This window comes from Pseudophryne corroboree, chromosome 10 (genome assembly GCF_028390025.1).
Source record: "Pseudophryne corroboree isolate aPseCor3 chromosome 10, aPseCor3.hap2, whole genome shotgun sequence".
NCBI classification, from domain to species: Eukaryota; Metazoa; Chordata; class Amphibia; order Anura; family Myobatrachidae; genus Pseudophryne; species Pseudophryne corroboree.
Window position 1 is genome coordinate 355,034,919 of NC_086453.1, and position 144,179 is coordinate 355,179,097.

Here is a 144,179-nt window from a genome sequence, read left to right on the forward strand (position 1 = left end):
CATCTCCTGATTATCTCACACTAATACAAGACCATCTCCTCATTGTCTCACAGTGAGACAGAAATATCTCCTAATCATTTCATACTGAAACAAGGCCAGCTCCTGATCATCCTTCACTTACACAAGACCATCTTTTGATCATCTTGCACTGACAGTAGGCCATCTCCTGATCATCTCTTACTGACAAAAGACCTTCTCGCAATCATCTCCCATTAGTTCAAGACCATCTTCTGGCTATATCATAATGACACAAGACCAGCTACAAATCATCACACTAACACACTAACAGAAAACATCTCTTAATCATCTTCTACTGACAGAAGACAACCTCCTGATTATCTTACACTACCAAAAAATCATATCCTAATCATTACGTACTGACACAAGTCCATCTCCTGATCATACCACAATTATACAAGACCACCTTCAGATCATCTCACACTGACACAAAACCATATCTCAATCATCTTACACTAATATAAGAACATATCCCTAATATCCCAAACTGACACATGACCATCTTCACAAATCATGTCCCTCTGGCACAAGGCCATCTCTTAATCATCTCACACTGACCTAAGAACATCTCCCAAATATCTCAAACTGACACAAGACCATCTTCCTACGTTTTCACACTAAAAAAAGAACATCTACTGATCATCTCAAACTGACAGAAAGCCATCCCCCTTGTACTGAGAAGAACACTCCTGATTATATCACGCTAAGACAAAACCATCTTCTTATCATATTGTACTGACACAAGACCATCTCCCAATCATGTCCCTCTGGCACAAGACCATCTCCCGATCATCTCACTCTAATACAAGACCATCTCCTGATTATCTCACACTGACAAATAAATCTCCTGATCATCTCACACTGACACAAGACCATGGGGGTAATTCATATGTGATTGCAGCAGCAAATTTGTTAGCTAAATGGCAAAATCATGTGCAGTGAAGGTAGGGCAGATATAACATGTGCATAGAGAGTTAGATATGGGTGGGTTATATTGTTTATGTGCAGGGTAAATACTGGCTGCTTTATTTTTACACTGTAATTTAGATTTCAGTTTGAACAAACCCCATCTAAATCTAACTCTCTGCACATGTTATATCTGCCCCACCCGCAGTGCACATGGTTTTGCCCATTAGCTAACAAATTTGCTGTGATCAGATCTGAATGAGGCCCCATCTCCTGATTATCTCACACTGACACAAGATTATCTCTTATACATCCCACATTAATACAAGACCATGTCCTGATTATCTCAACTGACACAAGACCATCTCCCAATTATCTTGAACTGACACAAAGCAAACTTCCAATGCTGTCCTTCAGGCACAAGGCCATCTTCTGCTCATCTCACACTGACACAAGACCATCTCCTGATCATCTCACATTGACACAAGACCATCTCCTGATCATCTGAAATATGTGTGTATTAGGTCGACCACATTTAGTTCAACAGTCATTAGGTTGACCACTATTGGTCGACATGCATTAGTTCGACATGGTCACTAAGTCGACATAGTCATTAGGTCGACATGTGCTAGGTTGACATGGCAAAAGGTAGACATGAGTTTTTTTTAACTTTTTTTGGAGTTGTTTTCTTCCTAAAGTAGTCCACATGGTTCGTAAAGTATGAAAAATTACAAAAAAAATTAAACTCATGTCGACATTTTTCCATGCCGACCTAGCACATGTCGACCAAATGACCAGGTCGACCTAGTGACCATGTTGACCTAATGCATGTCGACCAATAGTGGTCAGCCTAATGACTGGTGACCTAAGTGTTGTCGACCAAATGACCGTATCCCATACAATGTTGCATCCTTTATGTCAACTCTATTCAGTCCCAGTAGAAACTGTATTAGTATAGCAAGGATGGAAGACAGCAACAGGAAAGGTTTTCTGTACTTGAAGAATAGAAAATACATTTGTTATTGGCAAGATCACAGCATGCAAATGATCCAGTTACCTTTACATTTCCAATAAGCCTGGCCAGGCAGTGTCCATTTGAAGGTCTTGCAATGTAAATATACTGTAGCTCCCACCACCTGTAATTTCCCACACAGATATTGTTCCTGACTGCTGCTGCTCTCCGATAGTGCAGTCCTTTCCAGAGTCCACTCTGTGGGCAATATAACCTTTTTCTCTAAGAACGTCTAGTCCGGGCAGTATGCGCTCTTCCTTATAACTGCTTCTAACAACTGCAGCGACATCTGTTGATTAAATGCTTATGCAAATCACCTTTACCAACAAAAGGATATGAGTGGCCATAGGGGTAAATGTATTATCCGTGCAACTATAACACTTCCTGTTTCACCTCATTACCAAGACGAAGCAGGAAGGGACATCAACAAGATGTATAAACATCTTTTCTCCTGAAGCGCTCTACCCCCTCCGGCGATGATAATCTGAGCACACAGTGCATCAGCTTAGTGCTGATGCGCTGTGTCTCCCTGCCCGGCCTGCTCTCTGGGCGCATGCGCAGGATCTCTCTACTCATGCTAGATCCCCTGCACAGTCCGGACACAGCACCCGCCACAGCCAGGGATAGCTCTGTCCCTGTTGTGGTATATGGCCATTGCCACCTGCTGCTGTCGGTTTCAAAAGCTGCAGGTGTTGAACCATTCAGCGATGCTGACCATTCATACATTGCTCCCTCATATCGGCCTTTCTTTTAGATAACTGCACCAATAAGGAACACTGTGCCCACACTGCCGCTATAATACATGGGAAGAAGCTGTATTGTGCACATAACAAGCACTGATACTGCTTCTAGCCCATAATGACCAATCATACAATTACTCCATAATTCTTTAACTATTTGGTACTTTGTTTAAGCTTGGCAGCACTGATTAAATAGTTTTAAAGCTAATTAAATAACAATTCCACCACTATTGAAATACATGGAAGGTATGTTACTATAAAGTGTATTTTTTTTTTTTAGAAGATACCAGCCAGTGTGATGGTAATAAAACTATTGTGATTGTGTTTATTTTATGTGCTATATTAAACTACCTGTTCCAAAAGCGCTGTTTGATATCTTTTTTTATTTTCCTGATCTTATCACACTAACACAAAACCATCTCCTGATTATTTCACAATGACACAAGACCACCTCCTGATTATATCATACTGACACAAGACCACCTCCTGATTATATCATACTGACACAAAACCATCTCCTGATTATATCATACTGACACAAGGCCATCTCCTGATTATATCACACTGACACAAGACCACCTCCTGATTATATCATACTGACACAAGACCATCTCCTGATTATATCATACTGACACAATGCCATCTCCTGATTATATCACACTGACACAAGACCACCTCCTGATTATATCATACTGACACAAGACCACCTCCTGATTATATCATACTGACACAAGACCATCTCCTGATTATATCATACTGACACAATGCCATCTCCTGATTATATCACACTGACACAAGACCACCTCCTGATTATATCATACTGACACAAGACCATCTCCTGATTATATCATACTGACACAATGCCATCTCCTGATTATATCACACTGACACAAGACCACCTCCTGATTATATCATACTGACACAAGACCACCTCCTGATTATATCACACTGACACAAGACCATCCCCTGATTATATCATACTGACACAAGACCATCTCCTGATTATATCGCACTGACACAAGACCATCTCCTGATTATATCACAATGACACAAGACCACCTCCTGATTATATCATACTGACACAAGACCACCTCCTGATTATATCATACTGACACAAGACCATCTCCTGATTATATCATACTGACACAAGACCACCTCCTGATTATATCATACTGACACAAGACCACCTCCTGATTATATCATACTGACACAAGACCATCTCCTGATTATATCATACTGACACAATGCCATCTCCTGATTATATCACACTGACACAAGACCACCTCCTGATTATATCATACTGACACAAGACCACCTCCTGATTATATCATACTGACACAAGACCATCTCCTGATTATATCATACTGACACAATGCCATCTCCTGATTATATCACACTGACACAAGACCATCTCCTGATTATCACACACTTACAAAAGACCATCTTCTGATCATCTCCCAATGACACAAGACCATCTCCTTAACATATCACTCTAATACTAGACCATCTTATGATCATCTCACACTAACACAAGACCATCTCTCCATCATCTTGCACTGACAAAAGACCATCTATTGAGTATCTCTGAGTGACACAATAGCATCTTTCAATAATCTCACACTGACACAAACCATCTCCTGATCATTTCACACTGACACAGACCTCTATTGAGCATTTCCTATTTATAAGAGATTATTATTATCACCACATACAGTACTAACAAGAGACCAGTTACTGGTCATCTCATATGAACACAAGATTACACAAGACTATTTCATTATCTCTCTTATGAACAGAAAACTATCACCTGATAACCTCATACTGACACAAAATAACCTGGTTATGATCTATTTGATACTGTCACACAATAACCTCCTGATCATCTCATAATGACAAATAAACATCATCTGATCATCTCACACTGACACATGACCAACTCCTGATCTAATGGTACATATTTCTATGTTTGAGAATAGCTATATGAATTAAAGGAATCCCAGGTTATAGAATGATAAAGATAAATTCGTATATAACATCAGACTATATCAGAGTCTTCATATTTTCCAAACCATGGAAATTAGCCTAAGCTCTACCATGAGAATGGGGCAGGGGGAGTTAGGTTCAGGCACCACTGGAGGAATGTTAGGGTTAGTTACTAAGGGGGGAGGTTAGGGTTAGGCACCACCAAGGGAAGGATAGGTTTAGGCACTAAAAGGGAAGGGTTAGGTGTAGGCTACGGGGCAGAAGGTTTAGGTTGCGGCACCACCAGGGTGAGGTTAAGGTTAGGCACTAAGTGGGAGGTTAGGGATAGGAGGTAGGGGAGGGGGGTTAGCATAGCATATTTATCCCTATCAGAATTTCACCTTTCAGGATTCCAACATCAGTATTTTCAATGCCGTCATCCCATCCAGCGGTCAAACAAACTGATCCAGCAATATCACAGTGCAGGAGACCAATGACTCCTCACTCAGAGAACTGGAGAAATGGATAAGAAACCACCCGGAGGCTGTCAGCTGTTCTCATGTGTCAAAAAAAGTTTCTGAACTGTGAGGCCACAGGTAAAATGTATCTAATATATATTCCATACATCTTATCTGTTAAATATAAAGTGCTGACAGCAGAGCCGGCCCTAACCAATTTGAAGCTCTAGGCAAGATATTGGCTGGTGCCCACTGGTGTTTCTATAATGGGTGCAGTGTGTGTGGTGCACACAGGCCCCTGAGTCCAGAGGGGGACCCCACCGCAAACACTGCACCCATTTGTAAAATAATTACCCCTCTGAAGTCCAGTGCCGGCATCCGTAGCGCCGATAGAACACGGTGAAAATCGCCCAAGCAGCCATTTTCACAGTGTTCTGCGCATGCGCAGTAGAGAGCTCTCAGGGAAAATGGCTGCCGCGCCATTTTCCCGGAGATCTGCGCATACGCAGTAGAGTCTGAGCCCTCTAACGCTCAGACTCTACGGCGCTCCAGGCAGAGAGGAGGGGGCCCGACAGAGGAGTCTGAACACGGGCCTCCTCCTCTCTTAAAACGCCCCTGCTGGTGCCCCCTAGCACTGCTGCTAGTTCTACCTCTGTCCCTGCCCCTTTTTCCCAGCACAGGCACCCCTCACCCATAGCAGTCCTCATTTTGGTGCTCCTATCCCCTATATTTTAAACAGGAACAGTTCGCCAATTAACCGCATAGCCAAAAAATGGGTGTGTTCTTGCTGGGAAGGGGCATGGCCACACAATAGTACCCCCAGTTCAAATTACACCACACTGTAGTGCCACTTTATTCACATTTTATCATGCGATAGTGCCCCTTATTCACATTCGATCACACAGTAGTACCACTTTACATTATTTGCGTTACTCCTCACAGTAGTGTCCCTTATTCACATTACATCACACTGAATTGCTCCTTATTCACATTACACTACACAATATTGCTCTATATTCACATTAGACCACACAGTAGTGCCCTTTCTATATGTTACGCCACACAGTAGAGCACCTTATACACATAATGCCACACATTTGTAATGTATTTATACACATAATACCACTCAGTAATGCCCCTTACACATATGACACACATTATTAATGTCCTTATAAACATAATGCACCTTACACATTATGCCAACCTTTATTAATGCCCTAATACACATAATATCCTATACACATATGCTGCACATTATTAATGCCCTTATACACATAATGACACACATGTCCCTTACAGGGATCCGGTCTTCAGGTCAACAGTAAGTAGGTTGACAATGTTTAGGTTGACCACTATTGGCTGACAGTTAGTAGGTCAACAGGGTTTCTAGGTCAACAGGGTCAATAGGTCGACATGTTCTAGGTTGACAGGTTGAAAGGTCAACATGAGTTTTTCAATTTTTTTCATTTTTTTAACTTTTTCATAATTTTTACGATCCACATGGACTACAATTGGGAACAGTAACCTGTGCTGAGCGCAACGGTAGCTGAGCAAGACACCTTGCCCAAAGCATGGCGAGCGAATTGAGCCATGTGAGGGGATATGTTGCACTAATTGGGGTTCCTGGTCACTGTACAGAGAAAACGACACCAAATAAACACCAAAAACTCATGTCGACCTTTTGACCTGTCAACCTAGAACATGTCGACCTAAAGACTCTGTCGACCTAGCATCCCTGTCAACCTACTTACTGTTGACCAATAGTGGTCAACTCAAACACTGTTGACATACTTACTGTCAACCTTACATACCACACACCACTTACACATATGCCACACACTATTAATGCCATTATACACATAATGTCCCTTACACATATGCTGAACATTACTGCACAACCAATGCACCAATACACAGCACTCACATGACCGCTAACATGGTGACCTCTGCCTCTACTTGGATACAGATGTGTCCTCATACATCTTTCCTCAATATGTCATGCATCAGGAGATGCCTGGCGTGAGTCAGCTGGCAGCTCTGATAACGTTGTGCACCTTTTTTGATGAAAATGTATCTTATATGCATTAATATGTGGCTAAGATGCACAAGCAGCTTCTGCTGATTAAAATGATATACAGCATGCCTATATTCTATGTGCGACTGCGGCTGTATCTGCATATGAAATTTTACATTACAGTGATTTCCAGAATACACTATAACATAGCATTTTATTTGCAAATACAGCCACAGTCATACAGAATATAGGCATACCACGCATCACTTTAATCAGCAGAAGCTGCTTGTGCCCCTAGGCATACCAAAGGCCTTAGCATTTGCCTAGTTTGCCTATGCCTAGGTCCGGCTCTGGCTGACAGATTACACAGTACTGCACATTAAGGATAGTGTGATTACCATTGCACTATGGACATATGTGTCTCACCTTATGTAAAGCTTCCCCCATCTGCCCCCAAATTCACAAGCATACAATAACACACAAATACTCTCCACCTTACCTGTATCCCATTTTCAAACAACTCTCCTGCCCCTACCAGGCTGCTTTTTTACTCTTCAGCCATAGACAATGCAGCTACAGCCCCAAATATACAGAACAATTTCACTAAATACTGCATCTTAGTCAATTAGTCACATCATAGTGGCATACAATGCTGCTCTTAGTGTACCAGAGATGCTAAACAGTGACTTCTGTCACAAAGGAATTAGAACAAATCATGCAAAAAGTTGTAGTGTCAGCATAAGGGAATGTGGTGGGAAGAAGAGCTGCAGCCATTCATTTTAGAACTTTTCTTACACAGATTTAATAATTTAATAATAATAATAATAATAATAATAATAATAATTTTATTTATATAGCGCTCTTTCTCCAATAGGAGTGAAGGCTCTTTACAGATACATAGCATAATATAGTACAGAAAATAATGAAGTACAGAAAGCTTTTCATAAACTACAGAAGCATGTAGATACTAAAGGGACATTATGGGAATGCTTGAGTAAACAGGAAAGTCTTGAGTCTACTTTTGAAGGATTCTATAGTTGGGGCCTCTTGCACTGTACAGGAAAGTGAGTTCCATAGAGTCAGAGCCGCATGATTAAAAGCTCGACCCCCAGATGAATTACGGGAGATTCTAGGTACTGCTAAAAGTCCTTCAGCTACAGATCGCAGTAATCGAGTGGGGCAGTATGGGGTCAGAAGCTGCTTCAGTTACCTTGGGCCCTGGTCATGTAGTGCTTTGAAACTCAGTAAGCCAATCTTGAAGACGATTCGCCATCTTACAGGCAGCCAGTGAAGGGAGTAGAGGATGGGTGTTATGTGGCTAAAATGGGGCTGGTCGGTTAAAAGCCTGGCAGCTGTGTTTTGCACAAGCTGTAAGTGGTGCAATTCTTTTGCTGGGAGACCAAGGTAGAGGGCATTACAGTCGTCTAATAGAGATGATACAAATGCATGGATGACTTTTGGCATATCATCTGAGGGAATTAAGTGCTTCATTCTGGCTATGTTCCTCAAGTCAAAGAATGAGGATTTGATTGTGGCTGATATATAATGTTTAAGTGTCAAACAACCATCCAGGACAATGCCAAGATTCCACACATGATCAGTGGTTTGTAATTCTGAATCCCAGAGTGTAAGTGCAGTTGGTTGGCTATGCTGCAGTCTTGTCCTTTGATGTTGCGGTCCTATCATAAGGACCTCTGTTTTATCCGGGTTCAGTCGCAGCCAACTGGCACTCATCCACTCCTGGAGTCCAGCTAGACAGCCATTTATGGTTGCTATTGGGTTATCAGTGCCCAGAGCAAAGGACAAGTACAGTTGTGTATCATCTGCTTATAAGTGGTAGACTAGCCCATGGCGCCTGATTATTTCACCCAGCAGGAGCATGTATACTGCAAAAAGCATGGGGGGTAGTATGGTACCTTGTGGGACACCACATGGCAATGGCACTGATGGTGATGAGTATAATCCAGGTGATACTCTCTGTGACCTGCCTGTGAGAAATGATTTGAACCAGCTTAGGACTGTGCCATCAAGTCCACAAAAATGTATCAGTCGCTCAATCAGAAGCCCTTGGTCCACGGTATTAAATGCTGCAGAGAGATCCAGAAGGATTAATATTGAACTGTCACCTCTGTCTCTTACCATCAGAAGATCATTTAACACACACACCAGGGCTGTTTCAGTGCTATGTCTTCTCCTGAATCCTAATTGGAATGGATCATAGATAGCATGGGTTGTCAGGCGGGTTTCAAGCTGATTTGCAACCACTGTCTTAATAACCTTTCCTGGAAAAGGAAGATTTCATACTGGTCTGTAGTTGGTCATGCAGTCGGGATCTAAATTAAGTTTTTGAAGAAGAGGTCTAAAAATTGCTTGTTAGATTTGTGACTCAGGGGGGGTCTATTCATGAAGCAGTAAAAGGAGTGGGGAAGTGAGTCAGTGGGAAAGTTGCCTATGGCGACCAATCCGTATTGAGATAAAATATACTAACTGCATTCTATTAAATTATATATAGCAGCTGATTGGTTGCCATGGGCAACTTCTCCACTGGCTCGCTTCTCCACTCTTTTCACTGCTTCGTGAACAGACCCCTTTGTTGCTCACAGATGTACAAATACTACAAGCCCCAGTGATCACAAATGTAGCTGCTCCTTGCAGCTTTTTTTTTTTATTAACTTCATTCAAAATTAGGACATGTAACACAACAAACCTGTACTTATAAAACAAGACATAAATGTCAAGAACACCAGAACAGATAAACGATTCTGAGTGCAAACATAACGTCATTTACAACATTTTTCATTTTTAAATACATATAGGAAAGAAAGAGAGAAAGAAAGAAATTAGAGAAGACCGCATGGTAGGCCAACAAAAGAAAAGTAAAAATTTTGGGTAGTGCAGGTGGAGCGCTGTCCTCACACGCACAAAGTTATTACAAAGAAAATGGGGTTCAAGTACCAAAGTGTGAAGTCCAGGGTTCCCAACCTTTTATGTAGGACCTAAAGGAATGATGTAACATGCTTGTCAAATACTCCATTTGGCATACAGTATGTGTGACTAATTCTTTTTGTGGTTGACGGCATAGATGGCGGCTGGCTGACACCAAGCAAAGGCAATTTCACATGTAATTGCAGGCATGTCTGATCAGCTTATTCAGGTGTTTATTGCCTACAGGATATTTCAGTGGTAGCAGAAGGAAACTAAGGGTTCAGAAGGAAGGACAACAGATGACAGCTGATCTGGACTTGCACTGATATATAGAGCTCCTCCACACAGGAGCATTTTAACAGAAGAGGTGTCCGGTGTGCACCTCTGGGTGGGCCCCCTCCTCTGCGTGGTGCAGTAGTATAACTCAAATAAATAACTAGAAGATAGTGAGACAAACAAGTGAACTAAACAAAATGAAAAGTAAAAAAAAAATGTATAATTGAATAAAGTTAATGATCACTCAGCAATGGCGAGTAGTCACGGCTAGTTTAAATATAAAATTGAAAAATCGATATTATAACTTATTTTATTTTGGGAGATTATCACGCTGTCTTCTGCGTTCCCATGACAGCTCCTGAGGCTGATAATCCATCATGTGATAACACTGATATCCTGGTTGCTGATGAATATATATAACTGGATCCTGGTGAGTATACTGTACATAGATTTCCTAAACCAATCACATAATATATAAGGGGGAGATGTGAGAGTCAGACAGTCAGTGATACAGTTATACAAGATGGATTCAGGTGCACATAAATTCTATCCTGAACACGGCTTTGATTCTAGAGAATTACTGGAAACATATTTTTCTAACAAACAAGAAATGGCCTTTTTGGATGATACAATGAAATTCCCAATGGAATGTTTACACCGTGCTTTCAGTGAGGGTATGTATATTATACTGACAGTATGTATACTATACTGACCAGCTTACTCTAGTGTAGGTGCATGCATGTGTGTAGTTGTTTTAGAGGATTTAGACTCTATTCTCCAATGGGAGAGGGACATATGTACTGTACATGACAAACATATTCTTGGCACAATGCTGTCTAAAATACTTGAGCTATATAAATAAATAATAATGATATTTTATGATGGAAGTTTTATACATAGTTTTATGTTTATATAAAAGTTAATGGTTATTTTTAATTGCAAAACATTTTGAAGTTTGAATATATATTAATAACTTAATCATCGATATATACAATAATATATGCAAATATATATCTTCTCTATCTGAAAAAGGGGTGCTCTCTCTGTCTGCTGTATCTGAAAAAGGGGTGCTCTCTCTGTCTGCTGTATCTGAAAAAGAGGTGCTCTCTCTGTCTGTTGTATCTGAAAAAGGGGTGCTCTCTCTGTCTGCTGTATCTGAAAAAGAGGTGCTCTCTCTTTCTGTTGTATCTGAAAAGGGGGTGCTCTATCTGTCTGCTGTATATGAAAAAGGGGTGTTCTCTCTATCTGCTTTGTCTGGGTGGGGTGATCTGTCCCAGTATAAAATGAAAATAATTAAAACTAAAAGCAAAATGCCTAAAATTATACTCCACATAGCTGAATCTCTTTATTCCGGGACTTGTCATCTGTTTCCTGCCTGGCTGCCAGAGGCTTCTGACAGTGCTATTAGACACAATTCACCTGCTTCCCATCATGGTCAAAACATCAATAGGAGCATATCCATCCATCTACATTGTATACCTGTGGTGGCTTTTTTTCTTTATACTAGTAGTACTAGTTTAGCAGTCTGCTGACAGTGTCCACCAGGTCCATTATACTGTATATAGCAGTACGGTAGGCCACTGCTGTACCTACCTCTGTGTCGTCAGTCACTCGTCCATAATTATACTATCCATCCATCTACATTGTATACCTGTGGTGGCTTTTTTTCTTTATACTAGTAGTACTAGTTTAGCAGTCTGCTGACAGTGTCCACCAGGTCCATTATACTGTATATAGCAGTACGGTAGGCCACTGCTGTACCTACCTCTGTGTCGTCAGTCACTCATCATCCATTAATAATAATAAATATACTATCCATCCATCTACATTGTATACCTGTGGTGGCTTTTTTTCTTTATACTAGTAGTACTAGTTTAGCAGTCTGCTGACAGTGTCCACCAGGTCCATTATACTGTATATAGCAGTACGGTAGGCCACTGCTGTACCTACCTCTGTGTCATCAGTCACTCGTCCATAAGTATACTATCCATCCACCTACATTGTATACCTGTGGTGGGTTTTTTTTATACTAGTAGTACTAGTTTAGCAGTTTGCTGACAGTGTCCACCAGGTCCATTTATTATACTGTATATAGCAGTACGGTAGGCCACTGCTGTACCTACCTCTGTGTCGTCACTCGTCGTCCATAAGTATACTATCCATCCATCTACATTGTATACCTGTGGTGGCTTTTTTTCTTTATACTAGTTTAGCAGTTTGCTGACAGTGTCCACCAGGTCCAATTATTATACTGTATATAGCAGTACGGTAGGCCACTGCTGTACCTACCTCTGTGTCGTCACTCGTCGTCCATAAGTATACTATCCATCCATCTACATTGTATACCTGTGGTGGCTTTTTTTCTTTATACTAGTTTAGCAGTTTGCTGACAGTGTCCACCAGGTCCATTTATTATACTGTATATAGCAGTACGGTAGGCCACTGCTGTACCTACCTCTGTGTCGTCACTCGTCGTCCATAAGTATACTATCCATCCATCTACATTGTATACCTGTGGTGCCTTTTAGTTGTGCGCATTAAAATATGGAGAACAAAAATGTGGAGGTTAAAAAAATAGGGAAAGATCAAGATCCACTTCCACCTCGTGCTGAAGCTGCTGCCACTAGTCATGGCCGAGACGATGAAATGCCATCAACGTCGTCTGCCAAGGCCGATGCCCAATGTCATAGTACAAAGCATGTAAAATCCAAAACACAAAAGATCAGTAAAATGACCAGATAATCAAAATTAAAATCATCTGAGGAGAAGCGTAAACTTGCCAATATGCCATTTATGACACGGAGTGGCAAGGAACGGCTGAGGCCCTAGCCTATGTTCATGGCTAGTGGTTCAGCTTCACATGAGGATGGAAGCACTCATCCTCTCGCTAGAAAAAAGAAAAGACTTAAGCTGGCAAAAGCACAGCAAAGAACTGTGCGTTCTTCGAAATCACAAATCCCCAAGGAGAGTCAAATTGTGTCGGTTGCGATGCCTGACCTTCCTCTTTTTTCTTTCATTTTTCTTTGCATCATGTGCTGTTTGGGGAATATTTTTTTGAAGGGCCATCCTGCGTGACACTGCAGTGCCACTCCTAGATGGGCCAGGTGTTTGTGTCGGCCACTTGGGTCGCTTATCTTAGTCACACAGCTACCTCATTGCGCCTCTTTTTTTCTTTGCGTCATGTGCTGTTCGGGGAGTATTTTTTTGAAGGGCCATCCTGTGTGACACTGCAGTGCCACTCCTAGATGGGCCAGATGTTTGTGTCGGCCACTTGGGTCGCTTATCTTAGTCACACAGCTACCTCATTGTGCCTCTTTTTTTCTTTGCATCATGTGCTGTTTGGGGAGTATTTTTTTGAAGGGCCATCCTGCGTGACACTGCAGTGCCACTCCTAGATGGGACAGATGTTTGTGTCGGCCACTTGGGTCGCTTATCTTAGTCACACAGCTACCTCATTGCGCCTCTTTTTTTCTTTGGATCATGTGCTGTTTGGGGACAATTTTTTTGAAGTGCCATCCTGTCTGACACTGCAGTGCCGCTCCTAGATGGGCCAGGTGTTTGTGTCGGCCACTAGGGTCGCTTAGCTTAGCCATCCAGCGACCTCGGTGCAAATTTTAGGACTAAAAATAATATTGTGAGATGTGAGGTGTTCTGAATAGACTGAAAATGAGTGGAAATTATGGTTATTGAGGTTTATAATACTATGGGATCAAAATGACCCCCAAATTCTATGATTTAAGCTGTTTTTTAGGGTTTTTTGAAAAAAACACCCGAATCCAAAACACACCCGAATCCGACCAAAAAATTTCGGTGTGGTTTTGACAAAACGCGTCCGAACCCAAAACACGGCCGCGGAACCGAACCCAAAACCAAAACACAAAACCCGAAAAATTTCCGGTGCACATCACTAGTATATACTGGCTGCTTTATTTTTACAATGTAATTTAGATTTCAGTTTGAACAAACCCCACCTAAATCTAAATCTCTGTGCACATGTTATATCTGCCCCCCCCCCCACAGTGCACATGGTTTTGCCCATTAGCTAACAAATTTGCTGTGATCAGATCTGAATGAGGCCCCATCTCCTGATTATCTCACACTGACACAAAACTATCTCTTATCCATCCCACATTAATACAAAACCATGTCCTGATTATCTCAACTGACACAAGACCATCTCCCAATTATCTTGAACTGACACAAAGCAAACCTCCAATGCTGTCCTTCAGGCACAAGGCCATCTCCTGCTCATCTCGCATTGACACAAGACCATCTCCTGATCATCTCACACTGACACAAGACCATCTCCTGATCATCTGAAATATGTGTGTATTAGGTCGACCACACTTAGGTCGACAGTCATTAGGTTGACCACTATTGGTCGACATGCATTAGTTCGACATGGTCACTAATTCAACATAGTCATTAGGTCGACATGTACTAGGTTGACATGGCAAAATGTAGACATGAGTTTTTTTAACTTTTTTTGGAGTTGTTTTCTTCCTAAAGTAGTCCACATGGTTCGTAAAGTATGAAAAAGTAAAAAAAAAAATTAAACTCATGCCGACATTTTTCCATGTCGACCAAATGACCAGGTCGACCTAGTGACCATGTTGACCTAATGCATGTCGACCAATAGTGGCCAGCCTAATGACTGGCGACCTAAGTGTTGTCGACCAAATGACCGTATCCCATACAATGTTGCATCCTTTATGTAAACTCAATTCAGTCCCAGTAGAAACTGTATTAGTATAGCAAGGATGGAAGACAGCAACAGGAAAGGTTTTCTGTACTTGAAGAATAGAAAATACATTTGTTATTGGCAAGATCACAGCATGCAGATGATCCAGTTACCTTTACATTTCCAATAGGCCTGGCCAGGCTGTGTCCATTTGAAGGTCTAGCAATGTAAATATACTGTAGCTCCCACCACCTGTAATTTCCCACACAGATATTGTTCCTGACTGCTGCTGCTCTCCGATAGTGCAGTCCTTTCCAGAGTCCACTCTGTGGGCAATATAACCTTTTTCTCTAAGAACGTCTAGTCCGGGCAGTGTGCGCTCTTCCTTATAACTGCTTCTAACAACTGCAGCGATATCTGTTGCTTAAATGCTTATGCAAATCACCTTTACCAACAAAAGGATATGAGTGGCCATAGGGGTAAATGTATTATCCGTGCAACTATAACACTTCCTGTTTCACCTCATTACCAAGACGAAGCAGGAAGGGACATCAACAAGATGTATAAACATCTTTTCTCCTGAAGCGCACTACCCCCTCCGGCGATGATAATCTGAGCACACAGTGCATCAGCTTAGTGCTGATGCGCTGTGTCTCCCTGCCCGGCCTGCTCTCTGGGCGCATGCGCAGGATCTCTCTACTCATGCTAGATCCCCTGCACAGTCCGGACACAGCACCCGCCACAGCCAGGGATAGCTCTGTCCCTGTTGTGGTATATGGCCATCGCCACCTGCTGCTGTCGGTTTCAAAAGCTGCAGGTGTTGAACCATTCAGCGATGCTGACCATTCATACATTGCTCCCTCATATCGGCCTTTCTTTTAGATAACTGCACCAATAAGGAACACTGTGCCCACACTGCCGCTATAATACATGGGAAGAAGCTGTATTGTGCACATAACAAGCACTGATACTGCTTCTAGCCCATAATGACCAATCATACAATTACTCCATAATTCTTTAACTATTTGGTACTTTGTTTAAGCTTGGCAGCACTGATGAAATAGTTTTAAAGCTAATTAAATAACAATTCCACCACTATTGAAATACATGGAAGGTATGTTACTATAAAGTGTATTTTTTTTTTTTAGAAGATACCAGCCAGTGTGATGGTAATAAAACTATTGTGATTGTGTTTATTTTATGTGCTGTATTAAACTACCTGTTCCAAAAGCGCTGTTTGATATCTTTTTTTTTATTTTCCTGATCTTATCACACTAACACAAAACCATCTCCTGATTATTTCACAATGACACAAGACCACCTCCTAATTATATCATACTGACACAAGACCACCTCCTGATTATATCATACTGACACAAGACCACCTCCTGATTATATCATACTGACACAAGACCATCTCCTGATTATTTCACAATGACACAAGACCACCTCCTGATTATATCATACTGACACAAGACCACCTCCTGATTATATCATACTGACACAAAACCATCTCCTGATTATATCATACTGACACAAGACCATCTCCTGATTATCACACACTTACAAAAGACCATCTTCTGATCATCTCCCAATGACACAAGACCATCTCCTTAACATATCACTCTAATACTAGACCATCTTCTGATCATCTCCCAATGATACAAGACCATCTCCTTAACATATCACTCTAATACTAGACCATCTTATGATCATCTCACACTGACACAAGACCATCTCTCCATCATCTTGCACTGACAAAAGACCATCTATTGAGTATCTCTGAGTGACACAAAAGCATCTCCCAATAATCTCACACTAACACAAAACCATCTCCTGATCATTTCACACTGACACAGACCTCTATTGAGCATTTCCTATTTATAAGAGATTATTATTATCACCACATACAGTACTAACAAGAGACCAGTTACTGGTCATCTCATATGAACACAAGATTACACAAGACTATTTCATTATCTCTCTTATGAACAGAAAACTATCACCTGATAACCTCATACTGACACAAAATAACCTGGTCATGATCTATTTGATACTGTCACACAATAACCTCCTGATAATCTCATAATGACAAATAAACATCATCTGATCATCTCACACTGACACATGACCAACTCCTGATCTAATGGTACATATTTGTATGTTTGAGAATAGCTATATGAATTAAAGGAATCCCAGGTTATAGAATAATAAAGATAAATTCGTATATAACATCAGACTATATCAGAGTATTCATATTTTCCAAACCATGGAAATTAGCCTAAGCTCTACCATGAGAATGGGGCAGGGGGAGTTAGGATCAGGCACCACTGGCGGAAGGTTCGGGTAAGTTACTAAGGGGGGAGGTTAGGGTTAGGCACCACCGAGGGAAGGATAGGTTTAGGCACTAAAAGGGAAGGGTTAGGTGTAGGCTACGGGGCAGAAGGTTTAGGTTGCGGAACCACCAGGGTGAGGTTAAGGTTAGGCACTAAGTGGGAGGTTAGGGATAGGAGGTAGGGGAGGGGGGTTAGCATAGCATATTTATCCCTATCAGAATTTCACCTTTCAGGATTCCAACATCAGTATTTTCAATGCCGTCATCCCATCCAGCGGTCAAACATACTGATCCAGCAATATCACAGTGCTAGAGACCAATGACTCCTCACTGGAGAACTGGAGAAATGGATAAGAAACCACCCGGAGGCTGTCAGCTGTTATATATCTGTTAAATATAAAGTGCTGACAGCAGAGCCGGCCCTAACCAATTTGAAGCTCTAGGCAAGATATTGGCTGGTGCCCACTGGCGTTTCTTTAATGGGTGCAGTGTGTGCGGTGCACAAGGGCCCCTGAGTCCAGAGGGGGACCTCACCGCACACACTGCACCCATTTGTAAAATAATTACCCCTCCGAAGTCCAGCGCCGGCATCCGTAGCGCCGATAGAACACGGTGAAAATCGCCCAAGCAGCCATTTTCACAGTGTTCTGCGCATGCGCAGTAGAGAGCTCTCAGGGAAAATGGCTGCCGTGCCATTTTCCCGGAGATCTGCGCATACGCAGTAGAGTCTGAGCCCTCTAACGCTCAGACTCTACGGCGCTCCAGGCAGAGAGGAGGGGGCCCGACAGAGGAGTCTGAACACGGGCCTCCTCCTCTCTTAAAACGCCCCTGCTGGTGCCCCCTAGCACTGCTGCTAGTTCTACCTCTGTCCCTGCACCTCTTTCCCAGCACCGGCACCCCTCACCCATAGCAGTCCTCATTTTGGTGCTCCTATCCCCTATATTTTAAACAGGAACAGTTCGCCAATTAACCGCACAGCCAAAAAATGGGTGTGTTCTTGCTGGGAAGGGGCATGGCCACACAATAGTACCCCCAGTTCAAATTACACCACACAGTAGTGCCACTTTATTCACATTTTATCATGCGATAGTGCTCCTTATTCACATTAGATCACACAGTAGTACCACTTTACATTATTTACGTTACTCCTCACAGTAGTGTCCCTTAGTCACATTACATCACACTGAATTGCTCCTTATTCACATTACACTACACAATATTGCTCTTTATTCACATTAGACCACACAGTAGTGCCCTTTCTATATGTTACGCCACACAGTAGAGCACCTTATACACATAATGCCACACATTTGTAATGTATTTATACACATAATACCACTCAGTAATGCCCCTTACACATATGACACACATTATTAATGTCCTTATAAACATAATGCACCTTACACATTATGCCAACCTTTATTAATGCCCTAATACACATAATATCCTATACACATATGCTGCACATTATTAATGCCCTTATACACATAATGACACACATGTCCCTTACAGGGATCCGGTCTTTAGGTCAACAGTAAGTAGGTTGACAATGTTTAGGTCGACCACTATTGGCTGACAGTTAGTAGGTCAACAGGGTTTCTAGGTCAACAGGGTCATTAGGTCTACATGTTCTAGGTTGACAGGTCAAAAGGTCAACATGAGTTTTTCAATTTTTTTTTTCATTTTTTTAACTTTTTCATAATTTTTACGATCTACATGGACTACAATTGGGAACAGTAACCTGTGCTGAGCGCAACGGTAGCTGAGCAAGACACCTTGCCCAAAGCATGGCGAGCGAAGTGAGCCATGCGAGGGGATATGTTGCACTAATTGGGGTTCCTGGTCACTGTACAGAGAAAACTACACCAAAAAAACATCAAAAACTCATGTCGACCTTTTGACCTGTCAACCTAGAACATGTCGACCTAAAGACTCTGTCGACCTAGCATCCCTGTCAACCTACTTACTGTTGACCAATAGTGGTCAACTCAAACACTGTTGACATACTTACTGTCAACCTTACATACCACACACCACTTACACATATGCCACACACTATTAATGCCATTATACACATAATGTCCCTTACACATATGCTGAACATTACTGCACAACCAATGCACCAATACACAGCACTCACATGACCGCTAACATGGTGACCTCTGCCTCTACTTGGATACAGATGTGTCCTCATACATCTTTCCTCAATACGTCATGCATCAGGAGATGCCTGGCGTGAGTCAGCTGGCAGCTCTGATAACGTTGTGCACCCTTTTTGATGAAAATGTATCTTATATGCATTAATATGTGGCTAAGATGCACAAGCAGCTTCTGCTGATTAAAATGATATACAGCATGCCTATATTCTATGTGCGACTGCGGCTGTATCTGCATATGAAATTTTACATTACAGTGATTTCCAGAATACACTATAACATAGCATTTTATTTGCAAATACAGCCACAGTCACACACAGAATATAGGCATACCACGCATCACTTTAATCAGCAGAAGCTGCTTGTGCCCCTAGGCATACCAAAGGCCTTAGCATTTGCCTAGTTTGCCTATGCCTAGGTCCGGCTCTGGCTGACAGATTACACAGTACTGCACATTAAGGATAGTGTGATTACCATTGCACTATGGACATATGTGTCTCACCTTATGTAAAGCTTCCCCCATCTGCCCCCAAATTCACAAGCATACAATAACACACAAATACTCTCCACCTTACCTGTATCCCATTTTCAAACAACTCTCCTGCCCCTACCAGGCTGCTTTTTTACTCTTCAGCCATAGACAATGCAGCTACAGCCCCAAATATACAGAACAATTTCACTAAATACTGCATCTTAGTCAATTAGTCACATCATAGTGGCATACAATGCTGCTCTTAGTGTACCAGAGATGCTAAACAGTGACTTCTGTCACAAAGGAATTAGAACAAATCATGCAAAAAGTTGCAGTGTCAGCATAAGGGAATGTGGTGGGAAGAAGAGCTGCAGCCATTCATTTTAGAACTTTTCTTACACAGATTTAATAATTTAATAATAATAATAATAATAATAATAATAATAATAATAATTTTATTTATATAGCGCTCTTTCTCCAATAGGAGTGAAGGCTCTTTACAGATACATAGCATAATATAGTACAGAAAATAATGAAGTACAGAAAGCTTTTCATAAACTACAGAAGCATGTAGATACTAAAGGGACATTATGGGAATGCTTGAGTAAACAGGAAAGTCTTGAGTCTACTTTTGAAGGATTCTATAGTTGGGGCCTCTTGCACTGTACAGGAAAGTGAGTTCCATAGAGTCAGAGCCGCATGATTAAAAGCTCGACCCCCAGATGAATTACGGGAGATTCTAGGTACTGCTAAAAGTCCTTCAGCTACAGATCGCAGTAATCGAGTGGGCCAGTATGGGGTCAGAAGCTGCTTCAGTTACCTTGGGCCCTGGTCATGTAGTGCTTTGAAACTCAGTAAGCCAATCTTGAAGACGATTCGCCATCTTACAGGCAGCCAGTGAAGGGAGTAGAGGATGGGTGTTATGTGGCTAAAATGGGGCTGGTCGGTTAAAAGCCTGGCAGCTGTGTTTTGCACCAGCTGTAAGTGGTGCAATTCTTTTGCTGGGAGACCAAGGTAGAGGGCATTACAGTCGTCTAATAGAGATGATACAAATGCATGGATGACTTTTGGCATATCATCTGAGGGAATTAAGTGCTTCATTCTGGCTATGTTCCTCAAGTCAAAGAATGAGGATTTGATTGTGGCTGATATATAATGTTTAAGTGTCAAACAACCATCCAGGACAATGCCAAGATTCCACACATGATCAGTGGTTTGTAATTCTGAATCCCAGAGTGTAAGTGCAGTTGGTTGGCTATGCTGCAGTCTTGTCCTTTGATGTTGCGGTCCTATCATAAGGACCTCTGTTTTATCCGGGTTCAGTCGCAGCCAACTGGCACTCATCCACTCCTGGAGTCCAGCTAGACAGCCATTTATGGTTGCTATTGGGTTATCAGTGCCCAGAGCAAAGGACAAGTACAGTTGTGTATCATCTGCTTATAAGTGGTAGACTAGCCCATGGCGCCTGATTATTTCACCCAGCAGGAGCATGTATACTGCAAAAAGCATGGGGGGTAGTATGGTACCTTGTGGGACACCACATGGCAATGGCACTGATGGTGATGAGTATAATCCAGGTGATACTCTCTGTGACCTGCCTGTGAGAAATGATTTGAACCAGCTTAGGACTGTGCCATCAAGTCCACAAAAATGTATCAGTCGCTCAATCAGAAGCCCTTGGTCCACGGTATTAAATGCTGCAGAGAGATCCAGAAGGATTAATATTGAACTGTCACCTCTGTCTCTTACCATCAGAAGATCATTTAACACACACACCAGGGCTGTTTCAGTGCTATGTCTTCTCCTGAATCCTAATTGGAATGGATCATAGATAGCATGGGTTGTCAGGCGGGTTTCAAGCTGATTTGCAACCACTGTCTTAATAACCTTTCCTGGAAAAGGAAGATTTCATACTGGTCTGTAGTTGGTCATGCAGTCGGGATCTAAATTAAGTTTTTGAAGAAGAGGTCTAAAAATTGCTTGTTAGATTTGTGACTCAGGGGGGGTCTATTCATGAAGCAGTAAAAGGAGTGGGGAAGTGAGTCAGTGGGAAAGTTGCCTATGGCGACCAATCCGTATTGAGATAAAATATACTAACTGCATTCTATTAAATTATATATAGCAGCTGATTGGTTGCCATGGGCAACTTCTCCACTGGCTCGCTTCTCCACTCTTTTCACTGCTTCGTGAACAGACCCCTTTGTTGCTCACAGATGTACAAATACTACAAGCCCCAGTGATCACAAATGTAGCTGCTCCTTGCAGCTTTTTTTTTTTATTAACTTTATTCAAAATTAGGACATGTAACACAACAAACCTGTACTTATAAAACAAGACATAAATGTCAAGAACACCAGAACAGATAAACGATTCTGAGTGCAAACATAACGTCATTTACAACATTTTTCATTTTTAAATACATATAGGAAAGAAAGAGAGAAAGAAAGAAATTAGAGAAGACCGCATGGTAGGCCAACAAAAGAAAAGTAAAAATTTTGGGTAGTGCAGGTGGAGCGCTGTCCTCACACGCACAAAGTTATTACAAAGAAAATGGGGTTCAAGTACCAAAGTGTGAAGTCCAGGGTTCCCAACCTTTTATGTAGGACCTAAAGGAATGATGTAACATGCTTGTCAAATACTCCATTTGGCATACAGTATGTGTGACTAATTCTTTTTGTGGTTGACGGCATAGATGGCGGCTGGCTGACACCAAGCAAAGGCAATTTCACATGTAATTGCAGGCATGTCTGATCAGCTTATTCAGGTGTTTATTGCCTACAGGATATTTCAGTGGTAGCAGAAGGAAACTAAGGGTTCAGAAGGAAGGACAACAGATGACAGCTGATCTGGACTTGCACTGATATATAGAGCTCCTCCACACAGGAGCATTTTAACAGAAGAGGTGTCTGGTGTGCACCTCTGGGTGGGCCCCCTCCTCTGCGTGGTGCAGTAGTATAACTCAAATAAATAACTAGAAGATAGTGAGACAAACAAGTGAACTAAACAAAATGAAAAGTAAAAAAAAAATGTATAATTGAATAAAGTTAATGATCACTCAGCAATGGCGAGTAGTCACGGCTAGTTTAAATATAAAATTGAAAAATCGATATTATAACTTATTTTATTTTGGGAGATTATCACGATGTCTTCTGCGTTCCCAAGACAGCTCCTGAGGCTGATTACTCATCATGTGATAACACTGATATCCTGGTTACTGATGAATATATATAACTGGATCCTGGTGAGTATACTGTACATAGATTTCCTAAACCAATCACATAATATATAAGGGGGAGATGTGAGAGTCAGACAGTCAGTGATACAGTTATACAAGATGGATTCAGGTGCACATAAATTCTATCCTGAACACGGCTTTGATTCTAGAGAATTACTGGAAACATATTTTTCTAACAAACAAGAAATGGCCTTTTTGGATGATACAATGAAATTCCCAATGGAATGTTTACACCGTGCTTTCAGTGAGGGTATGTATATTATACTGACAGTATGTATACTATACTGACCAGCTTACCCTAATGTAAGTGCATGCATGTGTGCAGTTGTTTTAGAGGATTTAGACTCTATTCTCCAATGGGAGAGGGACATATGTACTGTACATGACAAACATATTCTTGGCACAATGCTGTCTAAAATACTTGAGCTATATAAATAAATAATAATGATATTTTATGATGGAAGTTTTATACATAGTTTTATGTTTATATAAAAGTTAATGGTTATTTTTAATTGCAAAACATTTTGAAGTTTGAATATATATTAATAACTTAATCATCGATATATACAATAATATATGCAAATATATATCTTCTCTATCTGAAAAAGGGGTGCTCTCTCTGTCTGCTGTATCTGAAAAAGAGGTGCTCTCTCTGTCTGTTGTATCTGAAAAAGGGGTGCTCTCTCTGTCTGCTGTATCTGAAAAAGAGGTGCTCTCTCTTTCTGTTGTATCTGAAAAGGGGGTGCTCTATCTGTCTGCTGTATATGAAAAAGGGGTGTTCTCTCTATCTGCTTTGTCTGGGTGGGGTGATCTGTCCCAGTATAAAATGAAAATAATTAAAACTAAAAGCAAAATGCCTAAAATTATACTCCACATAGCTGAATCTCTTTATTCCGGGACTTGTCATCTGTTTCCTGCCTGGCTGCCAGAGGCTTCTGACAGTGCTATTAGACACAATTCACCTGCTTCCCATCATGGTCAAAACATCAATAGGAGCATATCGGCTATCACCACTGACACTCTTATCGGGAGTTTGTGCAAGGAACCCCCGCAGTGGTGAGCATCAAATAACATACTGTGTTGTAAGGTCGGCTACAGTGACAACTAAGTCTAATGTGGGACTATTAATATGCTGACTTTCTATAGCTGTACATAATCCATTGTTGATACTAATGGATAACAATCCACCAATCTTTTCTTGGAATAATTAATCCTGATAAAAGAACAGCTATCTGATTCTCCATAGGAGGTGCTAAGCAACCTTTTATTATTGTTTTTACTACAATTGCATTTTTATATCTATGTGTAAATTAAATACATTACAGGTTGAGTATCCCATATCCAAATATTCCGAAATACGGAATATTCCGAAATACGGACTTTTTTGAGTGAGAGTGTGATAGTGAAACCTTTGTTTTGTGATGGCTCAATGTACACAAACTTTGTTTAATACACAAAGTTATTAAAAATATTGTATTAAATGACCTCTAGGCTTTGTGTATAAGGTGTATATGAAACATAAATGAATTGTGTAAATGTACACACACTTTGTTTAATGCACAAAGTTATAAAAAAATATTGGCTAAAATGACCTTCAGGCTGTGTGTATAAGGTGTATATGTAACATAAATGCATTCTGTGCTTAGATTTAGGTCCCATCACCATCATATCTCATTATGGTATGCAATTATTCCAAAATACGGAAATATCCCATATCCAAAATACCTCTGGTCCCAAGCATTTTGGATAAGGGAGACTCAACCTGTATATCTTATTCAATTGTATATGTGCTCTCATTACTAGTTGTTTCTCTGACAGTGAGTATGTTGATGATGATGTTGTTTGTGTAAGTCAGCCACTGGTGCAGTTGTTGACTGTGATAAAGATAAAGCCAATGAGATGCCTGGCCATAAAACATAAAAAGCCACCTCTTGGGTGTGGGATTATTTTTACCCCAAACCTGACAATGTTTATGAAAGCATCTGTTCCATTTGTGAGGCCAAATTTAGTAGAGGTAGGAATGTTTGCCATCTAGGCACCTCCTCCATGTTACATAATTTGCTGAGAAGACATGACATTTATTGTACAAGATTATGATGTAATTAACACTTCATCTTCAGCATCCTCACAGTAATTACTTAACAGAGGTAGTCCTTCTAAAAAAATGTTTTGTGAGGGCCCAAACAAACCAATAATTTCAGCCACAAGTGATGGTCCTATGCGCTGAAATTATTGGTTTGTTGAACTGTGCATGTCCTGTATTTTATTCCAGGTTTAGTGACAAAAGTAAATTAAATGACATGGTATTTGAAATGAGGTCAGAGGAGGCCACCCTGGTGCTTGATAAATGGGCAGTTCGGTGGTGTCTGCGTTTTGTGGTGCCTGGTAGGGCTGATGGTCCGGATGGCATCCAGGGTAAAGTTATTAAAGAATGTTGTGAACAGCTAAGTGGGATTTTTATGTTAATGTTTAATTTATCATTAGCTTACTGCTTGGTTCCAAGCAGATTCAAGGCAACTACTATAATCCCATTTCCAAAAGGCAGATTCCCAAAAAGTTTCAATGATTATAGACCAAAAGCCCTGATTTCTTTGATAATGAAATGTTTTGAACGATTGCTGCTGGGTCACATCAAGGCTCACTTTTTGGTGGGCTATGACCCTTTTCAATTTTCCCACAGGGCAAATTTATCTACCGATGATGCTGCACTGACTATGTTACATCATATACACACACATTTGGAAGGAAAGAACACCTATATAAGAAATGTATTTGTTGATTTTAGTTCTCTCTTCAATACCATTGTGACCAATTCTTTAGTTTTTAGGTTGTCCAGGTTGGGCCTAAACAGTTTTACCTGTAAGTGGTTGCTTCACTTTCTATTGGATAGGCTTCAGGTTGCTAATTTTGGGGGTTTAATCTCGGGGGAAGTGGTGTTGAATGTAGGTGTTCCAGAGGGATGTGTCCTTAGTTCATATTCATTATTTACTTACACCTGTGAGTCTATGGGGGTAATTCCAAGTTGATCGCAGCAGGAATTTTGTTAGCAGTTGGGCAAAACCATGTGCACTGCAGGGGAGGCAGGTATAACATGTGCAGAGAGAGTTAAATTTGGGTGGGGTATGTTCAATCTGCAATCTAATTTGCAGTGTAAAAATAAAGCAGCCAGTATTTACCCTGCACAGAAACAAAATAACCCACCCAAATCTAACTCTTTCTGCACATGTTATATCTGCCTCCCCTGCAGTGCACATGGTTTTGCCCAACTGCTAACAAAAATCCTGCTGCAATCAACTTGGAATTACCCCCTATATCAGATTCTGTAAAAAATGTTAAGTTTGCGGATGATACCGCTATTGTGGGTTTAATAAGCAACCAGAATGAGACTGCATACAGAAAAGAGGTCATTAGTTTATTAGAGTTGAGTAGGGTGAATTGTTTTTTATTTTAAACACATCTAAAATTAAGGAGATGATAATTGATTTTAGGTAAAGAAACAGTGCCCCAAAGTTACCTGTTCTTTTGGATGGAAAAGGTATTGAGCAGGTGGAGTCTTTTACATTTTTAGGGATTTAAAAAAAAAATTCTCTGTCCTGGTCTTTAAATTCAAATCTTTTGATAAAGAAGGCGCAGCAACGTCTTTTTTTTCTTGAGGAAATTAAAATCTGCTAGTGTGAGTAAAGAGACTTTGTGAAATTTTAATCGTAGTATTGTGGAGAGTGTACTGACCTACAGAATTGCCGTATGGTACAGAAATTGTACTGCTGCAGAACTTAAGGCACTGGATTGGGTGGTTAGGAGAGCAGGTAATCGGTGTCCGGATGCCCAGTATTTATGAGATATATGATAAGAGAATCCTTAAGAAACCTATGGCCATTTTGGGGGATTCTATTCGTCCTACCCACCCAATCTTTTCAAGATTGCCAACAAATACAGTAGATCCTTTAGGGCTGTTTATTCACACACAAAGAGGCTGCATAACATATGTTAAATTGTCGAAATCTCTCAATTTTAGGTCTTGAAATTTAACTTGCTGCATGTCTATGTTATGTGATATGTTTTTGCTTGATTTTTTTCGTTGACATCCCTTGGTGTTTTTTTAATGACAATAATGATTTAATTATTATTATTATTATTATTATTATATACAACATAAGGGTGGTTGGGAGGGCCCAAGGACAATACATCTTGCACCTCTTTTCTTTGCATTATGTACTCTTTGAAACCTAGTTTTCAAAACTGCCATCCTCTCTGCCACTGCAGGGGAACTCCTAGCTGTGCCAGGTGTTTGTGCAGTCCACTTCTATAGCTGAGCTTAGTCATCCAGATACCTCGGTGCAACTTTTTAACCTAAACTGGATGAAAACAATATTGTGAACTGTGAGGTGGTCAAAATAGACTTGAAATTAGTGGAAATAAATCTTATTGCGGTTAATAATACTGCAGGAACAAAAACACCCCCAAATTCTGTGATGTAAGCTGTTTTTCTGATTATTATTTTTTTTAAATACAGATCCAAAACCAAGGGCGGTTCTGGCAAAACGAATACAGATCAAAAACATGAAGGAGATATAGATCAAAACCCCAAAAATGGTCTTGCACACATCCCTAATAAGTAAATAAATTTATATAAATGTATGTGTATATATATATATATATATATATCTAGCAAAAAAGCATGAAGAGGGGGCAGTTCATAGTGCAAAAATATTTAATTACTAAAAACATAACAAACATACATATGCAGCACACTTTAGCTGGTAATGCTCGTACCACAATACAACCAGTGTGGGCTGGTTACCACATGGTTTAAATGACATCCTTCCGGCATATACTCGAAACACGTCTCATTGATTCCTGACTCCCGTGACTGGCCACTCACAGCGGTCACCGCTGGTCGAATCACTGGACCACTCGACTCGGGACGGGAAACACCGGAGGCTGGTGACATCACACGACTCCACCCTAACGCATTTCATCAGAGACTTCATCAGAGGGCGGTGCCATGTGACATCCATGCTACATATTTAATGTCTGCGGCAACCAATCATTTGGTAATACACGGTCTAAGCTACAGCTGGTCAATTTAATCAGTACAATGGGTCAAAAAGCCGTCATTTTTACATAAACAAGACTGCTAAATTCTATTTAAAAAAGCAGTGGCAATTACCATATAACGATTATTCAACAACCATATAGACAATAGTTATAGTGCTATTCCTATTACACATACATGGATAATTAGATCCCTTTTGTTCTAAATTTAAAACCATATGTGTATTGTGATGTGACCCGTTGTTTACAAAACCAAAACATACATAAAAAATATATATAAAAATAAATTCACAATTTAAAAAGCTTATAAAAGCTTTTAAAAAACAAATTCATATCATATATACGCAATCTTTAATACAATCCATAACTTATTGCTACTGACTGTATCACAGAAACAACTGTTACAGTTTACTTTAAATTGGACCAAGATTGATACATCCAGCAGTTTTTACGATACATTGTATTCAAAATCTCCTTCCATATCTCAACATACAGTAGCTATTCCTATATTTCATTCATAAAACTACTTTATTAACAAGCAGATCAGTATTGTGATTACCTCAATCCCTTACACGTGAACCATTGGCAACCAGAAATTAGGTACAGACATTTTGATGTACAGTATAACTTCATTAAATAGATTAAATAAATTAAATAAAGGGGGTGATCTCAAATCCCTCATTTAATCCCTCTGGGGTTAAGGTGTCAAGTGCCAGTATCCAGTAAGTTTCTCTCCTAAGTAGTTCCTTTTCCCTATCACCTCCATTGTTTTGAACATGCTGAATGCCTTTATAATGTAATTTTTCAGGGTCACAATCATGATGTGCTTGGAAGTGATGTGGTACACTGTGGTTCAAAACCTTATTTTTAGTATTCTGCATGTGTTCTAAAATGCGTATTTTTAGAATTATTTTTGTTTTGCCTATATACATATATCCACAAGGACAACTCCACATGTATACAACAAACGTGGAGTTGTAGTTAATGAAACGCCTTATATCAAATTGTTTATCTCCTTTACTATTAAAAAAGGTCTTATTATACATATCAACCAACTTACACGTTTTACAACTTCCACAAGGGTAACTCCCCTTTATTCTATTTTGAATATTATTTACTGAACCACCTACTGTATATCCAGTTTTTGTAATTTACTCCGTGATATTAGTGATTTAATATTCCTCGCCTTTCTGAATACAGTGTTAGGATAATCCAGTAGATGTTCCGCTAACACTGGATCCATTTTTAACAGGTGCCAATTCTTTTTCAGATAAGTTTAAATACTTGTTACTACTGATGAGCGGGTTCGGTTTCCGAGAAACCGAACCCCCCCGAACTTCACCCTTTTTACACGGGTCCGAGCAATACTCGGATTCTCCCGTATGGCTCGGTTAACCCGAGCGCGCCCGAACGTCATCATCCCGCTGTCGGATTCTCGCGAGATTCGGATTCAATATAAGCAGCCGCGCTTCGCCGCCATTTTCACAAGTGCATTGAGATTGATAGGGAGAGGACGTGGCTGGCGTCCTCTCCGTTTATATATGAGACAGTTGATCTGATTGCTTTACTTGTTTATTTTACAATTGTGGGGAGGATTGGGGAGCAGCTGTATATAGGAGGAGTACAGTGCAGAGTTTTGCTGATAGTGACCACCAGTTTTTTATCCGTTCTCTTCTCTGCCTGATAAAAATGCTCCATACCATATCTGTGCTCAGTGTGCTGCATGATATATCTGTGCTGAGTGCTCACACTGCTTAATTGTGGGGACTGGGGAGCAGCTATAGCAGGAGTACAGTGCAGAGTTTTGCTGACAGTGACCACCAGTATACGTATGTCTGCCTGAAAAACACTCCATATCTGTGCTCACACTGCTTTATTGTGGGGACTGGGGAGCAGCTGTATTATATAGCAGGAGTACAGTGCAGAGTTTTGCTGACAGTGACCACCAGTATACGTTTGTCTGCCTGAAAAACACTCCTGTGGCTTTTTTTTTATACTAGTAGTTTAGCAGTTTGCTGACAGTGTCCACCAGGTCCATTATACTGTATATAGCAGTACGGTAGGCCACTGCTGTACCTACCTCTGTGTCGTCACTCGTCATCCATAAAGTATACTATCCATCCATCTACATTGTATACCTGTGGTGGCTTTTTTTTATACTAGTAGTTTAGCAGTCTGCTGACAGTGTCCACCAGGTCCATTATACTGTATATAGCAGTACGGTAGGCCACTGCTGTACCTAACTCTGTGTCGTCACTCGTCATCCATAAAGTATACTATCCATCCATCTACATTGTATACCTGTGGTGGCTTTTTTTTTATACTAGTAGTTTAGCAGTCTGCTGAGTGTCCACCAGGTCCATTATACTGTATATAGCAGTACGGTAGGCCACTGCTGTACCTACCTCTGTGTCGTCACTCATCATCCATTAAGTATACTATCCATCCATCTACATTGTATACCTGTGGTGGCTTTTTTTTTATACTAGTAGATTAGCAGTCTGCTGACAGTGTCCACCAGGTCCATTATACTGTATATAGCAGTACGGTAGGCCACTGCTCTACCTACCTCTGTGTCGTCACTCGTCATCCATAAAGTATACTATCCATCCATCTACATTGTATACCTGTGGTGGCTTTTTTTTTATACTAGTAGTTTAGCAGTCTGCTGACAGTGTCCACCAGGTCCATTATACTGTATATAGCAGTACGGTAGGCCACTGCTGTACCTACCTCTGTGTCGTCACTCGTCATCCATAAAGTATACTATCCATCCATCTACATTGTACACCTGTGGTGGCTTTTTTTTATACTAGTAGTTTAGCAGTCTGCTGAGTGTCCACCAGGTCCATAATACTGTATATAGCAGTACGGTAGGCCACTGCTGTACCTACCTCTGTGTCGTCACTCGTCATCCATTAAGTATACTATCCATCCATCTACATTGTATACCTGTGGTGGCTTTTTTTTTATACTAGTAGTTTAGCAGTCTGCTGACAGTGTCCACCAGGTCCATTATACTGTATATAGCAGTACGGTAGGCCACTGCTGTACCTACCTCTGTGTCGTCACTCGTCATCCATAAAGTATACTATCCATCCATCTACATTGTATACCTGTGGTGGCTTTTTTTTATACTAGTAGTTTAGCAGTCTGCTGACAGTGTCCACCAGGTCCATTATACTGTATATAGCAGTACGGTAGGCCACTGCTGTACCTACCTCTGTGTCGTCACTCGTCATCCATAAAGTATACTATCCATCCATCTACATTGTATACCTGTGGTGGCTTTTTTTTTTACTAGTAGTTTAGCAGTCTGCGGAGTGTCCACCAGGTCCATTATACTGTATATAGCAGTACGGTAGGCCACTGAAATACCTACCTCTGTGTAGTCACTCGTCATCCATTAAGTATACTATCCATCCATCTACATTGTATACCTGTGGTGCCTTTTAGTTGTGCGCATTAAAATATGGAGAACAAAAATGTGGAGGTTAAAAAAATAGGGAAAGATAAAGATCCACTTCCACCTCGTGCTGAAGCTGCTGCCACTAGTCATTGCCGAGACGATGAAATGCCATCAACGTCGTCTGCCAAGGCCGATGCCCAATGTCATAGTACAGAGCATGTAAAATCCAAAACACAAAAGATCAGTAAATTGTCTCAAAAATCAAAATTAAAGGCGTCTCAGGACGCCATTTACGACACGGAGTGGCAAGGAACGGCTGAGGCCCTGGCCTATGTTCATGGCTAGTGGTTCAGCTTCACATGAGGATGGAAGCACTCATCCTCTCGCTAGAAAAAAGAAAAGACTTAAGCTGGCAAAAGCACAGCAAAGAACTGTGCGTTCTTCGAAATCACAAATCCCCAAGGAGAGTCCAATTGTGTCGGTTGCGATGCCTGACCTTCCCAAAACTGGACGGGAAGAGCTTGCGCCTTCCACCATTTGCACGCCCCCTGCAAGTGCTGGAAGGAGCACCCGCAGTCCAGTTCCTGATAGTCAAATTGAAGATGTCAGTGTTGAAGTACACCAGGATGAGGATATGGGTGTTGCTGGCGCTGGGGAGGAAATTGACAAGGAGGATTCTGATGGTGAGGTGGTTTGTTTAAGTCAGGCACCCGGGGAGACACCTGTTGTCCGTGGGAGGAATATGGCCATTGACATGCTTGGTCAAAATACAAAAAAAATCAGCTCTTCGGTGTGGAATTATTTCTACACAAATGCGGACAACAGGTGTCAAGCCGTGTGTTGCCTTTGTCAAGCTGTAATAGGTAGGGGTAAGGACGTTAACCACCTCGGAACATCCTCCCTTATACATCACCTGCAGCGCATTCATTATAAGTCAGTGACAAGTTCAAAAACTTTGGGCGACAGCGGAAGCAGTCCACTGACCACTAAATCCCTTCCTCTTGTAACCAAGCTCCTGCAAACCACACCACCAACTCCCTCAGTGTCAATTTCCTCCTTACCCAGGAAAGCCAATAGTCCTGCAGGCCATGTCACTGGCAAGTCTGACGAGTCCTCTCCTGCCTGGGATTCCTCCGATGCATCCTTGAGTGTAACGCCTACTGCTGCTGGCGCTGCTGTTGTTGCTGCTGGGAGTCGATCGTCATCCCAGAGGGGAAGTCGGAAGACCACTTGTACTACTTCCAGTAAGCAATTGACTGTACAACAGTCCTTTGCGAGGAAGATGAAATATCACAGCAGTCATCCTGCTGCAAAGCGGATAACTGAGGCATTGGCAGCCTGGGAGGTGAGAAACGTGGTTCCAGTATTCATCGTTAATTCAGAGCCAACTATAGACTTGATTGAGGTACTGTGTCCCCGGTACCAAATACCATCTAGGTTCCATTTCTCTAGGCAGGCGATACCGAAGATGTACATAGACCTCAGAAAAAAACTCACCAGTGTCCTAAAAAATGCAGTTGTACCCAATGTCCACTTAACCACGGACATGTGGACAAGTGGAGCAGGGCAGACTCAGGACTATATGACTGTGACAGCCCACTGGGTAGATGTTTTGCCTCCCGCTGCAAGAACAGCAGCAGCGGTACCAGTAGCAGCATCTCGCAAACGCCAACTCGTTCCTAGGCAGGCTACAAAGCTATCACCGCTTTCCAGAATACGCACACAGCTGAAAACCTCTTACGGCAACTGAGGAAGATCATCGCAGAATGGCTTACCCCAATTGGACTCTCCTGGGGATTTGTGATATCGGACAATGCCAGCAATATTGTGCGTGCATTACATCTGGGCAAATTCCAGCACGTCCCATGTTTTGCACATACCTTGAATTTGGTGGTGCAGAATTATTTAAAAAACAACAGGGGCGTGCAAGAGATGCTGTCGGTGGCCCGAAGAATTGCGGGCCACTTTCGGCGTTCAGGCACCGCGTACAGAAGACTGGAGCACCACCAAAAATACCTGAACCTGACCTGCCATCATCTGAAGCAAGAGGTGGTGACAAGGTGGAATTCAACCCTCTATATGCTTCAGAGGATGGAGGAGCAGCAAAAGGCCATTCAAGCCTATACATCTGCCCACGATATAGGCAAAGGAGGTGGAATGCACCTGTCTCAAGCGCAGTGGAGAATGATTTCAACGTTGTGCAATGTTCTGCAACCCTTTGAACTTGCCACACGTGAAGTCAGATCAGACACTGCCAGCCTGAGTCAGGTCATTCCCCTCATCAGGCTTTTGCAGAAGAAGCTGGAGACATTGAAGGAGGAGCTAAAACAGAGCGATTCCGCTAGGCATGTGGGACTTGTGGATGGAGCCCTTCATTCGCTTAACCAGGATTCATGGGTGGTCAATCTGTTGAAATCAGAGCACTACATTTTGGCCACCGTGCTCGATCCTAGATTTAAAACCTACGTTGTATCTCTCTTTCCGGCAGAAACAAGTCTGCAGGGGTTCAAAGACCTGCTGGTGAGAAAATTGTCAAGTCAAGCGGAATGTGACCCGTCAACAGCTCCTCCTTCACATTCTCCCGCAACTGGGGGTGCGAGGAAAAGGCTAAGAATTCCGAGCCCACCCGCTGGCGGTGATGCAGGGCAGTCTGGAGCGAGTGCTGACATCTGGTCCGGACTGAAGGACCTGCCAACGTTTACTGACATGTCGTCTACTGTCACTTCATATGATTCTCTCACCATTGAAAGAATGGTGGAGGATTATATGAGTGACCGCATCCAAGTTGGCACGTCAGACAGTCCGTACGTATACTGGCAGGAAAAAGAGGCAACTTGGAGGCCCTTGCAGAGACTGGCTTTATTCTACCTAAGTTGCCCTCCCTCCAGTGTGTACTCCGAAAGAGTGTTTAGTGCAGCCGCTCACCTTGTCAGCAATCAGCGTACGAGGTTACTTCCAGAAAATGTGGAGAAGATGATGTTCATTAAAATGATTTATAATCAATTCCTCCGTGGAGACATTCACCAGCAGCAATTGCCTCCAGAAAGTACATGGGGACCTGAGATGGTGGATTCCAGTGGGGACGAATTAATAATTTGTGAGGAGGGGGATGTACACAGTGAAAGGGGTGATGAATCGGACGATGATGATGAGGTGGACATCTTGCCTCTGTAGAGCCAGTTTGTGCAAGGAGAGATTGATTGCTTCTTTTTTGGTGGGGGTCCAAACCAACCAGTCATTTCAGTCACAGTGTGGCAGACCCTGTCGCTGAAATGATGGGTTCGTTAAAGTGTGCATGTCCTGTTTATACAACATAAGGGTGGGTGGGAGGGCCCAAGGACAATTCCATCTTGCACCTCTTTTTTCTTTCATTCTTCTTTGCAACATGTGCTGTTTGGGGACAATTTTTTTCAAGTGCCATCCTGTCTGACACTGCAGTGCCACTCCTAGATGGGCCAGGTGTTTGTGTCGGCCACTAGGGTCGCTTAGCTTAGTCACACAGCTACCTCATTGCGCCTCTTTTTTTCTTTGCATCATGTGCTGTTTGGGGACTATTTTTTTCAAGTGCCATCCTGTCTGACACTGCAGTGCCACTCCTAGATGGGCCAGGTGTTTGTGTCGGCCACTTGTGTCGCTTAGCTTAGCCATCCAGCGACCTTGGTGCAAATTTTAGGACTAAAAATAATATTGTGAGGTGTGAGGTGTTCAGAATAGACTGAAGATGAGTGGAAATTATGGTTATTGAGGTTAATAATACTATGTGATCAAAATGACCCCCAAAATTCTATGATTTAAGCTGTTTTTTTGTGTTTTTTGAAAAAACACCCGAATCCAAAACACACCCGAATCCGACAAAAAATTTCCGGTGAGGTTTTGCCAAAACGCGTCCGAACCCAAAACACGACCGCGGAACCGAACCCAAAACCAAAACACAAAACCCGAAAAATTTCCGGTGCACATCACTACTTGTTACATCACTGTTATAATTCATAACGAAAGGACAAACACTCTTCCTCTCATTACTTTTTACAAGTGGAGTGGACTCTTTTTATCTATATTGCAACAACTCCATCCTATCTCTGGCCCTCATTCCGAGTTGTTCGCTCGTTCTTTTTCATCGCATCGCAGTGAAAATCCGCTTAGTACGCATGCGCAAAGTTCGCACTGCGACTGCGCCAAGTAACTTTACTATGAAGAAAGTATTTTTACTCACGGCTTTTTCTTCGCTTCGGCGATCGTAATGTGATTGACAGGAAATGGGTGTTACTGGGCGGAAACACGGCGTTTCAGGGGCGTGTGGCTGAAAACGCTACCGTTTCCGGAAAAAACGCAGGAGTGGCCGGGGAAACGGTGGGAGTGCCTGGGCGAACGCTGGGTGTGTTTGTGACGTCAACCAGGAACGACAAGCACTGAACTGATCGCACAGGCAGAGTAAGTCTGGAGCTACTCTGAAACTGCTAAGTAGTTAGTAATCGCAATATTGCGAATACATCGGTCGCAATTTTAAGAAGCTAAGATTCACTCCCAGTAGGCGTAGGCTTAGCGTGAGCAACTCTGCTAAATTCGCCTTGCGACCGACCAACTCGGAATGAGGGCCTCTATCTCTTGCTCTTAGCCTGGAGTGTTGTAGAATCTCATTAGTCTAGCCCCTATCCTTGAATCTTTCCATATAAATATTCACTTGTTCATAATACTTCTCTATATTCATGCAGTTGGGAGATGTCTCATCCCATTTTAGAACACATGCAGAATATTCAGTGGTGCAAGTATGCGGGTACGCTCGGGTACGGAGTACCCTTAAGAATTTGGCAGCGGGTACGCAGTACCACCTGCCACACACTTTGCCATTACCACGATTATAATGTGCCACAAAGCAACAAGACCATGGTGCTTGGCAGCATGACGACTCCTCCCACTTTGTCAATGTTACTGGAAGTGCGACAGTGGTTGTTTTTTCCTGTTATAATGGAGGCATTACTATATATTGTTATTAAATTGGGGGCATTACTATATATTTCTATTATACTGGAGGTATCATTATATATTTCTATTATACTGGAGGCATCACTATATATTTTTAGCCTTGCCTCCAGAATCCCCCCAAAAGAGGGGCTGCATCATGTGGCCACTCCCACTAGCAGCATGTGGCCACGCCCCATCACAACACATGACCACGCCCATTTCTCGTCACTCAGTACCCATAAGAAAATATTTCAACTTGCACCACTGAGAATATTAAAAATAAGGTTTTGAACCACAGTGTACCACATCACTTCCAAGCACATCATGATTGTGACCCTGGAAAATTACATTATAAAGGCATTCAGCATGTTCAAAACAATGGCGGTGATAGGGAAAAGGAACTACTTAGGAGAGAAATTTACTGGATACTGGCACTTGACACCTTAACCCCAGAGGGATTAAATGAGGGAGTTGAGATCACCCCCTTTATTTATTTTATTTAATCTATTTAATGTAGTTATACATCGAAATGTCTTTATCTAATTTCTGGTTGCCAATGGTTCACGTATAAATGCCAGTACTCACTGGCCGATGTGGGAGAGATCTGTGCTGAGTGAACCGCTCAGCACACTTCTCTCCCACCGCTCAGCACAGCGCGATGTGTGCTGAGCGTGCGGGGGGAGACAGGGGAGGCCGCTCATTTCACCCAGCGGGTGAATTGAATGACCTGATAGATTGGCCTGCACGTCAGACCAATCTAGCACCAGCGATAGCGATGCGAGGGGCTGCGCATCGCTATCACTGTGAGGGGTACACACGGAGCGATCATGCTTAAAATCTAAGCAATCTAGTCAGATTGCTTATATTTTAAGCAGCGATCGCTCCGTGAGTTCCCCCCTTAAGGGATTGAGGTTATCACAACACTGATCTGCTTGCTAATAAAGTAGTTTTATGAATGAAATATAGGAATAGCTACTGTATGTTGAGATATGGAAGGAGTTTTTGAATATAATGGATCGAAAAAACTGCTGGATGTATCAATCTTGGTCCAATTTAAAGTAAACTGTAACAGTTGTTTCTGTGATACAGACAGTAGCAATAAGTTATGGATTGTATTAAAGATTGCGTATATATGATATGAATTTATGTTTTTTAAAAGCTTTTATAAGCTTTTTAAATTGTGAATTTATTTTTTATATATATTTTTTATGTATGTTTTGGTTTTGTAAACAACGGGTCACATCACAATACACATATGGTTTTAAATTTAGTACAAAATGGATTTCATTATCCGTGTATGTGTGTTACGTAATAGAAATAGCACTGTAACTATTGTCTACAGTATATGTTTGTTGGATAATCGTTATATGGTAATTGCCACTGCTTTTTTAAATAGAATTTAGCAGTCTTGTTTATGAAAAAATGACGGCTTTTTGACCCATTGTACTGACTGAATTGACCAGCTGCAGCTTAGACCGTGTATTACCAAATGATTGGTTGCAGCAGACATTAAATATGTAGCATGGATGTCACATGGCACCGCCCTCTGACAAAGTCTCTGATGAAACGCGTTAGGGCGCAGTCGTGTGACGTCACCAGCCTCCGGTGTTTCCCGTCCCGAGTTGAGTGGTCCAGTGATTCGACCCATGGTGACCGCTGTGAGTGGCCAGTCATGGGAGACAGAGGTCCGATGAGACGTGGTTCAAGTATATGCCGGGAGGATATAATTTAAACCATGTGGTAACCAGCCCATAATGCGGTATGAGCATTACCAGCTAAAGTGTGCTGCATATGTACGTTTGTTATGTTTTTAGTAATTTATACATTTTACACTATGAAGCGCCCCCTTGTCATGCTTTTTTGTTAGATTTTCCAAACCCGAGGAATTCCGGGATCACGCTATAAGGGGAGCAGCAGTCCAGGAATTTTAAGTGGATTTTAGTGACTATTTGGTGTGTATCCTGTGAAATACAGATTACACATTGTGGACACATACGTGTATTGAATTACAACTAATGAGCAAGTATAAGTGAATGAGTGTGGCGTCCACTTTTGTTATCATATATATATATATATATATATATCTATCTGTGTGTGTGTGTGTGTGTGTGTGTGTGTGTGTGTGTGTGTGTGTGTGTGTATATATATTTATAGGAGTTAGGCCCACACTGACCGCTTCATTATTGATCATGGCGGTACTCCATAAAGGGCAAAAAGTCCATAGCATAACCAATCCAATAGTATAAACACTCACCACTTTGCTCCAAAATACATTTATGAAGACACACCCACACAGCATGTAGTCACCCAGCAGCCTCATGGGCAGTGTTCAGTCCCAGTCTGGAACCCCACCTTAGCTGGCAGTGCAGAGCACAAGTACACTGCGGTACTGTTACAGAGGTCATTTACAGATGTAGCCACACTTATTGTGGCTACATCTAGGCATATTTGCACCTTGTTTGCTGCAACTGTGTTCGTGTCTACACGAACCTTAAACCACACCATAGACACAAATGCATCCTGTTCACTTTTATTGGGGTGGCAAAATACACAGCTTGGTGTGACCAGGTGCAGCCGCACATAGCCATGCCGAATGTGCATGTAGATAGGAGATGCATGGCTACATCTGTAACTAGTGACTTATGTAGCACTGCTGCTGCAAACATGGGACTCCGGAGAAGTTCATGATAAAGAAATGGATGCAGCGTATGTGGTTTGGGCCCCCATGACCCAGGAACCTATATGCACCATACACCCTGCACCCACTGTAGATATGCCACTGCCTTTCACCCTCATAATAACACCCACTAATCATAGTCACACAGGTCCTTCTGCAGCACTGAGGAGGTGTAGGCACCAGAGAGGAGGCACGAGCCATGCCAGCAATAAGCTGCACAGTCCCCATGAAAGTAGGATAAAATACCTTTTGAAAAACATTGGCGATAAGGCTTCCTGCCTAGTGTAGCACTGAGATGGGAAGGGCTGGCAAACATATGCTGTGCCTGGAAAATACAGGGGGCATGGACAAATCCTGAAGGTGTGTTCATGACTGCTCTAAAACAATAAAGAAACATTATGCATACACTATGGACAGGGACATTCATCCTTCTCCCCAAAAGCTGTCCCAAGCCTCTGCTAGTACCCTCAGACAAGCCTAGGCCCAGGTAATGAGTCTCTAAGGGGGATATTTCATAAAACATAATTATCTCTTAAAAGCAGGAAAATGTGATATTTAGTTCTTTGGAAATGGTGATAAATATCTCCTCTGCAGTGACAGTTGCAGTGCAGTCCAAAATTCAAACAGGGGCAGTGGCAAATGCAGGATTATGAACGGATGGTTTCGACAGACAGTACTGGCACCACAACCCGTCCCCATAGACAGACAGACAGCAGCGCTTCCTAGACCATTCCCCCCCATAGACAGACAGTACTGGCACCACAACCCGTCCCCATAGACAGACAGACAGTAGCGCTTCCTAGACCATTCCCCCCCATAGACAGACAGTACTGGCACCACAACCCGTCCCCATAGACAGACAGACAGTAGCGCTTCCTAGACCATTCCCCCCCATAGACAGACAGTACTGGCACCACAACCCGTCCCCATAGACAGACAGACAGCAACGCTTCCTAGACCATTCCCCCCCATTGACAGACAGTACTGGCACCACAACCACCCCCCCTCCCCCATAGACAGACATTACTAGCTCCACAACCGTCCTCTCCTATTCTCTTCCCCCTCCATCCCTGCACTAATGATGGTCAAGGAGAGCATACTTTAATTTTAGATTACCAGCGCCCTCTACCAGCATATTCAAACAGATCACCTCGCTGCTGCTGCTGCATTCCTTGTGGGGAGTGAAGACCCTAAGACAGCGCAGCTACCATGCGCTGCTGAACTCACAAATCCCACCAGCCTAAGAGTAGCTGCTCACCACTACTAATCTGTAGCCAGCCATGTCTGGCAGTGTTTGGGGTGGCACTTGGTGTAGCTCCCCTATTTGAATTGTGGACTGCACTGCAACTGCATCTGGTGATGAGATATGTATCTCCATCTCCAAAAAACAAACATATCACATTTTCCAGATTTTTATGAGCTAATTATGTTTTATTAACTAGCCCCTAGCTCTGTAAACAAAGTGCTACAAAGCAGCAGCAACAGTTTGTTTCATGCTTTGTGGACAGATTCAGGGGGTCATTCCGAGTTGTACACTAGCTGCTTTCGTTCGCTGTGCATTGATCAGGCAAAAAAACGGCATTTCTGTGCATGCGTATGCAGCACAAATACGCACGCGCGTCGTTCTTTTACAAAGAACGATGTAGTTTCACACAAGGTCTAGTGAAGCATTTCAGTCGCACTGCTGGCCGCAGAGTGATTGACAGGAAGAGGAAGAGGGCGTTACTGGGTGTCAACTGACCGTTTTCAGGGAGTGTTCAAAAAAATGCAGGGGTGACAGAAAAAATGCAGGCGTGGCTGGGCGAACGCAGGGCGTGTTCGTGACAACAAAACAGGAACTGAATAGTCTGAAGTGATCGCAAGCACTTAGTAGGTCTGAAGCTACTCTGAAACTGCACAAAAATATTTTGTAGCCGCTCTGCGATCCTTTCATTCGCACTTCTGCTAAGCTAAAATACACTCCCAGTGGGAGGCGGCATAGAGTTTGCACAGCTGCTAAAAACTGCTAGCGAGCAAACAACTCAGAATGACCACCTCAGTAACACACAGATATACACAGGGCAGTAGAGAGCCTAGCCAGGTCCAGAAACTTTTCAGGAGCAGTGGTGGCCTAACCAAAAGAGGCGTGGCCCTGCATCCTTAGAAGAAAATATTAAAAAATAATACTTTATGCACCTCTCTGGCCACAGTGGAACCCAAAAAACAGCAGCATATGATGGACTAAGGAGAATAGCAGAAGCTGTTGTTACCAGGTAAGGGAAAAGGGCAGGCGCCAACTTGGGCCTTTGCTTGGCCCCTCCATCATGACTGAGCCCTAGCAAATAATAACTGCGACCCCCCTCTAAACACCTCTGGGTACCCAAGTGTTGCATATTGAGGCTTGTAAATGCTAAATGCTGGGTAAAATATGTACTGAATAAAAGCTCATGAAGAGCATTATTCTGAGTTGGACCCTGCAGCATCTGTGTCTGCATCATTTGCTGGTCTAGTTTGTGTCACTTTTTGCAAATTGCACGGCAAACCCTTCCTGGTGTACAGCCATACATCTAAATGTGCAAGGACTAAGGAGCCCAATATTTATTTCTAGAGATGAGCGGGTCCGGTTCTCCCAGAACCAGACTCACCAAATCTTTGCAATTTGAGCCAGGATCCGAGTATAGCTCTGGGTTTCCCATCTGACTTCATATCCCAAAATGAGGCTAAATGTCACCCTCCTGCTGTCAGTTTGTCACAGGTTTTGGAGTCTAGAAAGGTCTTCGGTGATCGTGCCATCTTCACTCCTGAGGTGGAGATTGTATTGAATGGATGTGTCCATGCAGTATCCATTAAGGGGTGCTGTGTTGTTCATCAAGGGATGCTACTGGTAATCTCTCCATCCATAAAGGGGTGTTATGTCATCCATGGGTGTTCTCTCTGTCCATAAAGGGGTGCTGTGTCCTCAAGGACTACTCTCCATCCATAAATGGGTGCTGTGTCCTCCAGGGGTGTTCTGTCAATCTAGGGGTTCTCTGTCTATTTTTAAATTAAATAAAATATAAATATCAAGATTAAAAATAATATTTTGTTGGGAAAGTGATATACCCAGTGTACTATACTTTTAATATTTCTGTGACACTACCGGTCAGGCTGCAGTGTATCATACACATATTATGTGACACAGTCGGTGAAAGAAAACCACAGTGTTACATTATTATTTCTGACTCATACACATATTGTGTGACACTGTAGGTGAACGTAACCTGCAGTGTAAGATTATTTCTGATTCATACATTTGTTGTACACTATAAGTGGTAAATATTTTGTAAAAATTGTGGTGTTTTCTGTACCCAAATTTGTTCATGTTTGTTGATCGATATGGAGGACCAACAATTAAGAGGAGAGCAGGAAGTTGAGCCTGACCTTTCCAATACTGTATTCAATTGGAAACTCCTTCCAACATTTGTGCTCCCTCTTAAAATATGGGAATGAGCAGCACAAGCCAACATGCTGACATAGAAATTGAGGATGCTTCTGTGGAAGTGCACCAGGATGAGGATAATATTTATGTACTGTAGCTGGGCTAATAAGGATGTTGTTATGGATGTTGTTTTTGCAAATCAGGCAGTGGAAACAGTTGTTGCCCATTATGTGAAAAAACCCATTGATATGTCTGGGAAAAAGACATGAAAAATCCACCTCTTCTGTGTGTTGAATTATTTCTACTAAAATCAGGACAAGTTTCAAGCCATCTGTAGCCATTATAAAGCCATAGTAAGTAGAGGAAGGGAACTTAACCATTTAGGAAGCTCCTCCCTGTTACATCACTTACAGTACATTCATCAAACATTTTTGAAAAATTCAGAAACTTTGGCTAAAAACAAAACAACAACCAGTCCAGTGACACATAGCTCCCTTTTCTCCAAATGCCACTAATCTCCAGCACCAACACCTACATATCAATATCCTCAATCTGATAAGCATGATTGACTCTGCTTCTATCTGGTATTCCTCAGAAGGATACTTCAGTGCTATGCCTGTTGCAGCTGCTAGTGAATCTTCATCCCAGAAATGGACCAGGAAGACTACTTGTAGTTTATCAAACAATTGACTACTAAACAATCCATTGCAAGGGGGAGCAAGTATGACAGCAGTCACCCAGTTGCACAATGAAGGCTGGTTTTAGATGTGGGTCCAGTATCTGCCATTAGTGCAGTGGGTATAATTAAGTTAACTGAGGTCCTGTGTCCGTGCTACCAAATTCTATCTAGATTCCACTTCACTAGAAAATCAATTCCTAATATGTACAAGGACGTTAACAAAAACTGTATTAGTGTCCTCCAAAATGCATTGTACCCACTGTCCACTTAACCACAGATATGTGGACAAGCAGAAGAGGGCAAACTAGAGATTACATGACTGTGAAAGCCCACTGGGTTGGTTTTTCATCTTCAGCAGCACCAACAGAAGCAGCAGCATCCTCTAAAAAATATCAGCTCAATCAGAGGCAGGCTACTCTGTGTATCATCAGTTTCACTAAAAGGCATACCACTAGCAGCCACTTTCCTCAGGGAAATCATTGCAAAATGGCTTACCCTGCTTGGATTCTCCTGGGGATTTGGGATTTTTGACAGTGCCACCAATATTGTGAGAAAAATACAGCTGGAATTCTACCCTTTATATGCTTCAGCAGAAGTAGGAGCAGCAAAAGAATGTCCAGGGCTACACAATGACCTATGAACATAATGAAAGGAGGGAGAATGAACCTTGCTCAGTGAAGAATACTTTTTGTGTTGTACAAGGTTTTCAAATCCTTTGAAATTTCCACAGGTGAAGTTAGTTCAGACCCTGACAGCTTGAGTCAAGTAATTCCTCATATTAGAATCTTAGAAAAGAATCTGGAGACACTGGAGGAGGGGCTAAAATGAAATGATTCGACCTAGCATGTCAGACTTGTAGATCAAGCCTTTATTCACTTTGCCAGAATCCAAGGGACGTCTATTTCTTGAAATCAGATCACTATATTTTGGCGACCATACTTGATAGTGGTGAAGCAGATCAGTCAGCAAAACCTTATCATATCCTTCAGCCCTAAGAGAACTGCCTACAATTAGTGACATGTCTCCCATGACTCCATCAGAAAATTATTGATGATTATTTTAGTGATAGCAGCAAAATAGGTGTGTCGTACAGTCAATTTCCCTACTAGAAGGAAAAAAAGACAATTTAAAGGCCCTGGTACAAACTGGCTTTGCTTTACTTAAGTTGCCACCATCCAGTGTGTACTCAGAATAAGTGTTCAGTGCAGCCGGGAACCTTGCAAATGATCAGTGTAGGAGATTACTTCAACAAAATGTGGAAAAGATGATATTCATCAAAATGAATTACCAATGCCACAAGGAGGACCTTTAATGGCAATTACATCCAAAAAATACAGAGGCACCTGTAATGATGTATTCCAGCAGGAACAAATTAATGTTTTATGAAGAAGATGATGTATACACTGATGGGGATAAGGAATTGGATGATGATAATGACGAGGACCTCATCTTGCCTATGTAGATGTATGTAGAGATCATTGCTAGCAATGCTCAATGCCCATTGGCTGTTTGTTTTGTGGTGGCCCAAACAAACCAATCATTTCAGCCACAAGTGACAGTGTCCCTGTCACTTAAATTATTGGATTGTTAAACTGTGCATGTACTGTTTATAGGGCCCAAGGACAATTCCATCTTGCACCTCTATTCTTTGCATTATGCACTGTGTGGAGCATTGATGACTGTCTTCTTGTGTAGAAGACAAACATTTTTATAGTTTATTAAACTGCCACCCTGTCTGACATGGCGGTGCAATTATGTTTCCTAGATGTGCCATGTTGGAAGTTTAAGTGACACCTGCTTTTGCCGCCCCTACAATTTCTTAGCTTAGTCATCCAGCTACCTCGGTGCAACCTTTAGGCCTTAACTGGATGAAAACAATATTGTGAGCTGTGAGGTGGTCAAAATAGAAGAGGAAGAGAAATGCAAATGTAAACTCCTAGCACTAAGAACACTGATAGTAAAAATAATTTATAAAGGGTTGTTTTGCAAAGAGGCAAAAAGAAGACTACTAATTATTAGAGATGAGCGGGTTCGGTTCCTCGGAATCCGAACCCGCCCGAACTTCATGTTTTTTTACACGGGTCTGAGCGACTCGGATCTTCCCGCCTTGCTCGGTTAACCCGAGCGCGCCCGAACGTCATCATCCCGCTGTCGGATTCTCGCGAGGCTCGGATTCTATATAAGGAGCCGCGCGTCACCGCCATTTTCACACGTGCATTGAGATTCATAGGGAGAGGACGTGGCTGGCGTCCTCTCCGTTTATAGAGAAGAGAGTGAGACAGTAGAGAGAGACACAGTAGTAATTTTGGGGAGCATTAGGAGGAGTACTAGACTAGTTACTTGCTGAAGTGATAGATAGTGTGACTGTATTATCTGACTTGTGGGGGAGACACTGACAGTGGGGAGCAGTTAGAGTCTGAGAGCAGGACTCAGGAGTACATATAACGTACAGTGCACACTTTTGCTGCCAGAGTGCCACACTGCCATTGTGACCACACTGACCACCAGTATAATATATATTGTGATTGTCTGCTTAGGAGTACTACTTGCAAGTTGCTGATAGTGTGACCAGTGACCTGACCACCAGTTTAATAATCACCACCAGTTTAATATATATATATATATATATATATATATATATATATAATTGTATATAATATATATATAATATTGTATACCACCTACCCGTGGTTTTTTTTTTCTTTCTTCTTTATACATACTACTATAGTAGCTTACTGTAGCAGTCTGCGGTGCTGCTGAGCTGACAGTGTCCAGCAGGTCCGTCATCAGTCATTACATAATAAATATATCTACCTGTCCGGCTGCAGTACTAGTGTGATATAATATATATTGATTTCATCTCATTATCATCCAGTCTATATTAGCAGCAGACACAGTACGGTAGTCCACGGCTGTAGCTACCTCTGTGTCGGCAGTCGCTCGTCCATCCATAATTGTATACCACCTACCCGTGGTTTTTTTTTTTTTCTTTCTTCTTTATACATACTACTATAGTAGCTTACTGTAGCAGTCTGCGGTGCTGCTGAGCTGACAGTGTCCAGCAGGTCCGTCATCAGTCATTACATAATAAATATATCTACCTGTCCGGCTGCAGTACTAGTGTGATATAATATATATTGATTTCATCTCATTATCATCCAGTCTATATTAGCAGCAGACACAGTACGGTAGTCCACGGCTGTAGCTACCTCTGTGTCGGCAGTCGCTCGTCCATCCATAATTGTATACCACCTACCCGTGGTTTTTTCTTTTCTTTCTTCTTGATACATACTACTATAGTAGCTTACTGTAGCAGTCTGCGGTGCTGCTGAGCTGACAGTGTCCAGCAGGTCCGTCATCAGTCATTACATAATAAATATATCTACCTGTCCGGCTGCAGTACTAGTGTGATATAATATATATTGATTTCATCTCATTATCATCCAGTCTATATTAGCAGCAGACACAGTACGGTAGTCCACGGCTGTAGCTACCTCTGTGTCGGCAGTCGCTCGTCCATCCATAATTGTATACCACCTACCCGTGTTTTTTTTTTTTCTTTCTTCTTGATACATACTACTATAGTAGCTTACTGTAGCAGTCTGCGGTGCTGCTGAGCTGACAGTGTCCAGCAGGTCCGTCATCAGTCATTACATAATAAATATATCTACCTGTCCGGCTGCAGTACTAGTGTGATATAATATATATTGATTTCATCTCATTATCATCCAGTCTATATTAGCAGCAGACACAGTACGATAGTCCACGGCTGTAGCTACCTCTGTGTCGGCAGTCGCTCGTCCATCCATAATTGTATACCACCTACCCGTGTTTTTTTTTTTTTCTTTCTTCTTTATACATACTACTATAGTAGCTTACTGTAGCAGTCTGCGGTGCTGCTGAGCTGACAGTGTCCAGCAGGTCCGTCATCAGTCATTACATAATAAATATATCTACCTGTCCAGCTGCAGTACTAGTGTGATATAATATATATTGATTTCATCTCATTATCATCCAGTCTATATTAGCAGCAGACACAGTACGGTAGTCCACGGCTGTAGCTACCTCTGTGTCGGCAGTCGCTCGTCCATCCATAATTGTATACCACCTACCCGTGGTTTTTTTTTTCTTTCTTCTTTATACATACTACTATAGTAGCTTACTGTAGCAGTCTGCGGTGCTGCTGAGCTGACAGTGTCCAGCAGGTCCGTCATCAGTCATTACATAATAAATATATCTACCTGTCCGGCTGCAGTACTAGTGTGATATAATATATATTGATTTCATCTCATTATCATCCAGTCTATATTAGCAGCAGACACAGTACGGTAGTCCACGGCTGTAGCTACCTCTGTGTCGGCAGTCGCTCGTCCATCCATAAGTATACTAGTATCCATCCATCTCCTTTGTTTACCTGAGGTGCCTTTTAGTTGTGCCTATTAAAATATGGAGAACAAAAATGTTGAGGTTCCAAAATTAGGGAAAGATCAAAATCCACTTCCACCTCGTGCTGAAGCTGCTGCCACTAGTCATGGCCGAGACGATGAAATGCCAGCAACATCATCTGCCAAGGCCGATGCCCAATGTCATAGTACAGAGCATGTAAAATCCAAAACACCAAATATCAGTAAAAAAAGGACTCCAAAATCTAAAATAAAATTGTCGGTGGAGAAGCGTAAACTTGCCAATATGCCATTTACCACACGGAGTGGCAAGGAACGGCTGAGGCCCTGGCCTATGTTCATGGCTAGTGGTTCAGCTTCACATGAGGATGGAAGCACTCAGCCTCTCGCTAGAAAAATGAAAAGACTCAAGCTGGCAAAAGCACCGCAAAGAACTGTGCGTTCTTCGAAATCCCAAATCCACAAGGAGAGTCTAATTGTGTCGGTTGCGATGCCTGACCTTCCCAACACTGGACGTGAAGAGCATGCGCCTTCCACCATTTGCACGCCCCCTGCAAGTGCTGGAAGGAGCACCCGCAGTCCAGTTCCTGATAGTCAGATTGAAGATGTCAGTGTTGAAGTACACCAGGATGAGGAGGATATGGGTGTTGCTGGCGCTGGGGAGGAAATTGACAAGGAGGATTCTGATGGTGAGGCGGTTTGTTTAAGTCAGGCACCCGGGGAGACACCTGTTGTCCGTGGGAGGAATATGGCCGTTGACATGCCAGGTGAAAATACCAAAAAAATCAGCTCTTCGGTGTGGAAGTATTTCAACAGAAATGCGGACAACATTTATCAAGCCGTGTGTTGCCTTTGTCAAGTTGTAATAAGTAGGGGTAAGGACGTTAACCACCTCGGAACATCCTCCCTTATACGTCACCTGCAGCGCATTCATAATAAGTCAGTGACAAGTTCAAAAACTTTGGGCGACAGCGGAAGCAGTCCACTGACCAGTAAATCCCTTCCTCTTGTAACCAAGCTCACGCAAACCACCCCACCAACTCCCTCAGTGTCAATTTCCTCCTTACCCAGGAATGCCAATAGGCCTACAGGCCATGTCACTGGCAATTCTGACGATTCCTCTCCTGCCTGGGATTCCTCCGATGCATCCTTGCATGTAACGCCTACTGCTGCTGGCGCTGCTGTTGTTGCTGCTGGGAGTCGATGGTCATCCCAGAGGGGAAATCGTAAGACCACTTTTACTACTTCCACCAAGCAATTGACTGTCCAACAGTCCTTTGCGAGGAAGATGAAATATCACAGCAGTCATCCTGCTGCAAAGCGGATAACTGAGGCCTTGGCATCCTGGGTGGTGAGAAACGTGGTTCCGGTATCCATCATTACTGCAGAGCCAACTAGAGACTTGTTGGAGGTACTGTGTCCCCGGTACCAAATACCATCTAGGTTCCATTTCTCTAGGCAGGCGATACCGAAAATGTACACAGACCTCAGAAAAAGAGTCACCAGTGTCCTAAAAAATGCAGCTGTACCCAATGTCCACTTAACCACGGACATGTGGACAAGTGGAGCTGGGCAGGGTCAGGACTATATGACTGTGACAGCCCACTGGGTAGATGTATGGACTCCCGCCGCAAGAACAGCAGTGGCGGCACCAGTAGCAGCATCTCGCAAACGCCAACTCTTTCCTAGGCAGGCTACGCTTTGTATCACCGGTTTCCAGAATACGCACACAGCTGAAAACCTCTTACGGCAACTGAGGAAGATCATCGCGGAATGTCTTACCCCAATTGGACTCTCCTGTGGATTTGTGGCATCGGACAACGCCAGCAATATTGTGTGTGCATTAAATCTGGGCAAATTCCAGCACGTCCCATGTTTTGCACATACCTTGAATTTGGTGGTGCAGAATTTTTTTAAAAACGACAGGGGCGTGCAAGAGATGCTGTCGGTGGCCAGAAGAATTGCGGGACACTTTCGGCGTACAGGCACCACGTACAGAAGACTGGAGCAACACCAAAAACGCCTGAACCTGCCCTGCCATCATCTGAAGCAAGAAGTGGTAACGAGGTGGAATTCAAATAAAAATATTGCTGTTTGTCAGCAGTATATGTTAAAACAAGTATTAAACAACAAAATTCAAGTGATGATGAAGTAATGTGTAACTCACTTGTATAAAGAGGATGACAGAAAGTTTATCTGTATACCCACTGATTTGTAAGCGAGTATTGATGTTTGACGTTTGTCAGAAGCGAAAATATAAAATATTCCTATTATCTCTATGAATTATGATATTATATACATTTGTATATTCATAAAAGAGATAATAGGAAACCGACTTGTATAAATCAGGACTCCTATATGGTAGGTCAGCTGGGGTGAATGAATTGCAAGATTATCTGTAATGAAATTTGCTGATCAGCGGAGGGTATCTGCTTTAAAGCTACAGTACCCGGTATTCCCAGAGGGTCACCCTTCCTGGTACTGACCAGGCCCAATGCTGCTTGACTTCCAAGATCAGGCGAGATCGGGCATGTCCAGCATGGTATGACTGTAGAAAGTCAAGAAAATACCTGTCCGCATAGAAGGTGGCCACTAATGGAGCCAATTAAGAAAATATGGTCCGAAGACTGACATAGGTCACTGGCCAATAGGTCGCCCGCAAAATGACTTGTGAATGGATAGGGGGGTCTAGAAGAAACGGAGAGGTTAATTTCTCTCCCCTGGAAAATTTCACAAACTGAGATTACAGTAAGAGTACGTGTGAAATATATCACAAATAGTCCATGGTAAGACCTTTACAAAATACAGTGAAATAAAGACTAAAGTGAGAGCACAAGCTCAGAAGCATCACAATTACTCCACAAACACGCAACCTGAATTGTTGGTGTGGAGATTGCAGTGGGAAATGGTGACAATAATGCACCTGTGCTGAATCATACAGAGCATATGGACTAGAAGATTCCAGCACATGGATTTCCTGGACGGTTAACCATAAGTTGCTGACAGGTACAGTAATGATCACTTAAATGAGTTAGTGAGTGTAATGCAAAAAAATGCTAATTCATAACTGCAACCTATAACTTCACATAGAATACAGTACAATGACTAATGAGAATTCATATAGATTATAGCTCAAATGCTGCAAGAGCAGCTGTCCATCTGTTCTATAACTTCACATAGAATACAGTAAAATGGCTGATAAGAATTCCCTTAGATACAATAAATTGCAAGAGCAGCTGTACATTTGTTGCAAGAAGACGCATTGGTATTCCACTAATTATCTCATGAATAAATGTTTGCAAAAAATGCTGACCCGTATAATCATATGAAGAAAGTTCATCTAGAATCCATCATATAAAGAGCAGCTGTAGGATTGTTTAGACAAGGAAAAAATTAATTATATTAACTGATTGTCTCAAATAAGAGACACAAACTGTCTATAGAGAAACAATGATAATATTGTTATTAAATAAAGCTCGCCTGCTGTCAGGATACAGATGATCAAATAATTACCACACTGATTTTAGAATTAATAAGCGGCTAATAAATGCTTCCCTGCATTGAGTAAATATCATGTATATAAATGTAGTGCCTATACAGGGAATTAATTATCTAACAGTTGATAAGTGGTTTCCTTGAGCTGGGTAAATGCTCTGTGTGTGTGCAGTTACCATGGAAAACATTAGACAGGTGTTATACCCTGCACAGTAGTTGCTAGGGAAACAGACCTGTCTGGTGCCATTTGAACAGTGTGAAAAAGTCTCCTCTATTCCTGTGCTGAATGCACAGGGAGGTGATCTGACCAGGGAGATAAGTCCGCTGCATGGAGCGGTAATGTACTTGCTGCTTATGCTGGAGAGGAGTCAGCCCGCCGGAGCCCCGTCGCGGAGGTCCCGGAAGTCGGGTGGGACTTCAGACTGCATGGCTGTGCAATCCTCCATACTTCACCACCACAGACATCTCTTGATAAGTACTGCTACCTAATGATGTTACCTTGTGTGATATATGTGCTCCTGATTACAGCTATCAGTGTTACATCTGAGTCATCTGTGTTCACTAAATAATCCTGCATTACTGTTTAAGTCACTAAGTGTGTGGACAGATGTCACTGCACCAGTTAGCCCAGAACACTCTGCCAACAGGTTATGGGCCCAGTCCAATGCACAGACCTGCATGTACTTGAAGAATATCCTCTTGAGTGCTGTTGAATAATCACAGTGACACAGTTTAAAGTAATATTTTATACAAGTGCAGAAAGGATGTATAACACAGGACACAGCATGAACTTTGCTAAGCTGAAAAGTTCAGAGAACTCTGTTACATGGAAGTTTGCCAAAGAGATGCAGCTTAGGAGGGAAAAGTTGTGGAAAGTTACTATAGATCCAGGAGCAGGTCCAAACCAAGATGACATAGACAGAGCCATCAGGACAATCGATTTAGCTGTGAAGCAGCATGTCTTTTTAATAGTCAGTGGACAAGTGTTAGCCAAGTACATGTGGACAGCCCTGCAAAATGCATATGAAGATAAAGTTATAATGAGAAGGCTAAGTTTAAGAAGCATGCTATATGGAATGAAACTGAGTGCCTGCAAGGACATGAATGATTACATTGATAAGTTATTGTCGATAGCTCAGCAGTTGGCATCTGTGTGGGCACAGGTGGGCAAGGAAGAAGTCACAATGCCTATGTTACAGAATCTGATGGCAGAATTTGATTTTTTTTGGTTCTTGCTTTATAGTGAAATGACACTAAACTGACAACGGGGAATGTAAGTGCCAAGTTGCTGCAGTTCCAAGAACGTATTCCTGTCGAGACCATAGCTGAGGGTTCTGCCTTGATCACAAAGGGCACAAAGTCCAAAAAGCACAAATTCAAGTGTTTTGTATGTCACAAAATAGGACATAAAGCTTCAGATTGCAGAATGAGAAATCCGAGAGGTGTGCTCTAGCAGTGTGACAAACCAAATGAGTCAGCATTGAATGTAGCAGATAGTCACAGGAAGGATTGCTGGTACATAGACTCGGGATCCACTAGACATTTCAGTTGCAATGAGCATTGGTTCAATTCTTTAACACAATATGTGTTCCCACTACAGTTGCCGGGATTAGAAATAAGGCTCTTACTGCATTACAAGTTGGGACATTCACAGTACATTGAAGGTTAGACAGTTGTTACAGATATCCAAGATGTGTTGTACGTGCCTGATTTAGGAACTAATCTCATTGCTATCAGCATCCTAGAGAAAAAAGGCTACAAAGTCCAATTTCAGAAGGGCAACTGTATGGTGCATAATAAAAGAGGGAGTGTTATTGCTTCAGCAACCCAGTGCAACCAACTATATAGATGGAGCCATGCATATATTGGTTTCTCTGCTGTGCCTAGTAGGGATGTGCACCTGAAATTTTTCGGGATTTGTGTTTTGGTTTTGGGTTCGGTTCCGTGGCCGTATTTTGGGTTCGAACGCGTTTTGGCAAAACCTCACCGATTTTTTTTTTTTGTCGGATTCGGGTGTGTTTTGGATTCGGGTGTTTTTTTTCAAAAAACCCTAAAAAACAGCTTAAATCATAGAATTTGGGGGTCATTTTGATCCCATAGTATTATTAACCTCAATAACCATAATTTCCACTAATTTTCAGTCTATTCTGAACACCTCACACCTCACAATATTATTTTTAGTCCTAAAATTTGCACCGAGGTCGCTGGATGGCTAAGCTAAGCGACCCTAGTGGCCGACACAAACACCTGGCCCATCTAGGAGTGGCACTGCAGTGTCACGCAGGATGGCCCTTCCAAAAACTACTCCCCAAACAGCACATGACGCAAAGAAGAAAAAAAAGAGGCGCAATGAGGTAGCTGTGTGAGTAAGCTAAGCGACCCTAGTGGCCGACACAAACACCTGGCCCATCTATGAGTGGCACTGCAGTGTCACGCAGGATGGCCCTTCCAAAAACTACTCCCCAAACAGCACATGACGCAAAGAAGAAAAAAAAGAGGCGCAATGAGGTAGCTGTGTGAGTAAGCTAAGCGACCCTAGTGGCCGACACAAACACCTGGCCCATCTAGGAGTGGCACTGCAGTGTCACGCAGGATGGCCCTTCCAAAAACTACTCCCCAAACAGCACATGACGCAAAGAAGAAAAAAAAGAGGCGCAATGAGGTAGCTGTGTGAGTAAGCTAAGCGACCCTAGTGGCCGACACAAACACCTGGCCCATCTAGGAGTGGCACTGCAGTGTCACGCAGGATGGCCCTTCCAAAAAATACTCCCCAAACAGCACATGACGCAAAGAAGAAAAAAAAAGAGGTGCAATGAGGTAGCTGTGTGAGTAAGCTAAGCGACCCTAGTGGCCGACACAAACACCTGGCCCATCTAGGAGTGGCACTGCAGTGTCACGCAGGATGGCCCTTCCAAAAAATTCTCCCCAAACAGCACATGACGCAAAGAAGAAAAAAAGAAAAAAGAGGTGCAAGATGGAATTGTCCTTGGGCCCTCCCACCCACCCTTATGTTGTATAAACAGGACATGCACACTTTAACCAACCCATCATTTCAGCGACAGGGTCTGCCACACGACTGTGACTGAAATGACTGGTTGGTTTGGGCCCCCACCAAAAAAGAAGCAATCAATCTCTCCTTGCACAAACTGGCTCTACAGAGGCAAGATGTCCACCTCATCATCATCGTCCGATTCATCACCCCTTTCACTGTGTACATCCCCCTCCTCACAGATTATTAATTCGTCCCCACTGGAATCCACCATCTCAGATCCCCGTGTACTTTCTGGAGGCAATTGCTGCAGGTGAATGTCTCCAAGGAGTAATTGATTATAATTCATTTTAATGAACATCATCTTCTCCACATTTTCTGGAAGTAGCCTCGTACGCCGATTGCTGACAAGGTGAGCGGCGGCACTAAACACTCTTTCGGAGTACACACTGGAGGAAGGGCAACTTAGGTAGAATAAAGCCAGTTTGTGCAAGGGCCTCCAAATTGCCTCTTTTCCCTGCCAGTATACGTACGGACTGTCTGACGTGCCTACTTGGATGCGGTCACTCATATAATCCTCCACCATTCTTTCAATGGTGAGAGAATCATATGCAGTAACAGTAGACGACATGTCAGTAATCGTTGGCAGGTCCTTCAGTCCGGACCAGATGTCAGCATCAGCAGTCGCTCCAGACTGCCCTGCATCACCGCCATCGGGTGGGCTCGGAATTCGTAGCCTTTTCCTCGCACCCCCAGTTGCGGGAGAATGTGAAGGAGGAGATGTTGACAGGTCGCGTTCCGCTTGACTTGACAATTTTCTCACCAGCAGTTCTTTGAACCCCTGCAGACTTGTGTCTGCCGGAAAGAGAGATCCAACGTAGGTTTTAAATCTAGGATCGAGCACGGTGGCCAAAATGTAGTGCTCTGATTTCAACAGATTGACCACACGTGAATCCTGGTTAAGCGAATGAAGGGCTCCATCCACAAGTCCCACATGCCTAGCGGAATCACTCTGTTTTAGCTCCTCCTTCAATGCCTCCAGCTTCTTCTGCAAAAGCCTGATGAGGGGAATGACCTGACTCAGGCTGGCAGTGTCTGAACTGACTTCACGTTTGGCAAGTTCAAAGGGCAGCAGAACCTTGCACAATGTTGAAATCATTCTCCACTGCGCTTGAGACAGGTGCATTCAACCTCCTTTGCCTATATCGTGGGCAGATGTATAGGCTTGAATAGCCTTTTGCTGCTCCTCCATCCTCTGAAGCATATAGAGGGTTGAATTCCACCTCGTTACCACCTCTTGCTTCAGATGATGGCAGGGTAGGTTCAGGTTTTTTTGGTGGTGCTCCAGTCTTCTGTACGCGGTGCCTGCACGCCGAAAGTGGCCTGCAATTCTTCTGGCCACCGACAGCATCTCTTGCACGCCTCTGTCGTTTTTTAAATAATTCTGCACCACCAAATTCAAGGTATGTGCAAAACATGGGACGTGCTGGAATTTGCCCAGATGTAATGCACGCACAATATTGCTGGCGTTGTCCGATGTCACAAATCCCCAGGAGAGTCCAATTGGGGTAAGCCATTCTGCGATGATCTTCCTCAGTTGCCGTAAGAGGTTTTCAGCTGTGTGCGTATTCTGGAAAGCGGTGATACAAAGCGTAGCCTGCCTAGGAACGAGTTGGCGTTTGCGAGATCCTGCTACTGGTGCCGCCGCTGCTGTTCTTGCAGCGGGAGGCAATACATCTACCCAGTGGGCTGTCACAGTCATGTAGTCCTGAGTCTGCCCTGCTCCACTTGTCCACATGTCCGTGGTTAAGTGGACATTGGGTACAACTGCATTTTATAGGACACTGGTGAGTCTTTTTCTGACGTCCGTGTACATTCTTGGTATCGCCTGCCTAGAGAAGTGGAACCTAGATGGTATTTGGTAACGGGGGCACACTGCCTCAATAAATTGTCTAGTTCCCTGTGAAGTAACGGCGGATACCGGACGCACGTCTAACACCAACATAGTTGTCAAGGCCTCAGTTATCCGCTTTGCAGCAGGATGACTGCTGTGATATTTCATCTTCCTCGCAAAGGACTGTTGGACAGTCAATTGCTTACTGGAAGTAGTACAAGTGGTCTTCCGACTTCCCCTCTGGGATGACGATCGACTCCCAGCAGCAACAACAGCAGCGCCAGCAGCAGTAGGCATTACACTCAAGGATGCATCGGAGGAATCCCAGACAGAAGAGGACTCGTCAGACTTGCCAGTGACATGGCCTGCAGGACTATTGGCTTTCCAGGGTAAGGAGGAAATTGACACTGAGGGAGTTGGTGGTGTGGTTTACGCGAGCTTGGTTACAAGAGGAAGGGATTTACTGGTCAGTGGACTGCTTCCGCTGTCGCCCAAAGTTTTTGAACTTGTCACTGACTTATTATGAATGCGCTGCAGGTGACGTATAAGGGAGGATGTTCCGAGGTGGTTAACGTCCTTACCCCTACTTATTACAGCTTGACAAAGGCAACACGCGGCTTGACACCTGTTGTCCGCATTTCTGTTGAAATACTTCCACACTGAAGAGCTGATTTTTTTGGTATTTTCACCAGGCATGTCAATGGCCATATTCCTCCCACGGACAACAGGTGTCTCCCCGGGTGCCTGACTTAAACAAACCACCTCCCCATCAGAATCCTCCTTGTCAATTTCCTCCCCAGCCCAAGCAACACCCATATCCTCATCCTGGTGTACTTCAACACTGACATCTTCAATTTCACTATCAGGAACTGGACTGCGGGTGCTCCTTTCAACACTTGCAGGGGGCGTGCAAATGGTGGAAGGAGCAAGCTCTTCCCGTCCAGTGTTGGGAAGGTCAGGCATCGCAACCGACACAATTGGACTCTCCTTTGGGATTTGTGATTTCGAAGAACGCACAGTTCTTTGCTGTGCTTTTGCCGCAAGTCTTTTCTTTTTTCTAGCGAGAGGATGAGTGCTTCCATCCTCATGTGAAGCTGAACCACTAGCCATGAACATAGGCCAGGGCCTCAGCCGTTCCTTGCCACTCCATGTCGTAAATGGCATATTGGCAAGTTTACGCTTCTCCTCAGACGCTTTTAATTTTGATTTTTGGGTCATTTTTTTACTGATCTTTTGTGTTTTGGATTTTACATGCTCTGTACTATGACATTGGGCATCGGCCTTGGCAGACGACGTTGATGGCATTTCATCGTCTCGGCCATGACTAGTGGCAGCAGCTTCAGCACGAGGTGGAAGTGGATCTTGATCTTTCCCTATTTTTTTAACCTCCACATTTTTGTTCTCCATACTTTGCGCACAAGTAAAAGCCACCACAGATATACAATGTAGATGGATGGATAGTATTACTTATACTTATGGACGACGAGTGATGAGTCGACACAGAGGTAGGTACTGCCGTGGCCTACCGTACTGCTGCTTAGTGCTTATATATACTGTCAAAGTCAGAAAAATATCTCTATGCACACTACCATATTTGCACCTCACACAGGTCCGTGCTGCGCATGCGTGCGCTCTCCCGTACGTGCGCATACTCACAGTCGCGGGCACCCGCAGGCGCACGGTATGCGTATTTACGGTAGAGTTTATGTGATCGTAGCGTGCGACTCAATCGTTACATATTTTCACTATATAATGTATATTGTAGATCATGGTCCCTTTGATAGATTCTGAAAGTTTAGTTAACATAGCATGTTCCTGAACAGAGAGATCCCTCTTTGTATTGTACGAAGGGTCTAACAGGGGTCATACAGTGGTGTTTGGTACCCATCGGAAGAGTATTTAAATAGCAATATTCCGGTGTTGGTTTGGAGCGGATTAATCGCTCGTGCGAATAGTTATGGACATAAGAAGTTTATGTCCATTTACTATTATTTGTTCTTATTTAGTCATGCGGCGGGAAACTCAGTGTCCCACCCACCTGAACAGTTGGAAGCAGTCACAGTCCACCTGTATGAATCAACCTATGACCTTTTGTTATAATGCGAAGCCGAATTCCTGTGTCCAATGAACAATGAGATTGTAGGGACCATTGAATTGTATTGTGTGTGGGGCATAAATAGTAGAGATGAGCGGGTTCGGTTTCTTTGAATCCGAACCCGCACGAACTTCACTTTTTTTTTCACGGGTCCGAGCGACTCGGATCTTCCTGCCTTGCTCGGTTAACCCGAGCGCGCCCGAACGTCATCATGACGCTGTCGGATTCTCGCGAGGCTCGGATTCTATCGCGAGACTCGGATTCTATATAAGGAGCCGCGCGTCGCCGCCATTTTCACACGTGCATTGAGATTGATAGGGAGAGGACGTGGCTGGCGTCCTCTCCATTTAGATTAGATTTAGAAGAGAGAGAGAGAGAGAGATTGCTGTGATACTGTAGATTAGAAGAGAGTGCAGAGTGCAGACAGAGTTTAGTGACTGACGACCACAGTGACCAGTGACCACCAGAGACAGTGCAGTTGTTTGTTTTATTTAATATATCCGTTCTCTGCCTGAAAAAAACGATACACAGTCACACAGTGACTCAGTCTGTGTGCACTGCTCAGCCCAGTGTGCTGCACATCAATGTATTGTATATAAAGCTTATAATTGTGGGGGAGACTGGGGAGCACTGCAGGTTGTTATAGCAGGAGCCAGGAGTACATGATAAATAATATTATATTAAAATTAAACAGTGCACACTTTTGCTGCAGGAGTGCCACTGCCAGTGTGACTAGTGGTGACCAGTGCCTGACCACCAGTATATTAGTAGTATTGTATACTATCTCTTTATCAACCAGTCTATATTAGCAGCAGACACAGTACAGTGCGGTAGTTCACGGCTGTGGCTACCTCTGTGTCGGCACTCGGCAGGCAGTCCGTCCATCCATAATTGTATTATATACCACCTAACCGTGGTTTTTTTTTTCTTTCTTTATACCGTCGTCATAGTCATACTAGTTGTTACGAGTATACTACTATCTCTTTATCAACCAGTGTACAGTGCGGTAGTTCACGGCTGTGGCTACCTCTGTGTCGGAACTCGGCAGGCAGTCCGTCCATCCATAATTGTATTATAATATATACCACCTAACCGTGGTTTTTTTTTCGTTCTTTATACCGTCGTCATACTAGTTGTTACGAGTATACTACTATCTCTTTATCAACCAGTGTACAGTGCGGTAGTTCACGGCTGTGGCTACCTCTGTGTCGGCACTCGGCAGGCAGTCCGTCCAACCATAATTGTATTATATACCACCTAACCGTGGTTTTTTTTTCATTCTTTATACCGTCGTCATACTAGTTGTTACGAGTATACTACTATCTCTTTATCAACCAGTGTACAGTGCAGTAGTTCACGGCTGTGGCTACCTCTGTGTCGGCACTCGGCAGGCAGTCCGTCCAACCATAATTGTATTATATACCACCTAACCGTGGTTTTTTTTTCATTCTTTATACCGTCGTCATACTAGTTGTTACGAGTATACTACTATCTCTTTATCAACCAGTGTACAGTGCGGTAGTTCACGGCTGTGGCTACCTCTGTTTTGGCACTCGGCAGCCCGTCCATAATTGTATATACCAGTGACCTAACCGTGGTTTTTTTTTCTTTCTTTATACATACATACTAGTTACGAGTATACTATCTCTTTATCAACCAGTCTATATATTAGCAGCAGACACAGTACAGTGCGGTAGTTCACGGCTGTGGCTACCTCTGTGTCGGCACTCGGCAGCCCGTCCATAATTGTATATACCAGTGACCTAACCGTGGTTTTTTTTTCTTTCTTTATACATACATACTAGTTACGAGTATACTATCTCTTTATCAACCAGTCTATATATTAGCAGCAGACACAGTACAGTGCGGTAGTTCACGGCTGTGGCTACCTCTGTGTCGGCACTCCGCAGCCCGTCCATAATTGTATATACCAGTGACCTAACCGTGGTTTTTTTTTCTTTCTTTATACATACATACTAGTTACGAGTATACTATCTCTTTATCAACCAGTCTATATATTAGCAGCAGACACAGTACAGTGCGGTAGTTCACGGCTGTGGCTACCTCTGTGTCGGCACTCGGCAGCCCGTCCATAATTGTATATACCAGTGACCTAACCGTGGTTTTTTTTTCTTTCTTTATACATACATACTAGTTACGAGTATACTATCTCTTTATCAACCAGTCTATATATTAGCAGCAGACACAGTACAGTGCGGTAGTTCACGGCTGTGGCTACCTCTGTGTCGGCACTCGGCAGCCCATCCATAATTGTATACTAGTATCCAATCCATCCATCTGCATTGTTTACCTGAGGTGCATTTTAGTTGTGCCTATTAAAATATAGAGAACAAAAATGTTGAGGTTCCAAAATTAGGGAAAGATCAAGATCCACTTCCACCTCGTGCTGAAGCTGCTGCCACTAGTCATGGCCGAGACGATGAAATGCCAGCAACGTCGTCTGCCAAGGCCGATGCCCAATGGCATAGTACAGAGCATGTCAAAACCAAAACACCAAATATCAGTAAAAAAAGGACTCCAAAACCTAAAATAAAATTGTCTTAATCTTACTCACACAGTCAGCTACCTCATTGCGCCTCTTTTTTTCTTTGCGTCATGTGCTGTTTGGGGAGGGTTTTTTGGAAGGGACATCCTGCGTGACACTGCAGTGACACTCCTAGATGGGCCCGGTGTTTGTGTCGGCCACTAGGGTCGCTAATCTTACTCACACAGTCAGCTACCTCATTGCGCCTCTTTTTTTCTTTGCGTCATGTGCTGTTTGGGGAGGGTTTTTTGGAAGGGCCATCCTGCGTGACACTGCAGTGCCACTCCTAGATGGGCCCGGTGTTTGTGTCGGCCACTAGGGTCGCTAATCTTACTCACACAGTCAGCTACCTCATTGCGCCTCTTTTTTTCTTTGCGTCATGTGCTGTTTGGGGAGGGTTTTTTGGAAGGGCCATCCTGCGTGACACTGCAGTGCCACTCCTAGATGGGCCCGGTGTTTGTGTCGGCCACTAGGGTCGCTAATCTTACTCACACAGCTACCTCATTGCGCCTCTTTTTTTCTTTGCGTCATGTGCTGTTTGGGGAGGGTTTTTTGGAAGGGACATCCTGCGTGACACTGCAGTGCCACTCCTAGATGGGCCCGGTGTTTGTGTCGGCCACTAGGGTCGCTTATCTTACTCACACAGCGACCTCGGTGCAAATTTTAGGACTAAAAATAATATTGTGAGGTGTGAGGTATTCAGAATAGACTGAAAATGAGTGTAAATTATGGTTTTTGAGGTTAATAATACTTTGGGATCAAAATGACCCCCAAATTCTATGATTTAAGCTGTTTTTTAGTGTTTTTGGAAAAAAACACCCGAATCCAAAACACACCCGAATCCGACAAAAATAATTCGGTGAGGTTTTGCCAAAACGCGTTCGAACCCAAAACACGGCCGCGGAACCGAACCCAAAACCAAAACACAAAACCCGAAAAATTTCAGGCGCTCATCTCTAATAAATAGGCAGGCCGACCATATCCAGTTCACTCTCTTCAACGGTTCTCATTGCTGATAATCGGGAGCTGGATATCGAGGCGCATGCGATCGTTTCCCCTTGTGCGTAAGTGTTTCTCCGCAACTATATTGATCTTCTTGTTATTGTGGGCCAATCTCTCTCTCTCTCTCTTTTCTCTTTCTCTCTTATTTTCCCTTAGATAGTAATTGTATTGTATTTCCTGTGTAGTTATCTGGTTAGGTAGTCTATGTTATATTGTAGTGTATGATTTGTATTTGTATTAATTCTTTTGCAAGTATATCATTCATAATATATATATATTAGGCGTTGGACCCTAAGCCCAGGTATCTGTGTATTTCTTATAGTGTCTAGTATTCTCAGAGCGTCTGTGACGCTCTAACAGCTTTTGAGTTAATAAGGTTACACTGTGTTGCATCTACACCCTATCTCTACACTAAGGTTTTACAGCATATTACATTGTTTATGGTTTAGATTTAAAGGTTTAACATTGTGAGCGTCAGCGCCGCTCGTGATCTCCTCGTGGTCTCGAGCGTCCGCTACGCTGATAGCGTAGCATTACGGTAGTCGCTCACCTATAAGTGTGCCCGATACCAACAGCGTATTCTCGTGAGCGTCTGTATCGCTCGAGCAGCCCGCTCCCGATACAGCGTTTGTTACGCTATAGTGAACCATTACGTTAGTCAGCAGCCAATAGCGTGCCTGCCTGTGATCTCTTGGCCGTGAGCGAACGTGACGCTTGAGCGTCTCGACCACGGCTAAGCGATTGTTACGCAACAAGCGTACCCTTACGGTACTTCATACGTAGATAGCGTACAGTGTTCTTAGACCTCATAAAGGGTATTATATAAGATAAATATTCAGCTTTATCAATAAATATAATATACTGTATAACGGACCTGGTGGACAGTGTCAGCAGACTGCTAAACTAGTATGAAGAAAGAAAAAAAAACACCACAGGTATACAATGTAGATGGATGGATAGTATTACTTATACTTATGGACGACGAGTGACGAGTCGACACAGAGGTAGGTACAGCCGTGGCCTACCGTACTGCTGCTTAGTGCTTATATATAAATATAATATACTGTATAACGGACCTGGTGGACAGTGTCTGCAGACTGCTAAACTAGTATGAAGAAAGAAAAAAAAACACCACAGGTATACAATGTAGCAATGTAGATGGATGGATAATATTACTTATACTTATGGACGACGAGTGACGAGTCGACACAGAGGTAGGTACAGCCGTGGCCTACCGTACTGCTGCTTAGTGCTTATATATAAATATAATATACTGTATAACGAACCTGGTGGACAGTGTCAGCAGACTGCTAAACTAGTATGAAGAAAGAAAAAAAAACACCACAGGTATACAATGTAGATGGATGGATAGTATTACTTATACTTATAGACGACGAGTGATGAGTCGACACAGAGGTAGGTACAGCCGTGGCCTACCGTACTGCTGCTTAGTGCTTATATATAAATATAATATACTGTATAACGGACCTGGTGGACAGTGTCAGCAGACTGCTAAACTAGTATGAAGAAAGAAAAAAAAAACACCACAGGTATACAATGTAGATGGATGGATAGTATTACTTATAATTATGGACGACGAGTGACGAGTCGACACAGAGGTAGGTACAGCCGTGGCCTACCGTACTGCTGCTTAGTGCTTATATATAAATATAATATATTGTATAACGGACCTGGTGGACAGTGTCAGCAGACTGCTAAACTAGTATGAAGAAAGAAAAAAAAACACCACAGGTATACAATGTAGATGGATGGATAGTATTACTTATACTTATGGACGACGAGTGACGAGTCGACACAGAGGTAGGTACAGCCGTGGCCTACCGTACTGCTGCTTAGTGCTTATATATAAATATAATATACTGTATAACGGACCTGGTGGACAGTGTCAGCAGACTGCTAAACTAGTATGAAGAAAGAAAAAAAAACACCACAGGTATACAATGTAGATGGATGGATAGTATTACTTATACTTATGGACGACGAGTGACGAGTCGACACAGAGGTAGGTACAGCCGTGGCCTACCATACTGCTGCTTAGTGCTTAATTATATATATAATATACTGTATAACGGACCTGGTGGACACTGTCAGCAGACTGCTAAACAAACTAGCATTAAGAAAGAAAAAAAAAACACCACAGTGTTTTTCAGGCAGACAAACGTATACTGGACTGGTGGTCACTGTCAGCAAAACTGTGCACTGTACTCCTGCTATAACTGCTCCCCAGTCCCCACAATTAGGCAGTGTGAGCAGTGCACTCAGCACAGATATATCATGCAGCAGTGCAGCACACTGAGTGAGCACAGATATGGTGGAGCGTTTTTTTTCAGGCAGAGAAACAACGGATTAATTAAACTCAAAACCCTGCACTCCCTAACAGCTGCTCCCCGTCCCCAATCCTCCCCACAATTTATAACTAACTAAGTTCTACTATAGTTCTACTATAACAGAGAGGACGCCAGCCACGTCCTCTCCCTATCAATCTCAATGCACGTGTGAAAATGGCGGCGACTCGCGGCTCCTTATATAGAATCCGAGTCTCGCGAGAATCCGACAGCGGGATGATGACGTTCGGGCGCGCTCGGGTTAACCGAGCAAGGCGGGAGGATCCGAGTCTGCTCGGACCCGTGCAAAAGAGGGTGAAGTTCGGGCGGGTTCGGATTCCGAGGAACCGACCCCGCTCATCACTAGTGCCTAGGCACACTATGGTTTATTAGTATAAACCCTTCATCTATTGTTCTCAGCTGCAATACAATACAGAGAGAACAATTCATCAGGGGATTAAGTCCGACTGCCCTGGTTCAATTGATCCTATTAAAGGACAAGATAAAGATGGCTCCATCGGTATGTCCTGGACACTGAAGAGTGTACTGCAATGATGGCTACTGAGGAAAAACAGTCAATGGAGTTGTGGCACAATCGCTTGGGTCATCTGGGATATGACAACGTCCAGAAACTGCTGGATGGAATGGTAACAGGGAGGCGGTACATGGGCCTGCATATTTCCGCAAATGTGTGTTAAGAACTTCAATTATACTCCATGTTAATTGTGAGGGTTTATTTCAATTATTTTTACTATTAGTCTTCTTAGTGCTAGGAGTGTGCACCTGCATTTCTCTTCCTCCAGCACGGTATTAGAAGCTTTTGCATAAGGTGGTCAAAATTGACTAGAAATTAGTGGAATTGAATGATGCTGAAGTTAGTAACACCGTAGAAACAAAAACAGGCCCAAATTCTGTGACTTTAGCAGTTTTTTTTTGAATTTTTGACAAAAATACAGATCCAAACCAAAACACGCAAGGGTATTTTTGGCAGAACCAAATACAGATCAAAAATATGAGGAAGATACAGATCCAAACCCAAAACCAAGACACAGGGTCGGCGCACATTTCTAGTGATTCCATTTATCATAAGCACTGTGGACATCATTGATTTCAAGTGTGCATATTTTCTAAGAGTTTACATTAGGGCACATTACGGACACTCCTGAGGTCTGTAAATGTCTATGTTTTTAGGTAGGAAAGATGGCCCCAGTTACTGGAAATGCTGCTCAAATAAGTACTTACATTGTGTTTATCATCTTGATATATGGAATGCCGGTGGTTGTGTGACCAATGCAGGAAACCTGACAACACTCGGGAGACCGGCACAGCAACACCAACAGCCAACATATTGAAGGAAAGAATTGGGGTAACTGTTAGGGCCCATATGGGGGAGGGATAGGGTTAGCAACTAAATGGGTTTAGGGTTAGGCACAGGGGGGGTTAGCCCTAGCTGCCAACCCCCAGGTATTAGCACTAGCCGCAACCCATGGAGTGTTAGTCTTATCCAAGGGTTAGGAAGGGGGAGGTGTAAAAATACTTACCCCTCCAACATTAGGGTCTTCAATGCCAGGATGTCATTATCGGTCATGTGACCACAGCCACCCTGATGAGCAGTATTTAATAACTTACCCCCCTCATGCATTACACTGAAGGAGCAGCAGGTGTGTGGCGAGGCAGTTGCTTACCTGTAACATGAAATTACAGAATGATACATATAATAGATGCTACATAACATATTACACTCTGTAATCACTGTTATCTTTCCCTGCAGGTCACATTAAGGGAGACATTTTGATTGACATCAGTATGGGATCCTTCATTCATCATCTCTATACAGCCAGTGGATTTTTCAAAGAGATCCTTGTGCTGAAGTGCTCGGAGCAATGTATTATGGAGCTGAACAAATGGATTAACACACGTACTGGAGCATTTGATTGGTCTCACATAATGACATATATTAAATATCTAGAAGGAAATGGGTAATATATCTTCCAAATCATCTAAACCCTGTGTCAGTACTCAGTAAACTATTTCAAATGCTCTACACACCAAAAATAACACATGCAGTTCTTACTGGGCTCCATTAGCCTGGGCTGAAAAAAATGTTAGTTTCACAGCACATGCTCAGTACATGTAGTTGAGCAGACTTAGCTAAAATGAATAAACCCCTACTGTTACATTTTTTTATATTAAATAAAGAACTTGCCCAAATCCCTAGGTTTCAGTTTCATGTATCACTTAAAACCATATGAATTCTTCTTCTCTTCTCTCCCGAGGTAGTGCAATAAATAGAAATAATATAAAACTTTAGTGAAGGACATAATCTTTTTCGTCACAGAGTACAGACCTGAAATAATCAGAAGGAGCTGTGTTGCACATAACCAACCAGGCAAGAGTCTGGCTGCAACATGGGAAACCATTCTTTTGGCTTATTGATTGACCTTTGTGGTCAATGAATAAACATATTAAATTAGATCAATGAAATGGCTGACATCTACTGTTACAAATGGGATATAGTATTCTGCATTAGTGGGAACCAGTAAATGAGGATAGGATTTAATCTGCACACATCTTAAGATAAATGTTTCCCTATTTATTTTTGAGTCCAATAATATTAGAAATATGTTGTGGCTGGTGTGCTAAAGAATATGTCTAAAACATATAGCAACAAAAAAATCTCAAGGGTCCTCTGGCTCCGTGTTACAAGGAGATTCCAGAAGTGCCTCTTCATGTGCAGTAAATCTCTTCTACAGCCCCTAAGCCTTAAGAGCCACCATTGATCCCACTGTGCATGTCTAATGAGTCCTCCCATGGCCTGAGTCAGTAATGCATCACATGGATGGGTCTCTGGCAAAACTTATGGCTTCAAAGTACTGGAAAAGCATTCCACTTGCATTGTAGACCCACATCTTCTGACCCCACCATAGGAACTTTCTTCATCCTTGTAGCACTCCAACTCTCAGTCTTGGCAATACGAAGCCTACTGTATATAGAAACCTCTCAGCTAGGGCACTGTTATCATAATACACAATTTATTGAGACACACTTTTTTGTGATCTATTGCATATGCTGAGATCTGCCTGTCCTATGTTCTGCTACAAATCATCAAGCACTACAGACACTTATAGGTGTTATGATTCTGTTGGTGCATGTATTTCCTCGGTTCAGAATGCACCTGGGGTCAGATGACAAACTATTCAGTATGCACCTGGGGTCAGCTGACATTAACAATCCATCAGTGTATTTCCTGTGTTGTCTGTTCCTTAGTCTCTCTATGTACATGCAGGTCTGCAGGTGCACAGGGTTTGTAATTACAGGTGAAACTCAGAAAATTAGAATATTTTGCAAAAGTTCATTTATTTCAGTAATTCAACTTAAAAGGTGGAACTAATATATTACATATCATTACGTGCAAAGTGAGCAATTTCAAGCCTTTATTTGTTATTATTTTTATGATTGTGGCTTACAGTTTAAGATAACCCCCAATCCAAAATCTCAGAAAATTAGAATACTACATAAAATCTATAAAAAAAGGATTTTTAATACAAAAATGTCAGCCCTCTGAAAAGTATAATCATGCATATGTACTCAGTAATTGGTTTGGGCCCCTTTTGCATGAATTACTGCCTCAGTGAGGCATGGCATGGCTTCTATCAACCTGTGGCACTGCTAAGGTGTTATAGAAGACCAGGATGCTTCAATAGCGGCCTTCAGCTCTTCTGCATTGTTCAGTATCATGTCTCTCATCTTTGTCTTGGCAATGCCCCATAGTTTCTCTTTTTTCTTTAGCCCAGGTAAGATGCATCTATATTCGAATTCAGAACTGGGCACTAATTCCCCAGCTGCAGTCACCTGTCTTTTATTTCTGTGCAGCATTATTGAACTCTCATTACATCTTTGGTACAGCTACACATTCATAGCCTGCATATCATAATTCTGATTGTTCCCAGCTATTCTATGTTCCTGAACCAGGACTCTCAGTACCCAGTGATTACTCTAACTACTCCCTTGTTAGATTGTCTTACCGGCAGTAATTACGTCAGCATTTAACCCTGTTTTACAATTCACCTGACAACCATTATGGCAGGTGAATCCTAACATTGAATCCTAACAATAGGTTGGGATGTAGTTCTGCCTGAGTTTAGTGGCCATGTGGGATGCTGGCCAAACTCAGATGTTTATTTAAAGGGGCAATCACTTACAAGGCAAAACCATGTGGGGCTGGAGCTTCCATTAGGAAGAACTATGCAGCTGCCTAAGGGCATGGAAGCTGAGGCTGCCTGTGAGGAAAATTAATGGATGTCTATGACATCATTATTATGCAATCTGCTGGTGATGGCCACATCTGCAGCTGGACCATCTATTATTTATACCTGTGACAGACTTCTCTGGCCATCAGTGCAATCAGGGCCGGATTAACAATGGGGCGGATGGAGCTGCAGCTCCAGGCCCCCAATCAAAATAGGCCCATAGCTTCAGCTGTGCTGCTGCTGCAGACAGGAAAAAATGTTTTCCTGCTACAGCAGCCTGCTACTGCCCGTCCGCGGTCCCCCTGCACAGAAGTTGTGATCCCCCCTCCAGTCGCACCGCCGAACTAAACACGGCCACCGGCGTAATCTATATGGAGCCGCAGCGGAAAGGCTTCACTAGCCCCCCTCCCTGCACCCCATACGCTTACAGGAGGCGCAGCCGCGCAGGGAGGGAGAGAGTGACGGGAAACGAGTGACGGCGCAAATGGGCTGCCCATCCCGACCAGTGACCACTACCTGGGAAACTGACTGATCCCTCTGAGGTGACGGGCCACCGCAGCAGCAAGCTGACCGCAGCGCTACTATTCCAAATCTGCCGTGGAGCCGAGGACTGGTAGCCAATCAGGAGCGGCTACGGCAGATTTGAAATAGTACAGTGTCCAGCTCCCTTCCCTGGGCCCTGTCAAAAGTGTGGTGGTTCGGCTCTCCGCATGCGGCCTGATAATGCCAGGTCTCCGGATCCCGCCCCCCTGACAGCTCCGCTGCCATCTCCGGCTTTCGCCTGATGACAACCCGGGTGGCCAGCTCACGCTCCATAGCACAGCTGCCCGGCACCCGCATGCTGATACCCCGGCTACCCGGCAACTGGTGAGCAGTGGGGAACTCATGGAGTGTCATGGTGGGGACAGTGTGTGTGTGTATATATATGTGACTTTGTATGTAAATGTATATACAGTGTGTGTATGTATGTATATATATATATATATATATATATATAGCTGTGTGTATATGTATATATGTGTGCGTGTGTGTATCTACTGTATGTGGCTGTGTGTGAGTATGTAGATATGTGTCATAATGTGAATTTTGGCTTCTACCGCGTTCTCTAATGTGAATTTTGGCTCATAACGCGCTCTTTAATGTGAATTTTGGCTCATACCGCGTTCTCTAATGTGAATTTTGGCTCATACCGCGTTCTCTAATGTGAATTTCAGCTCATACCGCGTGCTCTAATGTGAATTTCAGCTCATACCGCATGCTCTAATGTGAATTTCAGCTCATACCGCATGCTCTAATGTGAATTTCAGCTCATACCGCATGCTCTAATGTGAATTTCAGCTCATACCGCATGCTCTAATGTGAATTTCAGCTCATATCGCGTGCTCTAATGTGAATTTCAGCTCATACCGCGTGCTCTAATGTGAATTTCAGCTCATACCGCGTGCTCTAATGTGAATTTCAGCTCATACCGTGTGCTCTAATGTGAATTTCAGCTCATACCGCGTGCTCTAATGTGAATTTTGGCTCATACCGCGTGCTCTAATGTGAATTTTGGCTTCTACTGTGTGCTATAATGTGAATTTCGGCTCATTCTAAGTGCTATAATGTGAAATTCGGCTCATACTGTGTGGTATAATGTGAAAGGGGCACCAGTACTAGATAGTATAAGGGGTCCTACTATTGTTGTGCAAAATGTGTATAACAGTATTTTGTATGAGACGCACTGTGTCCTTGAACATAGTTGGGGAAATCCAAATGGTCCTTGGGTGCCCTACAACTATTCAACGGTAATGGAAGCGAGTATCGTGGACGCCCATTACTTATCACACCCAAAAGCACTGGGTTTAGCTACGTAAATCGCTAAACCCATATAAACTATTCAGCATGCTGATGAAATGGCAATTTTTTGCAGAAGCTGTGAGCGGAAATCATGCAGTCATGCGCTATCAGCAAAACAATTTATTAGTTCTGTTGGGCGATCAAAATTTTTTAATTCCCCCCCACCCAGTGACACTCTTCTGTCTGTCTTCTCTACAGTGATCGCGCCGAGCAGAAAAAATTGTGGGTCCCGGGGACCCCTCACTTTAAAAAATTGGGGTCCTACTTCACAGTTTCTGGGTCCCATAGCACTGTATGCTTTTGAGCTCCCCTTATCCCTCCCCACATAGCATTAGACCACCCAACATGGTAGATAGCAGTTATGGCAGTATTGGGAGGCAAGTAGGGGGTTAGGTGCAGGTAGTGCTGTAGGCAGTGTTAGGGGTAGGGAGGCATCAGTACCGAGGATTCGATGCTTCCTGCTCCCCGTCAACTTTTAAGATCAGCTTCTCCGTGTCCTTCTTGAAGCCCTACCGCTATAACACGAGGTGTGTGCGTATGCTGGGCACTGTCTGAGTATGGGGTTGGTGCGTATGCTGGGCACTGTCTGAGTATGGGGTTGGTGCGTATGCTGGGCACTGCTTTGGTTTGGGGATTGTTTGTGTGTATGCTGAGCACTGTGTGGGTGTGGCAATTGTATCTATACTGAGCACTGTGTGTGGATATGGGATTTTATGTATGCTGGTCACTGTGTATGGGGGGGGATGTATCCTGGGCACTGTGGGTATTGAGTACCAATATGCTAGGCGCTGTGTGTGTGTGGGGTTGGGGGGGGTTGGGGTGTATTATGAGCACTGTGTGGGCATGTGTTGTGCGTATGATGGCCACTGTGCAGGTGTGTGTGGGTAATAGAGGGTGCTATGAGCATTGTAAGTGTGTATAATGAGTACTGTGTGGGTATAGAGTGATATGAGAGCTATGGGGGGTGTATAATAGACACTGTGCGGTATTGGGGTGTGCATATGATGGTCACTATGGGGGTGTGAATACTTAGCAGTATGGGGGTGTTTATAATGGGCACTGTGTGGGTATGTGGGGTAGAATGGGTGCAGTAGAGGTGGAAGGTGGTAGGATAGGTGCAGTAGTGGTAGCAGGGTGGGTGCAGTAGTGGTAGGAGGTAGGATAGGTGACGTGGTAGCAGGGGGTAGGATAGGTGCAGTAGTGGTGGTATCAGGATGGGTGCAGTAGTGGTAGGGGTTAGGATAGGTGCAGTAGTGGTAGCAAGGGGTAAGATAGGTGCAGTAGTGGTAGCAGGGTGGGTGCAGTAGTGGTAGGAGGTAGGATAGGTGACGTGGTAGCAGGGGGTAGGATAGGTGCAGTAGTGGTGGTATCAGGATGGGTGCAGTAGTGGTAGCAGGATGGGTGCAGTAGTGGTAGGGGGTAGGATAGGTGCAGTAGTGGTAGCAGGGGGTAAGATAGGTGCAGTAGTGGTGGTAGCAGCGGGCAGGATGGGTGCAGTAGTGGTAGGATAGGTGCAGTAGTGGTAGCAGGGGGTAAGATAGGTGCAGCAGTGGTAGTGGGCAGGATGGGTGCAGTAGTGGTAGCAGGGGGTAGGATAGGTGCAGTAGTGGTACCAGGAGGTAAGATAGGTGCAGTAGTGGTGGTAACAGGGGGCAGGATGGGTGCAGTAGTGGTGGTAGCAGGGGGCAGGATGGGTGCAGTAGTGGTAGCAGGGGGTAAGATAGGTGCAGTAGTGGTAGCAGGGGGCAGGATGGGTGCAGTAGTGGTAGCAGGGGGTAAGATAGGTGCAGTAGTGGTAGTGGGCAGGATAGGTGCAGTAGTGGTAGCAGGGGGTAAGATAGGTGCAGTAGTGGTAGCAGGGGGCAGGATGGGTGCAGTAGTGGTAGGATAGGTGCAGTAGTGGTAGCAGGGGGTAAGATAGGTGCAGTAGTGGTAGCAGGGGGTAAGATAGGTGCAGTAGTGGTAGCAGGGGGCAGGATGGGTGCAGTAGTGGTAGGATAGGTGCAGTAGTGGTAGCAGGGGGTAAGATAGGTGCAGTAGTGGTAGCAGGGGGTAAGATAGGTGCAGTAGTGGTAGCAGGGGGTAAGATAGGTGCAGTAGTGGTAGCAGGGGGTAAGATAGGTGCAGTAGTGGTAGTGGGCAGGATAGGTGCAGTAGTGGTAGCAGGGGGTAAGATAGGTGCAGTAGTGGTAGCAGGGGGCAGGATGGGTGCAGTAGTGGTAGGATAGGTGCAGTAGTGGTAGCAGGGGGTAAGATAGGTGCAGTAGTGGTAGCAGGGGGTAAGATAGGTGCAGTAGTGGTAGCAGGGGGTAAGATAGGTGCAGTAGTGGTAGGATAGGTGCAGTAGTGGTAGCAGGGGGTAAGATAGGTGCAGTAGTGGTAGCAGGGGGCAGGATGGGTGCAGTAGTGGTAGCAGGGGGCAGGATGGGTGCAGTAGTGGTAGGATAGGTGCAGTAGTGGTAGCAGGGGGTAAGATAGGTGCAGTAGTGGTAGCAGGGGGTAAGATAGGTGCAGTAGTGGTAGCAGGGGGCAGGATGGGTGCAGTAGTGGTAGGATGGGTGCAGTAGTGGTAGCAGGGGGTAAGATAGGTGCAGTAGTGGTAGCAGGGGGCAGGATGGGTGCAGTAGTGGTAGGATAGGTGCAGTAGTGGTAGCAGGGGGTAAGATAGGTGCAGTAGTGGTAGCAGGGGGCAGGATGTGTGCATTAGTAGTTGGGAGTGGAATGGACGCTGGGGGAATAAGATGCAGAGTAACAGGAAGTGCACCTAGTTTCCCGACTGCACCCTCACAGGTATAATGTGCAGGTATTGGCCATTAAATACATATAGGAAAGGCCCACCCACACGTTCGTGAAACGAAAGATTTAACACCATTCCCCCAGGTCGCATTATTTATCACTCGTGAGTCATGACAGCCACCCGCATGTATGTGAAACTGTAGATTGTCTCGTTGATCCCAGACCCCGCGCTCTCTTCTTGAGCCTGCTCGCAGCGCTCTGACCTCTTGATACTTTGCGGTGTCCTCGACCGCACTGAGATGTTCCGCTGGCCCCAGCTCATGTTCTCTGAAGCAGACCCACCAGGCTGTCCGTGGTGAAGGCGCTCCTCTCCGTGTCCTCGGCTCCCTCCTGCATCTAACATGCCCGCCCCGTCATCGTGATGTCCCCGCCCGGTTGCCAGCTGCACATTCAATGGGTTGAAGGCAGGGTAGGGAGGAGGGACAGACGTCTGAGGTGGCGCTTGCATTGGGAGACGCTGCCGGCGGCTATTGGCTGGTGAGGCAGGGCTTGGGGATTTCTATTGGATGTAAGGCGACGGTCAGCGAAAAACAGCGCGTCCTGCGGGACCCGCTCACTTTTAAAATCTGAGTCCCTCTCTGCCCGTAGCGCGTAAAAACGCGCCATAGCGCGTATTTTGCGATCACTGCTCTATATCTACCTTTCTTGATAAATAGATACATCTTTATTTTTCAAACTTGCCTCTACACACACACACACACACACACACACACACACACACACACACACACACACACACATATTAAATGCACAACTGGTGACATACCCGTATCAGTAGCCTCCCACTACCCTCCCCACGCCATGCTGGTCACACACCGCTCTGCGCTCCCTGGGACAACTTCATTGTGCATGCACGAATCACAGGAAAATGGCCACGGCTGCCACTTTCTGAGTGATATTTGAACTCTGCAGCTGGAGTCGGACTGATGGAGCGGTGAGTATAATCAAATGGGTGCAGTGTGTGGGTCCCCCTGGACCCAGTGTCCCATAAGCACTGTACACCTTGCACCCATTATAGATACACCAGCGCCCCCGCCCCTGCAACAGCACACAATAGGCCCATCATAAATTTCAGCTCCAGGCCCATGAGCACCTTAATCTGGCACAGATGCCAGGTCTCCGGATCCCGCCCCCCTGACAGCTCCGCTGCCATCTCCGGCTTTCGCCTGATGACAACCCGGGTGGCCAGCTCACGCTCCATAGCACAGCTGCCCGGCACCCGCATGCTGATACCCCGGCTACCCGGCAACTGGTGAGCAGTGGGGAACTCATGGAGTGTCATGGTGGGGACAGTGTGTGTGTGTATATATATGTGACTTTGTATGTAAATGTATATACAGTGTGTGTATGTATGTATATATATATATATATATATATATATAGCTGTGTGTATATGTATATATGTGTGCGTGTGTGTATCTACTGTATGTGGCTGTGTGTGAGTATGTAGATATGTGTCATAATGTGAATTTTGGCTTCTACCGCGTTCTCTAATGTGAATTTTGGCTCATAACGCGCTCTTTAATGTGAATTTTGGCTCATACCGCGTTCTCTAATGTGAATTTTGGCTCATACCGCATTCTCTAATGTGAATTTCAGCTCATACCGCGTGCTCTAATGTGAATTTCAGCTCATACCGCATGCTCTAATGTGAATTTCAGCTCATACCGCATGCTCTAATGTGAATTTCAGCTCATACCGCATGCTCTAATGTGAATTTCAGCTCATACCGCATGCTCTAATGTGAATTTCAGCTCATATCGCGTGCTCTAATGTGAATTTCAGCTCATACCGCGTGCTCTAATGTGAATTTCAGCTCATACCGCGTGCTCTAATGCGAATTTCAGCTCATACCGTGTGCTCTAATGTGAATTTCAGCTCATACCGCGTGCTCTAATGTGAATTTTGGCTCATACCGCGTGCTCTAATGTGAATTTTGGCTTCTACTGTGTGCTATAATGTGAATTTCGGCTCATTCTAAGTGCTATAATGTGAAATTCGGCTCATACTGTGTGGTATAATGTGAAAGGGGCACCAGTACTAGATAGTATAAGGGGTCCTACTATTGTTGTGCAAAATGTGTATAACAGTATTTTGTATGAGACGCACTGTGTCCTTGAACATAGTTGGGGAAATCCAAATGGTCCTTGGGTGCCCTACAACTATTCAACGGTAATGGAAGCGAGTATCGTGGACGCCCATTACTTATCACACCCAAAAGCACTGGGTTTAGCTACGTAAATCGCTAAACCCATATAAACTATTCAGCATGCTGATGAAATGGCAATTTTTTGCAGAAGCTGTGAGCGGAAATCATGCAGTCATGCGCTATCAGCAAAACAATTTATTAGTTCTGTTGGGCGATCAAAATTTTTTAATTCCCCCCCACCCAGTGACACTCTTCTGTCTGTCTTCTCTACAGTGATCGCGCCGAGCAGAAAAAATTGTGGGTCCCGGGGACCCCTCACTTTAAAAAATTGGGGTCCTACTTCACAGTTTCTGGGTCCCATAGCACTGAATGCTTTTGAGCTCCCCTTATCCCTCCCCACATAGCATTAGACCACCCAACATGGTAGATAGCAGTTATGGCAGTATTGGGAGGCAAGTAGGGGGTTAGGTGCAGGTAGTGCTGTAGGCAGTGTTAGGGGTAGGGAGGCATCAGTACCGAGGATTCGATGCTTCCTGCTCCCCGTCAACTTTTAAGATCAGCTTCTCCGTGTCCTTCTTGAAGCCCTACCGCTATAACACGAGGTGTGTGCGTATGCTGGGCACTGTCTGAGTATGGGGTTGGTGCGTATGCTGGGCACTGCTTTGGTTTGGGGATTGTTTGTGTGTATGCTGAGCACTGTGTGGGTGTGGCAATTGTATCTATACTGAGCACTGTGTGTGGATATGGGATTTTATGTATGCTGGTCACTGTGTATGGGGGGGGATGTATCCTGGGCACTGTGGGTATTGAGTACCAATATGCTAGGCGCTGTGTGTGTGTGGGGTTGGGGGGGGGTTGGGGTGTATTATGAGCACTGTGTGGGCATGTGTTGTGCGTATGATGGCCACTGTGCAGGTGTGTGTGGGTAATAGAGGGTGCTATGAGCATTGTAAGTGTGTATAATGAGTACTGTGTGGGTATAGAGTGATATGAGAGCTATGGGGGGTGTATAATAGACACTGTGCGGTATTGGGGTGTGCATATGATGGTCACTATGGGGGTGTGAATACTTAGCAGTATGGGGGTGTTTATAATGGGCACTGTGTGGGTATGTGGGGTAGAATGGGTGCAGTAGAGGTGGAAGGTGGTAGGATAGGTGCAGTAGTGGTAGCAGGGTGGGTGCAGTAGTGGTAGGAGGTAGGATAGGTGACGTGGTAGCAGGGGGTAGGATAGGTGCAGTAGTGGTGGTATCAGGATGGGTGCAGTAGTGGTAGGGGTTAGGATAGGTGCAGTAGTGGTAGCAAGGGGTAAGATAGGTGCAGTAGTGGTAGCAGGGTGGGTGCAGTAGTGGTAGGAGGTAGGATAGGTGACGTGGTAGCAGGGGGTAGGATAGGTGCAGTAGTGGTGGTATCAGGATGGGTGCAGTAGTGGTAGCAGGATGGGTGCAGTAGTGGTAGGGGGTAGGATAGGTGCAGTAGTGGTAGCAGGGGGTAAGATAGGTGCAGTAGTGGTGGTAGCAGCGGGCAGGATGGGTGCAGTAGTGGTAGGATAGGTGCAGTAGTGGTAGCAGGGGGTAAGATAGGTGCAGCAGTGGTAGTGGGCAGGATGGGTGCAGTAGTGGTAGCAGGGGTAGGATAGGTGCAGTAGTGGTACCAGGAGGTAAGATAGGTGCAGTAGTGGTGGTAACAGGGGGCAGGATGGGTGCAGTAGTGGTGGTAGCAGGGGGCAGGATGGGTGCAGTAGTGGTAGCAGGGGGTAAGATAGGTGCAGTAGTGGTAGCAGGGGGCAGGATTGGTGCAGTAGTGGTAGCAGGGGGTAAGATAGGTGCAGTAGTGGTAGTGGGCAGGATAGGTGCAGTAGTGGTAGCAGGGGGTAAGATAGGTGCAGTAGTGGTAGCAGGGGGCAGGATGGGTGCAGTAGTGGTAGGATAGGTGCAGTAGTGGTAGCAGGGGGTAAGATAGGTGCAGTAGTGGTAGCAGGGGGTAAGATAGGTGCAGTAGTGGTAGCAGGGGGCAGGATGGGTGCAGTAGTGGTAGGATAGGTGCAGTAGTGGTAGCAGGGGGTAAGATAGGTGCAGTAGTGGTAGCAGGGGGTAAGATAGGTGCAGTAGTGGTAGCAGGGGGTAAGATAGGTGCAGTAGTGGTAGCAGGGGGTAAGATAGGTGCAGTAGTGGTAGTGGGCAGGATAGGTGCAGTAGTGGTAGCAGGGGGTAAGATAGGTGCAGTAGTGGTAGCAGGGGGCAGGATGGGTGCAGTAGTGGTAGGATAGGTGCAGTAGTGGTAGCAGGGGGTAAGATAGGTGCAGTAGTGGTAGCAGGGGGTAAGATAGGTGCAGTAGTGGTAGCAGGGGGTAAGATAGGTGCAGTAGTGGTAGGATAGGTGCAGTAGTGGTAGCAGGGGGTAAGATAGGTGCAGTAGTGGTAGCAGGGGGCAGGATGGGTGCAGTAGTGGTAGCAGGGGGCAGGATGGGTGCAGTAGTGGTAGGATAGGTGCAGTAGTGGTAGCAGGGGGTAAGATAGGTGCAGTAGTGGTAGCAGGGGGTAAGATAGGTGCAGTAGTGGTAGCAGGGGGCAGGATGGGTGCAGTAGTGGTAGGATGGGTGCAGTAGTGGTAGCAGGGGGTAAGATAGGTGCAGTAGTGGTAGCAGGGGGCAGGATGGGTGCAGTAGTGGTAGGATAGGTGCAGTAGTGGTAGCAGGGGGTAAGATAGGTGCAGTAGTGGTAGCAGGGGGCAGGATGTGTGCATTAGTAGTTGGGAGTGGAATGGACGCTGGGGGAATAAGATGCAGAGTAACAGGAAGTGCACCTAGTTTCCCGACTGCACCCTCACAGGTATAATGTGCAGGTATTGGCCATTAAATACATATAGGAAAGGCCCACCCACACGTTCGTGAAACGAAAGATTTAACACCATTCCCCCAGGTCGCATTATTTATCACTCGTGAGTCATGACAGCCACCCGCATGTATGTGAAACTGTAGATTGTCTCGTTGATCCCAGACCCCGCGCTCTCTTCTTGAGCCTGCTCGCAGCGCTCTGACCTCTTGATACTTTGCGGTGTCCTCGACCGCACTGAATGTTCCGCTGGCCCCAGCTCATGTTCTCTGAAGCAGACCCACCAGGCTGTCCGTGGTGAAGGCGCTCCTCTCCGTGTCCTCGGCTCCCTCCTGCATCTAACATGCCCGCCCCGTCATCGTGATGTCCCCGCCCGGTTGCCAGCTGCACATTCAATGGGTTGAAGGCAGGGTAGGGAGGAGGGACAGACGTCTGAGGTGGCGCTTGCATTGGGAGACGCTGCCGGCGGCTATTGGCTGGTGAGGCAGGGCTTGGGGATTTCTATTGGATGTAAGGCGACGGTCAGCGAAAAACAGCGCGTCCTGCGGGACCCGCTCACTTTTAAAATCTGAGTCCCTCTCTGCCCGTAGCGCGTAAAAACGCGCCATAGCGCGTATTTTGCGATCACTGCTCTATATCTACCTTTCTTGATAAATAGATACATCTTTATTTTTCAAACTTGCCTCTACACACACACACACACACACACACACACACACACACACATTAAATGCACAACTGGTGACATACCCGTATCAGTAGCCTCCCACTACCCTCCCCACGCCATGCTGGTCACACACCGCTCTGCGCTCCCTGGGACAACTTCATTGTGCATGCACGAATCACAGGAAAATGGCCACGGCTGCCACTTTCTGAGTGATATTTGAACTCTGCAGCTGGAGTCGGACTGATGGAGCGGTGAGTATAATCAAATGGGTGCAGTGTGTGGGTCCCCCTGGACCCAGTGTCCCATAAGCACTGTACACCTTGCACCCATTATAGATACACCAGCGCCCCCGCCCCTGCAACAGCACACAATAGGCCCATCATAAATTTCAGCTCCAGGCCCATGAGCACCTTAATCTGGCACTGAGTGCAATCAGCTTGGTACAGTAGACAGGCAGTGTGGGCACACCGCTCCCTTCCCTCTCTTCCACTTCCCTCTGACACAGACAATTATGCAAAACACAGGTTGTAAAAGAGCGAGCTGAAAAGGAAGCTTTTAATGGCTCCTTGGTGTGTGATTGAGGTTTATGGGTGCTGTGAAAATGGGGTCATTGGATGCTGAAAGCAAACATACTTTTAGGTTCTTTGGGATTTGAGGTTAATGGGTGCCTCAGGTGGGACAACAAGTGCTGGAGGTGAATTGAGAAATGAATGTGTTTATAAAAAATGACTCCCCCAGTTGTCACAGACTTTGGTAAACTTGTAGGTATTGTTTTATGAAAATGGACTGAATGAGTATATTGTGAAATTAGGGTGATGATGTAAATATTTGCCTACAGTAGGGTAACTAGAAACCTTGAACTTGCCCAGACAACATGCCAATCATAATTGTACATTCCACTAAATGCTCCCACTACCCTGAAAGTGCCATAAATGCTCTGAGATCCCCATATACTCCTTGTATTGTATGAGGATAAGCAATGAAGAATTTGATGCTCTGATCATCTTCAGTCTTATTCTCTGCTTTATAATTGATTCTGGCAGGGTTTTAAGCAGAGAATAAGTCTGTGCAAAGGAATAAATCTGAAAGAATCTGAGTGTATCAGATAAATCTGTCCAATGACCATCTGTTGCCCACTACTGCCATATAAAATACACCTGGAAGATGAAAGGGGTGTCTCATTGATAGTATATAACACTGCCCAATTTCTATCATATTCACGTACGCCTTAAAGAAAACAAACAACACCTCCTTAAATTTTACTTTCCCACCATTGAATCTCCAATTTATTTATTTATTAAGTTTGTTATATAGCGCAACATATTCCGTTGCACTTTATAATTAGAACAGCAGTAATAGAACAAAACTGGGTAGTAACTAACAGAGATAGAGGTAGGAAGGCCCTGCTCACAAGTTTACAATCTATAAGGAAATAGGCATTGATACACAAGGATAGATGCTACCTATTCCATTGTGGTCCACCAGATTGCTAGGTTCTTAATGACTTGAATAATATGATCACCCAGCAATGTTGACAAAGGGACAGGAAGGTGTGAGTAAAGAAATACAAAATATGTGAGGTTATGATGTGTACTGTAAAGAGAGGATGTCATTAGATTGGGATAACATTGAAGGTTATGTGGGTGGATCTGGAAATTGATAGGCTTGCCTGAAGAGATGAGTTTTCAGGGAACGTTTAAAGGTTTGGTGACTAGAGGTGAGCGTTTTTGTGCATGGGAGGGCATTCCACAGAGTGGGTGAAGCCCGTATAAAGTCCTGTCCTTTTGAGTGGGAACAAGTAAAATGTGTGGATGAGAGACACAGATTTTGTACATAACAAAGAGGTAGGTTAGGAAGATATCTTGAGATGAGTGAAAACATGTATGTTGGTGCAGTTTGGTTAATAATCTTGTATGTAAGTAAAAGTATTTTATATTTAATACAGTAGAATACCGGTAACCAATGGAGGGACTGACAGAGCGGATCTGCAGATGATGAACATCTAGCGAGGAAGATTAGCCTTGCAGCTGTACTCAAAATGGATTGTTGTGGTGAAAGCCTATGTTTGGGAGGTCCAGTATTCAATGCAGGAGATAATGAGAGCATGGATCAGAGTTTTTGCTGTGTCTTGTGTAAGATATGGTCATATTTTGTATATATCTTAGATGTATGTAACATGATTTTGAGACATATTGAATGTGGGAAACAAAGCACAGTTCAAAGTCAAGAATGATTCCTAGGTAGCGTGCTTGTGGGGTAGGTATGATTGCTAAGTTATCAACAGTGATAGAGTTATCAGGTTGGGAACTACTACTGGACAGTGAAAATAAAATTATTTCTGTTTTGGAAATATTAAGTTTGGGGTGGTGAGATGACATCCAATATATTATGGCAGAAAGGCATTCAGTGACACAGATGGTGAAAAATCTGGGGAGGATAGGTAGATTTGAGTATCATCTGCATACATACTATGTATTAAAACTATCTGGGATATTTAATTACTGCTGATGAAGCTTTGGGTGATATTTCCTGATGTTTTATAGATGTTTTTTTACCTGGAAAAAACATCCTTTTCACACAAAAATACGCAGGTCAGCGAAACCTGTGTGTTTTTGGGAGATACAAACCCGTCTTTGAAATAAAATCTGGGCTGTTTTGGGGGATTTTGCTTCACCTGCTTCACGCAGGTCAAACAAAACCCCATAAAGCCACGGCACATGCTGGCTTATCGGGACTAATTTAATAGCCCCCCCCCCCCCCTGGTGATACTTTACAACCGACAGTCAGTGCGGGTAATTAAATATACCTCTATATCTTATTTCTCATGTGGTGGAATGGCTAGTCCTAGATCCAAATGAACCTTATTGTGTTTGTATATTTCAGTGACCTACATCAAGACAAAGACATAACGTTAAAGACAAATATAACAAAGACAGTGAAATGTGACTTTGACAAAGAGAATCTGACAGACCTGGAGGTGCTCCCACCAGCAGACTGTGTCATCAGTGGAGCTATGTTGGAATTCATCAGCAAAGAACAAGATGATTATATAAGATTTTTTAGGAAATTCACAAAGCTACTGAAACCTGAAGGATATCTGCTTATTATTGGAGTATTAAATGCATCTTTTGTCAGTATTGGGCAGGACAGAACACATGTTTTCAAATATAATGAGAATTTTGTAAGAAAAGTTCTCGCTGATGAAGGGTTTGTTATTGATCACTGTGCAGTCCAGAAAAGAACATCAGTGAGTGACCTTACTGACTATGAGGCAACTTTATTTATCAAAGCTCACAGAGAGTAACAAGGGCCTGATTCTGAGTCACATGATGTGTCGGGGTGCAGTTGAGAATTTTGTTTTTACTGTGCATGTATCTTAGTTGCACCACACATGCATCCTGATTGTGTTTGTACGGGGTTGAAGTAGCAATTTTAGACACATGGTGGAGTCGGGGCCAGATTAGCAATGGGGCAGGTGGAGCTAAAGCTCCAGGGCTCCACATAAAAATAGGCCCATCATCATGACAGCATTATGATCACCAGGCCCCAGCTGGCCATAAATTATAAGTATTAAATTGTATTTCTATTTTTCACACAAAATTATGTTATTTTTCTATTTTTACATATCTAGGGAGACATTGGGAATGATAGTGTAGGGGGTGTACATGTATACATGGCACTGGCAACACCACCACAGCACTGGGCACACCCACACAGCACAGGTCGCACCCACTTTGCTTCTCATAGTAGGCCCTTGAGCATTTTCAGCCCCATGCCCATGAGGCTCTTAATCCAGCCTTGGAAGTCAGCATCTCAGTCCTGTAACAAACACACACACACACACACACACACACACACACACACACACACACACACACACACTTGTACATCAGGAGAAGTGCTTTTATCTTCATTAACATATAGTCGCAGATTCAACTACAGTAAAAGTAGTGGTCGCAGCATGTGACTCAGATCAGCCCTAACTCTCAGAAGCAAATAGAACATAAATATACCAGATCTGACTTTCAATTTGCAAATGTTAAACTTTAATAATAAATAATCAGATATATTACTATAAATTTGTATTGAGCTGACACTTTTGATGCTCAAACCTGACCAAGAGATTAAGTAATTGGTCATTTTTTGCAGTTTACTGTGTGATTAAATAGTCTGAGATTCATGTGTGATCTATTATTGGTTCTGTCACCCACCAGGGATCATTGTTGTCATTCACTCAGCAGACTTGTAGTTACTACAATAACCCACATGTAATTTTATTATCCCACTGATATATGACATAGAGACAAGGAATAGATGAGGATTCATGTCACAGAAAACAAGAGACTGTCTGTGGATTACTGTAATGTAACCTCATAACAATTTTGAATGAAATATTTTGTCAAATTACAATTTTGCTCTATCTAAGTAACTCCCCAATTCTTTCAGCCAACATACATTTACAACAAGATTCCACATCTTTTTACAGGTTGAGTATCCCATATCCAAATATCCCAAAATACGGAATATTCCGAAATACGGACTTTTTTGAGTGAGAGTGAGATTGTGAAACCTTTGTTTTTTGATGGCTCAATGTACACAATCTTTGTTTAATACACAAAGTTATTAAAAATATTGTATTAAATGACCTTTAGGCTGTGTGTATAAGGTGTATATGAAACATAAATGAATTGTGTGAATGTACACACACTTTGTTTAATGCACAAAGTTATAAAAAATATTGTCTAAAATTACCTTCAGGCTGTGTGTATAAGGTGTATATGTAACATAAATGCATTCTGTGCTTATATTTAGGTCCCATCACCATGATATCTCATTATGATATGCAATTATTCCAAAATACGGAAAAATCCCATATCCAAAATACCTCTGGTCCCAAGCATTTTGGATAAGGGAGACTCAACCTGTAGTAGGTCCCACCGTGCAAGGCAGCTGGAATCAGAACCATGAGACGTGGGACTGTCAGGGGAGTATGACGTTAAGTTTATGTTGGCTGGTAATTTACCACAATTCTGTATGTCAGATAGCAGTAAATTTACTGGCACATTTTAATTAAGTCAATGAAATATCAGTTCCAAATCATCTTCATGCTGTGTTCCATGTTACTGATGGTGAGAGGGAATCCTTAGGGATGGTGCAGTGAGTGCACTCAGGTAACACAGGGACAAGTAACCACCCTTTATTCCGAGTAAGTAGACAAAATCTGTGATAGCCTGGCTGAGCGAATTCATCTGGTCACACTTTCCGGGGAAAGAGAAGAACTCATGTTATTCATTGATATAACTTACAAGTGATACCAGGATTTGGCATCCAGCATTAGATACTGTATTCCACATATAACAAAAATCAGACTTTGCATTTGATTTTTTATTCAACAGAATTTTTAGAATAATCAAATGTAAATGTCATGGACAACAATAATTGGACATTTACATTAACTTTTAATTTTGTTGCACAATCTTTAGATGTAATCATTGCAATCAGGCAATTTCTATAGTTCTTTCTATTACTTCAGCACCTGTCAGCAAGTAGTTTGGTCACTCTTCCTTAGCAAACTGCTCCAGTGGTCTCAGGTGTGATGGGTGCCTTCTTCAGGCTAATTGTTTAAGGTCTTTTCATAGATGTTGGATAGCATTCAGATCAGGGCTCATAGAGGCCAATTCAGAACAGTCCAATGTTCTGTTCTTATCCATTCTTGGGTGCTTTTAGTCATGTGTTTTGGGTCTTTTTCCTGTTGGAGGACCTATGACCTTTGACTGACACTGGGATGTTTAATTCCAAAATGTTTTCATAGTCTTTATATTTAATTGTACTCTGCACAGATTCAAGCAGCCCTAAAACTCAACCAAGCCTCATCCATGTTTCACTGTAGGTATGGTGTTCTATTCATTTACAGCTTAGTTATTCACCTGTGAAAACAGAACTAATGTAACATGCCATAAAACTCCAGTTTTGACTAATCTGCAAATAGGACATTTTCCTAGAAGCATTGTGTTAGGTTTATTTTTGTAAAATAAAGTTAGTATTTTTTTTCAAAAGTGGAGCCCTCCTGGGTCTAGTTAAGTGACCTTCCATGGAGCCACTATCACTACCATTGTGTGATCAGTTGCTAATCTACCATAACCATGGAGTACAGGTTACATCTGTTTTGAATATTTCCTTGTCTCTTATTTTACCATTTTCACTATCCTTCTGTTTAATCTGGTGTTTATTTCCTCTTGCAGTTAATTCCATAGAGTTTGACTACCATCCAATGGATTTTAAACTACATAAAAATATTTACAACTACAGTCATAGGAACATCAAGCTGCTTGGAGATTTTTTTTAATAGCCTTTACCAGTAACATGCTTGTCTGTAGCTTTTCTTTCTGATTTCTTCATATAACTCTCTCCTTTGCTTTCTCTGGTCCATGATGTGTGGTGCACATGAGGATACCAAATAGAGATTTTTTTTCCATTTAAATAGGCTGAATGAGTATCAGATTGAAGATATGTGTTATGTTAATTCAAGAAAGCAATTAGTTTAAAATATAACTATAATCCAATTGTTTATTATCTAGAAATGTTTGGAGCCTCCATTCCAGTTTACCCCTCGGTTTTTTGCCTGGCAATCGGGATGCTATGTCAGCTTGGCTGCAGGTGCTTCAAGGTCTGTGCAGTGCATGCGATCATGATCCTAAGCAGTCAGAATGCTGTCTGTTAGTACGTGCAGCCACATAGCTGCACTAATTTTGTTATGAGAAGGCTGGTCTGGATAGAAATTCCAGATTAGTGCCTGCTCCTTTTATCAGGCTTCCAGGACTGCATTCACTTGTCAGTGATAGGTTCATGTTGAAAGTTGCCACTGTGGTCTCTGCTTTCTGGCCCTGCTCTGGGTCCTTAAAACATGGTCCTTGCTTGTTTGGGAACTGGAGACTATTTCCTATGTACTTAAAAAAAAATTACAAATGAAAAACGCTATTTTTTCATTTAAAATATCCATGTAATATACTATCATGAAACATACAATATTGAAACACCTCCTGGTATAAAAATATTTATCGAAGCATCAATTTTACATTCATAGTATGAATTTATAATACATGTGAGTCCTTATTTCCTAAAGAGACAACTGGCAGGCTGGTATTATAGCTGCAATGAACACCAAGTAGGTATTTTGATCTCAAAGTAGATGATGGGAGCGATGTATATACACTGGTTTTAATATTGCAGCAAAAGGTCTGTCAATTGTGTTTGTTCTTTTAGCAGCACCATATATTTTAACTGATTATAATACTACAGCAGAAGAAAGGCTCTCATTAAAGCCTATATTATAGCAGCAGTATATACTGTATCAAACTGGTTTTACTATTGCAGCAGCAGATTAAAACCACTTAACTGACATGGTCAGATCTCTTGCGACTGCGCCGTCCCACCCTGTCCCCCCATTTTTGATGAGGCGATCCATTCTGCAGATGTGCATAATATAATGTTTCAATGTTTTAAAAAATACTTTTTAAACTTTATTTAATAAAATACATTTTAAAAAACAATGTTAACAGTTTTGAAGAGAAAAATCGTCAGTTAAGTGGTTAACAATCAGTGAGTTCATGTAGTAATGATTTGAAGAGATGGGATCTGATCAGCTCCGCACTGAAATTCAGACCACGCAATCCTGGAATGGTGAACCTGAACTCCATGAAGTAGTGGAAAGTGAAGCTTTCTGTTGCTTCATGTTCCAGTCACCATACACAAGTATGGTGATGTGATTCAGACATGGAGCCTGGGTGTCACTGGAGAAGTTGGAAACTTCTCTACGGTAACCCAATTTGTGAATAGCTCAAAGCAGGGAAAAGCCCTATTTTCGACAAAACAGGGCCTTTCTCTGCTTTATGAATAGATCACTGTATCCAGACAATGAGTACAGGGGGAGAGAGAATAACTGCAGATGGTGCAACTATGGAGGCAGAATTGATGCATAATCTCTGGTCCTGCTGCAGGTACTTCTGACTCACAGTATAAGAAGATCAGGATCCTTGCATAGCTGCTGATGCTACCACTGGCCAAAAAGTTTACTAATAGATGACTCATCACATGGCTTAGCTGTGTGGTGATTCATTCATTTATATCACTCTCTCTGGCCAGTGGTAGCAGCTTGTGCAGTGTGAGTGCAATGATTAAAATACTGGTGGCCAGGCCCACTCAGCTGTCAGGGCCTGGGACTCTGGTACTAGCATTCACTGCTTCCCCCACAGCATATGTGTGGTTTGCCTGGCACCGCTAGCACACCAATAGATGCAGTCCTGTTTGCCTCTGACTAATAACCTTTGTGGCTATGATGGTAGAATTTATTACTTAAAATGCTGCACCATCTCTCTATAATGTTCAATGTTTCTTTATTTTCTACAAATGTGAAGTGCCTTCGGCTCTATTGGAGAAAAGTGATATATACGTTAGTTGGCAGGTGAGCGTCAAACCAATGAGCATATTTATGAACAGTTTTACTCTGATGTAAGAGAAGTTACCAGGTTTTTCAAACTTTGTAGGACATACAGTGAAATGGGGTCCCTTGATCAATCATGAACCAAATAACAATTATTTATAAAATACAACAATTTGAAGCCATTGTACATGCTGAGCGCTAGTCAATGGTAGAAATGCTGATACATCCCTTAAAGTTTGTATTAAGTGCCTCTTGGTTCGGCTCATCCTCCAATGATAGGTGTCCAATATGATGATGCCCAGAACACACCCCAGAATTCCCATAAATCCACCCCTGACACAACTTGCTTTATGCCCCTTTTTATATACATTTTATGTAAAGTTTATATAAACTTAAAATAAAATTGATATAAAATTAATATAAATATGATATCAAATGTATTTTTTGTGGGGGGGTTTTATTAGTCATGTCTGCTCCAACAAAAACTTCTAACATAGAAACATAGAATTTGATGGCAGGTAAGAAGCAACTGGCCCATCTAGTCTGCCCTCTTTATTAACATTTTTTATCTAAAATCTTATTTGATCCTTATTTATTTGTAAGGAAATCCTTATATCTATTCCATACATGTTTAAATTGCTGTACTGTCTTATCCTCTACCACCTCTGATGGGAGGCTATTCCACATATTATTCAAAAATGCCAGCATTTGTTGGATGATTTCAACAATATCAGCAACAATCTGTGTTTTGCCGCTACTGTCTGCAAACATCTGGACACTGATATTTCCAATGACTTTGTGATTTGCAAGAGAGCTCAAGAGCTTCATAAAGCTTTGAATGTACCACATGATAAAACAATTGGATTTAGAAGTGTTGCTTTTTCCGAAAAGCACTTAAAATTAAAATAATGTATGGCAACAATGGGTATTATCTTTACTTTTGCACAGACTGGCAGCACACAGATTAAATTCTAGTCCTATTATTGCATAAGGATCATTACTATGGAATTTTAGATATTAAATCATTTGCAGGGGCCTGCTTCCTTTGCACATATTGCCACACAGCATACCACCACAAAAAACTCATCAGTGCCTATTCTTTTGCAAAGCTTGCTTCAGATAGAAATGTGTTGATTCTGGTATGGCCACACTAAGGTGTTTGGTTTTCAGGGTATTTTGTTGGTCAAATGATTGTTAGAAACACACAAGGTTCTAGTGTTGTCTCACAAGATACACTGACTTGCACGTCTTCATTGTGATTGGTGCTCAAAGTAAACTGTGCTGACCCTTATCTGTCAGGGCATGAAGTGCCCTGCATGCAAGGTATACGTTGATGGTTTTGCAGATTATTTGTGTTATATACAATGCATAAAACCTGAGAAACCCACAAAGAAATTTATATTTTCTGATATTGAATGCATCCATGATGCATTTTTTTTACTAACCAAACTATTGTTACACTCTAACACTAGCAGATGGAATCATGGGGGCTTAAGGGCGTTGCTTGTATCGAAGATCTTGTAAAATATTTATGAGGTCTAAATTTGCAGATTATACATTCATAGCTCATAATGCAGGCCGTTATGAAGTAAATTTTATAATGCGACAACTGATTAAGGAGAAAATTAAGCTCGACATGTTGGCACAACATGGTAAACTGATGTGCATAACAGCCTACAATTTAAAGATAAGATTTATTGATGAGTTTTAAAGGTGCCAAAGGCAATTCCCCCCCCCCCCCCCACCCATTTTTAAAACACAGTTGCTTACCAAAATTGCATAGGGCCAATACCATCAATAAAATATGTTGGTGTACAATACATGATGGCTGAAGACAAAACAGAGTTTTACAGAATGGTATGAAAAACAAGAAGAAATCATTTAACTTTCAGGATGAACTTGTTTGATTCTGTAAGTAGGAAGTCAAAATATTACGAAAAGCATGTAGCGCCTTCAGAGATGCTGTTATAGCATTGACAGAACAAGAATTTCTAATAACTAAGAAGAAAGGTAGCGTCATTGTTAAGATACAGATTGACCCCTTTCAACTGATGACTTTAGCATCGGTTTGCAGGGTTATGTACTGGTGCAGGTTTTTACAGACAAATACCTTTGCACTTGTACCTGGTAATAACATTTACAAAACTCAAAAGCATTACTCAACACCTGCAATACAATGACTGATGTATATAGAACACATAGAAAATATAGAAATAAGACACACTTTACAAGGGGGTGAAAAGAAAGTTGGTAACTATCAACTGGATGGTTATGCCGTGATTAACGGCGTACCCATGGCTTTTGAAATCCAAGGGTGTTTTTATCACAGCTGTGGTGTGTGTTACAACACTGATGAAAACAAACTGACTAAAATGACCTATGGTCCACTGTGACACAAGACGCAGGTGAGAATTAACTTTCTGAAATGATGCAGTTTTCACGTACGCATCATTTATGAATGTGAATGGAAAAAAATGTTAGAGTGTACAGTTTTTTCTGAAGGGTAAAGAATTACCCAAACCATTGTACCCATGTGCAGCGCTTTATGGTGGCCGTACAAATACCATAAAGCTGTTTTACAAAGCACAACAGAATGAACAGATTCACTACTATGATTGAACCAGTGTGTAACAAAACCAACACTTATCCAATAAAGCATCTGAAAAAAATATACAGTACCATGATTTTGGGGATATTACAAAGTATTTTGCTTTTGCTAAGGTGAAAGTTTACTTACTCAGAAAACTTTTCTTTCTGGTACTCCCTTTTAAAATGCTTGGTAAACTGATATTTCCTTTATGATGCACCTAAGCCGAATCTTAACAGAGCTGTGTGATCATAATGTGAAAATAGGTCAAACATGAGAATCTGGTGTACACCAGAGATAAAACTGGCTTTAGACCAGGAATACAAAGGGTGGAGTTCAATTGTTTGTAAAGTCAGTTGGGTGTCTTTTTTTCCTATCTAATAGACAGGAGAAAACAGACAACCAACTGACTTTTCAAACAATTGAATTCACCCCATTGTTTGTAAAATCTATGAGGTGTGGCATTTTAATGAACAATCTTATGATTTCTTTTTCAGGTTGCATTTAAATGCATCTCAGGCACAAACAAGAGGCATCTGGTTATCCTGATTAGTATACAGACTCTGATAAACACCAAGCGTATATAGATGACTATAAAAAAAATGAAGGTGTTTCTTAATGACCTGTCCTCATAGAAATCAACCCCACAAAAAGACAAGTATCAAAATTGTTTTTAAACTCCTTATGGGGGAAGTTTGGTCAACATAGTAATATGTCCAACACTTGTCTAATGTCTGATCCGACAAGCATTTTGAATATGCAGTTTTACCGCACTATGAGGTATCTGCTTTAAACGTCATAGATGATTACATGGTAATGTTGAACTGGAAATATGAAAAGATCATTGCCCCAAATCAAATAAGAACAATATCTTCATTGCAGCAATGTCCATGTCAATTGCGCATGCTGAATTGTACAACATATTGGTTAGATTACAAGATCGTTGTCTTTATCATGATACAGTCTCTGTGAATTTTGTCAGCAGGCCAGGGATTGTCTCAGTTTGTCCAAAATCATACGGCTATCATCTAAACAAGGGAAAGACCAGTTTAAAAGTTAAAGCTACTGTATAAAGCTCAATGTTGATAATGCACAACATGTTAACTTTGACAGTCTGAAAGACCTGGTCTTAGATCATCCGTTAAATCCAAAAGGTGCTGATTAGAAAAAGATTGTGATTTTTCAACCTGGTAAAGTGCAGCTTAAGAAGTACTGGCTTATTGAAACGTGCACGCTGCAGAAAACACAAAAATGTGTTTACACTAAAAGTGGGTTTACACTAAACAGACACTAACAGAAAACTTCACAAAACTTCCATTTGGGTATTAAGATAGACACCAGGTTGCAATATCCCTTCTCATGTTTTTTTAGCAGGCCCCTCCATTGTGGGAAAAAGTTGTTTAGTTAAAATGCTGTTGCAAAATTCCACAGCGAACCTACAGCATGTGCCTGATAATATTGGTTGGTTTTAAGGTTGTTGGCAGCCGATGTATGATCAGCTTCTGTGTGATTTCCCAGGCTTTCATTTTATAGAGGGTTTACCAGAGATTTTTAACGATGACCAACTTTTTCCCCTGATAGGATTAATTTAGCAGTTGTTGATTATCTGATGGAGTAGGCTTAATATTTCTGAGATTTGGAAAGAATTTCACAAGGTACAGATGGTGCCACACGCATCTTGGCTTCTCTGCTGTGCATACAGCTGGAGCCATGCTCATTTTAGCTTCTCTACTGTGCCTAAGTGCATCTTGATTTTTATCATAAGCCTTTCATCTATTGTTCTCAGCTGCAATACAGTACAGTGAGAACAATACAGCAGGGGATTAAGTCATTATTGCAAGAGATTAAATCTGACTGCCCTGGATCAATTAATCCTATTAAAGACAAAGATGAAGAGGGCTCCATCTGTAGGTGCACCAAGGTTTATTAGCATAAGTCTTTCATCTATTGTTCTCAGCTGCAATACAATACAGAGAGAACAATACAGCAGGGGATGAAGTCATTACAGCAGGGGATTAAGTTCGACTGCTTTGGCTCATTTAATCCTATTAATGGCAAAGATGAGGGTGGCTCCATCTGCATGAAAACAGTAGAAATCTCAGCATTATGTACTTACTGTAGTGCTAAATGTAAACAGATTGAATTGTGAATCCCTAGCAAAATAGCGCACTAAAAAGCAACCCGCGGGCTGATTCATAACAATATAACCTCACTAAAAGTTCAAATTATTCAACAGATTTAAATACACATTTGTGGGATTCAGGGTAGCAGGCGCTTAAAAAAAATAATATATATATATAGAATGCGGGGAACGGGCGGCACTCTCGGCGTGAGAATAAAGACAGACAAGCAGGTCTGATGTTCGTTCAACGTTTCAGGATGTTTTATCCTGATGAAAATGCCGCTTTGACATTGAAACGTTGAACGAACATCAGACCTGCTTGTCTGTCTTTATTCTCACGCCGAGAGTGCCGCCCGTTCCCCGCATTCAGTATTGGACACAGCACTGCTGTTACCAGGGAGGGCACCGGCTCTATTAGTGTGTCATATCGACCTTTGGGAATTGGGAGTGCCGTGGACTTTTGTGCTTATATATATATACAGATGTATCCTCATACCCTGTTGCTCATAGCGCGCTATTTAGGGTCCTGAATCGTGAGTTGTAATATCGTTATGGAGTGCGTTGTGTCCCACACCATGTAATACACAGTTTCACCGCTAGGTGGCGAATGCTCCATGTTAAGCACAGTGCCGCGCGTTCACTAAGAGTAGAACACATCACAACACATGATATATTTACCTGGAGTGCCTATTCATGTTGAGGTTAGCAGTGGCCTAACGGTTACAGTGTCCGCCTGCAATGCGTGCATCCAGTGTTCAAATCCTGACAAGGCCAGAAATTTTTTTGTGGCTTTATTTATATATATATATATATATATATATATATATATATTTTTTTTTTTTTTTATGAAATAAACTTATTTGGTCTGTTTATTCTTTCCTACTGAGCTCATTGTAACAAAGCTCTAACCCCAACCACGGTGCACCCGTTCACTATCAATAATGTCGTTGCATTGGGGGAAATATCTTTTATTGGTGGAGCATAAACAGCATGAACATTTCGGACAACATTTCCAGTTCATTTGCTTCAAATAACCATAAATATTTAATGCACAATGCCACTGGATCTCTATGTCATTAATGTGACATCTTGGAAGGCTCCATTATGGTTTGTACACAGACTACGGACAAAATCCGTTAATAGTACAACACATCACAAAACATAATATATATTTACCTGGAGTGCCTGCTCATAGTGTGTTTAGTGGTGGCATAATGGTTACAGTGTCTGCCTGCAATGCGTGCGTCCTGTGTTTGAATCCTAGTGAGACCAGAAATGTTTGGATTTATTTCTATATTTTTTTTTTTGATGAAATAAACTTATTTGGTCTGTTTTTCTTTCCCGCTGGGCTCCATTATGTTTTGTACACAGACACCGGATAAAATCCATTATGGGTACAACACATTGCGGGTGGCGGGGAAGCAAATTCAGTGTGAACGCATTGTGGACAGTGACTGTATTTCTCATCCTGCGGAGCTCACTGTCAAAATGGCGCACAGCGCAAGAATGTTTTCCAAGCAGGAGCTCTTCATCCTGGTGCGCCATCTTGACAGGCCCCTGGCCGATGATAGGGAGAGATCCTAGGCATATGCCAGGGCCAGAGAAGAGATCCGGTCTACAGTGCACAGGGAGAGGAGTATAACATCTATGGAGAGGCGATGGCGAGACCTGGTTAGATGGGAACCGCAGAGGCTGCAAAGACTGAGGGCCAAGGTCAATAGAGGTACAGTACAGTACAGTATTTTATTAATTTCTGTCATTACATTTTTACAGTATAGTATGGGTTCTGGTATGAATTAAATGAATGGTTAAGGTCGACAATCATTAGGACGACCACTATTGGTCGTTAGTGACATGGTCGACACATGAAAATGGTCGACACATGAAAAGGTCAACATGGATTTTTGGACTGTTTTTGGTGTTGTTTTCTTCTTAAAGTGACGGGGAACCCGAATTAGTGTACCTCGTCCCCTTGCATGGCTCGCTTCGCTCACCATGCTGCGGGCAAGGTGCCTCGCTCCGCTACCGCTGCGCTCGGCACAGGTTACTATTCCCAGTTGTAGTCCACGTGGATGGTAAAGGATGAATAATGTAAAAATCTATTTAAAAAAAAAAAAAAGCCATGTCAAACTTTTCATATATCGACCTGTTATGCGTTGACCATGTTCATGTGTCGACCATGAGTCCATGTCGACCATGTCACTGTCGACCAATAGTGATCGACCTAATGACTGTCGACCTTAACATGGTCGACCATCCTACAGTATGTAATACAGTAGTGTTCACTCTAGGATTTTTTTAGGGAAGGGTGCTGATCATAGGGAGGGCACTTTTTCATGGGTGTGGTATGCAAAGTCGATGGTAGGAAGTTCGACAATGTTTGGGTCGACCACTATTGGTCGACAGTAAGTAGGTTGACAGGGATGCTAGGTCGTCAGGGTCTTTAGGTCGACAGGTCAAATGGTCGACAGGAGTTTGATATTTTTTGGTGTAATTTTCCCCAATCAGTGTACTGAGTCCCCCTGCACAAGTTATCGTTAAGTTGTTGTTCAGCAGTTTACTGTATCACTCATTGATAAATAAGGGCAAGTACCGTATGCCCCCAGCACTGCCAGATACTCACCACTGCCGCTCCTATGGAACGTGCATTGAGCCGCCCCTGTCCTTGGTTTCAACTAACTCTAATTTTTTTTGGGGGGTGAACGATTGTGTAGGGTTTTAAAATAATGTTTTTTTTCACAGTACGGAGGCCCCGCCGCTGATGCCATGGGGAACCTGTCCTGTCTAGCCAGGTAGCTGCTCCTCTGGATGGCACCAGTGGCACCCTCCCTCCCTTGCCAAGTAAGTACAGTACTTAAGAAATGTACAGTAAGTAATGTTTCTCTCTCTATCCTCTACTGTGCCTTATCTACTGCACACTAAAGACTCCATTGCTCCCTATTGTCCAGAGGTTAAAGTGAGCCAGAACAGGGCGGAAATGCGTTCCTTCAGTTCCATTTTGAGACAGAACCAGTTCCACCTCCTCTGGCTCACCTAACCCAGGAGACGGCAAGCAGGGAGATGCGGGGCATTGCATAGGAGTCACTTTATAAGCGGGACATAAGGGCCACTCCTGGGGACATAAAGGGCACTACTACTCGGGGCATTTCTTTTATGGGCTCTACATAAGGGGCACTAACAGTACAGTGGCCATAGCATAAGGGGCAATACTACTGTGGGCATTGTATAAGGGGCGGAACTGCTGTTGGCATTATGTGTATTAGGAGTGCTGCTGCTGTGGGCTTTGTGTATGAGGGGCACTAATGTGTGTCATAACATGAATAAGGGACACCCATACAGTACAGTATGTGGAGGAATATGAATAAGATTGTGCTACTGTGCATCATAATTTTAATTGGGTAGACTTTAGTTTGGCCATGCACCTTGATTTTGAGACAACTACCCTTTATTGGGGGTGCACCTGCGGGGAACGTAATCCCGTTATTGCATAGGTGTCGGGAGGCCAGGGGTGGGGGAGTTCCTCCTCCTTGCTAGGACCACCTTGCTTCCCAGCCATATTGTTTACTAACAATTGTGCTGCCATTTTTTTTTCAACAGTCCAGCAATGCTCGCAGCTGGAGGACGCAGGCAGCCTTCCAGGTCCCAGCACAGCAGGAGGACACTGGAGATGAAGGCACAGCCCTCCCCAAATTAAGTACAGTACTTGTTTTTGTTAAGGGCCAACTGTAGGCATACAGTACAGTATTCTGTCTCTCTGTCTCCATCTCCTCATCTCCTCCCATCCTGCCTCATCTATCCTATTGAAAATTGTGCTGCCATTTATTTCAACAGTCCAGCAGGAGGAAGCCAGGCCAGCCAGCCCCTCAGGCCCCAGTACAGACAGCGGTGGGTGGACCAGCCCAGAGCAAACACTGTACTGTGCCTCCTGCTCCTCGGATGAGGAGGTGGCAGCAGCACTACCTCTTGCGTATACCAGGCCTCCCCAGGCTGTAAGTACTGCACTGTACTGTACATGTTCTGCTGTTAATGATGATTTACAGTATGATGACCCTGTGGATTGCTGCCCTAAGAAAATTTTTATCTTCCCTTAAGTGGCTCAGTGTTGATAGTGTGATAGTATACATAGTACTGTACATACTGTACAACATACAGTAATACTGTAGTTGTCAAGCAATCTCGCTGCTGGTCTTCTCCTGTCTTTCTGTATGGATACTGTACAATACTGCACCTTTCTTCGCATGGTGTCCAAAGTAGAGTAGGATAGCTACATTACCGTACTGTAGGAGAACACAGATTCAGGAGCCTTGGCTGCCGGACCGCGAGCTCTCATTGGCTCACGGGCCAGCGCCGAATTGAAAGTAGGCACACTGCATGCTCTCCTCCCCTCAACAAGCAGCAACAGCAGCTCATCCGAATGTCAATCTGTGCTAAATCAGTGGCAGCGCCGCCCGCAGCCCTGCAACTCCAAGCCACCACGGGGGCAGCGGGGTCAGTAGTTACGCCACTGATTACATGACAGTAAACATAATTTTGGTCTCCAGCATCAATAATCTTCTTACTGTACTTTATTGGTGTTCACATGTGCTGCTGTATGATATTGTAAAGTACTTCTGTTTGGTGAACTGTATTACTATCATTTCGGAAAGTGACCGAACATTTCTTTATCCACAGTACATTGCCCCATACTACCAGAGGAGGAATTTGAGGAGTGGCCCGACACTCCTGCACTACCATGTAAGAAATACTATACTATACATTACTGACTGTACTGTATCAAACTTTTAAGAATACTGTCTCTACACTACAGTACACAGTGGGGGATTTACAGTATAACAAGTTAACCAAAGAATCTGCTTAGGGCCCTGTAGGTCTCATTTTGTTTAGGGCCCCGTGAGATCTACGGTAGAATACTAAACCTAGACCTCAGAGTTCTAAACTGTACTGTACCTTCTAAACTGTAATTTAAATAAAACACCACATGTGCAGTGTACATTATTAAACTAACCGTGCACTTTTTTTTCACAGCAACGCCTGCTCTATCATTTTCCATGGTGACATCGGGCTCATCCACCCAAACCAGTACGCTGACCCATTCACCGGGACCGCCAGACCCTGCTCGTCCCGGTAAGACATTTTTGTTAAGTTAAGGCTCATTTCACCACTGTTTCTAAACCTTATCCCCACCCTGTGCCTCTTAGGGACTGGATCGGCCCATCTGCCCATCGGCCCTTCTGGCATGTGCTAGAAATGCCAGATGGGCAGTCCAGCCATGCCAGTGACTGACCTCACAACTCGGTGGACACATGCAAATGGATGCCCAGATGTGACATCATGCTGGAATCATTGGCCTGATAATTACTACAGTACTATAACTGTGTGTGCACTTACAGTACCTACTGTATCAGCTGGATGTGCCATCCATTGTTATTAGTATTTACCCAACATTAGAGTACACAGTTCAGTACATACAGTACTGTACAGTAATAATAATAATAATAATAATAATAATAATGTAATTTTACATGCATACTGTTCAAAAACTCAAACTGTATTACTGCTCTAATACTGTCCATTTTTTTTACAGTGCTACTCCAGAGAATCCGCCAGTTTCTGTCGATAGCAAATAGATTATTTGATCGAATTGTGGATAATTTTTAATTTTAATTTATTTTGTTTTGTTTTTGTTTAGTATAATAATAATTTGTATTTGACGGTGTGCGTTGCAAATTTATTCCTCTTTCTTGCATGAATTTTGCTAAATGTACAGTAGTTCAGTGCATGGTGGGAAGAAGATAAAATAATTATTATTTGTACAGCACTGTACTGTATGTTCACCACATGTCACATACAGAAGCAGGATGACCGGAGTGGCCCTCTCTGCAGGTCTCCGGTGATGAATACTCACCACTCTTCTGACTTCAGGCTCTGTTAGGGGGTGGCGGCAGTGCTGCGGGAGTGAGCGCTGGCCAGGCTTGGGCTATGTTCAGTACCCTCAGGAGCTAATGGTGTCCTGTCAGCGGAAGCAGAGCCATGGAACTTAATGAGAAGTTGGTTCCTACTTCCTCCCCTAAAGGCCCGTATTCACGGGCCGATGTGGGAGAGATGTGTGCTGAGCGAACCGCTCAGCACACATCTCTCCCACTGCTCAGCACAGCACGATGTGCGTGCAGGGGGAGACGGGAGTGCCGCTCATTTCACCAAGTGACCTGCTAGATTGGCCTGCATGCAGGCCAATCTAGCACCAGCAATAGCGATGCATGGGGCTGCACATCACTATCGCTGTGGGTGGTACACACGGAGCAATCATGCTGAAAATCTAAGCAATCTAGTCAAATCTAAGCGATCGCTCCGTGAGTACCCCCCTTAAGTCCCACGAAGCAGGGAGACTGTTGCCAGCAGCATCCTCTAGGATGTTAGAGAAATACAGGCGTTCCGAAACATAAAGTTTCTGAATGAGTCTAATAACGAGTATACACTGAGATACTGTATAACATACTGTACAGTATGCTGTATCCGAAGTGGTGCATTCATGAACAAACTCCTTATGCAGTAACCTTTTTGGTTGCTTTAAGAAATGTCATTTACAATATGGCTATCCCTGCCCCCCAGTCAAAACCTGTTTCTGCAGACAATACTGTTTAATTAGCAGCAGTGAATGTGTATTCAGAGTAAAGTGGATTAACTCTTCTCTATTGTTTAGACATGTAGTGTCTGCAGAAATGGTGTTTGACTGGGGGGAGGGACAGCCATACAATACTGTATGTTATAAATGACGTTTCTTAGCAAACAGAAAGCCCTCCTTGTGATACATTTCTACATTTCTCTGTGAGTGATAAATTGCACCAGGAAATCAGCTCATAACTGTCATTTTTTAAAAACAGTCTGTACCATGACAGTTAGGAGCTGATTGGCTGGTGCAATGTATTACTCACAGAAAAATGTATCACTCATTGATAAATGAGCCCAATATATTTGCTTATCCCTTCAACTGTATTTTGGGTATATACAGTATGATTGAGCATAATAAGAGGTATACTGTTAGATATGACCCTGCCTGTTCCAGGTGATACATTCAGCCAATGTGATTGCATTCTGGCATGCAATCTTGGGTGATAATACAATATTTAATACACAAATACATTGTGTTCTAGGATTAATGACATCCAAACAATGATATGAATTCAAACAAAATATATTGTAAAAACTTTTGATGCATACAGTACATGTTTTGGGATACTGAGTTCTGAGACTTGAATGGCAGACTGAATGAAATGAGAAAGTTGAAAATAGAGTGTACTGGTGAAAAAATAGGATTTTGGTACCTACCGGTAAATCCTTTTCTCGTAGTCCGTAGAGGATGATGGGGTCCACATTAGTACCGTGGGGTATAAACGAGTCCACCAGGAGCCATTGGCATTTTAAGAGTTTAAGAGTGTGGGCCGGCTCATCCCTCTATGCCCCTCCTACCAGACTCAGCTTAGAAACTGTGCCCGAGGAGACGACATACTTCGAGAGAAGGACTTAACACAGATAGTGGCGAGATTCATACCAGCTCACGCATACAAGAAACGTCAATACTAGCTTGAACTACTCAGCAATGGCTGAAACATTACTTACCGAGTAACAATGCAGTGCTCAACTATACGAAGTGGTACTGAACCAATTAACAGCAGGAAAACGAAGCGCTGGGCAGGCGCCCAGCATCCTCTACGGACTGCGAGAAAAGGATTTACCGGTAGGTACCAAAATCTTGTTAGTCCGAAAGGACTGCTGAGCAGCTGAGGAGAAGGATTTCTTTGGAGCAGGTGCTGCTGAGGGAAGATACAGAGACTTACCCACTGTAGCGGTATATATCCACGCATCTAGAGCTTCCCCAAAGAGAGCCTGACCTGTATATGGTAACGAGTCCACACTTCTTCTGGATTCCGTGTCGGACGAGCACTGACGGATCCACAGTCCCCGACAAGATGAAACAGACACAGAAGAAATTCCCGCAGCCATGGAACCCAGGTCTTTCATGGATTCTACCATAAACCCTGCAGGATCTTTAATGTTGCGTAAATACAATGCAATGTCATCCCTATCCATCATATCCAAATCCTCCATTAATCCTGGAGGCTACAGGTGACCACACAACACACACACACACACACACACACACACACACACACACACACACACACACACACACACACACACACACACACACACACACACACACACACACACACACACACACACACACACACACACACACACACACACACACTGGGGTAAGACAGAGTTTCCCCCCTAATAATGGCAAGAGAGAGACAGAGATTGGAGCCAACCCACACCAGCACTTTTAGTAAGGAGAAACCCCTTATCAGAGCCAACTTATGCTCCTTATACAAAAACATTTGTCGGATCACCGCCCTCAGTATAAGGACCAATCGCCAGAGTTGGGGTCTGTGAAAATAAAAAACAATGTACAGTATTAGAACAGTAAGATAGGATGAGTACTGTGTTGTATACTGTACAGCACTTTATCAAAGTTTATAAACACTATACATGTAAAATAACATTATTATGACTGTACCCCTAGTCAGGTTGTCTGGGCCATAGCGCCCTGGTCCTGGAACTTGGCCGGTACCTGTTTTATGGGAAAAAAGATAAATTACTGTAAATACTGTACTGTACCAGGCCCCCAAGGAACCCTACAAAGCACAGTTTACATGACATCATGATGTTGCACAGCAGAGACATGGGGAGGCTCATCCACAGGGGCAGGGAAAGGTTGAAAGACAAAGGGAAGCTGAGGCACAGCGGGAGGTGTAGGATAAAAGGCACAGAGTGGGGAATAAGGTTTTGAAACAGTGGTGAAATGAGCCTTAACTTAACAAAAATGTCTTACCGGGACGAGGCGGGTGCGCAAATGCCGGCGGCGGAGGAATTGTTCCAGGGGTGCCTGTATTAAACACATTGGCCACAGCATTACCAATGTCCCCAGCAGTAATCATACAAAAGTATTCACCCCCTCATGGTTTACTGTACATTTCACAAGGTGCAAATCGCACCTGGGGCCTAATTCAGATCAGATCGTAGATGTGCTAAATTTAGCACATCTATGATCAGTTTCACAGACACTGGTAAATCTCAAAAATAAAAATAGACGCTTGCAGGGGTGATCAAGAACCAATTCAAATATTTATGGTCACTGTAATAGGCAAAATCAGTGCTGGGGTCTTTCAATCATAAATTACAGTACAGTATTTGGACAATCAGAATTGAATCCTGTCCCTCACCACATACAGTCATTGAACCTAAAGGGGGGTACTCACGGAGCGATCGCTGCTTAAAATCTAAGCAATCTGACTAGACTGCTTAGATTTTAAGCACGATCGCTCCGTGTGTAGCCCCCTCAGCGATAGCGATGCGCAGCCCCGCGCATCGCTATCGCTGCTGCTAGATTGGCCGGCATGCAGGCCAATCTAGCGGGTCGCTCACTTCACCCGCTGGGTGAAGTGAGCGGCCCCCCCGTCTCCCCCTGCACGCTCAGCACAGATCGCGCTGTGCTGAGCGCCGGGAGAGATGTGTGCTGAGCGGTTCGCTCAGCACACATCTCTCTGACATCGGCCAGTGAGTACTGGCCTTAAGGATGACATACAGTACTGTATAAGCACATTTTACTTTTGTTTATTTATTTCTAAATTTCTCAATAAGAAACTTTTGGACTAGGGGTGCCGTGAAAAAGATTCTGATACACTAGTGTGCCGTGACTCAAAAACATTTGGGAACCACTGGTATAAAGAGTACACAATAAAGAGAGTACAGGACTTATTGCTTGTGGCGCTGGTCCCCGGTATGGCAGTGAAAGAGTGGTGCCGGTCCCTTTGCCATCTTATCTGCTGACACCCTGGGTACAAAAAGGAATGTACAGTGCCCTTAGATACAGTACATTACTGCACACACACTGGATGCTGTAACAGTAAATAATGGCTGAGGAGGTGCTTAGGTACACGGGGTAGTGGTCATTGGGTGCACCACACTAAGGTTGACAGTCATTATGTCGACCACTATTGGTCAACAGTGTTGATAGGTGGACATGGTCTATAAGTGGACATGTGCTAGGTCGTCATGAAAAAAGGTTGACATGGTACTATTGACATTTTTGGGTATCTTTTTTTTTTGCATAGTGACGGGAACTCCAATTAGTGGTTGACCTAATGAATGTTGACCTAATGATGGTTGACCATATGATCGGATACCGGTCACTATTTCCATTCGTAACCCATGTGGATCGTAAAATATGAAAAAGTTCAAAGAATGAAAACATTTTAGAAAAATACATGTCAACCTTTTGTCATGTCGATATAGTACATGTCTACCAAGAGGCCCTGATGACCTAGACACCCTGTTGACCTACTTACTGTCGACCAATTGTGGTCAACCTAGACAATGTCGACCTAAGTATTGTCAACACCAAGTCCGGATCCCCTGTACAAGTAAACCCCTGGCAACGAGCAGGTACAGTAATTTAAAAGTAATTAGAAGCCTTACTGTAGGACTTAATGTTTAATGGGCATTGTGGTGTGTGGCATAATGTATCACGGACATTGCGGTGTGTTATAATGTGTCACAGGCACTGGTTTTTCTATAATGGGTGCAATGTGTGCGGTGCACACGGTCCCCTGAGTCAAGAGGGGGCCCCCACCGCACACAGTGCACCCATTTGGGTAATACTCACCTCTCTGGAGTCCCGCGCCGACATCACTGGTGCTGTTAAAACTCAGTGAAAATGGCCCAGCGGCCATTTTCACGGAGTTCTGTGCATGAGCAGTAGAGAAATCTCTGGGAAAATGGCCACCACGCCATTTTCCCGGAGATCTGCGCCTGCGCAGTAGAGTCTGAGCCCTCTACTGTGAGGGGACACGGTGCACTAATTGGGGTTCCCAGTCACTTTACGAACAAAACACCAAAAACAAAAAACAAAACTCATGTCGACCTTCCAACCCTGTCGACCTAGGTACTGTTGACCAATAGTGGTCGACCTAAACATTGTTGACCTAGTTACTGTCGATTCTATGATCCACACCTATATCACGGGCATTGTGGTATGTGGTATAATGTTTCAGGGGATTGCAGTGTGTGGCATAATGTATAAGGGGCATTGCGATGTGTGGCATAGGGTATAACGAGCATTGTGGTATGTGTCTCAGGCATTATGGTGTTTGGCATCCAGGCATGGTTCCGGCATGAATGGTCGACCATGTTAAGGTCGACAATCATTAGGTAGACCACTCTTGGTCGACAGTGACATGGTCGACATGCACTCATGGTCGACACATGAAAAGGTCAACATGATTTTTGGACTGTTTTTGGTGTTGTTTTCTTCGTAAAAGTTACGGGGAACCCGAATTAGTGTACCACGTCTCCTTGCATGGCTCGCTTCGCTCGCCATGCTGAGGGCAAGGTGCCTCGCTGCGCTCGGCACAGGTTACTATTCCCAATCGTAGTCCACGTGGATGGTAAACCATGAAAAATGTAATAATCTATTTTAAAAAAAAGCCATTTCGACCTTTTCATATGCTGACCTGTCATATTGACCATTTTCATGTGTCAACCATGAGTACATGTCGACCATGTCACTGTCGACCAATAGTGGTCGACCTAATGACTGTCGACCTTAACATGGTCACCCATCCAAACGGATTCCTCCGGGCACAATTTCTAAACTGAGGTTTGTAGGAGGGGCATAGAGGGAGGGGCCAGCCCACACGTTTAAAGTCATTTAGCGCTGATGGCTCCTATCTATACCCCATGGTACTAAATGGACCCCAGCATCCTCTAGGACATTAGAGAAATGTACATTACTTAAATACAGTAGTACAGTACTGGACTGTACTTACTCCTCAGGGACAGCCGCAGTAATTCCAGTTTCCTGGGCTCCCTGGTGACCAGAACACTCCACTTCCTCTGGAGTGACCTGAGGCTGCGGGACTGGCCATATTTTGCTTAGATCTCAAGGTGGGCTTTATTGTAAGCCCGCCGCTTCTCCGAGTTAGTAGCAAATGGCCGGTCCCCCCACCTAAGCAGGATCAGAAGCTCTCCTCTAATGTAGCATCTCCCTGCCATTTTTGCCTGATGTAAGACGCCGGATGCAGTCCGCAAACCGTGTATTGAATCTGTTGGCTGTGTACAAAACCTGTTGTAGCCCACAATGCGTGTAAACTGAATTTGCTTCCCCACCTCCTGCAATGTGTTGTACCCATAACGGATTTTATCAGGCGTCTGTGTACAAAACATAATGGAGCCCAGCGGGAAAGAATAAACAGACCAAACAAGTTTATTTCTTAAAAAAAATATATTTATATATATAAAAAAAAAATCTGGTCTCACCAGGATTCGAACATGGGATGCACGCATTGCAGGAATACACTGTAACCATTATGCCACCACTAACCACACTATGATGAGGCACTCCAGGTAAATATATTATGTGTTTGGATGTGTTGTAATGTGTTGTACTATTAACGGATTTTGTACGGTGTCTGTGTACAAACCATAATGGAGCCTTCCAAGATGTCACATTAATGACATAGAGATCCAGTGGCATTGTGCATTACATATTTAGGGCCATTTCATGCAAATTAACTGGAAATGATGTCCGAAATGTACATGCTGTTTATGCTTCACCAATAAAAGATATTTTCCCCAATGTAACGACAATATTGATAGTGAACGGGTGCACCATGGTTGGGGTTAGAGCTTTGTTACAACGAGCTCAGCAGGAAAGAATAAAAAGACCAAATAACTTTATTTCATTAAAAAATAAATAAAATATATATATATATATATATATATATATATATATATATATAAATAAATCCACACAAAAAATTCTGGTCCCGCTAGGATTCGAACCCGTCAGCCAATCAGCAGGTGGCGCTACGAAGAGTCCGTTGGCTATTTGAGGCATTCGCTGTGGAGTTTAGGAAAAGCGACATCTGGTGGACAGAAAGTAGAATGCATGTTACAATTATAATGTGACGTCACATTTACAACGCAACTTATAACGGGAGTTATAGCGCAAGGAGCTTGCGTGAGTTGCATGGCGCCCGCTATGCAGTACACAGCAACGATATATGAGAACACATCTGTATGTCTGTGCTATGGGGGAAAGGGGCATATTAATATGTGCTATATGAAAAGGGGCATATTATTATTATTATTATTATTATTATTATCCTTTATTTATATGGCACCACAAGGGTTCCGCAGCGCCCAATTACAGAGTACATATGCACATAATCAAAACAGGAAAACAGTGACTTACAGTTGAAAACAATTTAGGACAAGTGCAGGGTAACTAAGCATAACTACACCAGTAAATGATAGAGATAAGTTCCAGGTGGCCAAAAAAACTGCGTGATTTGGGCAGTTGAGAATTATTAAAGTAAGAAAAGGGTGAGCACAAGAGGGAAGAGGGCCCTACTCATGAGAGCTTACTTTCTAAGGGGAGGGGTAGACAGACAGGGGTGACACAGATGGGGTAAATAGAGAGCGTGGAACAGAGGGTTAGGATGAGATTTGGCTGGGTTTGGTAAAGAAATGGGTCTTAAGAGCCCGTTTGAAGTTTTGTAGAGAGGTGGAGAGTCTGAGGGGGAGAGGTAAAGAATTCCAGAGGAAGGGAGCAGCACGTGAAAAATCTTGGAGATAGGAGTGGGAGGAAGTAATCAGGAGACAGGAGAGCCAGCGTGCATTAGTAGAGCGAAGAGGACGGGTAGGAGATTAAAGGGAGATAAGGTCAGAGATGTAAATGGGAGAGGAGTGGGTGAGTGCTTTGTAAGTGAGAGTGAGAAGTTTGAATTGGATTCTGAAAGGGAAGGGAAGCCAGTGAAGGGCTTGTAGGAGAGGGGAGGTGGACGTAGTGCGTTTGGTGAGGAAGATGAGCCGGGCAGCAGCATTGAGGATAGACTGGAGTGGAGAGAGGTAATTGTCAGGGAGGCCAGTTAGGAGGAGATTACAGTAGTCCAGTGCTATGTGCTATGGGGGGACAGGGGCATATTTTTGTGTGCTATGGGGTGAAAGGGCATATTAATGTGTGCTATGGGGGAATCTTCATATTAATGTGTGCAATAGCAGGGAAGGGGCATATTAATCTGTCCTATCGGGGTACAGGGGCATTTCAATGTGTGCTATGTGGGAATCAGGCATATTAATGTGTGCTATGGGGGAAGGGACATATAAATGTGTGCTATGGTTGAAGGGGGCATATTAATGTGTGCAATGGGGGAAGGGACATATTAATGTGTGCAATGGGGGAAGGGACATATTAATGTGTGCAATGGGGAAGGGGCATTTTAATGTGTGCTATGGGGGAAGGGGCATATTAATGTGTGCTAAGAGGGGACAGGGACATATTAATGTTTGCTATGGGGGGAAAGGGCATATTAATGTGTGTAATGGGGGAATAGGCATATTAGTGTGTGCTATGGGGAAGGGGCAAATTAATATGTGCTATCGGGAAAGGGGCAAATTAATGTGTGCAATGGGGGGAAGAGGCATATTAATGTGTGCTATGGGGGAAAAGGGGCATATTGATCTGTGCTCTAGGGAGAATGGGGCATATATATCTGTGCTATGGGGAAAGGGGCATATTATTGTGTGCTATATGGAAAGTGGCATGTTATTATGTGCTATGGGGGGGACAGGGGCATATTAATGTGTGGTATGGGGGAAACTTCATATTAATGTGTGCAATAGCAGGGAAAGGGCAAATTAATCTGTCCTATTGGGGTACAGGGGCATTTCAATGTGTGCTATGTGGGGATCAGGCATATTAATGTGTGCTATGGGGGAAGTGGCATTTTAATGTGTGCTATGGGGGACAGGGGCATGTAAATGTGTGCTATTGTTGAAAGGGGCATATTAATGTGTGCAATGGAGGAAAGGGGCATATTAATGTTTGCTATGGGGGAAGGTGCATATTAATGTGTGCTATGGGGGAAGGGGCATATTAGTGTGTGTTATGGGGGGACAGGGGAATAATAATATGTCCTATTGGAGGAAATGTGCATATTAATCTGTGCTATGTGGGACAGGGGCATATTAATGTGTGCTATGGGGGACAGGGGCATATTAATGTGTGCTATGGGGGGCATATTAATGTGTGCTATGGGTGAAGGGACATATTAATGTGTGCTATGGGGGACAGGGGCATATTAATGTGTGCTATGGGTGGAAGGGGCATATTAATGTGTGCTATGGGTGAAGGGACATATTAATGTGTGCTATGGGGAAAAGGGCATATTAATGTATACTATGGAGGCCAGGGGCATATTAATGTATGCTATGGGGGACAGGGGCACATTAATGTGTGCTATGGGGAAAAGGGGCATATTCATGTGTGCTATGGGGGACAGGTGCATATTAATGTGTGCTATGGGGGACAGGGGCATAATAATTTGTGCTATGGGGGACATGGGCATATTAATGTGTGCTATGGATGGAAGGGTCATATTAATGTGTGCAATGGGGCAAAGGGCATATTTCTGTGTACTATGGGGGGAAAAGGGCATATTAATGTATGCTATGAAGGGACAGAGGCATATTAATGTGTGCTATGGGGGAAGGGGCATATTAATCTGTGCAATTGGGGGAGAGGGGCATATTAATGTGTGCTATGGGGTCAAGGGGCATATTAATGTGTGCTATGGAAGGAATGTGCTTCTTAATGTGTGCTATGGGTGGAAAGGGCATATCAATATTTACTATGGGGAAGGGGCATATTAATGTGTGCTATGGGGAAGGGGCATATTAATGTGTGCTACAGGGGCAAGGGGCATATTAATATGTGTTATGGGGAAGGGGCATATTAATCTGTGCTATTGGGGGACAGGGACATATTAATGTGTGCCATGGGTGAAGGAGCATATTAATGTGTGCTATGGAAGGAATGTGCTTCTTAATGTGTGCTATTGGTGGAAAGGGCATATCAATATTTACTATGGTTGAAGGGGCATATTAATGTGTGCTATGGGTGAAGGGGCATATTAGTGTGTGCTATGGGGGAAGGGGCATATTAATGTGTGATAAGAGGGGACAGGGACATATTAATGTTTGCTATGGGGGAAATGGCATATTAATGTGTGCAATGGGTGAAGGGGCATATTAGTGTGTGCTGTGGGGGAAGGTCATATTAATGTATGCTATGGGGTGAAGGGGCATATTAATGTGTGCTATGGGGGAAGTTGCATATTAATGTGTGCAATAGCAGGGAAGGTGCATTTTAATATGTGCTATGGGGGTACAGGGGCATTTCAATGTGTGCTATGGGGGAAGGGGCATATTAATGTGTGCTATGGGGGAAATTGCATATTAATGTGTGCAATGGTGGGAATGGGGCATCATTATTTGTGCTTTGGGGGAAAGGGGCATATTAATGTGTGCAATGGGGGAAGGGGCATATTAGTGTGTGCTATAGGGGGACAGGGGCATATCTATGTGTGCTATGGGGGTGTCAGGTTTCTGTTTTTGTCTGTCACTGGAGGGGGTGCTAATAGGTCAGTGCAGGTATGGTGTATAAAACGAGTAGGCTGAATAAAAGTCCTGCGCATATGTGATGATATTTATTATGTCACAGAGGTCACAGAGTAGTTGGAAAAAAGATGGAATGATATGCAAAGGATGATAACTTGGAAGCCAATAATAACAGAAACTGAAGTAGAGATAATAACTGGTACAACTGATAATAGGATAATGAACGGTGACTAAATCCAATGGCAATGAATATTCAAAAGTCACTGGTAACAGAAATAGGAAATGATAACTTGAAAACTGGATGCAAACGGTACTGGTAATTATAACTGAAGCAGACAGAACTCAGGTAATTGTAGAAAGCACATTCTCTGTAACATAAAAGTTCTTTAGCCAAGCAATGTCCAGGCAGTAGACGGTCCTAACGCAGCAAGCTTGTAAATGCTGGATGCAATGCACAGAATGGAATGCTGGTAATTAGGTGCACAGGTATAGCAAAGAGTAAACACCTGAGGAGAGTCTATTACTGCAGATGGATATAGCAGGCTGTGGCTGGAGTCTGAAGCAGGCAGAAGGAATGAAGGCTGGAGAATGAGACAATGAGACTCACAACAGGGAATCCACTTGGAGACAGGAACACGGGAACCAGGAGAACTAGCACACCGAATGTTACTCGTTGTCCAAGGCGATGAGACTGAGCCATGGACTGGAACTTATACTTCTTGCTCTGTGATGATTGGATGTTGAACTCTGTGAGAATACACCCCACAGGATTGGAAGTTCGGATCAGCTGAGTACAGGTATCATGGTAGCGCCCATACCAGACAGATGCCGAAACACAGTGGGGCACACACTGGATGCAGTTCAGGGGTACTCTGCGACATCAGTAATGGCACTCGTGGACAGTGCACTCATGCAGCCGCGACTGGGGCCATGACCTCCGGAGGCCTACACACCAGCGTGCTGGTAAGTGAGATTCCTGACAGCGGGGAAGGGGCATACTAATGTGTTCTATGGAGGAAACTTCATATTAATGTGTGCAATGGCGGGGATGGGGCATAATTATTTGTGCTTTGGGGGAAAGGGGCATATTAATGTGTGAAATGGGGGAAGGGGCATATTAGTGTGTGCTATGGGGGAAGGGGCATATTAATGTTTGCTATGGGGGAACATGGGCATATTAATGTGTGCTATGGGGGAAGGGGCATATTACTGTGTGCTATGGGGGGAATGGTCATATTAATGTGTGCTATGGGGAAAAGGGGAATATTATTGTGTACTGGGGGACAGGGGCATATTGATGTGTGTTATTGGTGAAGGGGCATATTAATGTGTGCTATGGGGGACAGGGGCATATAAATGTGTGCTATGGGGTAAAGGGGCATATAAATGTGTGCTTTGGTGGGAGGGGGCATATTAATGTGTGCAATGGGGAAGGGTCATTTTAATGTGTGCAATGGGGAAAGGAAGATATTAGTGTGTGCTATGGGGGCAGAGGGCATATTAATGTGTGCTATGGGGGGACAGGAACATAATCATTTGTGCTATGGGGAAGGGGCATATTAATGTGTGCTATGGGGGCAAAGGGGCATATTATTGTGTGCTATGGAGGGAGGGGTCATATTAATGTTTGCAGTGGGGGAAGGGGCATATAAATGTATGCTATGGGGGGACAGAGTGTACTTCTTAATGTGTGCTATGGGGCACAGGGGCACAATGATGTGTTCAATGGGGGGACAGGGGCATATTAATGTGTGATATTGAGGGACAGGGGCAATTTAATGTGTGCTATTGGGGAAGGGGAATATTAATGTGTGCTATGGTGGGAAAGGGCATATCAATGTTTACTATGGGGAAGGGGCATATTAATGTGTGCTATGGGGGACAGGGGCATATTAATGTGTGTTATGGGGGCGGGGCATATTAATGTGTGAAATGGGGAAAGGGGTATATTAGTGTGTGCTATGGGGAAGGTCATATTAATGTATGCTATTGGGGGAAGGGGCATATTAATGTGTGCTATAGGGGAAGATACATATTAAAGTGTGCTATGGGGGAAGGGGCATATTAATGTGTGCTATGGGGAAAGGAGCATATTAATGTGTGCTATGGGGAAAGGAGCATATTAATATGTGCAATGGGGGGACAGGGGCATATTAATGTGTGCTAGGGGGGACAGGGGCTTATTAATGTCTGCTAGCGGGGACAGGGGCATATTTATGTGTGTTATGGGGGAAGGGGAATATTAATGTGTGCTATGTGGAAAAGGGGCATATTAATGTGTGCAATGTTGGAAGGTGCATATTAGTGTGTGCTATGGGGGGACAGGGGCAAATTAATTTGTGCTATGGGGAAGGGGCATATTAATGTGTGCTATGGGGGGACAGGTGCACATTAATGTGTGTTATGGTGAAAGGGGCATATTAATGTGTGCTATGGGGAAGGGGCATATTTTTGTGTGCTATGGGGGGACAGGGGCATATTAATGTGTGCTATGGGGGAGGGGTCATATTAATGTTTGCAATGGGGAAGGAGCATATTATTGTTTGCTATTGGGGAAGGGGCATATTAATATATGCTATAATTAGACAGGGGCATATTAATGTGTGCTATGGGGCGAATGTGCTTATTAATGTGTGCTATGGCGGAAAAGGGCATATTAATGTTTTCTATGGGGGGACAGGGGCATATTAATGTGTGCTATGGGGGAAGGGGCATATTAATGTGTGCTATAGGGCGACAGGAGCACATTAATGTGTGTTATGGGGGGAGGGAGCATATTAATGTGTGCAATGGGGTATGGGACATATTAGTGTGTGCTATGGGTAAAGGGCATATTAATGCGTGCTATGGGGGAAGGGGCATATTAATGTGTGCTATGGGGCGACAGGAGCACATTAATGTTTGTTATGGGGGAAGGGGCATATTAATATTTGCTATGGGGTAAGGGACATATTAGTGTGTGCTATGGGTAAAGGCCATATTAATGCGTGCTATGGGGAGGGGGACATATTAATCTGTGCAATGGGGAATGACAAATTTGTGTGTGCTATCGGTGAAGGGGCATATTAATGTGTGTTATGGGGGAAGGGGCATATTAATGTGTGCTTTGGGTGGAAGGGGCATATTAATGTGTGCTATGGGGAAGGGGCATATTAATGTGTGCTATGGGGGGAAGGGGCATATTAATGTGTGCTCTGAGGAAGGGGCATATTATTGCGTTCTATGGGGGGACAGTGGCATATTAATGTGTGTTATGGGGGAAGGGGCATAATAATGTGAGCAATGGTGGAAGGGGCATATTAGTGTGTGCTATGGGGGTAGGGGCATATTAATGTATGCTATGTTGGAACAAGGGTTTATTAATGTGTGCTTTAGGGGAAGGGGCTTATTAATGTTTGCTATTGGGTGAAACGGACCTATTAATATGTGCTATTGTGGCAAAGAGGCTTATTAATGTGTGCTATGGGGAAAGGGGCAAATTAATGTGTGCTATGGGGGGGAGGGACATATTAATTTCTGCTATGGGGAAGGGGCATATTAACGTGTGCTATGGGGGATGTAGCATATTAATGTGTTCTATGGTGGACAGGAACTTATTAATGTGTGCTATAGGGGACAGGGGCATATTAATGTGTGCTATGTGGGTCATTAAGAGTTGTTCGCTCACTTGCAGTTTTTTGCAGCCATACAAACGCATTGTCACCGCCCACCGGGGAGTGTATTTTCGCTTTGCAGAAGTGTGAATGCCTGTGCAGCAGAGCGCCTGCAAAAACATTTTGTGCAAAATAAGGCCAGCCCTGTACTTACTCTTCATGTGCGTTGAGTCTAACGTTGGTGGGTTGGCTTTTGACGTCACACACCCACCCAGCTTTCCCCCAGCCACGCCTGCATTTTCCCTGGCATGCCTGCATTTTTCTAAGCACTCCCTGAAAACGGTCAGTTGACAGCCAGAAACGCCCCTTTCCTGTCAATCTTCTTGTGGCCGCAAGTGCGAATAAAAATGTCACTAGAACCTGTGCAAAACCACAAAGGACTTTTTACCCGTACGTCGTGCGCGCGCATTGCGGCCCATATGCATGCGCAGAAATGCCAATTTTTAGCCTGATCGATGCGCTGTGAACAACGGCAGCTATTGATCAACTCGGAATGATCCCTCCATGTTGGTAAAGGGACATATTAATGTGTGCTATGGAGGGAAAAGGGCATATGAATGTGTGCAATAGGGGGGAAGGGGCATATTAATGTGTATAATGTGTATAATGAGGATAGGGGCATATTCATTTGAGCTATGGGGGAAAGGGGCATTTTTTATGTGTGCTCTAGGGGGAAAAGGGCATATTGACAATGTATGCTGGGTGCAGAAGTGGCATATCAGCAATGTGTGACACACAGTTTTCTGCTTTGAAAACCCATCCGTGCAAGGTGCACCTCCTGTGCTCCACTCTCATCTATTCCCAGCTGTTGCATCCTCCAACCGCTGGACCAGCTCCTGCATGAAGAAAGAAGCCATCCAGAGATGGTAAGTGTAGTGTTTTGTATGTGCGGAGGGGAATGCAGGGTAGCGGCGATAGTGTAGTGTGGCAGGGAGGGGGGTAGAGCTTAGTGGCAGTATTGTGCCCGTCCCTTCCCTTGAAGATCTCTCTGCGTCACTGGAGAAGAAGACGAGAACCGAAGGAGAGGGAGTGCTGTAGAAGGTGAGTAATTAAATACTAATTAAGCTAATTTGAAACTTCCAATTGCTCAATTGGGTGATTCTCCAGAAAGTGAACATACAGTTAGAGCCGGTTCTAGACCTTGTGGCCGAAAGTTTCCTTTGGCGCCCCCCCCCCCCCTTCCCGACGGTGAAACAGGGTTAGTGTGCGCCGTAGGTGCGTGTAATAAATAATGTGGGTGTGGCTTCATAGGAAAGGGGTGTGGTTAGTTTTACTCCCTGTAATTTTGCCCCCTGCAGAGTTGTGCACCCTGTGGAGATGTGCCCACATTAGCTGTTGTGCCCCTGCAGCTGTGCACCCAGTAGCTGTTGTGCCCCCTGCAGCTGTTGTGCCCCCAGTAGTTGTGCCCCCTGCAGCTGTTGTGCCCCCTGCAGCTGTTGTGCTCCCATTAGTTGTGGACCCATTAGTTGTGCCCCCTGCAGCTGTGCCCCCATTAGTTGTGGCCCCAGTAGTTGTGCCCACCAGTAGCTGTGCACCTAGTAAAAAAAAAAAAATACTTACCAGCCCCATTCCTGCTTCCTGACCACTGCACTCTGTCTCCGGCGCCGCTCCTCTAATCTATGGGAGAGACGTCATGACGTCTCTACCATAGCTCCGCATAGAAAGGTCATCTCCGCGAAGGGAAACTAGATGCTACCTCACTGCACATCTAGATTCCCTTCGCGGAGAGGACCTTTTCATAACCACTGCCGCTGCCATCCTAGTTAGTAGCGGCTACTGCATACAGTCCCATTCATCACACGCATTTAATTTTTTTTTGTCTTTCAAACTGGTCTGTTATGAAATTGTTATTATATGAAAACTTAATTGCTTAGTAGGAATGACATACCCTATAACTTGAGACCCACTAAAATCTTGGTATTTTGGAGAAGTATGTTGTTTTAATTTGTGTAGCTGTCCCGTGCATCACAGAGAATTGTCCAATTAGTTATCTTGTGCACAACAATTCAGAGGTGTTTACTCCTCCTGGAAGACCTTTTTGTTAATGTTACTATTTTTGTTTCTGACTAATGCAGTTTCCCACTGCCTGTCACCCACTGCCACTGCCCGTTACCTCTTTCCTCTCACCCACTGACTTTGACTCTCACCCTCTCCCTGTCACACACTGACTCTCACCCCCTCCCCATCACCCTCTCTTTTCATCCTCTGCTTGTCACTCTCTGCCCATCTCCCTCTGCCGTTACCCTCAACACTTCACCTCTCTCTCCTGCCACCTACTGACTCTCATGTAACCCACTGACTATAACCCTCGCCCCGTCAACTCTTTCATGTCACACTCTCCCTGTCACCCACTGACTCTCACCCTTTTCCAGTCACCTCTCTCCCCTGACACTCTCTGCCCATCTCCCCCTGCCATTAACCTTTTCCCTGTCATCCCCTACCTGTTACCTACTGACTCTTCAATAACCCACTGACTCTAACCCATTTCCCATCACCCTCTGACTATCACCCTCTCCTCGTCACCTTTCTCACCTGTCACACTCTCACTGTCACCCACTGACTCTGACCATCTCCCCATCACCCTCTTTTCACCCTCTACTTGTCACCGTCTACCTCTCACTGTCATCCACTGACTCTCCATAGCTTCACTCTCTGCCTGTCTCCCACTGCCTCTCCTCTGCCGTTACCTTCTCCCTACCACCTCCCTCTCCTCTCACCCACTGACTAGCACCCTTTCCCTGTCTCCCTCTCTCTTTTAACAATTCAAACGATGAAACATTGTAAAGAGATTTGTCAAGAGGACATACAGATGTGTTCCTTCTCAGCTTAAAGACTAAGCACGGCAAATGCGACTTGTCTGCCGTGATAACCGTGACTGTGGGTGTGTATGCACCCTCGATTTATAGGATTGCATGGTGTGTACGCTCCAGCGAAAGTGCTACAAGTAGTCACGAGCATGATGCGTCCATTTTCTGGTAGAGTACACTTACACCATCTGTATTTGTAGGAGGGAGCAAAAAGTATAGTTTGCAGGAGGGCACCGAATACCCTAGCACCGGCCCTGTATAAAGCCCTTCTCCCGGTATACAAGTGTGTGTGTGACTGTGCCAGGACTGAGATGCTAACCTCCAGGGCTGGATGAAAGGGCCTCATGGGCATGGTGCTGAAAATGTTCAAGGGCCTAATATGGGAAGCGGGTGGGGTGTGACCTCTGTGCTGTGTGGGTGTTGCCAGTGGTATGTGGGTGTGGCCAGTGCCATGAGAGACATGTACACCCCTACGCCATCATTCCCAATGTCTCCCTAGATATGTAAAATAGAGAAAAATAACATAATTTTGTGTGGAAAATAGTAATACAATTTAATACTTATAACATGTGGCCAGCTGGAGGCTGGTGATTTTCATGCTGTCATAATGATGGGCCTATTTGTATGTGGAGGCCTGGAGCTGTAGCTCCATCTGCCCCATTGTTAATCTGGCCCTGGCTTCACCATGTGTCTAAAGTTTCTACTTCAACCCTGTAAAAACACAATCAGGATGCACGTGAGGTGCAATTTAGATGCATGCAAAGTAAAAATAAAATGCACAACTTCACCCCGACACAGCATGTGACTCACTATCAAGCCCTTATTACTCTCTGTGAGCTGTGATAAATATAACTGCATCATAGTCTGCATGGTCACTCACTGATGTTCTTTTCTGGACTACACAGTGATCAATAATAAACCCTTCACTAAAGAGAACTTTTCTTAAAAAGTTCCCATCATATTTGAACAGATGTACTTTTTCCTGCCCAATCATGATAAAAGATGCATTTAAAGCTCCAATCAATATCAGGTATCCTTCAGGTTTCAGTAGCTTCACAAATTTCCTAAAATTACTTATATAATCATCTTGGTCTTTGCTGATGAAATCCAACATCCATCCACTGATGACACAGTCTGCTGGTGGGAGCACCTCCGGGTCCGTCAGATTCTCTTTGTCAGTGTCACATTTCACAGTCTTTGTTATTGCCGTCTTCAATGTTATGTCTTTATCCTGAAAAAGGACACTGAAATATACAAACACAATAAGGTGCATTGGGATCTAGGACTAGTCATGCCACCACATGAGAAATAAGATATCGTTTTAAGACATAGTGGGGGAGATTCAATTCTTTTCACCCCTTTACACACCCATTCTGTTTCTGCCCTCAGGGACGTTGTATCATTATTTCAGCTCGCTACCCCCAGAGTAGGGAGGCACCCAACCCTTTACACAGCTAAACCTGATTACTATGGGCGCAATATGCACGATAACGGAGATCATTTTAGAAAGGAAATTGGGCGTGATATATCATTTGAATCTCACCCAGTATGTTTAATGGAGATTCAGTGGTGGGAAGGTAAATTTAGGGAGGCATTGTTTGTTTTCTGGAAGGCTTACTTAAACGCGATAGAAATTGGGCATTACTATATACTTTTGATGAAGCTTCTTAGATTCCTAAGTGGAATTAATTGTTCACTTTTCTCGACTTATGTGACATCTGCTGATTTTATAATGCTAATTATTGTTATCCACATGGTATTATCTTTAATAATGTATTTTACTAATGTGACATACAGATGGAGCCTCGCTCATCTAGCCTTCTCTGCTGTGCCATGGTGCACCAAGGCTTATCAGCATAAGCCTTTCATATATGGTTCTCAGCTTCAATCCAATACAGAGAGAACAATACAGCAGGGGATTAAGTCCAAATGTACTGGCTCAATTAATCCTATTAAAGGGATAGATGAGCAGGGCTCCGTTTGTAATGCAATAATATCTTTATCTGAAAATGTATTACACAATGTTCATTTGTTGAGATTTTTTTTATTACCATCTGCACAGGGGCATAATTTCATCCCAGTCGCCTAGAGGCAAGCTGGAGTTTGGTGCCCCCCTTAAAAGAAAAAGGAAAAACAAATATGGGGTATGTGTGTGTGTATGTGTGTATATATATATATATATATATATATATATATAGAGAGAGAGAGAGAGAGAGAGAGTCCAGATGGCTGGCACCCTCATCTGTAAGTTGCACCCTCGTCTGTAAATTCCAATGCCATGGTGCCGTAAATGTATAGTACAACAATTCCAAGATTAGGCACTCACTGGTCTTTTATCAAATAACACCTCCAGACACTGAAATGTGAAGCAAAGTTTTGGGGTTAATACCCTTCATCAGGCTTAATACATATGTAGTAATCCTGACGAAGGGTAATAAACCCAAAACGTTGCTTCAAGCTTGAGTATCTGGAGGTATTATTTGATAAAAGACAATTGAATGCCTAGTCTTGGAATCGTTTTATATATATATATATACACACAAACACACACACACACCGTACAGAATTATAAAGTTAGAACTCTCTGTCGGTCTGCAGAGACTAGAGCTCACACTGAATTGCCAGGGCTCCAGCTACGCAATGTGACATAGGCCGGTGGGTCAGGGTCAAACTCACGAGATTCATTCATTTGCAGTATGCAGTATCAGCGTTCACGGGTGGGTCCCATCTCACAGTACAGCAGTAGCAGCGGGTACACCATTGCTTGCTGCAGCGCAGGCTGAGCGGTACCAGGCCAGGGCCATCCTGTCCCCTATTGTGGGTGTTAGCTGGGCTCCTGGGACAGAGCAGATTAAGTCTGCAGCAGCAGCAGGTGCGCTACAGAGCTCATTAGAAGAACAGAGGTTGCATGTGGATCCTGCTGTGAACCACACAGGTGGTGCTGGACATGCAGGTGTCCCCTTCAGGGCTTGGAGCTCGGAGGCAGGTTTCTCCATTGCTTCTGGGAGTTACGCCCCTATATCTGCAATAACTAAATACATTTTCTTATACTGTATTTGGCCCCTTTATTAAATATTAAATTACACAATTTGCACAAAGACAATGTGAACATGTTGTGGCGTGTCCCTAATGGCATCAGGCGGCATTTTGGGTGATTGGTGATTCTACATAATTTCTACTCAGGAAATTGATAGAACCTATTTATTTCATTCTATATGTAGGAAGTGTGTATTCCAGTGCAAAGACCTTCTATGGTAACAGTGTTTAAAAAGGGTTTTAATAAAGATTGTATAAACTCTTAGTAGATAAAAATAATTGTATTTGTTTCCAACAGATGATTATCATCTAATTGTTAGATACTGCATTAATTGGAAAGATGGGAAGGGACAGATAAAGGGAGAGAGAAGGTGGAGAAGAATGAAGAATGAGAGAAAAGAGAGAGGAAAAAAATATTATTAACATTTTGTTGTATTGGTTATCAGTAAAAGAATTTACAAAAATTGAGGATCCTCTTGGATGCTAATAAAAATTATCCATCAGAAAATATTGTCCATCAGAAAAAAGTAAGTGAAAACATATAGTATGTGAGTTGCAATCACACTGGGGGGTATTTTGTTACTGACAGTTTCTTATGCAGAATGAAGACACTTGTCCAAAAAGGATTGGTATTTTGTACCTTGTCTCAGTCGACGGAGGGGTGTTTTGCCGGCAAAACTGGTTGTCCAAAATCTTGGCACTTCCAAGCTCCTCTCACAGGGTGAGAGGAGCTTGGAAGTTCCAGGATTTTTGTAAATTCTTTTACTGATAACCAATACAAAAAAAATTTAATAATATTTTTTTCCTCTCTCTTTTCTCTCATTCTTCATTCTTCTCCACCTTCCCTCTCCCTTTAGCTGTCCCTTCCCTTCTTTTCAATTAATGCAGTATCTAACAATTAGATGATAATCATCTGTTGGAAACAAATAAAATTATTTTGATCTACTAACAGTTTATACAATCTTTATTCAATCCATTTTTAAACACTGTTCCCATAGAAGGTCTTTGCGCTGGAATACACACTATCTACATATAGCTATTTCCTCAGGGGCCTGGGGATTTCCCCTATTCCATAAGCAGCATACCCTATATGGTTATATTTCTTGTTTTTCTAGACAGCGCAGCCACTATTTTACATCCCTTATTTCATTCTATGTTATACAGTATATCTGATTTAGGAAGAATATCATGTTTGGATACTGTCATAGCGAATGGAAAAATGACTACAGCAGAGTGTTCTCAAGGCAACCTAACAGTGCAGGTTTGAGGGATATCCCTGATTGAGCACAGATGGATAAATCAAAATGACTGAAGTACTAATTAAGTCATCTGTACTCAATCTTGGGTATCCTTAAAACCTGGACAGCTAGGGTGCCTTGAGGACAGCGTTAGTGATCCACTGGACTAGAGTATAATAAAATACATTATAAACTAACAAGTGTGATTTACCGTATCTGCTGACATGAAAGGACTACAGTCTCTGCATTATGTGAAAGAAATATGGCAGAATTAATTGTGTGACAATATCTCATGTTACAGCTGCGGTCTCTTTCCAACCACAGAATTACTAGTCTCTTCCAAACAGACAAGTCGCCTTTTATGTGTCTAAGGAGTCAGGAAAAAATTGCGACAAATGATTCGGATGAAATGCCGCCTGAGTTCTGCGGCCGTGCGGGATATCAGCCGAACTCAAATGCTATTTAAAGGGGCAATCACTTGCAAGGCATGGTTTTGCCTTTTAAGTAATTGCCCCTTTAAATAAAGCATCACAGTTCGGCCGGTATCCCACATGGCCGCCAAACTCAGGTGGAATTACATCCCATCCTATAATTTACTGTAGTGCTCGGTGATGTGTAGCAGAACATAGGACAGGCAGATCTCAGCATATGCAATAGATCACAACAAAGTGTGTCTCAATAAATTGTATATTATGAGAACAGTGCCCTAGCTGAGAGGTTTCTATATACAGTAGTCTACAGTACTGCCAAGACTGAGAGTTGGAATGCAGGATGAAGGATGAAGAAGGTTCCTACCGTGAGGTCAGAAGATGTGGTTCCGGGATGGAAGTGGAATGCTTTTCCAGTACTGTGAAGCCACAAGTTATGCCTGAGACCCATCTACGTGATGCACTACTGACTCAAACCACGGGAGGACTCATTATACATGCACAGAGGAATCTCTGGTGGCACATAAGGCTTAAGGGGGTACACACTAGAGAGATGTGTGCTGAGCGATCTATCACAGACCACTCAGCACTCATCTCTCCCCCCCGCTCAGCATAGTGTGAAGTGTGCTGAGCGAGGAGTGGGGTTAAGGGGGGCCGCTCACTTCACACAGTGCTAAAGTGAGCGACCTGTAGATTGAGCCTGCATGTAGGCTCAATCTAGCACCAGTGATAGTGATGTGCGTGGTCACGCATTGCTATCGCTGGGGGGCATACACACAAAAGATTTGTGCTAAAATTTGACCAGATTGCTTAGATTTTAAACACGGATTTCTCCGCGTGTACTCCCCTTTAGAGGCTGTAACAGAGATTTACTGCTCATATAGAGGCACTTCTGGGATCTAGTATCACGGAGCCAAAGGAACCTAGGGAAACATTTAACTAAGGTTCTGTGCAGATTATATATTTTCCTCATATACTGGTCTTACTAATGCAGAATGCTATATCCAGAGGCGTCCCTAGGCATAGGCAAACTAGACAAATGCCTATGGCATTTGGTATACCTGGGGGAACAAGCAGCTTCTGCTGATTAAAATGATATGCAGCATGCCTCTATTCTGTATGTGACTGCGGCTGTATCTGCATACAAAATGCTATATTACAGTGTAATCCTGGAAATCACTAACATAGCATTTCAAATGCAGATACAGCCACAGTCGCACTCAGAATATAGGCATCCTGGATATCATTTTAATCAGTAGAAGATGCTTGTGCATACTAGCCACATAATAATGCAAATAAGGTACATTTTCATAAAAACCCAATGTTAGCAGAACTGCCAGCTGACTCACATCAGGCATCTCCTGCTGCATGGCGTACTAAGGTATTATGTATGAGAAGGACACATCTGTATCCAAACAGAGGCAGAGGACACAGTGTTAGCAGCCATGTTTTTACTGTGTGCAGTTGGGTTGGTTGTGCAGTAGCGTTCTGCATTTGTGTAAGGGGCATTATGTGTGTCATGTATATAAATGCATTAATAATGTTCGACAAATGTGTAAGGGGCATTGTGTGTTATTATGTGTATAAGGGCATCAATAAAGTGTGGCATGTGTGAAAGGGACAATATGTGTGTCATTATGTGTATAAGGGCATTATTAATGTGCAACATGTGTAAGGGACATTATGTGCATAAGGGCATTAATAAAGGCTAGCATCATTTGTAAGGCACATTTTGTTTATAAGGACATTAATAATGTGTGTCATATGTTTAAGGTGCATTACTGTGTGGTGTACCATATGGAAAGGTCACTACTTTGTGGTCTAATTTGATAAAAGAGAAATATGGTGTGGTGTAATGTGAATAAGGGGCACTACTGTAAGGAGTAATGTATATAAGGTAAAGTGGTACTACTGTGTGATGTGAATAAGGGACACTATTGCATGATAAAATGTGAATAAAGTTGCACTGATGTCTGGCGTAATTTGAACGGGGGGAACTATTGTGTGGCCATGCCCCTTCCCATCAAGAACTCACCCCTTTTTGGGATGTGCGCTGAATGTGCGCACTGTTCCTATTTAAAATATAGGGTGTCGGAGCACCAAAATGAGCACTGCTATGGGTGAGGAGTGATGGTGCTAGGAAAGGGGTACAGGGTCATAGGCAGAACTAGCGGTGATGCTACGGGGCACCAGACAAAATATTGCCTAGGTTATTGTTTTGGTTAGGGCCGGCTCTGGATATATCCCACCTGGAAAAGTAGATATCAGCACTTTCATTGATCTGATTTAATATGTTTATTCATTGACCACAAGAGGTCAATAAGGATCAGCCAACAGAAGGGTTTCCCATGCTGCAGCCAGACTCACACCCAGTTGGTTATGCGCTCTATGGTTACTTCTGATTATTTCATGTCTATACTCTGTGAGGAAAAAGTTCATGTCCCTCACTAAGGGCTTTCCTTATTTCTACCTATTGCACAACTTCAGGAGAGAAGAAGAAACCATATGGATTTAGGTGATGAATGAAACTGAAACCCAGGGATTTGGGCAAGTTGTTAATTTCATAAAAAGGTTTAAACACTAGGGGGTTTAGTAATTTTAGCTAAGTCTGCTGAACTACATTTACCAGCAGACCATGCATGTGCTGTAAAACAGAGATATTTTTCAGCCCAGGCAAAATGACACCCAGTAAGAACCCCATGTGTTATTTTTGGCAGTAGAACATTTGGAATAGTTTACTGTGTACTGACACTGGGATAACTCATAATAGATGTTTTGGAAGATACGTTACCTGTTTCCTTCTAGGCATTGAATATATTCCATTATGTGAGACCAATCAAACGCTCCGGTATGTGTGTTAATCCATTTGTTCAGCTCCATAATACATTGCTCAGTGCACTTCAGAACAAGGATCTGTTTGAAAAATCCACTGGGTGTAAAGAGATGATGAATGAAGGATCCAGTACTGATGTCAATCAAAAGATCCCCCTTAATGTGACCTGCAGTGAGAGATCACAGAGATTACAGAGTATAATATGTTATGTAGCATATATGCTATGTATCAATCAATCAATCTGTAATGTCCTGTAAGCAACTGCCTCACCACACATCTAATACTGCTTCAGTGTAATGTATGAGGGGGTTCGTTATTAAGTACTGCTCAACGGGATGGCGGAGGTCACATGACTGACACCGGCATCCCTGCATTGAAGATCCCAAAGTTGGAGGGGGTAAGTATTTTTACACTTCCCCCCCACCCTTACCATCAGGGGGTTGTGGATAGGGCTAACCCTCCAGGGGTGACAGCTAAGGCTAATATTTACTTTCAAGATATCCTTACAAAGAAATAAGGTTTGAGATATAAATATGGTAAAAAAAGGGGCAGACTAGATGGGCCAACTGGTTCCTATTTGCCATCAAATTCTATATTTCTATGTTTCTGAGATGTTGGTTGTTGGTGTTCCTGTGCCGTTCTCCTGAGTGGTGCCGGGTTTCCTGCATTGGTCATATGACCGCTGGCATTCCATCTATCAAGATGCTAAACGCAATGTAAGTACTTATTTGACCAGCATTTCCAGTAACCTCTTTCCTGCCTAAACACACAGACATTTACAGACCTCAGAAGTGTCCATAATATTCCCTAATAAAAACTCTTAGAAGTCATACACACTTGAAATCAATGATGTCCACAGTGCTTATGATAAATGGAATCACTAGAAATGTGCACAGACCCCCATGTCTTGGTTTTGGTGTTGAATCTGTATCTCCCTCATAGTTTGGATCTGTATTTGGTTTTTAAAAAACTAGAGATGTGCGGCTGACACTTTCTGGGTTTTGTGTTTTAGTTTTGGTTAGAGATGTGCCGCAGGCACTTTTCGTGTTTTGTGTTTTGTGTTTTGGATCTGACTCTTCGCTCCTGTTTTGGATCTGGATTGGTTTTACCAAAACCACCGCTTCGGGTTTTGGTTTTGGATCTGGATGATTTTTGGGGAAAAAAACCTAACATATATGCTAAAATCACAGAATATGGGGGTCATTTTGATCATACTGCATTACTAACCTCAGTAACATTCATTTCCACTCATTTCCAGTCTATTCTGAACACCTCAAAACTAAGAATATTGTTTTTAGGCCTAAAAGTTGTACCGAGGTTGCTGTATGACTAAGCTAAGCAACAAAAGTGTGCGGCACAAACAACTGGACTATCTAGGAGTGGCACTGCAGTGGCAGACAGGATGTCACTTAAAAAAACTATGCCCCAAACAGCACATCATGCAAAGAAGTAGAGATGAGCAGGTTCGGTTCCTCGGAAACTGAACCCCCCCGAACTTCACCCATTTTACACGGGTGTGAGGCATACTCGGATTCTCCCGTATGGCTCGGTTAACACGAGCGCGCCCGAACGTCATCATCCCGCTGTCAGAATCTCGCGAAATTCAGATTCTATATAAGGAGCTGCGCGTCGTCGCCATTTTTCACTCGTGCATTGGAAATGATAGTGAGAGGACGCCGCTGGCGTCCTCTCACTTTGTTTCAGGGGACTGCATATCTTTATTCTGGGGACCAGCAGTATTATAGGAGGAGTACAGTGCAGAGTTTTGCTGACCAGTGACCACCAGTATTAAACGTTGTCTGCCTGAAAAACGCTCCATATCTGTGCTCAGTGTGCTGCATATATCTGTGCTCACACTGCTTTATTGTGGGTACTAGGGACCACCAGTATATTATATAGGAGGAGTACAGTGCAGAGTTTTGCTGACCAGTGACCACCAGTATATGTTGTCTGCCTGAAAAATGCTCCATATCTGTGCTCAGTGTGCTGCATATATCTGTGCTCACACTGCTTTATTGTGGGTACTGGGGACCACCAGTATATTATATAGGAGGAGTACAGTGCAGAGTTTTGCTGACCAGTGACCACCAGTATTAAACGTTGTCTGCCTGAAAAACGCTCCATATCTGTGCTCAGTGTGCTGCATATATCTGTGCTCACACTGCTTAATTGTGGGTACTGGGTACCACCAGTATATTATATAGGAGGAGTACAGTGCAGAGTTTTGCTGACCAGTGACCACCAGTATACGTTGTCTGCCTGAAAAACGCTCCATATCTGTGCTCAGTGTGCTGCATATATCTGTGCTCACACTGCTTTATTGTGGGTACTGGGGACCACCAGTATATTATATAGGATGAGTACAGTGCAGAGTTTTGCTGACCAGTGACCACCAGTATTATACGTTGTCTGCCTGAAAAACGCTCCATATCTGTGCTCAGTGTGCTGCATATATCTGTGCTCACACTGCTTTATTGTGGGTACTGGGGACCACCAGTATATTATATAGGAGGAGTACAGTGCAGAGTTTTGCTGACCAGTGACCACCAGTATACGTTGTCTGCCTGAAAAACGCTCCATATCTGTGCTCAGTGTGCTGCATATATCTGTGCTCACACTGCTTTATTGTGGGTACTAGGGACCACCAGTATATTATATAGGAGGAGTACAGTGCAGAGTTTTGCTGACTAGTGACCACCAGTATTAAACGTTGTCTGCCTGAAAAACGCTCCATATCTGTGCTCAGTGTGCTGCATATATCTGTGCTCACACTGCTTTATTGTGGGTACTGGGGACCACCAGTATATTATACAGGAGGAGTACAGTGCAGAGTTTTGCTGACCAGTGACCACCAGTATATGTTGTCTGCCTGAAAAATGCTCCATATCTGTGCTCAGTGTGCTGCATATATCTGTGCTCACACTGCTTTATTGTGGGTACTGGGGACCACCAGTATATTATATAGGAGGAGTACAGTGCAGAGTTTTGCTGACCAGTGACCACCAGTATTAAACGTTGTCTGCCTGAAAAACGCTCCATATCTGTGCTCAGTGTGCTGCATATATCTGTGCTCACACTGCTTTATTGTGGGTACTGGGTACCACCAGTATATTATATAGGAGGAGTACAGTGCAGAGTTTTGCTGACCAGTGACCACCAGTATACGTTGTCTGTCTGAAAAACGCTCCATATCTGTGCTCAGTGTGCTGCATATATCTGTGCTCACACTGCTTTATTGTGGGTACTGGGGACCACCAGTATATTATATAGGATGAGTACAGTGCAGAGTTTTGCTGACCAGTGACCACCAGTATTATACGTTGTCTGCCTGAAAAACGCTCCATATCTGTGCTGCATTGTAGTATATAGTAGGAGTACAGTGCATAATTTTGCTGACCACCAGTATATAATATATAGGAGTACAGTACAGAAGGCCACTGCTCTACCTACCTCTGTGTCGTCAAGTATACTATCCATCTATACCTGTAGTGCGTTTCAGTTTTGCACAGTTTGCTGACCACCAGTATATAATATATAGCAGTATGGTACAGAAGGCAACTGCTCTACCTACCTCTGTGTCGTCAAGTATACTATCCATCCATACCTGTGGTGCATTTCAGTATTGCGCAGTATATATAGTAGTAGGCCATTGCTATTGATACTGGCATATAATTCCACACATTAAAAAATGGAGAACAAAAATGTGGAGGGTAAAATAGGGAAAGATCAAGATTCACTTCCACCTCGTGCTGAAGCTGCTGCCACTAGTCATGGCCGAGACGAGGAAATGGCATCAACGTCGTCTGCCAAGGCCAATGCCCAATGTCATAGTAGAGAGCATGTAAAATCCAAAACACAAAAGTTCAGTAAAATGACCCAAAAATCAAAATTTAAAAGCGTCTGAGGAGAAGCGTAAACTTGCCAATCTGCCATTTACGACACGGAGTGGCAAGGAACGGCTGATTCCCTGGCCTATGTATATGGCTAGTGGTTCAGCTTCACATGAGGATGGAAGCACTCATCCTCTCGCTAGAAAACTGCAGTGCCACTCGTATTTGTGTCGGCCACTTGGGTCGCTTAGATTAGTCACACAGCTACTTCATTGAACCTCTTTTTTCTTTCATTTGTCTTTGTATCATGTGCTGTTTTGGGACAATTTTTTTGAAGTGCCATCCTGCCTGACACTGCAGTGCCACTCCTAGACAGGCCAGGTGTTTGTGTCGGCCACTTGTGTCGCTTAGCTTAGTCACACAGCGACCTTGGTACGCCTCTTTTTTTCTTTGCATCATGTGCTGTTTGGGGACTATTTTTTTGAAGTGCCATCCTGTCTGACACTGCAGTGCCACTCCTAGATGGGCCAGGTGTTTGTGTCGGCCACTTGGGTCGCTGAGCTTAGTCATCCAGCGACCTCGGTGCAAATTTTAGGACTAAAAATAATATTGTGAGGTGTTCAGAATATACTGGAAATGAGTGGAAATTATGGGCATTGAAGTTAATAATATTATGGAATCAAAATGACCCCCAAATTCTATGATTTAAGCTGTTTTTGAAGGGTTTTTGTAAAAAAACACCCAAATCCAAAACACACCTGAATCCGACAAAAAAATTTCAGGGAGGTTTTGCCAAAACGCGTCCGAATCCAAAACACGGCCGCGGAACCGAATCCAAAACCAAAACACAAAACCCGAAAAATGTCCGGTGCACATCACTACAAAGATGTAAAAGAGGAGCAATGAGGTAGCTGTATGACTAAGCTAAGCGACACAAGTGTGCGGCTCAAACATCTGGCCCATCTAGGAGTAGCACTGCAGTGGCAGACAGGATGTCACTTAAAAAAACTAGTCCCCAAACAGCACATCATGCAAAGAAGTAAAAGAGGTGCAATGAGGTAGCTGTATGACTAAGCTAAGTGACACAAGTGTGCAGCACAAACATTTTGCCCACATAGGAGTAGCACTGCAGTAGCAGAGAGGGTTGCACTTAAAAAAAACTAGTCCCCAAACAGCACATGATGCAAAGAAAAAAAGAGGTGCACCGAGGTTGCTGTATGACTAAGGTAAGTGACACAAGTGTGCGGCACAAACACCTGGTCCAACTAGGAGTGGCACACAGTGGCTGAATGTTGAAAGTGGCTTGGAATTTTTTGGGTCACTGACAGCATCTCCTGTACGCCCCTGTCATAAAAATTCTGCACCACCAAATTAACTGTATGTGCAAAACATGGAACGTGCTGGAATTTGCCCAGATGTAATGCACGCACAATATTGGTGGCCTTGTCTGATATCACAAATGCCCTGGAGAGTCTAAGTGGGGAACACCATTGTGCGATGATGTCACTCAGTTTCTGTAAGAGGTTGTCAGCGGTGTGCCTCTAACAAAAACACAGTGTAGTCTGCCTAGGAATAAGCTGGCATTTGTAAGCTACTGCTACTGGTGCCGCTGCTGCTGCTGTTGTTGCTGTGGGAGCTAAAAGATCTACCCAGTGGTCTGTCACAATCATGTTGTCCTTAGTTGCCCTGTTCCAGTGGACACTGGGTACAACCGCATTTTTCAGGACACTGAGGACACTTTTCTTAATGTCCCTGTACAGTCCGGGAATCATTTTCCTAGTGAAGTGAAATCTAGATGGGATTTGGTACCAGGGACACACTACCTCCATCAATTGTCTACATCCCACTGCACTAATGGTGGATATCGGATGCACATCTAACACCAACATAGCTGTCAAGGCCTCAGTTATCTGCTTTGCAACAGGATGACTGCTTATTGATAGACTTGCTTCATACAGGTTTCCTTGTTAATAAACTTCTTAGAGAAAAGATACTCGTGATAGTGCAACACCGTCTTATAATACAGGCAAGAAATTTTCATAAAATGCACTCACAAACATCAGATAAAAACAAACATGTAACATGTGCTGAAGAGATTCCCAGGGAAATAGTCAACTGTAAGATGAAATCGCGGGGTATAATCACCCAAAGTCCCGGTAACTCCGGTGTCCCCGACAGTCCCAAGTCACAGCCCCAGTTCTGCGGTCCGTCGCCAGCACACACCTCCCTGCTTAAGCGCTTTCGGATCTCTGTCTTTCCTCAGATAATTTACATGGTATTTAAGGAGGACCTTTTAGTTCAACTCCCTATGCTTCTGAGGAAGGACTTTTACGGCAGTACCACTGGACATATACAACAGTATAACTTGACTTATACGGCAGTACCACTGGACTTATACGGCAGTATCACTGGACTTATACGGTAGTACCACTGGACTTATTTGCCAGTATCACTGAACATATAGGGCAGCATCACAGGACTTATACGGCAATACCACTGGAATTATACAGCAGTATCACTGGACTTATATGGCAGTATCACTGGACTTATATGGCAGTACCACAGGACTTATACAGCAGTATCACTGAACATATATGGTAGTATCACTGGACTTATAGGGCAGTACCACTGGTCTTGATTTATACGGCAGTACCACTGGATTTAAACAGCAGTATTACTGGACATATACAGCAGTATCACTGGACTTATATGGCAGTACAGTAAAATTTGTATCTAGTGCCCTGCTTGTTTGGATATATGTTGTGGCAGCAAAATTGTAATAGAGGTAAAACCCAAAACAATGAAAATGGAAAATGTGTGAATTCTGGCGCACTGAAAGTATCAGCCCAATCTTAACCCTCCTGTGGTCTGCCCAAATCCAGATCACACAAAGAATTGCTTGAAAATAGATAGATGGAGGAAAGATCAAAGGCGCTAGTGTACTAACATATAATTATCAGATAATATAATCAAAGTGTACATCACATGGATTCTTTGCAGTCCTTTGTGAAATTCTTTGTCATTCCAGTGACTTCCAGATGTTGTTTACATGTAAAAACAAAGAAAAAACACAAAACGTGCGGTATTGTTTTTTGTGATGAAGTTTCTGTGAATTCTCCAGCAGAAAAGAGCCCTGTGTTTTGTGACTTTCTTGATAGTAGATAGAGATAGTTCCTCACCACCACTTCATAGGGATAAATGAACCTACCAAGATTTGCTTAGAATTTTATAACACCCTACACATAAGGTATATTTTATACTTCAAAGCATCACACGTAAGAGATGTTTCGTTTAGTAGAATGTACCACACTCTCACTTTTCAGCAGGTGAAATTCTGCATATAGCGGTTTCTTTAAATAAACGGAAACACTCCTCTCTCCAACAGTTGATATATTGTCACATGAAACACAAAAAATAAACACAAACTGTGTAATACTATTTTTAGTGTTAGGATATTTGTGAATTCTCCAGTGAAAAGAAGGCCTTGTGAGAGTTTCTTGATAGTTAGTAGGGATAGTTCCTCACCACCACCTCACAGGGATAAATGAACGTACCAAAACTCACTTAGAGTTTTATATCACCGTACACATAAAGGTATTTTTTATACTTCTAATTATCCTACGTAAGAGATGTTCCGTTTGATAGAACGTACCAGACTCACTTTTCAAAATTTTGGAATTTTACACGTAGCAGTTTCTTTACACAAACAGAAACACTCCTCTCTCCAACAGTTGATATATTGTCACATGAAACACAAAGAAAATAAACACAAAATGTGTAATACTGTTTTTTTGCGTCTAGAATATTTGTGAATTCTCCCTGGAAAAGAAGGCCCTGTGAAGATTTCTTGATAGTTGATAGGAATAGTTCCTCACCACCACTTCACAAGTGCACGTACCAACACTCACTTAGAGTTTTTGATCACCATGCTGATAAAGGTTTCTTTTATACTTCTAATCACCCCACATGAGAAATATTTTCGTTCAATAAAATGTACCACACTCGTTTTTTCATTAAGTGAAATTCCACTTGTAGCAGTTTCTTTAAACAGATGGGAAACACTCATTTTTCCCAAAAAAAATATTTATTGGCAGAATATAATTAATCACCTGGAACGGGGGAACATCAGCTGCTGATATGCAATTTATGGACTAAATGGGTTTGCCCTGTGTTTATATGTGATTCCTAAAATCACTTCTACGTTTTCAACTGTTCTAATACTTTCAGCATTCTCTCAACATGACCATCTCCAGGATGGACGGATTAGACATCACTGGATGTATAACATCATATACTTATACAGTGTATCATTCAAATATTGATTTTCAGGTGCATACAGTATATCATATTTGTATTTGTTTCAATTTATATATCACTCATCGATTGTCTATATACATTTAACACAATAAGTAACTCAGGCGCAATTATATATCTTTACGTTATATGGCAGTACCACTGGACTTATACGACAGTACCACTGGACTGGATTTATACGGCAGTACCACTGGAAATATATAGCAGTTCCACTTGACATATACGGCATTATCACTGTACTTTTTTGACAGAATCACTGAACATATACAGCAGTATCACTGGACATATACGGCAGTATCACTGGACTTGTACGGAAGTATCCCTGGATATATACGGCAGTATCACTGGACTTGTACGGAAGTATCACTGGACATACTGTATATGGCAGTACCACTGGAGTTATACAGCAGCACAGGGACACCACCACTAGACTGATGCAGGACAACACAGCACAACTGCAATGGACTGCACTTATACAGCAGTACTGGACATATGGCAGCACACCACCACTGTGACTGGGCTGATGCAGCACAGGGACACCACCACTGGACTGATGCAGGACAAGACAGCACTGGAATGACACACATAAGACTGAGCAGGTCACCACACCACTTTCCCGCACAGACAGACACTGAGGAGAGAGACACCTCCTCTCGCTACACTCCCCAGGTCTGAAGTGAAAATGGCAGTTACGCATGGCTCCTTATATGGAAATCCAAAACCCGAGAGAATCCGACAGCGGGATGATGACAGTTTGCCTTTTTCTGGTTTCCGAATATGGTGGGAAAACCAGAGCCTGGCTTGGATCCGGGCTTGGTACGTGAAGTTCGGTAGGGTTCGGTTCACTAAAAACCGATCCCGCTGATCTCTAGTTTTGGACCTTGATCCCTGCTCATGTTTTTGATCTAGATTGGTTTTGCCAAAACAAACAATTCCGGTTTTAGTTTTGGATCTGGATGATTTTTAATAAAAACAGCTAAAATCACAGAATTTTGGGGTATATTAATCCTACGGTATTATTAACCTAAATAACATTAATTTCTACTCATTTCCAGTCTATTCTGAACACCTCACAAAATTGTTTTTAGGCCAAAAGGTTGCACAGAGGTCGCTGGATGACTAAGTTAAGCAACACAAGTGGGCGGCACAAACAACTGGCCTATCTAGGAGTGGAACTGTAGTGGCAGTTTTAAAAACTAGGCCCCAAAGAATACATAACGCAAAGGAAAAAAGAGGTGCACCGAGGTCACTGTATGACTAAGCTAAGCAACACAAGTAAGCAGCACAAATACCTAGCCCATCTATGAGTGGCACTGCAGTGGCAGACAGGATGGCAGTTTAAAAACTAGGCACCAAGGAGCATGTAATGCAAAGAAAAAAAGAGATGCAAGATGAAATTGTTTAAACAGGACATACACACTTTAATAAAGAAATAATTTAAGAGACAGGGTCTGCCACACCACTGTGGCTGATATGATTGGTTTGTTTAGGCCCTCACAAAAAAAGAAGCAATTATTCTCTCCTTGCACAAACTGGCTCTACAGAGGCAAGATTTCATCATCATCATCATCATCATCATCCTCTAATTCCTCACCCCTTTCAGTATGTATAGCCTCATCCTCACAGAGTATTAATTCATTCCCACTGGAATCCACCATCACAGGTCCTGTGAACTTTCAGGAGGCAACTGCTGGTAAAGGTTTTCCAGGAGGAATTTATAATTCATTTTGATGAACATCATCTTCTCCACATGCTGTGTAAGTAACCTCCTACGCCGATCGCTGACAAGGTTACCAGCTGCACTAAAGACTCTTTCAGAGTACACACTGGAGTAGGGGCAACTAAGGTAAAATAAAGCCAGTTTGTGCAAGGGCCTCCAAATTGCCTTTTTTTACTGCCAGTATACAGTACATATACGGACTCTCTGACATGCCTACTTGCATGCTGTCACCCTGTCACCCATATAATCCTTCACCATTCTTTCAATGGTGACAACATCATATGCATTGACAGTAGACATGTCAATAATTGTTGGCAGCTCCTTCAGTCAGGACTAGATGTCTACACTTGCTTCTGACTGTCCTGCATCACCATCAGTGGGAGGGCTCAGAAATGTTATCCTTTTCCATGCTGCACCAGTTGTAGGAGAAAATGAAGAAGGAGCTGTTGACGGGTCAAGTTCCACTTGAGATGACAATTTTCTCACCAGCAGGTCTTTGCACCTCTGCAGACTTGTGTCTGCCTGAAAGAGAGATACAACTTAGGCTTTAAACCTAGGATCGAGCACGGTGACCAAAATGTAGTGCTCTGATTTCAACACATTGACCACCATGGAATCCTGGCAAAGCAAATAAAGGGCCCCATCCACAAGTCCCACATACTTAGCGGAATTGCTTTTTATTAGCTCCTCCTACAATTTCTCCAGCTGCTTCTGCAAAAGCCTGATGAGGGAAATGACCTGACTCAAGCCCGGCAGTGTCTGAACTGACCTCACGTGTGGCTAATTCGAAGGGTTGGAGAATCTTGCACAACACAGTAATCATTCTCCACTGAGTCAGGTGCAATCCCCCCTCCTTTGCCTATATAGGTGGATGTATAGGCTTGAATGGCATTTTGCTGCTCCTCCATCCTCTGAAGAATATAGAGTGTTGATTTTGACCTCGTTACCACCTCTTGCTTCAGGTAATGGCAGGGCAGGTTCAGGAGTGTTTGCTGGCACTCCAGTCTTCAGCACACAGACAATGTTGAAAGTGTGCCACAATTTTTAGGGTCACTGACAGCATCTCCGGCACGCCCCTGTCATTTTTCCAATACTTCTGTACCATTAAATTAATTGTACGTGCAAAACATAAGACATGCTGGAATTTGCCCAATGTAATGCACACACAATATTTGTGGCATTCTCAGATATCACAAATCCACAGGACAGTCTAAGTGGGATAAGGCATTGTGTGATGATGTCCCTCAGTTTCCGTAAGAGGTTGTCGGCGGTGTGCCTCTTACGGAAACTAGTGATTCACAGCGTAGCCTGTCTAGGATCTAGTTGGCATTTGTGAGATGCTGCTACTGGTGCCGCTGCTGATGTTCCTGCGGGAGGGAATACATCTACCCAGTGGGCTGTCACAGTCATATAGTCCTTAGTTTGCCCTGTTCCACTTGTCCACATGTCCGTTGTTAAGTGGATAGTGGGTACAATTGCATTTTTCAGGACACTGAGGACACTAGTCTCATTGTCCCTGTACAGTCCAGGAATCACTTGCCTAGGGAAGTGGAATCTATCGCAATTGGGGAAAAGGGTGGAAGGAAAAATCGGTTGCACAGGAAGAGATATTTAGTGATGTCTATATCGTGTAGATTGGTATAGAAGCACCCCTAATTTGTCTATAACATTAATTGTTCATAAGCATTTGTGGGTGCTACCACAGATCATGTTGCGATGAAAGAAGAAGAAGAAGAAGATCTGTTTATGGTGACAAAGAATTAAAATTTAGCTTTTAATATTTTGATTAAAAATGGATGACATGTTATACTATTACATATCTTGCTAATTAACTGTATGCAAAATATTTAAAAAACATATATAACAAATATGTGAGAGTGTGACAATACTGTGAACTACAGAAAAGAAGGAATAAACATGAATTGTTAAAAAACTGAGCGTCTGTTTTGTGTCTGTCCACATACAGTATGTCAGAGCTGCTACTTTTGTGATTCTGTAGAAATCTTGGCTTGTTGCCCAGACTCCTTTGGATTTGGATACAATTATGTGTCCCTGTCTTCAATAGTGTAACAGAGTAATCCTATATGTTGCAAAATATGCTGTAGTTGGCTAGAATGGCATATATTGTAGAGACAATTTCTTTCCTGTTATAGGGCTATAAATTTGGCAATGGTAATTAATAAGCACATCCTATCTTTACATTTTCATTCATGATGACATGTATAGTGTTCACACTTTATATAATGGGGTGGGGAATCGTATGTCTGGAGGACTGATAGTATCTCTCAGATTGCCTCTTACATATAATGTCAGGTTTAATGGCAAATCATCACTTTCAGTCTTGGATGTGGCATTGGTGTACCCATCACATATAGTATCAGATATGTTGATAAGTTGCCACTTTTGTGTATTATAGGATATGATTTTAGGATATCTCTTGTAATCACTGTCAGGTATGATATCGGTTCACCTCTCACCTATAGTGTCAGGTGTCTAGCTCATATTATATAATCCTGAGATGCCTCCCATATTCAGTGTCCGGTATGGTATCTATATAGTATACCTTTCACATATAGTGTCAGGTATGTTGATATATTATTACTCATGTGCAATATATGGCATAATACTGAGATGTCTCTTACATAAAGTGTCAGGTGTGTTATCAGTTCACCTCTCACTTATAGTGTCAGGTGTCTGGCACTGTCAGGTATGATATCGGTCCACCTCTCAGCTATAGTGTCAGGTGTCTAGCTCATATTATATAATCCTGAGATGCCTCCCATATTCAGTGATCAGTATGGTATCTATATAATATACCTCTCAAATATAGTGCCAGGTATGTTGATATCTTGTTACCTGCATGCAATATATGGTTTAATACTGCAATACCTCTTACACACAGTCACATGACCTCCTCCACCATCCCAACCGCTCACTATCCCGATGGTCGGCATGCCGACCAACAGGGACTATTCCTACTCATGGGTGTCCACGACACCCATAGAATAGGAATAGAACCCGTGGCTACCGCAGGTCGCCACCGAGCCCGCAGCGTGGCGAGCGCAACGAGCCTGCAAGGGGCTTGCTGCACTCGCCCCTCCCCCCGGGATCCCGGCGTCGGTATGCTGCCGGGATCCCGGCGTCGTTAAGCTGACCAGCGGTCTCCTGACCGCCGGTCAGCCATACAACACCCGTGTCAGGTGTGTTATTAATTCACCTCTCACTTATAGTGGCAGGTGTCTGACATATATGGCATAATCCTATAATACCTCTCACAGTGTCAGGTATGATATTTGTTCACCTCTAACTTATAGTGTCAGGTGTCTGGCGTATTTACAGTATGTGTGCTATTGCAATGGGTACCCATATAGTTATGTTTCCAACGGGTAGGATTCTGTACTCATAAATATCAATATCATATGTCGGTAACTCACTTATTAGTATCAGACCCTAATGTAGTCATACAGAATATAATATTCTCTATCTGTCTAGTTTAGTGCCTAGGGGTCTCTCACATGTTGGTGTCAGACCCAGATGTGAGATTATCACTGCGGTATAATTATAATCCTACCCTTTTAATTAAAGTCCTACATCAAGGTTATGTTTCATATCTTTCATAGATTCTACTAGTCATCATAGTTCATATGTTTCATGGTTTAGATTGACATACCATGATTGTTGTTGTTATATAGTGATAGGTGAGTGTATAATATACCTTGCCCTAGCCATACAACTTAATACTCCCAGAATGTATCTATTCACTAAACAGTGTTATTATGATCCTCATCACACTGTGTAATTAGTGATCCCTTCCGACGGTGATGTGATGCATCTTGTAGCCACCAATGGAAATGAATAGGGATCCTAATATATAAAGTGCTTGGTCTATTCATACATAATATAAAGTAGTATATTTATTTATTTATGCATTTATTTATTAACAGTTTCTTATATAGCGCAGCAAATTCTGTTGCACTTTACAATTGGACATAATGATACAACAAAACTGGGTAATAAACAAACAGTCAGAGGTAGGAAGGCCCTTCACACAAGCTTACAATCTATAGAGAAATAGGCATTGATACACTAGGAAAGGCATTATCTATTGCATATTTATCCACCAGATTGCAAAGGTTCTAGGTGTGTTGTATGATATCACAGCAATGAAGAACCCTAGTCAGAAAGAAGGGAAAGTGAAGAAAGAGAAAATATGTGGAGGATATGTGCGGACTGTACAGTGGGGATATAATTGAATAGGAAAGATTATGAAGGTTGAGTGAGCAGCTCTGGAATGTGATAAGCTAGCCTGAAGAGGTGAGTCTTCAGGGAACATTTGAAGGTTTGGAGACTAGGGGAGAGTCTTATTGTGCGTGGTAGGGCAGTCCACATAGTGGGTGCATCCCGAAGGATGTCCTGCAATCGTGCATGGGAGCAAGTAATGAGAGTGGATGAGAGACATAGATCTTGTGAAGATTGGAGAGGTCGGGTTGGGAGATATTTTGAGATGAGCGAAGCAATGTACATTGGTGTGGTATAGTTAATGGCCTTATGTGTGAGTAAAAGTATTTTATATTAAATACGGTAGAATACAGGTAACCAATGGAGGGAGTGACAGAGTGGATCTGCAGACGATGAAAGTCTAGCAAGGAAGATTAGACTCGCAGCTGCATTCAGAATGAATTGTAGTGATGAGAGTCTCTTTTTGGTAAGACCAGTAAGAACACTATTGCAATAATCAATGCAGGAGATAATGAAACATGGATTTGAGTTTTTGCATTGTTTTGTGTAAGGTATGGTCATATTTTGGATATGTTTTTTAGATGCATGTAACATGATCTTGAGACATATTGAATGTGGGGAGCAAAGGACAGTTCTGAGTCAAGTATGACACCTAGGCAGCGAGCTTGTGGGGTAGGGTTTATTGTTGAGATCTCAACAGTGAAAGAGATATCAGGTTGGTAACTACTATTGGCCGGTGGAAATCTAATTAACTCTGTTTTGGAAATATTAAGTTTGACGTGGCAAGATGACATCCAAGATGAAACAGCAGAAAGGCATTCAGTGACCTTGACCAATATAGATGGTGACAAATATGGGGAGGATAGGTAGATTTAAGTATCATCTGTGTACAGATGATACTGAAATCCAAAAGAGCTGATAATTTACCAAGAAATGAGGTATAGATTGAGAACAGCAGAGGACCTAAGACCGTGCCTTGTGGTACTACAATTGAAAGAGATAGTGAAGAGGAGTTGTAATCAGAGAAGCTAACACTGAAGGAGCTGTAAGATAGGTAGGATAGAAACCAAGAGAGGACTGTGTCTTTAAGACCTAGGGATTGTAGTGTTTGTATGAGAAGAAAATGGTCAACAGTGTCAAAAGCAGCAGAGAGATCTAAAAGAATAAGAAGTGAGTACTTTGCAGTGACTAGATCATTCACTACTTTAGTCAGTGCTGTCTCTATGGAGTGCTGGGAATGAAAGCCTGACTGAAGTGGGTCAAATAAATTGTGTATTTTAATAAAGTGTGTGAGGAGAGTGTAGGCAAGTCTCTCAAGTAGCTTGGAGAGATATGGCAGCTGAGAGATGGGATTGTAGTTTGAGAGAGTGTTAGGGTCAGAATTTAGTTTTTTTCAGAATGGGAGTAATCAGTGCATGCTTGAACAGTGAAGGAAAGATACCAGTAGAGAGAGAGAGATTACTGATGTTAGTTAAGGTTGGGATGAGCACAGGAGACAGAGATTTACTTACTTGTGTGGGTATAGGCTCAAGAGGAGAGGTAATAGAGTATCAGGCTGAGAAGAGTGTTGACACTTCATTGGGATCAAATGAGGAGAGAGTTTCAGAGGGTTCAGGCAGAGAATTTAGCAGGTCACTGGCTGAGGAAGAGCATACCATTTCATTTCAGATCTCTTCAATCTTGTCCTTGAAGTAGGAAGCAAGATCTTGTGCCTTGATAGTGGCTGGTGGGTTGGGTGAGGGAGGGTTCAGAAGTGATTTAAATTTTTAAAAAAGTAATTTGGGGTTAGAGGCTTGAGCAGAGATGAGAGTTTGAAATATGTTTGTTTGTCAGTGTCCAGGGCATAACAATAAGAGTGGTAGACTGTCTTATATGTGAGAAAGTTGCTAGGAATATGATATTTATGCCACTGATGTTCAGCTTTGCATGAGAGTTTTTGTAGGTGTCTTTTTAATTTAGAGTGCCACGGTTGACATCTTGACCTACATGGAGTGTGATGGGCAGCTTGAGCCATTTGGTCAAGGGCTATTTCTAGAGTATGGTTCATGAGTGATACAGCAGTTTCAGGAGAAGTAAATGCAGAAACAGTTGAGAGCAGTTGTTGCAGGGAGGTTGACAGGTCTTGAAAATTAATTGTGTTAATATTTCTGCATCTCTGTATAGTATTAGCCGTTAGCAATATCTGAAAAATACTCAGTATAAATACATTTAATTAGTCATAGTGTGCCGTTTGATAGACACAGTATGTCCATTTATAAACCCGTTGTGTAAGATGGCCAGGCAGCCGGACTTGTATATTGCTAGAGTTGTATCTCTAACCAGTACAGTGTGTCTGTACTGGTTAGAGATACCGAGGCATCTCAGGATTATATAATATGAGCTAGACACCTGACACCATAGGTGAGAGGTGGACCGATCCCATACCTGACAGTGCCAGACACCTGACACTATAAGTGAGAGGTAAACTGATAACACACCTGACACTGTATGTAAGAGACATCTCAGTATTATACCATATATTGCACATGAGTAATAATATATCAACATACCTGACACTATATGTGAAAGGTATACTATATAGATACCATACCGGACACTGAATATGGGAGGCATCTCAGGATTATATAATATGAGCTAGACACCTGACACTATAGGTGAGAGGTGAACCGATATCATACCTGACAGTGATTACAAGAGGTATCCTAAAATCATATCATATAATACACAAAAGTGGCAACTTATCAACATATCTGATACTATATGTGATGGATACACCAATGCCACATCCAAGACTGAAAGTGATGATTTGCCATTAAATCTGACACTATATGTAAGAGGCAATCTGAGAGATACTATCAATCCTCCTGACATACGATTCCCCACCCCATTATATAAAGTGTGAATACTATAAATGTCATCATGAATGAATTATCTTGATCTTTAATAGGATTAACTGAGACTGGCCAATCGGACTTAATCCCCTGCTGTAATGACTTAATCCCCTGCTGTATTGTTCTCTGTATTGTATTGCAGCTGAGAACAATAGATGAAGGGTTTATGCTAATAAATCATGTTGTGACTAGGCACAGAAAACTAGTCAAGATAACGGTGGACCCACCTGTATATGTTTTTTAAATATTTTGCATACAGTTAATTAGTAAGATATGAAATAGTATAACATGTCATCCATTTTTAAATAAAATATTAAAAGCTAAATTTTTATTCTTTGCGCACCATAAACAGATCCTTTTCTTATTATTATTTACCTTGGAGTGGAATCTAGACGGGATTTGGTACCAGGGGCACAGTACATCCATCACCTATCTAAATCCCACTGCACTAATGGCGGATACCGGACGCATGTATACACCAGCATAATTGTTAAGGCCTCAGTTATCCACTTTGCAACAGGATGACTGCTGTCATATTTCATCTTCCTCGCAAAAAACTGTTGGACAGTTAATTGCTTAGTTGAAGTAGTACAAGTGGTCTTCCGACTTCCCCTCTGGGATGATGATCGACTCCCAGCAGCAACAACACCTGCAGCAGCAGCAGCAGTAGACATACCACTCAAGGATCCTCTGGCGGAATCCCAGTTAGGAGAGGACTAATCAGTCATGCCAGTGACACGGCCTGCAGGACTACTGACATTGCTGACTGAGGAGGAAATTGACATTGAGGGAGTTTGTGGTGTGGCTTGCCGGAGATTGGGTACAATAGGGAGAAAAGATTTAGGTGTCAGTGGACTGCTTACACTCTATCCAAAAGTTTTTGATCTTGACAATGACTTCTGATAAATGTGATGCAGGTGACGTATAAGGGAGAATGTTCCTAGGTGGTTAATGTCCTTATCCCTACTTACTGTTTTACGGCTTGACAAAGGCAACACTTGGCTTGACACCTTTTGTCCAGATTTGTTGAGAAATAATTTCACACCGAAGAGGTGGCTATTTTGTTATTTTGCCCAGGCATGACAATGGGCTTTCTCATCCTATGGTCAACAACTGTCTCCACAGGTGCCTTATTCAAACAAACCACATCACCATCAGAATCCTCATCATCAACTTCCACTTTAGCGCCAGCTACACCAATATCCCTCTCATCCTGGTGTACGTTTACAGTGACATCCTCCATCTCAATATTAGTAACTGGACTAGCGGTGCTCCTCCCAGCACTTGCAGGTGGCGTGAAAATGGTGGTAGGAGCCTCCTTTTTCCATACAGTCTTGGAAAGGTCAGGCTTAGGCATCGCAACCGCGGACACACTTGGACTCTCCTTGGGGATTTGTGATATCTCTGAATGCACAGTTGTTTTTTCCTGTGCTTTAACAAGCTTATGTTTTTATTTTTTTGAGAAGGAAGGAGGAGGGTTTCCATCCTCATGAGAAGCTGATCCACCAGTCATGAACATAGGCCAAGGCCTTAGCCTTTCCTTGCCACTTCATGTCGTGAATAGCAAATTTCCAATTTTAAGTTTCTCATCAGATAATTTTTTTCTGATTATTATTTTTTGCTTCTTGGATTTTACATGCCCTCTATGACACTGGGCATCGGCCTAAGCAGATGACGGTGATGGAAAGCATTGTAAATGTCATGAGTGGTGGCAGCAGCAGCTTCAGCGCTAGTACTAGGAACTGGAAGTGGTTCCTGATTTTCCACTATTTTTCCCTCCAAATTGTTGTGTTACATTTCACAGGATAGCACCCTTTTATTATTACAGCACACAGCAAAGCACCCATTTATTTTCACAGCACCCCTGTATTCTTACAGCATACAGGACCAGTGTGCTTTTATTTTAACAACAGCTGCTCCCCTGAATTTATACAGCACACAAAACTGGTCCAACACCACTGTATTTTTACAACATATAGGACCAGTGTGCTTTTATTTTAACAACAGCTGCACCACTGAGATGTTACAGCATACAAGACTGGGCCAGCACCCCTGTATTTTTAAAGCATACATGATAAAATGTACTTTTATTTTAACAACTACACCCTTGAATTTTTACATCATACACGGCCAGTGTGCACTTATTTTAACAATTGCATCCCTGAATTTTTACAGCATACAAGACTGGGCCAGCACCCATGTATTTTTACAGCATAGAGGACCAGTGTTCTTTTATTTTAACATCTGCACCCCATATTTTTTACACCATACAAGACTGGACCAGTACCCATGTAATTTTACAGTATACAGGAGCAGTGTGCTTTCATTTTAACAACAGCTGCACCCCTGAATTTATACAGCATACAGGACCCGTGTGCTTTAACTGCTTTACCCCTAGATTTTTACAGCATGCAAGACAAGTGTGCATTTATTTGAACTGCACCCCTGAATTTTTATAGCACACAGGGCCAGTGTAATATTATTTTAACAGCAGCACCCCTGTATATTTACAGCATACAGGACCAGTTTGCTTTTATTTTAACAACTACACCCCTGAATTGCAGCACTCAGGGACAGTGTAATATTATTTTTAAAGCAGCACCCCTGTATTTTTACAGCATAAAGGACCAGAGTGATTTTATTTTAACAACTGCACCCCTGTATTTTCACAGCATACAGGACCAGTGAGCTTTTAATTTAGCAACTGCACCCCTGAAGTTTTACAGTACTCAGTAACAGTGTAATTATTTTTACAGCAGCACCTCTGTATTTTTACAGCATACAGAACCAGTGTGCTTTTATTTTTAAAAACAACTGCACTCCTGAATATTTACAGCATACAAGATTGGGCCAGCACCCCTGTATATTTACATCATACAGGACCACTGTGCTTTTATTTTAACAACTGCACTCCTGAATTTTGACATCATACAGGGCCAGTGTACTTTTATTTTAACAACTGCATCCCTGTATTTTTACAGCATACAGAACCAGTGTGCTTTTATTTTTAACAACAAATGCACTCCTAAATATTTACAGCATACAAGACTGGGCCCGCACCCCGGTATTTTTACAGCATACAGAACAAGTGTGCTTTTATTTTTAACAACAACTGCACTCCTAAATATTTACAGCATACAAGACTGGGCCAGCACCCAGGTATTTTTACAGCATATAGGACCAGTGTGCTTTCATTTTAACAACAGCTGCACCCATGAATTTTTACAGTGTACAAACCTGGTATTGTACCAAGGAGAAAAAAGAAAGGTAGTATTATGGTGCACTTGGTCGCAAAAGCTAGTCTATGAACTAGACAATAGTCATTAAAACTTAACTTTTAATAGTTGTGAATGAATGTAAAAAACCCCACCTAACAAATAAAATGTGAAATATTAAAAGATAGAGAAAGATGAGAAATGAAATATTAAAATCTAGTGCTGGGATGTCTGTAGTGACTCCTGCTATCAATCAGTAGTAGATCTAAATATCAATCTATCTGCTGTGATTGGAAAATGGTCTAATTATGTCTCTCAGTCACCAATTCTATTGTCATATGGTCCCCTCAAGGTGACAAAGTTCACTGATCACGTGTTCTATCGGTACTAAATTATGTAGATATAAAGTGATCTATCATTGGTCTCAAATGTGGAACCTGCTCTCATCACTGAATGAATAGATTGGACAGTATGTAATCTTATCTTAATAGTGTTCTGACTATCCACTATGTTCATTAGTTTCCTTCCCACCCATACTCATAAGCAACTGGAGGGATGCATTCAATTATGTTCAATCAACGTATCTAGTATGCCTCAAAAACAAGCTGTAGCAAAAAAAATATATATATATATATATATATATATATATATATATATATCACTATTGCTCTTCATATATATCCATCATTTCAATATGCAGGAATCAATGTAATCAGGGTAAATATCCAATCTATCCTCTGACACATGTGTCATATTGGTGAGTTAGAGAGGTGAAGAGCAAATGAGCTGCTGCAGATTGCAGAAAAGGGGAAGAAAAAGGCACTCCTATCATAGATGTAGTGGGGTGGCTACTGTTCACTGTGTGACATGCATTAATACAGTGAATGAGCGTGTCCCATCTGCACCTAATGTTATGAACCACAGGTAGTGGTTCATTTCTATTTTATGTTTATTTAGTTGTCTTGCATGCCAGGATTTCCCATTGCTCTGTTTTGGATTACTCTTGTCTGCTGCCGCTGGTGAGTCTGTGCAATTGCAGCTTGTTCCCATGTGTTCAGCCTCATCTGGCTGCTGATTGCATCTTGTCAGCTTAGTCGTGCAGCAGGCCAGCTGCAAGAGATAATTAATTAGGCCTCTCTGATATATGCTGGCTCACTGCAGTTAGCAGATGCTGATGATATTCCTTGGTTTGCAGTCTGCTTTAAGTTTGAGCTGGTTCCTGTCAGTCCCTGTGTGGATTCCTGTGTCAGTCCCTGTGTCTGATCCCGTGTCCTACCCTGAGTTCCAGTGGATTCTGCCTGTCCTCCAGTTCTGAAAGTCGGTGTCGGCAGCTTCCTGTTTGCCTATGTCAGTTGCAGAAAGTATCCAGTCCTGCTCAAGCCGGTTGTTCCTGTCCTCAGTGGTCCTGTACTCAGAGATTTGTCATCTTTTCCTGGAGTCTGACTGAGCACCTTTAACATCCTGTGGTGTTCGTGAGTCACGGCGCAGCCGTGTGTTGCGGCTTGTCCGCTTACTGTTTATTATTTAGTATATTTGTGTCCTGGAGCTTTTGCGGAGGATTCCGCTCTCCCTGATCCACTCTGGTATCCAGCGGTGCTGGATAGGAGTAACGGATCAGTGGATCTTTGGTTGTC

At 43.0% G+C, this 144,179-nt stretch overlaps 1 protein-coding gene and 1 pseudogene across 1 annotated transcript; one reads left to right on the top strand and one right to left on the bottom strand.

Annotated features, from left to right (window-relative positions):
* Positions 1–23,289: 23,289 nt before the first annotated feature.
* LOC134965639 (nicotinamide N-methyltransferase-like) lies at positions 23,290–83,320 on the top strand. The gene is made up of 3 exons (XM_063941974.1): positions 23,290–23,440; positions 65,909–66,116; positions 81,555–83,320. The coding sequence occupies exons 1-3, from the start codon at positions 23,290–23,292 to the stop codon at positions 81,973–81,975; spliced, it is 780 nt and encodes a 259-aa protein (XP_063798044.1). The 3' UTR covers positions 81,976–83,320.
* On the bottom strand, positions 50,210–50,328 carry LOC134968261 (5S ribosomal RNA; annotated as a pseudogene).
* Positions 83,321–144,179: the final 60,859 nt, after the last annotated feature.

Bases quoted from the DNA above. Each gene is read 5' to 3' on its own strand.
- LOC134965639 (XM_063941974.1), top strand. From the start codon at position 23,290: ATGGATTCAGGTGCACATAAATTCTATCCTGAACACGGCTTTGATTCT. The intron at 23,441-65,908 runs GTATGTATATTA...CTTTCCCTGCAG, and splicing joins ACACCGTGCTTTCAGTGAGG to GTCACATTAAGGGAGACATT. The intron at 66,117-81,554 runs GTAATATATCTT...TGTATATTTCAG, and splicing joins AAATATCTAGAAGGAAATGG to TGACCTACATCAAGACAAAG.